Source organism: Cyrtonyx montezumae, unplaced genomic scaffold (assembly GCF_038088225.1).
Source record: "Cyrtonyx montezumae isolate F1298 unplaced genomic scaffold, pur_monq_1.0 scaffold_15, whole genome shotgun sequence".
NCBI lineage: Eukaryota > Metazoa > Chordata > Aves > Galliformes > Odontophoridae > Cyrtonyx > Cyrtonyx montezumae.
This window is the reverse complement of record NW_027071881.1, coordinates 1,410,663-1,541,021: the sequence shown is the minus strand read 5'-3', so window position 1 is coordinate 1,541,021 and position 130,359 is coordinate 1,410,663. Positions and strand designations below refer to the sequence as shown.

Here is a 130,359-nt window from a genome sequence, read left to right as displayed (position 1 = left end):
ATTACAGTGTGGCAGGCGTGGACTTGGAATCTTCAGTCTGATACTGCTACACTCTTGTGGGTGCTGGTGGCATTTCCAAGTGGATTTATCCTCCTGCCCTTTGGGGAGGTGGTGGCAGGGCAGGGTCCTTACTCGTAAATTATGTTATAGGAACAACAAAGTCAGAGAATGATAGGTTGGTTTGTGTGGGAATGGTCATTCCCTTACGTCCAGCAACAAGAGGAACAGATGGCAGTGGGATCACCAGCTTTCCACCGTTCCTTGCTGTTTATTGCCCAGATCTCTCCATCTGCATTATTAGTTCCTTAACTGTATCCTTTCTTCCCCTTCTCCAACCCCCAATCTCCCGAATGCTTAGCAATTGCCATGAAAGCATCCCAGCTCCTCAACAGACAGCCTCCTTTCTGAGTAAAGATTAAAAATGGAAAATTTTAGTACAGAATGTGCTGTTTCAGAAAGTTGAAAAGAAGTAGAATTTGGGAGAGTGATGTGCAGCATCCAGCAGCCTTAGTGCTAGCAGCAGAGATCAACATCTGCTGTAATTACTTTCTTTAGAACTTCACAAATGTACTGATAATTTTGGTGGAAAGAAGAATAAATGGGGAAAGATCTGGCAGATAGTCTTGGCAAATTTTTTAATTAAAATGTTTTTGATTTTTAAAAAAGTCTCAAAGAAGCAATTAAAACAAGATGATATTAAGTCTATACTTTCAGGGAAAAGCCTTCCCAGGATTAACTAGCTTTCACCAAATAAATTACTGCCTCTGGATTTGCATTAGCAAATACTTTCTATAGATGTTAATCAGGAAGAAGTGTGCACTGAGTGGATGTGATCTGAGCAGTAAAACCATCCTACAGGGTGATGGGCACAGTGTTCATCACCGAAGGAAGGCATTGTGTCTAACTGAAGTCACTGATTGCTGGGAACTTTGAGCATCAGGAGCCCATTGATGGCAAGAGGTTATAAATGGGGCCATGGCTGAATTTTATTCTGACTAGAGAAAGCTTTCTTTCTTCACTATTTGTATTTCAGTAATTAAATTTGAGGCCTTGGCCAGACTCCATTTAAACAAAGCAAAGAGCCAGGGTGTGAAATACTGTGCTGTATGATGACCTAATCCAAATCCCACCAAGTCTGGGAACGTTTCCATTGTCTCCCCAGGAGCTGGATTGGACCTGCACAGTTCTCCCAGCGCCAGCGCCTGCTCCCATGGCAGCCAATACCTAAAACCTGGTGACACAGCTGAAGCATGGGGCTTCTGCATGCTATCTTCCTCTGTTGTGTAGATGGCACTGAAATAACATTTGAGCTAAAGAAGCTTTGGCAAACCTGGAGCCTGTTTGTGGGCACTTCATGTGGTGGGATAGAGCAGTTTGGTCTCAGTGTGGATGTGGTATGTTTTCCTATTTTAAAGTTTGTTTTCTCCCTTCAGTCAGTGAAGATTTCCCAGTGGTATCATACCAGCTGCTTCAGCACTGTGCTTCTCCTCACTGATGGCTGCTGGGCAGTTACACGGTGAGTTTTTAACTCCTGAACAGCTCTGATGGCAGGAATACAATGTTCAAATGTGTGCTTTTGTTGAGCGTGTGGACTCCAACACTGAATATGAGCACTGCTTGCAAAGAAGAGCCGAGGGATGTAGAACCACTATCTCCTACCAGCAGTGAATTTCTTCGATTACTCACACATTCCCATGATAAATACATAAGAATTCCTGTAATAAATTTGATTCACTCATATAATGAATTCAAGCTCACTCCTAAGCCATTCATTCAGCTGCTCTCCACTTACATAACATAAAAGGTCAAATAAGAGTGTGCCGTGTCTTTTTTTTAGAACTGGATCACAAATTTTGTAAACATGTTTCCTTCATCACTTGCTTTTGAGTGGTAATCCATGGACAGATAATTGCTCATATCAAAAATTATGATGTGTTCCAGAAATAAGGAACGCTATCTGAGCTGCCAGGCTGTCATCCAAATACTTACAATTAATAAATAATGTGAATCCATGAAATGGAGTGTGATATGTACTGCTGTTTGGGGGAAAACACTCATTTTTTAGAGTTTAAATGAAAGAACCAGAGCTGCAAAAATGGTCAGGTCTAGGAAAATCAGTACAGCTTAATTCCAAAGACAAGGTGTAGGAGATACTCTCCATATGGGCAAGATGGGAGCTTTGGGGTTGCATTGTTTCTCCCTGCGGTCTATCTGCTATGACAGGTCCACCTGGATGAAGACTGCTCAATTAGAAGCTTCCTTTTAAACTTTAATTTAGGCACCACTACAAGCAACGCTGGGGACGATCATCAATCTCATCCTCCTCTCCTCCAGACACGTGGCTTGCAGCACATGGTGGGCACTGAGGACCAGTAGCTGTAGGGAATGACCTGCAGTGAATGAAGAGATGTGGATTTGCTAAGAGCAGAGCTGCTGTTCAGGACTCATGAGCATGGTTAAGCTGCACAGAACAGCTCTCATAGCGTGAGGCCTTGGCAGCAGCAGAGCCAGGATTAAAACCTGTGGTCAGTGTACTTTTCCCAGCAGCACCACACTGGACCCAGGCCCACCTGAGTTCGGAAACAGGCCCTGACTCCCCAGTAGATCTAAGGAAAGTGGTTTTGAGTCTTTAAGCAAGCACAATGGAAAAGTACATGGCATGACCTGACCCTTCTCTTTGAGATGTGTGTGGTGCCCACCAACCTCTCCAGTCCTGGTTTTGACTTGCATCACTTCCAGAGGAGAAGTGAAATTCATCTCTTTGGCATGCTAATGAGTTCTGGGCATCTGTTTTCCTCTTGAAGAGTTGATCTTAGCTCTGAACAGCCAAGGCATCTATCCAGCCAGGAGCTCTTTTTGTAATAACAGCCTTTAAAATATGTAAATCTATTTTCAAAGCAAAATGAAAAAACTCAAATGTTCATGTATCTCTCAGAAGGAAGAAAGGGGCTCTGTTCTAATATTTTATGCAAATCTAGCTTCTGGTCCTGTACTTGTGGATGAATAAATATCAGTGACTGCTCCAAAACGAGGGAAAAAAATCATCCTTCATCAAAAGAAAAAAACCTTTATTTCTATTGCATAAATAATGGTAAAATTAAAATCTTTTTATACAGATTATATATTTACAGTAGTGTTTGGTTAGAGGAAACAGCCAATACATATGGCATTCGGTTTTCCTTTTGTACACGTCTTTATACACTTGGGTAACTTGCAATAACATAGGATTTATTTAAGTTGCATGCCAAGTTAATTTATATTAATATTTACAGTGTTTTGTACAAAGTGATTTCTATTTTTTATTTTTTTCTATTATGCTGCTGACTTTGTGAATTGTTGTCTTTAATCAAAATGCCATGTCTTCTGTTAACAAGCAGAAATGGTCAGTTTTCAACAATGGATGGTAAATGGTTTGAAACTAGTGACAGATGAAACAATGACAAGAAGGAGACGAATGCATTAATGAAGCACTTCCTAGAGATGAATCAGGAGGCATCGATTACTTAGATCCTAGCATGGATTAAATGGCAACAGGCTGGATTCTGGGCTTATCCCAGTTTAAACCAATTAACTCTAATGAGTTACTTCTGATTTACTCTGGAGTCCAGGAAGAACTTCAGCTTTTTCCTCCCACCACCCCAATTAAAATCCGAGAGAACAAGAGCTGCTGCATGAAGCTGAAATAACTTTGGCTCCTCTGACAGAGGTGGTGGGAAACGTAATGCTATTTTAGGGCTGATGGAATGTGCCTTTATTTGAAGATTACTGTCAAATGGCAACTCCAGGGGTCTGGTGCTACAAACACATTGGCAGCACGGCTTGGGTTTGGTGGGACTGCTTACAGAACACACAAGACATGCCTAAGTGCTGGCAAGACCAGAGGGGTACCTACTACAGCAAACTCAACAGCTTTAAATGGGACAGCCAAATATCTACTTGCAGGCCAATGAAGACAGAAGACAGGCTGACAATGGAAAGTTGCAGTTAGGAACTCACCTAACACACTGTACACTTAGCAAAGGTTGAAGATGCTTATTTGTGATGCTGGCAAAGACTGGACATGAACAGCTATAGAAAATAGCTGGATGGAAATTGGAAGTTTCATTTAATAAAGCTCTTCAAGGCTACAGTTATTTTGGCTTGTCTTGACAGAAAATAAAAATCCTAAGGTATTTTCATGATCAAATTGTCAAGAGTTGATCGTTAGATTCAAAGGATTTACTTTTTTCTCCTTTTTCCTCTCTTCTCCCTCTTGAGACTGAAATCTTTACTAGTGAAGATACCAAATTGAGACACTTTTTTAGACTTTTGCCACTGGAGAGATATAAGTAAAGCATTCTTCCAATTAAGGTGTTGTCAGATTTTCTGTCTATCTTGCTTTTGGTGAAGCTCTACGCATTGTTGAGCTGCCTAAAACATCTCACTCGAACTGGAGATAAACAAGATTTGTTCTTGATAACAACCAACAACACAGAAAGATTAAAGTACTTTGAGCCTTTTCTTTTTCTGTATTAAATTCTTCAGTTCCTGGGAAAGTAATAGGTTCTAAGTGATGCCAAGGAAATGTAATTGCACTGTCAGAACTCAGTACAGTAAAATAATAGATCGAAAACCAGCAAGTTCTGTACATCTCCATCTACGGAATGTAAGCGTGATTCAGAGCCAAGATAAAAGATACTTTATCAGATTCTCATTTTAGAAGAGTTGGTTTTTCTTCTTTCAAATAGTCATCCATAAAGCAGAAACTAAATAATTTATTACACGGGTGGATAAAATAGGGAACTTCATTCTTGGTGATCTTAATGTATTCCTCCTACTGCTTCTCTCTTCACAGATCTAAGTCTGACTTGGGACTGTGAACCTCTTGCTTTTGTGTGATGACAGCCCTTGGCAAAGCTACTTGCCTGTGCACGTGTGTGCTACGTGCAGGATAAGAGTCTTTCATGGAAAAAGCTGCAAGTTTCTGTGTACTGGGCACCTCGCAAAGCATTGTGTCATCTCAAGCAAAGCCAGCACTGGACCTTGGATGGCTTTGGACAGCAGTCTGAGTGTCCCAGGAGATGTTTGGGTCTTTTGCAACAGGTAGACAGATGTGTGTTCTTTCCATGGAGTAAAATATTTGCCAGTAAGTACTTTGCTCATCCAAATCTGTCAAAAAGACTTTATCCATCTCAAGTAATACCCTTACAAATGTTTTTTATCTGTTCTTGATTCACTTTCTCACTATTCTATGTCTTATGGGAGAAGGACCAAAAAGCTAGTTTACTTGGTCTCAGCTTGAAACAGTGCATATGTACATATCTATCCTGTTACAGAGTTGATGGAAATCTCTGTCATGAAGCTACTAATATCCAGCCCTAACTAGCTCATCATATCTAAAATGAATTCCCAACAAACACTGAACATCATGGATGAAACCTCTGAGCAGACAATGTCCAAACATGCAGCTCTAGCTTCCCTGGGTGAGTGTGAGTAGTCAGGTCTCCCACCTCCCATTCCTCATGGGTGGCCCTTGTCATCCAGAGTCTGTGAGTCCCTCCATCAGGATGGGGTGTCCCCTAACAGTCACCAGAACATTGTGAATACCCGTCAAAGATGAAAAAGTAATTATTTTTTCCTCATTAACTGCTTCAGAAGCAGATGCTTTGTGTTGCTTGAACATTGGGATGTGCCTTCAAAGCCACAAATGGCTAACAGCAAAGCATCTCTGTGCTGGGTGAAGCAATAAGCCAAGTCCCACCCACTGGGGATTGGTCCCTCCATGGGGGACCTGCCCAACAACCACAGGACAGCTTGTGTTGAGCAATGCTTACCCTGCCTTAATTTCATTTACTCCCAAGCCAAGCCAAATCAAAGCCACTCTCAGGCTAGAACAATCACAGTCACTTCAAATCTTTCCCTGCATGCCAATCAGTTTAATTACACACTTTTTATTGATCTTTATAAAAAGTTAAGCTGGCTAAGCCAACAGTCATCTTTGGGGTGCTCAGAATTTGTTGGTCATTTGCTCATCTTTGAGCCAAAAGGCTGTCCCAGGTGGTTGGGAGTCGTTTGTCCACCCTTGGCTTGACTGGGAGTGCATCTGCAAATGCTGCGTGTCACTCCGACTGTGGCACACATGTCACGAACAGCGAGGGTTGCCATAGCAATATCCTTTTCATACAGAATTGCAGTGCAGAAAAGACACTTAAATTCTCATGTAACTGGCAAGAGCATAAGTTTAGTGCTTTTTCTGACAGCTCTACCTAGTGCTGCTGCAGTCTGGGTATTTTTTAAAGTATGTTAATTAGCACTTAAATAGTTTTTTTCTTTCTTCTTCTTCTTTTTTTTTTTTAAGTATGGGATGTGGGTTTTTTATTTCTTTATTCTTCTCCTTTCTTCCTCCTAAACCTTTGCCATCAGGTTCCAATCAAAATTTTATCACTCTATTTTTACCTACTGTCTGTAAAAGCAATAAAAAGTCCTTTTTTCCCCTCTTAGGAAGAAGGAAAAAAAAAAAAGATAAATGGATGTTACATAAATGGAACCAGGGAGATAGGTAGGAGACAAAGGTCCAATTCTGCTGGCTGGGAAGGATAGGAAAGCATCATTGGAAGTTTGCTGGGAGAGGAAGGGTTGAAATGGCATGGCCTGAACCATCCTGCATTGCCACTAGATACTCAAAGAGTCTGACTGATGAAAGAAGGGATAGCTTCAGGTTGCTTTAGATGATGAAAGGCTGGTCTAGGAAGGAAAAGGAGATGTCTGCAAAGACATGGCACTCATTCACAATGAATACATTGGGTTCCCCACAGAAAAAAGTATAACTAAAAATCCCCAAATCCCGTACCCAGTAAAATCAGTGGGGAGTTTTGCAATGAACTCTACTGACCCCAGGCTATGGCTTTTACCAATATATTAATTATAGGTTTGGTTTTACAAATGGACATTCAAGGTGAAGAACTGTGCTGAACAATGACTGATTATAAAAGTTTTTATGAAACATGCGTGTAGAAATTACGGAGCCTTCCAGAAAGCCTGAAGGAATGGAAAAGATTATCTTGTCTGTAAGGTAGCTGTTATAATTGGAGTCTGCCTGGTGTTAGCTGTTGGATGAGTGAGAAGAATGTGGAGAAATGCCTGGTCTACGTGTTTTACTTGTCTTTCTGTGCTATGCAAAGAGGCACTGCTTTGGAGCTGGTGAGTTGAGTGGGGATGGTGGATTGGTGCCCACCACAGCTCCAGCTCCATCTGCTCTGCTTCCCACACTCACTCCAGCACTGTCCCAGGGGAAAACAAACAAAAAAAACCCACAAAAAAAAAAAAAAAAAAAAAAAAAACAACCCACAAAAACCCCACAACCAAACAAAAAACATTCCACACACAAAAAAAGAAAAGAAGAGTAGTAAGAACCACTCAGTGACAAGTAACGTTTGGACTTTTTTTTGCTGTTCCCACCTTCAACATGCCCCTGAGACCTAAAAACATGGATCTCAGTCCCCTCAAAAGAATCTCCAAGCTCCTTATCTGCAGTGCCCAGCACAGTGAGTGCTGGGAGCAACCCTGAGTTCCCCACCAGTGTGAATCCTGTGCTCGGAGCTTGCCTATGATTTTCTGCTGTCAGTTTGAAGTCTGGTCCTGCCCTACAGCAAACACAAATCCCTCCATCTTCTGTGAGATATAACAATTTCTGCACAGTATTTTGTAGCTGACCTCTATTAGTCACAGCAGAACAGAAATACAGAAATGTGTGTTTGTGAAAGGCAGAAAAACGATTCAGCTGCCTTGGAAATGACAGCTGTCATCCTTGGAGACAGAGTGGGGCACCAGGAAAACGGCAACGCTGTGAAGGTGGGCAACTGCAACACACACCTAAAGGCAAAAATCTAAGCAGATACAAGAGATTCAAGGGGTGGTAGGAGACAGAACAACGGGAAATATATTTTCATATCAGGTTACTAGAAAAATACAGTTTAAATGAACTCGTAACGAAGAATAAAAACCAGAATGGAGTCTTTGGGATGGATCCAGGCTTGAGACAATGGTCACTGCGCAGGATAAGTGAAGCTCACGGTCCACAGTCCCTTTGGGAGCCATCCTGCCCCTTCTCATGACACATGAAACAGTACTCTACATTCACAAGAGTGAGATCTTGCTGTTCCATCATGTTTCTGGAGCTCGCCCAGCTGGCAGCAGAAGCTATCGCCACTCCAACCCCACGCCAATGCTCCCCATGCACCAAACATAGCCATCACCCATCAGGGCAAAGAAACCAGATCCTTCCTGGGGTGACACACAGGTATACACTTCATCTGAAGGTAAATAAAAGGATTTGTGTCAGGTTCAAAAGGAGAAACACTTTCAGATGTAATCCTGGCTCCACGGGACGCACTGTACCTCTGGTCTGCATCACTCCATCCTCTCCTTGCTGCTCATTAAAATCTCTTCCAGGAAAAATAACTAACACTTGTGGGATCTGAAAGTCTGACACACTACAGAACATATGGCAGCATGCTCGAGTTTGATTCCTTCTTTTCCTGCAGCACTCTGATTTTCTGATCACCCTCTTTCAGCCTGTCCATGGGATACACGGTGGTGGCGATGGTGGGACCACGAGGGATGGAGCAACTTGCTGGTCAAATCCCACCACACCAGATAGGTGAAAATGCAACCTCTCCCATGAGAAAGTGTTGGATGCAGAGGTTTCACGGAAATTGTAACAACGAATTAAGTAAAAACTGGGCAGTTTGAGGAGCAGGGAGAAAAGCTGAGAGCTTTCTCGGTGGTTTTGGTCTGAAAAAGGCTATTGAAGACTGTTACAGCAAAGGGTGAAACTACTGGAGAGCAAATGTTGAATATGCAGATGTGACCAAGCAGAGGGAGTTTCAACTGGCGCTGGTGGTTGCAGAGCTGGCTGGAAGACTGCATGAATCTCAGGAATGCCCATGTGGGAAAGTGGGTGGTGGTTCTTCAGCCCTGATTCTCAGTGGGAAAAAATGGCAAACAGACTCCTGCTAGCCCACAGTCTTGTGTCAAAGGCGACGTTTGTGAAGCAAAAATAGAAATTCTGTATGATGCTGGCAAATTCTCCTCTTCTTTACTCTGAAAATACTGTACAAGGATGCTCTAGCTCCCCTCTAATGCCGTAAACTCAAAGGCATGGTCATAAGGGAAAAACAAAGTGAAGCTGAAGTACGTGAAATAAAATGAACAGGACTTGCTTGTGGCAATGCTACGATCATCTTCCTGGGAAGGTGGGCCCGCCGGGGAGCTACGCGGCATAGTCAGTCAGCCCCTAGGTTAAAAGACAGCCCCGCTGCAGTGAGTCACGAGGCTGTGCCTCCTTAAAACTGCAAAGCAGACTGCTGGACGAAAGCATCTTCCAAGTTACCACTGCTGCTCTGAAGCAATAATTCGGGACTTCCGTATGTTTATTTATTTATATATATTTCTTTATTGCATTAGGAAACAAAACCTTTAAAGCGTTAAGACAGCCCTTTTATGTCCCTGCCAAAAGGATGTAGTCGATTCACAAGACACGTTACGCTGCTGGCCCCAGGCTCCTTGTCGAATGCTGCGTGATCTGCCCGCCTCTGTCTCTTTGCCGTGTGAGAGTCGGTTCGGGGGAAGCTCACCCGGTGGCATGCGCATGCATGGTCAGTTTGGGTCACAGTGTCATGGTGAGAGGCTACTCCATGCCGCTCCGCAGGATCTGGTTGGCCGCAATCAGCATCACGCTTATAATAAAGGCCATGGCAAATGCGCAGATAAGGCTCTTCCGAACGCAGGTCTGTCTGTTCTGCTTCTGGGCGTGCACTGCAGAAAGACAAAGGGAAAGTTCAGCTGCATGCCGAAGAAACATCTTTGCTCTCTCCCATGATCAGCTGAGCTCAGAAATTCTCCTTCGCCTCTATGTGCACGCAGCCATAGCTCACACCTCAAACACACCCTACGCTGGCCAAGTCCTACCTCTCACTGACGTTGAGTGGAGACCATTAGAGGGTGAGTACCTCTGGGACATTTCCAAATAACAAACCTTACCTTTCATTACTTCCAAACCAGTTCTCCTATTAGACCACCCTCTTACTCCAGGAAGCCCTTTCTCTCTCACAGTGGCTATAAAACCCTCCACGCTGAGTCGTTCTTTTTAAGCTCTTTATGAAGTTTTCTATGCATTTATTTTATCAGAAATACTGGTCTTCTCCAAATCCCCTTAGACACATCCAGGTTTTTTTTTTCTGCTTATAGGTCAACTGAGAGTGAGTAGAGATTCAAGATGTGCTTCCTGACAACACTTAAAAACCACTCTCATGAATGTGCATAAGTACATCAGTCATTTATTTTTTTTTAAACTGTTTTAAGTTTTCATTGCCTAAGCAAAATCAGACTTATTAAGATCCTTTTCAAACAAACGCTTGCAGAACAGTCGTCAAAGGAGGTGAGAGTAATTTGCAGCAGTTAAAATGCAGACAGAGTTTGGATTTTTAACATTTGACATTTTATTTAATTATGTTTTTAAGTTCTGCAGAAGGATACACCTTGTGGTCTGAGAAAACACAAATCTGGTCACATCTTCCCATCCATTATGGGTGGGATGTGACCAGTCTCCTATCAAAGAATACCAGAACAATACTGGGGTACCACGAAGATCAATGTTTGAAAAGGCTATGAAGTTTCTGCAAGGTGAACACAGAAGGGCAGAGGATCCTCACGCACGTGATGTCCTGCCAGTATGGGCAGTACTAGGACTCACTACATCCTGCTCAGATAATGAAACGCCCCTTACAGCACCTCTCCTAAATTACTGCTTTCTGCTTGCACAGCTCTACCCGTTCATTCGCTTGTTTTTATACTGCACACAGGATCAATACAGCAGCGCCTTGGTTTTGTGCATGATGCCCCAGTGCTTTGAGAATCTCGTTAAATAACAGCCTTGGTTATTCCTTTTTTTAATTTTTGTTATTTCTGAACTTTAAAAGCTCTCTCAGCCAGGCAGCGTGGTGACATAAGCCATTGTGGTCATTGCTGCTGTTCAGTGTAGTGCTCTGATGCCTATTACCATGGATAGGAGAGCAGCTGAAGACTGGCCAAGACTTTCTTTGGTGGCATCTTTCCTTCCAAAGGAAAAAAGTAAAGCATATTCAGTGTTTCTTGCAGGAATGTCTCTAAAGCAAACCATTTTTTCAGTCTTGAGACAAGTAAAAATAGCTACGTAAGGTAGCAGGATACAGGTAAGTCATTGGTATTCTTCACCAACTAAGAAGCTGAAGTTGCAGACTTTCTTCATTCTTAACACTGCCCTGGGATCAGTCTGTGAATCATCCTCTTGAATATGAAAACCCTCTTGCCCTCCCTGTAACTGATGAGTTTTTGCCCTCAATTACCTCATTTCTCCAAATTCACCTACCCTTAGAGCATGGCATCTGTTCCTTTTCCTACTGGCTTCCAGAGAGAGCATTGTCACAGGGCTGGAGACTTGATCTGCTTTGCATTTTCACAGAATCATAGAATCATTAAGGTTGGAAAGGAGCTCTAAGATCATCTAGTTCAACCATCCACCTACCATCAATATTGCCCACCGATCCACATCCCTCAGTGCCACATCTCCACTGTTCTGGAACACCTCCAGGGGCGGTGACTCTGCCACCTCCCTGGGCAGCTGTGCCAGTGCCTGAACACTATTTCAGAGAACAGTTTTTTCCTAATGTCCATCCTCTTGCCAATAGGAGTTTTTAATGCCTGTGGGACATACAGAGGCGTTCCTTGAACGTGGTCAGAGCCAGAGGCTCCTTCTGAGATGTACAAACCTGTTCCTAGCAGGGAAAGCAACTCCTAGCAATTCCCAGAGTAAAGAAAATCTAAAGAAGCACACTGAAGGATGCTTCATCTTCTCTACATGTTGGCTGGGAGAACTTCGCTAAGGAGGGGCAGATACATCCTGCTGTGGCTGCAATTCTTCCAGAATACACAGGCTCAACAGGTCCAGCATGTTTCTGAGTTCACTGTATCACTATCTCTGACTGCCAGACTGGTCATGATGTCCAGAGTGTGCTTGGGATGCTCAAGGGGGAGCACTGAGAGCCTGCACAAAAAGGCATTCAGGCCACATCAGTGTCCCCATCCAGCACCCATTTGGCATGGGCTTAATGTCATGAGTGTCTGGATAAATAGAACTGCCAGACAGACCATTTTTTTTGCTACAAGGTTTTGTTAGTGCAATGTCACTCTGAACAGTTGTCCTTTCCCTGCGTCTCTTCCCATTAAAACATGCACTCTTCTCGGCTCTCAGCCTCATTCTCCTGCCCTAAGCATTAATAAAAATAGTGAGAAGGGCTGAAAATATAACTGTACCTCCCTTCTGATTGTCTTCTCCATTGTCAGGGCTGGTGTGGGTTGCTGGTACCGAGGAGCTGGGCATTTTCACTGCCTCGCTCTTCATCAAGTAGAAGGCTAACAAAGCTCCCTAGAAACGTGTAGGAGGGGAAGTTGTAATGCAAGCCTAGAGCTGACATCTTGCAAAAGACTCTCATGTTCAGAGCAAGCTGAACAAAATCCTGGACTCGTCTCTGACCATAACATGAACTTTATACTTCATTGAAAGTGTGCATGTATGAGTACGAGAGAAATAATGCACCTCATCTGTGTTGATATACAGTGAATATTATAAAGCTTAGTTTTGGAGGCTTCACTATGACAAGAAGTCAAGGTGATGAAGTTAGGAGAATGACAGAAATGCGAATTTTTGCTGATGGCAAAGGTACCTATACAGTGCTGGTTGGCACCTGACTGGCTTCAGTTCTTCCAGATCGGTGGGTTCTTCAGACTCTTCTATGCTCTACCAATTTATCAGCCAGGCAGAGCTGGGCTGAGCAGGTCCCAGGTGTGTGGGATGGAGAAGGGTCCCAGGGCTCCGTTTTGGTAGCAACAACACACACAGAGGGGATGGTGGTACAGAGCCCCTGTTGCAGCAAGGAACTGAAGGTACCCGTCCTACCCTAACCTCAGTGCAAACCACCAGGGCTCATCTTGGCTCCATTCCTACCTGTAATTAAAACCACTTTCATTTCACAGGATGGATGAAATGTACATTAAATATAGAAGCAAACCTCTAAGTTAGTTTCTTTAGGCTAACTTTACAGTTAAAAGAAGAAATCATTTTTTACAGTGCTGTTCACCTCATTCCAACACAGTGCTTCAAATAAATTAGAGGGGTTGTACTCAAAAGCGTCTCCTTCACTCTGCTAATTAACAAGTGGGCAAAGAGTAACTAACCTACATGGAGACACTTGATGCCAGGCTGAGATGCTGTCCAACATGCTTCACAACAGCTCTCCCCTGGTGCCAGCAGAGGCCCTGTCATTCTGAGCCCTGCAGGGACCTCAGTGTATGGGAAATGGGAATGGGAAATTGATAGATAGATCCCCACAGATAATGGGAAATTGCTTCAGCCTCCTCCAGCACAAGGAGGTCTTTCAGGTAATGCCATGTCCGTGCCCAAGGGCTGCAGGACATGGCTTGCTCTCAGCCTGCCTTCCCTGGGAGAAACACTCCTGTCAGAGCTGCCGTGGACCAGAACCATCCCCTTCTTCTGGGACCTGCAGCACAACTTAGCATCTTAGTTGACAGTGCTGAGCTGATCTTTAATTCTCTGGTGGGTTTGTGCGCGCGTGTGTATTTCTAACAACATCTAAAAAAGGGTCTGTATTGCTTCTAGGTTCTGCCTAGCACCAGCCATGCCAACATCCCACGAGAAAAGCTGTTCTCGCTGTACTTTTGGAAACTGGGACTTCCAAAATGAGATGCTGAGCACTGAAGTTTTCGGACCCATGGTTTCGTGTCCAGAGCTGGTACAGCCGTGACAGCTGGTGCACAGCTCCACCAGCTCAGCAGCTCAGTGGGGACTGACAGCTCCGTCCATGGATGTAAGCATCCCTTCCTCCCTGCTGCTTTTGTGGCTTGGTTTGAAGAGCGTTGCTGCTCACCTCCCTCCTTCGGGCTTCTTAAAATTCAGCCGTGCTCTTCTGCATCTTTTCTGCAGTAGTTAGCAGAGGATGAGTGTACTGGATACAGTGCTTGAATCTCATTAATTAGCCAGGCTAAGTGTTGCACTTTGCTTTGTTTTAGGATGCTTCAGCGTCTCTGTCTGATGCCTGTTCAGAGTCACCTGGTGTGGGAAAGCACCAGGTGAAATGCTCAAACACTGAGTTCCTTCTTAGCTATCTCTCCATACTTGAAATGATTTGTGTATTTGGTTGTTCCAGTCAGCAACACTCCGGAGCATCATGAGGTCCCCTGGCAAAGAAAATCCTCCTCCCAGGGTGGCTTAAAATGGTTTCCTTCAGTAAAGTTTTCATCTTGATAAAAGGTGAACGTTCTTAGCAGTGGTAACTCCATTCCAAGTGCATAATGCACTGTAAAAGTTGGGGCTGCCTCCTATCCCCACTGCTGATCACTTACGCAGTGCTCTTGGGGCACTGCTGAGAGGGTGCTGCACTGAGCAACAGCTGCTGAAGCAAAACGTTTCTTTTCCCATAGCTCAGCCTGGAGCTCATCCAGTGGTGCTGCTCTGCTGCTGCTGACCAGGAGCTCACTGATTTGCCAGGAATCAATAGATTTCTGCACTGCGGGTAAGTACGGGCTTGGGCTTTGTAGGTAAAATTGTCTGCTGCATCCTTACACTGAGGACAAAAAAGACAAGGCTGGCTATGTTTGACACACATATTCCTTTCCATTTCCTATAAAGCACTAGATCTCATTTTCCTTCAGTCCAAGTACCACCTTGTAGCCACACAAACCATCTAACAGCAAACTTGAGCTGAACACAGTCCAAGGAACTACTGGGAAACAAAAGGTTTTGCTCCATGTGGAATGTGCATCCCTGCCTGTGGCACACCATGAACCAGAGCGAGTTTTACAAAGGAAACGGGAAGAGAACGACCGTACAGAAACGTTCTCACCTTCAAACTCTGTTTGGCAGTTGCCAGAGTTTTCATTTAAACTCTCCTCCTCGTTGATAATGATGTTCTCAATGTCCTTCATCGTTAGGTGGTCCCGGAAGGCATGGTACAGGATGTGCTTCAGCTCTTCTAGCGTTATCCTCTGCATGTCGAACTGCGGGGAGAGGACCGAGTTAGGCACGGCAGCTGAAGCAGCGCGGTACTGGGATGAAAGCAGGCATGTGAACACATCCCAGTTCCCCACTTGTGTTTTTTTCCCAACCTCATTTCAACACCTCAATACAACTTAGCAAATTTTGCTCTTTTGGGTTCACTGGACACTAATCCTGTGAATATTTCAAATGGATGTTTCTAGAGCTCTTGGTTCCTTACTTGTTGCTAGTAGAGCTGTAAAGATAGAGCAGTCCAGCATCAGTCCTGGCCATGTCAGCAGAGCTAAACCTCTTAGAAACTCCCCTGTCACTCTTATCATAGAATTATAGTAATATTGAGTCTGGAAAAGACCTCTATGATCACCAAGTTCAACCCCAACTCCACCACACCATGACCACATCCCGCAGTGCCACACCTCCACAGTGAACACCTCCAGGGACCCCATCACCAACCTGGGCAGCTGTCCCACTGCATTACAGCTCTTTCTGAGAAGAAATGTATCCTAACATCCGACCCTGGTGCAACTTAAGCCCATCACTTCTTGTCCTATCACTACCTGTGAGCAGAGGTTGACCTCCACCTTATGCCCTGCTATGAGCCATGACCTCCTCTCTGCCCTGCTGTTCCTCGCAACTCCAATGTGAACAGCATAAGCAGAGAACAGTTCTCTCATAGACATGCAGATCCAGCAGATAAATGTTGTTCCTGTACATACCAAATAAATGCTTTAAAGCCAGACTGCAGAATACATAAAAAGAACATTCTGCAGCAGAGGAACTTTGCACATGTGTAAGGTTCATAGTATTGACATCTGGTAATGACACTCAAGAAAGGACATGCCCACTAGTTTAGCACTGTGCTGGAGGAAAGGCAATGCAAACCTGTGCTCAATTCTGCAATTGAGAGCATGGTGATAGCGTGTGATCAGATTGCACAGCAGGCACCAGAACATCTACATCATCAGTCCCCCCTCCTTTCCCATGGGCTTTAAGGACAGAACAAATCTTATCAGCTCTGAGCTGCTCAGTGCATTACCTAAGGTTGTCTTCCTTGATCACTGCTCCCCTCAACACTGCACAGATGCAAAACAATTAGTTCTCAAAGCGATCAACTGAGAGAAATAAGTGCACCAGGATTAAACCCAAACCCTGATGTGCTTATGTGTTTCTATGCATTCATAGCCTGATCTGCACACATGCATATATATATTTATCTACTTCGAAGCACTGATTCCTACCACTCTTATTTCACACAATTTACGACCTGGTGCTTCTGCAAAGTGGACAGTGGACAGCAGGCAAAGTTTCCATTTTCTGTGTCAGCTGAGTCCTCTGAAACCCTGGCTTGGTGGGTTTGGTTGTTTTGCTGCTCTCCTTGCTCCCCAGGGACTCAAAACTCAGCTAGTAATAAGAGCACACCACGGTCACCAGCAGCCCCTTGCTGCACAGTTCACAGCTGTATTGCAAATGTAAAATATATAGCTGTGTACTTCTCAACCGTGATTAGGGAAAGCATTTCTCCTAGCAAGGCAAGGTGTGGAAACTGGGGCCGATGCGTGCAGTTGTCTCACAGCAGTGTCAGGAGCTGTCACTGCAGAGTGCCGTGGGGCTGCCTGGGGTTCACAGCCCTCCCAGTTGGTTCCTGCAGTGCTGACTGCACAGCAGTGCTGTGGATGTGTACCTGTGGGGACAGCAATGCCTTCTCACCTGCTATCCATCCCTTTTCTCCTGCAAAGTTTTACTCTTGTGGGAATTCAAACACGAACTTCAGCCCTGGTGTGTGCCTGAGTCTGCCTTGTGCTGAAACCCATTTCAACTTGCCCTAGTGGTCCCTTCCTATCCTCAGGAGCAGCCTGTCTGCACTGCGTTTACCTTGTCCTGTCCCATTAGAGTGTAATCACAGAATCACAGAACGGTTGAGTTGGAAGGAACCTCAAAGCCCATCCAGTTCCAGCCCCTGCAATGGGCTGGGTGCCCCCACCAGCTCAGGCTGCCCAGGCCCAACCATGACCTAGGGCACCCCCAGGGATGGATCTGTTCAATCCATGCTGGACTTTTCTGAAGCCAATACAAACTTTTTGCTGTAATTTCTGGGTTGATTTCTATCCCTCTTTGGAGAACTCTTTCTAGAAGTTGTCCGCAACTTGTCACCAACCTGGATGCATGCTCACCTGGGAGTGCTCAAGGTCGAGAGCAGCATCTCTGTGAGCTCATCTTTCTTTGTGTTCTTTTTTGAGGACTTCTGCAGGGGCGTGTGAGCCCTCTTTAGACTTACTGGAAGTGCTCAAAGACTTCTCACAGGAAGTGCAGTTGAGTACAAGGGATCTCCTGTATGTGATGCATCCTGACCACATGGATAGTAACATAAATACCCCATCCCACTCCTTTCCCCTTACACTTAGGGGTTTTGCAGGTCTCCATTTATGGCAGCATCACTACCAACAAGATGTTATAGCTTCCTGTGGTGCTACCTGCAGCCTTGCTTCAGGCTACCTAGATAACAAACACAATCACGGGCATCTGCTTATCTTAACAATGTGAAAACATTAAAGACTTTTGGGCTTTGAGTTCTTCCTGTACCAGTTAATCTGTCCAGTGGGAAATCATTCTTCTCTTGACAGATACGCACCTGCTCCTGCGTTTTCGGTTCTTACTTTTAAGCCTGATGCTGATACAGGGAGAAATTATTTATTGTTGCATTGCCACTTTGTTTTCTAGGAAGAGAACTACATCAAGAAAAACTTCTTCTCAGAAAGAGCAGTGCTGCAGTGGCACATCTGCCCAGGGAGTGTTGGGATCACCGTCCCTAGTGGTGTACGAGAACCATGGAGATGTGGCACTGAGGGATGTGGTCAGTGGGCATGGTGGGGTGGGACGGGGTTGGTCTTGGTGATCTTAGAGGTCTTCTCTAACCTTAATGATTCTGTTATCTCAGATGGGGGTCACAACAACCCTTGCTGGCTCCTGCCCTGAGTGCATGACCTGCTGACACAAGTATTTCATTGTTCCTGCTTTGTTCTATGCTCCAGCACTTGAATGCAGGAGGTGTTTCCTCCATTAGATACCTATCAGCATGAGAGTTCGTTCAGACTGAGCATGAGCTCAATGCAGCCAGAGACATCACTGCATTGGGTTTGGACTTCAGGTAATTTCTTCTATTACCACTGCTCTCCAGTTTGGCAGCTTCCCTGATTCACTTTTCAATTACTCTGGCTTTTTATTGTTGTAATGACAGTAACCAGGGAGCAACTCATAACTTTTATTGGCTCTGCTGAGAAGAACTGTGACTGCTGAGAGCTTAAAACTTTCTATAGGATTTATAATTAGGAGAAATCAGTGATGTTTCTTCTGAGTAGGTGCTCTTGAATAAACTGGCAGCAACGACATAGAAACAAACTGTTCCTAATGACACTCAATGAGCCAAGTGATGCAGTGAGAACTGTGAACGCTACACTGGTTTGTATGTTTGGCACCAGGAATTGTCCACTGCATATTCTGGTGGATATAAGGGACTGACTGATAACCAGCAGAAATATCCCATGGAGTCAGAGTGTGCCGAGACACACTGGGACATTTTGAGATGTGATCCAATACAGCGCCTCACTGTGAATTCTCTGCCACTCTCTGTGATCCTACTGATGTGCTGTCTCACAGAGGGGTGGGACACTGGGAAAGCAGGCTCTGTTAATGGTGCTTTTGAAAATCAGCTCTGAGTTTCCAAAAGCTTCAGGTTTCATGGATTTCATCGTTGTTTGGGGCAGCCCTGGCTGATTTCTGAACATCCAGTATAATTCCACCCCAGTCTCAGCTCTGTTGCATTTAAGGCCATGACTGCTTTGAATACTTGCAAGGCAAATGCAGACTGTCTCATCCCATGTGCACAGCTGGCAGTAACACCCAGGATATGACCCCCCCCCCCCCAGGTTCTCCAGTTCTTTGCACAGCAAGTGTGGCTTTTGCTTTGTGAGCTGCTGCCACGTTGGTTCTGAATGCACACAGTATGTGAGCACTTGCAGCACATCGTGCAGCTGCTCCTTCAGCCAGACAGGCTTTGAGCTCATAAACCACTGCTCTGGGGGGGTTTCTCTTGGACCAAGAACTCCTCCTGTTAAGAAATTTCTCACGATGTATTCTACATATTTTTCTATCAAGGAGAATGTGCTACTAAAGGATGAACACTTTCCAACCCAAATGCTGCAGTGTCTCTCGTGACCCCCCAGGACAGAGGACAGAGCTATTTCTGAACCTGCAACATGTAGCCGTTGTTAAAGCAGAAATGCCATATTCTGTGTCTCCTCAAATCACTGCCACCTTCAGAACAACCCTAATTTCCGATACCCACCCCATAGCTGGGCCACATGCCCACAGAAGGAGGGGTGGGAGTCCCACAGCACCAGCAATGAAAGCAAAGGATGCACTTTGCTCCATACACACATCCAGTTGAAGGTGGCTTTGGCCTGCTGCTTGCTGCCTGCTAAGAGCTCAGAGCTGCTGGTACCAGCTGGTGCACCAACATACTCTTGAAAAAGATGTCCCATCATATTCTAAATACTGTTGCTTCTTATTTATTACTTCCTCACCCTTAATGCTGGGAGGTATTCAGAGAGCCTTAAGCAAAAACAACTCTTCCATTTTCTGCTTTCCCCATGTGCTGTCCTGCTCCCTGCACACTCCCAAATCTCACTGTAGCTCAGATGCTCACTCTGACACACACCACTTTGGGTCACAAGAGTTACTCTGCAAACTGGCACATCTGACAAGCTGACCTGCCTCACTGGGCCCAAAATATTGTGCTGTCCCAACTTACACCTGAGTGCTTGCTACGGCAAGCCTGCAGAGCAGGGCTGGGGGCAGGGCATTCCTGATGCTTGGTACTCAGCATGTTCCTTCCCCTGGTTCCTCCCCAGTGCCCTGCACAGATGGCATCAGCTTTGCCTACTCTGCCCCTGCTGTACCCAGTGTGGGTCTGGAACATCCCTTAATCCTTCTGGCTTCATGTCCTGGGATTCCCAGGACAAGACTCGTTTCTGAAACGACCCCTTGAAGATATTGTCATTTGGGTCAGGTAATGGAAGATGCTCCTGACAGCTGATCTGCAAAGAAATCCTCTTGTACTGTCCTGGCTGTACAAGAATGAGTCTGGAGCCACTGCTCCCTCTGCTAGATCCCAACACTGGGCTAGCTGGGTGCCCTCCCCTGCTTGGCACAGACTTCACTTCTCTGGGACAGTGTTTTAAGCAGGGGAGTGGGTCAGTGACTGCATTGATCTTGCTTCACAGCTGAGATATAATGGTTATTAAACTGGGCTAAGAGGAATTGGCCCCTTGATAGGTTAAATCACAGTCACACCTCCACAGATAACGTGCTAGGAATATTAATCCTTGACCCATTCAATTAACTTTAAATAGTTTAACTAAAACATGAAGGAGTGGTTTTCTTTTTTTTCTTTCTTTTTTAATTAGGAAATGTTCTCTGACTGAAGTACAAATTAACAGGTTCTAACGATTTCTTCTGCCCAGTTTTACAGCTCCCTGGCCTTGCTAACTGTCTCCCAGTCTGATCCCAATCAAAAGTGCATAAGTAAATGAATTGCAGTGTACTGACCTCTGACGTGAGGTCTATGAGAGATTCTGAAGAAGCAAGCCAACAAGTTTTAATTAGGGCTAAAGCCATGGAACCCCATCTGGGAGTGAGCACATCCAGCCTACTCCCAGACAAGGACTTTGCAATGAGTGCAGGACATCCATCAGCCGGACAGGGTGGGACTTGTTCAGGGCTGGTGTGAGGGAAAGACACTGTGTAACAAAAACAACCTGTCCTGCCTGCTTCATTAAATAGATTGAATTCAACCCACTGCTCTTCTCCCCACGTCTCATGTACTGCTGCTGGCAGCATCGCTGCTGCCGAATGAGAGAAGGAAACAGAAACCCCAGCGAGGTCAATGGACCAGCTGAGCAGCCCTGCTGCCAAATTCCTCCTTTAGCCAAAGAGAGCCCATCTTTTACTTAGGGGTTACAGATGTTTCAAGAATGCCAGGAGAAATGGATTAGGAAGGGAGATGTGCTCCTGAAACGCCTGAAGGACTCTAATTAAAGAACTTTGCCTTGGAGACTGAGAGCGACAATGGGAAACTGGAGGCATCACTGATGCTGCAGGTGATAGGTATCAAACAAGCAACAACGCGTTTGTGCCAATGCTTGATTATATAACAATGTAATATATGACATCATGCTGCTGAGCTGTGTAGGGAAAGGACAGAGCACGAGCACATCTTTGGCTACACAGTCCAGCAGGGTTTGGGGATGGTCTTTCAGGCACCGTGGGGGGGCTGTGCTATGGCAGGCACAAAAACGGTGCTGAGCAGGTTGTGTTTTCTGTGAGGTGACAGCTGTTTGCACACAATGAAGAGACAAGTGGAGAAAATGTCTGAGAGAAGCACCAGTAGCACCTCCTGTGAAGTTCACATAAGATGAATGAGCAGCTTGTACAGGGCATAGCAGAGATCAAGAGTAACCACTCAGATGAATATGCATCACACAGCAAAACAGCTCAGAAATTTGGGAAGTTCCTCCTCTGTGCTTCTGTTACTTTCATCCTAGAGCTGTATTACAGATTTAGATTAATCAGCATCTTGTATAGAACCACAGAATCATGGAATCATTGGAGTTGGAAGGGACTCTTAAAGGCCATCTGTCCCACTCCCTGCAGGGCACAGGGACACCCACAGCTCCATCAGTGCTCAGAGCCCCTCCAGCCTGACCATGGGTGTCTGCAGGGACGGGGCACCACTGCCTCCCTGGGCAACCTGTGCCTTACCACCCTTAGTGTACAAAACTTCTTCCTTATATAAAATCTAAATCTCCCCTCTTTTCGTTCAAAACCATTCCCCGTGTCCTGTCACAACAGACCCTGCCAAAGTCTGTCCCCTTTCCTAGAGTCCCTTTAGATACTGAAGGCTGCACTCAGCTCTCCCCGCAGCCGTCTCCTCTCACAGCCCCAGCTCTCAGTCTGTCCTCACAGGGAGCTGTTCCACCTTGGGAGCATTTTTGCACCCTCCTCTGGATGCACTCCAACAGATCCACATCTATCCTACAAGGGCCCCCTTCCACGTCTATGATATACACAGCCAAATACAAAGCTCCCTCTGTCTGGGAACGTTATGGTGAGTCTGGGGACAGCACGGCCTTCGTGCTAATGGAAACCAGAAGACTAGAGCAGGCAGGACCTTACCAACCCACAGAGTGCTTCTTTCTGTGATTCAAACCAAAATTACATAGCCTGCAAAGGCATCGTGAGTGGAGAATATCAGGAAGAAAATAAGAAGACAAAACACTTCATTTTGGTAACTACAGCACAGTCTTCGAGGTTTCATTTTGACCTCTAATAATTCACCTTACGTTTGCTGCTACCTTTTAGCTCACATTTATAAACTAGAAGTTGCTATGACCTCAGGGCTGGGATGTTCTCCTTTGGATGACATTTAACGTTAACAAAGCAATTTTTTTCTCCCGGCAAGAAACTCAGAAGTCTTGAAGAAAACCAACTGTGTGGGTACGAGTTTGATTTCATTTGTCAAACTGGCACTTCCTAAGGAGAAATAAAAATAAAAAATGTAAAATGCCATCAGTCATCAACATTATTATTATTAATAGTTCTGGTGCTAACGCCACATCCAGCAATGCAGGAATCCACAGCAGCCTACTGCAGCAGGGCTGCCCAGGGACCTGGTTTCACAGCCTCCCCTACAATTTGTAGGAACTCTCGAGTCTATCCCACCTGCCCTCCAAAGCCCACAGCTCACATTATCACACATTAGCTAAGAGCATCAGAGCCTCTGAAGCTCCCCCTTGTCTCCTGGTTGTCACGGATCTTTCTTGACAAGCCTAAAGCCCTGAAGAAGCCTGGTGAATATTTAATTCATCCAGAGACAGAAAGACAGCAAAGAAAAACCCTCCACAATTGCACTTCAGTTTCCTAATTTGAGAGCAGAGCACACGAAAAATCCACACTTGCGAACCCAAGGCCGAGAAGACGCGAAGAAAGGATGTAATTGATTTTAATATTTCCTGACTTGTTGCTCTTTGTTGTGCTGTGCTATGATGTAAATTTGTCTCTTATTTGATTTGCATTTTGTAATTATTTTTATATAACAGTTTGCCTTCCACATAATGCCCGTTGTTTGGAAACAAGATTAATTCAACTGAGAACCGCGAGGTAGAAAGTTCAATTAAAGCCAGAAGTAACTGTGGAGTTACTCTGTTCCAAGGAGTATGTGGTATTTTCTTGCTGTGGCAAAAACAAGGTGATCAATTCTGAGGTCCCCTCCAGCGATTTGCTTGGCACTTGCAAGCTCCTGCCAGCTCCCAGTATGACAGAGCACAGAAGTAAGAAAATACAAATCAGCTGTCACGGCAGAAAAATAAAATTCGGGGAAGTAATTTTAATGCATGACTCAGAGCAGTGGGTCTGCAGCAAGGAGGGAGGCTCACACCTCAGAACTGGGGAAAAATGAGCATCCTTGCTGGTGTCTGCTCCCAGGCTGCAGCAAAGCTTGGGAGGCCAGAGTGACTGGGCTCTAACGGCCATGAAACACAGTCTAGCACAGGTACAGCAGCATGCAGGTGGAGTATAAGCGTAAGGGATAAGCTCAGGTTTGGGATGAGAAGGGACAATGCACTTTGGTGGCAGCTCTGTGAGCTCCAGATCAAACACCTGCCTTTTAGAATCACAGAACCATAGAATCACTGAGGCTGGAAAGATGAATAAGGTCTTCTTGTACAACCATCAGCCCGTGCCTGTGACCATTCTAGACCGTGTCCCTCAGTGCCACATTTACCCTTTTCTTGAGCACCCCCAGGGATGGTGACCCCACCACCTCCCTGGGCAGCCTGTGCCAATTCCTGACCACTCCAAGAATAAATAACCCATGTGAACCTCCCTGGCACAATTTCAGGCCATTTCCTCTCATCCTATCACTGTTACCTGGGAGAAGAGGCCTTGTTTGGAGCCCACTGGCAATACAATGAAAACCCTTTCAAAAACTGACCTCTTCATCTTACATGTGCCTTGAAGCACCCTGGGGTAGGTGCAGAGGACATATTCCTTGGAGCAGGGGATGTACAGCATCTAACCCGATCTAACACATCTGCCCGAAGTGCTTCACCGCCAGATTTATCCATGCTGTATCACAACACAGCAGCGCCTTTTGATGCTTCAGGGTGTCTTTTATGGAAGCTCTGACCATCAGTCTCTCAGCAGATGGAAAAGAGTTGGAGGTTAACAGAGACTTTACGCCAGCCCTGGGCTTGCTCATCTCCATGATCCATATCTGCACTAATAACCGTGGTGTACAATCACGGGAATTAGAACCACAGAATCATAGAATCATTAAGGTTGGAAAAGACCTCTAAGACCATCAAGTCCCACCTATCCCTCCATGCTCACTGACCACGTCCCTCAGTTCCACATCTCCACGGTTCCTGAACATCTCCAGGGACAGTACCCTACCACCTCCCTGGGCAGTGTCAATGCATCACCACTCCTTCAGAGAAGAATTATTTCCTAATATCCTTGAAACAGTCCTCAGTGATGTCTGCCTTGCGGGGCAGTGGGTGCTGATGGGGATTGGAGAGCTGCTGTTCCCGGTGCAGGAGGTTCAGCCAAATCCCAGCCCTGAGCTCTGATCTCATAAGGCACACTCACGTCACATCTGACCTGGGTCTCTGCGATCAGGCTGCTAATTGTACTTAAGTTATGCATGAATTAGAGAAATATTTAGCTCAGCACTGCTTGAGGACTCTTCTCATGCTAAAATAAACTGTCACCTGGTAGCTCAGCTCCCCAGTCTGGCAAAGAACAAATTTTGCTGGTGTGGTTGCTGTGTTAAATGCAGCCTAGGACTCAGCAAAACATGGGACAGTGCCTGGGCAACAAACTGTGGCCATGTCTCACACTGAAGATAACATTTTGGAGAAGGCTCCAGAGAGACCCTATTGTAGTCTTTCAGTCATATAAAGGAGGCTTAGAAGAATAACAGAGAAAGATTTTTTTTACCAGCTTGTGTAGTTACAGGACAATGGGCAATGGTTTTAAACTGAAAGATAGCAGAATTAGATTGGATATAGGAAAGAAATTTCTCATGTTGAAGGTGGTAAGACGCTGGAGCAGGTTGCCCAGAGAAATTGCAGCTGCCCCATCACTGGAAGCGTTCAAGGCCAGGTTGGATGCAGCCCCAGACAGCCTGATCTGGTGCGTGGTGCCTCTGCCTAGTACAGGGGGTTGGCCTAAATGGTCTTTAAGTGTTCCTTCCAATCCAAGCCACTCTATTGATTTGTTGTCAACAGAATCTAAGTCTTACCCCCAAAAGTCCGTGCCAGCAGACGGAAAGCCAATGCGGTCATCAGCTACTCTTCCAATGCTTCCCCAAGCAAAAGTACTCTCCTTTGCTGCTGCATTTAAGTTCTTCGAGAGTAACCCAGGAATATGGCTTACAAGCAGATGCAGCCTCTGTAGGTCTGTTAGTCAGTGTAGTGAAACAAGAGTACAACCAGGTCTGACCTCCTTGCTAAACTCCTTGGCTCTGTGCACTGAAAACAGACAATTTTTGGAAAAGCTCACTCTCCCTGTCAAACCACAACGTGAAGCTGTCATTTATTGGTGTTGAGAAGTCCACTGAAATAAAAAAGCAGCTGATCATTGTAGTGATACAGCACAAGGAACACACAATCCTGTTCCACTGTGGTGACAGTTACGTAGAAATATTTGGGTAATTTGTTTTGGTTCAAGGCTATCTCCGACAGAATTACTGGATGCACTAAAAAAGGACTGTTTCCTACCTAGCAAACCTAACATCGATTTCTTTTAGGTATACTATAAACCACAAAAAACATGGCAATACACAAAGATTCAGGTCACAGCACAGCCTGAAAAGCAGCAGCCCAGTGCAACTTGCAAAAGGAACGTGGTGTCCAGTCCTGACCCACAGCACCTTCTGTAAGGACAGTGCCCAACTCACCCATGAACAGATCTTCTGTACATCGTAAAGACTTTCCTCTTGGGCTCATCCAGAGCCCAACCAGGAGACAAAGAAAAACACTGAAAATTCACTCAAGTCCCCATCCACCACCTCCAACTCATCGGGGCCACAGCTTCTGCCCACTCCCTGTTCACTCTCATCCCTATGATACTTCATTTCCAAGAGAAATAGGCTTGAGAATTACAATTCATAGAATCATGGAATTATTAAGGTTGGAAAAGACCTCTAAGACCATCCAGTCCGATGATCCACTTACCACCAACAGTGCCCACTAACCAAGTTCCTTAGTACCACATCTCCACACCTCCAGGGTCAGTAATGCCACCACCTCCCTGGGGAGCCTGTGCTGATGCATTACTATTCTTTCCAAGAAGTTTTTTTGTTGTTCGACACTACATTTTCTCCACTCACTGCATTCTACTGACATCAGACCATTCCTCCTGACAGTAATTCCCCATCTGCTGTCCCATGGTGCCAACGGCCATCCTGCACTTCACTGAAGCCTCCTCTACTGTACAGGTGCCAAAACTCATTTTCTCATAAAATTATGAAACAGATTAATAAAATCAAGCTGTTTCCAACCTGTGTTTTGCTTGAAGCCATCAGCTTCTGCTTCAGCCCTGAAGAAGGGTTTGCATCTTCAAGGCCTTGATCCATTTATTTTTCCCCCAGTATTTGCTCTACTAGGAAATGCTACTGATCCATGAAAGCTCTGCCTCCTTTCTAAACCCTGATTTCATTAAAACTTCATCAACTGGAGCCCTAACAGTGAGAGGGAAGATGCAGCTTGTCTCTGCTTCCAACATAGACCTGCCAGGCTGACTCATGAGCTGACTGCGGACATCCACCCTGGAAAGGGAACATGAGGAACAGCATCTATTTATCTGATTTTTGCCCTTGAAGAAAGGATCTGCTGTGATGGATACCAGCACTGCAAGCTTTGGGCTTTCTGTCTGTTTAGAGAGGACCTTGGTTACATTCATTCTCGAATCTAGTTTCTTTGCAAATGTTAACATTTAATTATTTGCCCAAGAGCCTTGGATCAAAATCAGCATCATCGTCCCATCCCATCTGCTACAGAAGTGACTTCTTGAGCAAAAGCAAAAGCAAAAAGCAAAAAAAGGGATAACAGACCTTACAGAAAGAGTAAAATCAATCTCGTAACTCTTGGTTGCAGGTGGGATCAGACTGGGGTTTGTAAAACAAAGTTACCCACGTACCTTAACTTTGGTCCTTACACGTGAATGTTCTTACAGCCCTATAAGCATAGGACAAAAGGGCTCTTCAAGTTCACAAGGCAGATGGGATTGCTGATGTCTCCTGGGCTATCCAAGATCTTAATGCTTCAAAAGTGCATCTCTTTGTGTGAGAGGAGTGGCTGTACTTGTCCTAGGATTTATCTTGAACTCTGCCCATTTGTCTTAATGGATGCAAACACTGCCGCATTATGTGCTCTGGCACAATAACTCTGCAGGGTTATGTGGTCAGCCCTAATGAAAGCCTCAGCTTTTAGGGATGAGAAACCTCTCTGACTGCAAAAGTGCCTTTCTGAAAAGCCACACAGGTCCTGCTCCTTCCTTGCCTGACTTGGTGCTTTTCTGCAGTTTCAGGTCCCTTTCCCCCTTTTCCCCACTGCCATGAGCTGCATCGCTGGCTGCAGCAGTTTCCCCAGGAGCCCATAAGCCCAAAGACATGAGAAATGATGTCTGGTAAAGATCTGATTGCAGAAAAGGGTTTTGGGGTGGGAAGGAAGCTGCTGCCTCGAGGTGGAGTGCTCCCTGCACCGAAGGGGCAGAAGGTGGATTTGATGAGAGATGTAGGAGTGAAGGTTTTCACTTAGTAACATGTCACACTCCACCGCAGCGGAGAAGATGCAGCTACTTGAGCACTCCCTCTCAGTTTCTCGCTCGGTTCAGGACTGGCTTATTTTTAAAACACACTTTTGCAGTTTAAATGCTGCCTGCTGGATGAGGGGCATCCTCTCCAGATGCAGTGTCTGCGCTCAGCTAACTGCATCCCTTTAAAGTCCCAATAGCCGAGTTAAAGACACACCTCTCACTGTTACACTGCTCTCGAAGCGCCTATTGCCAAAATCATGGCGAGCATCAATCTGAGTACAACAGGCTCTAAACAGATGGAGTCCAAGCAATACCATAAATATTTGCTGGTAGCCTCCAGGCACCAGCATGTTCAGGCTGCAGCTACCTTTGCAGATCTACTGGTTAGCAGTACAGCTTTGCAGATCTATTGGGGATTCACTATTGAAGGCATGACGCTAGTTTTATTTTTCTTACCCAAGGCAATGCCAAGACCAAGCAGTCAGGCTTTTGTAAACATCCTTCATACCTAACATGGGTGCCTCCCAGCATGTCTTCTTTAAGCTCTCACTCACTGAAGGCTACCTCCCTGCTTCATTAAAAGAACATCTTTTAATGGCAAGGTGCATGGACAAGGACACTAATGACCCCAGCAGTCTAGACAGCAATGCATACAGAGCAGCCAACACACATAGGCACTGCCAGTCCTGTTGTAAGGTCCAAGCTCTCCACACACCCCGTTCTTGTAGATGCTTTTGCTAGTTCGAAGCTTCTCCATGCACTGGTGTTGCAGAGGTTGAATCCTGTTCACAACACACAGAATATCCCAAGCTGGAAGGGACACACGCAGAACTATCAAGTCCAACTCCACTCAAGTGCAATGTAGAATTCATTGTGAAAATAGCAAAGCTGCCTGCCTCTCCATGTTCTCCCAGTGGGAAAGGTATGCAGAATTTTTGGCATCCAAGTGGCTGCTGGAGAGAATGCATCAGGACCTATGCAGAAGCTGTTATCAGTGCCACCAACACCAGCATCACCTGAGGGCTCTGTCATCACAGCACGAACAGGACACAGCTTGCAGTGCCTGGGCAGAGTTTGCAGAGAAACCTCTTCGTGTCACATTTCAAGTTTTTGGTTTGCCCTTCTCATGAGAAGGCACTTGACAAAGCTGGGTTTTCCTGCAGGACTGCTGCAGTCCCTGCCCAGCTGTTCCAACTGATTGACTCCTGTCAGCCTGTCAGCTCTGATGCACTTGGGAGTGCTCCATCCATGTGATACTGCTTTGAAGTATCTCAGGAGACAAAGCCATATCTGGTCAGATTTTGACTAGCTGATTTTTCTGACATTATTCCTTCCTGTGTGGCAGAGCCAAAGCAAGGGGCAGGCAAAACCCCTGGGGTGTCCCCACATGATGTGCTTTCTGGCTCCGTGCTAAGTGATTGCGTTGTCCCACTCTTTGCTGCCCTGACACATTCATTTTGCAACAGCTGATTTCAAAAATTGAGTATAATGAAAATCATAATGAAATGAACAATGGGAAACACACTAATGTCTGCTGCCTTTTGGTAACTTGACAGCTGTGCAGACCACTCCTGGTGGCTGCTGACTATCAAATGGTCTTGCAGTCATTGCAATATCCAGGCTGAACCATTTTGCTCTCTACTGAGCATGTCAAGTACCCCTGGATGTGATCATACAGGTAAGATGAGAAGACTCTGTTGTACGTATCTGTAGCTTAGGCATCAGCATTACTCAGTTTCCAATAATACATTTTCTTCTTCCAGTAAAATAAATGTGACTTCTTTGGAGAAGGTGCTTGAATTTTGCACTGCACTAGTGCTGTCCTGTATTTCTTCCAGGTTTTATGAACAAGTTCCTCATGCATTATGCAGCCATGTATGTGGCACTGGGGGACATGATCAGTGGGCACAGGGGTGCAGATGGGTTGGGGTTGGACTTGATGATCTTCGTGGTTTTTCCAGCCTTAATGACTCTATGATTCTAAGGCCAAAAGGAACTGAAGATCAGTCTTTCCTGAACCAAGTTTTAGTAGAAATTCTCTTTTTGCAGTGCTTTTATGCAAGGGTGAGCATCAGAGAGGCCACAGCCCCCTCACCTCACCTGTCCCAGCCAAGGCAAATGGAGTTAATTTTCTATTTGAAAAGAAATAATTGCACTTTGTCCTCCTGACCATGCAGCTGCTCCCAAAGGCCACACAGGAGATTTAATTAATGGAGATGATTTCAATAGTAAGGTTACATTGTTTTGGTATGTTTTCTTCTTTCTTTTCCACTGTGATTGATTAATATTTACATATAAGTAATAAAAGTTTGTAACAAACTCTACCACCTTCCATATTAAATGTTTTATTTCACTTGTATGCTCTGTTTGGAGTAAATAGATGTTCTTGTAAATTTTACAAGGGAAAAGTTGGTGAGAACAGCAGGGAAATGAGCCTGGCTGGAGCCACCCCCCGTGAGCTTACTGGTGCAGTTGCTGAGCCCATCGACAACTGCATGGCCAACTGCTCTCTGTGCATATGGATGTATACATGCACACCATAACTGAATATAATTAAAATAATTTTAATTAGTTTGCAATATTCATGCATAATTCTCAAATTAAGTCGAGAGGAGAAAAGCTACTAGAGATGATACATCAACACAGCATGCAATGAGCAGGAACAGAACCCAATTTCTGATTTCTATCTGATGTCAGCTGATAAAGGAGTGGATATAATTGAGATGCTCTGGAACTGGGAGAGCAAAGAGCCAAGAAACAGTCTGAGTAAAGAGGCCTGGAAAGAGACAGGATAGGCCAGGAGGAGACATTACTGATCGCTGGTCTTTATCAGTACTAACAAAGACTTTCTCAAATTAACAGGGGCACTGGGAGCCCTGATGAGTTTCTTCAGGGACTGGCTCCTGTCAGACTACATAAATTTGACAAGCTTCCATCAAGAAAATGTTATCAATCTTAAAATTGGTCCTGCAAACAGCTTAGATATATTTCCTCACACTAATTGCTTTTTAATAGCTTGTTGTCTAAGTGCTAGCTCATTAGGAGTCATGCGGCTTTGTGAAAACACATCTGAAATAATCCTACAGGTGATAAATGGTTTTTAGGAATAAAGGAATTTTTAGAAGAGTGTTTTTTCTGAGTATGTTGGTGATCTAAAACCCCACAACAAGCGACATCACAGAAGCAGGCCATTGCATCTCATTAGAAGCACAGAAATAATTCATTCTGTGTAAGTTATCCCGGTAGCTTTGGACATTTTGTTGGTGCTGTGCTCTGATTTAAAAGCAGTTCAGTTGCTTATGTTGTTGGCTGCCCTCCTTTCTCTCTTAATTCTTGCACGTTATTCTCAAACTCCATCATCTTAGCCTGTTGCCGGAGTTGGTGGCAGGGGTCATGATCCTATATGGGTCTACTCCTCCAGGGACAGACAGCAAAACACACTGCGAAATGGGACTGTACGTGGTGAAGCAAAGATAGATATATCTGCTTTCCAGGAACACAAGTGTTGGTCTTAACTTCAGGTCATGTGTCCCCAAAACAGAGACACACAAACTGCAATTGCTAGTGAATGGATTTTTGTTCAAACCTGCCATAGAGTTTACCACTCCATACAGGTCATGCCAAAACCACATTACCCAACAATTTTCTTCACTTCCCTTCCTATAATCACCCACAGCACATCAGAAGCTCAGCAGAACCTGAAGCCTGGGATTCAAAAGCAACCACTGCCTTTGATGCTGGAAGAACCCAGCCTGCTCCTGGTGGTCACCAGCACGTGCATCCCCCTCACTGCACGTTCTCAAGTCTCAGCATTTACTGCAGAGGCACTGAGCATGCATTGCTTTCTCTCTGGATGAAACATGAGTCCAACAGGCAACATCTGGCAAGTGTTTTCACCAGAACTTTAAGCAACTCCCACTTTCATGTTTTTAAAATCATATTCATGCCTCTAAGCCACTGGTGACTCAGACCACAGTGAGGCCATTGAAAGCTTTTCATCAGAGCAAGGTAATGCTCTTTCTTGTTCCACTTTACACAAGTATATGCTTATATATGCAGTGTAACATAAATCACAGCTTCACTCCTGAAGACATGCTGGAAGGAGATCAGCTTTCCCACGGGCACATTACCAGTCTGTAATACATTTCTCATTCCCTTTCATGAGTTGCCAGTTCCAAAAAAAAAAAAAATAAAAGCAAAGTGAGAGAGAAAAAAGGAAGGTGTCTTGATAATGCACTATTCAAGCCTGTTGAGTTTAATGAGAAGTGTTTCGAGCTCTTCAAATGGCTCCACCTGCAGTAACGAAGAAGCCAATATTCAGAAGCTTCTGCCAAGTTACAATTGGTTGTCAACTGGTTGAGCAGTGCTGCATGGCCTCCTCTTGCACTGGCAGCCAGGTCACCTGAAACTTCTCAGCTCTGCGCCTGTTAAACCCCAGCTCTAATCAATAAAATACAGAGAGAAGCAATAAGAAGCTAGCTGGAGTACACTGAAAGCCTTCTTGCTTGGAAAGAACAGAGTTTTCCATGGAAGCCTTTGCAGTGAGGAAGATGACATAAGGTCTTCGTTTCCAAAATGGGCTGGAGTCCTCTGCTTAGTCCTCTGAAAGCTTGACAGCTTCAGTTTAAACAAACATAGACCTCAATGTAGCCTCTAAAATGGACAAACCAGACTTTGGACTTGAATACTACAAGATCACCTATAGGTCTGGGCCCTGATTTGTAGCCCCTTCTCTGCCAACATCTCCTGGCACATGCTTTGCATGTTATCCTTGCTGCCAGTATTAGGAGCCATCTCCAATCTGTTCAGCAGTGAGGATGGCTGTTGGCTGTGAAACGTGTGATTTGTAGTCTGTGGGTGAAATTCAGCCTTGCAGTCTTTCCTTTTACTTACTGGGCAGAGCTACACATCACTGGAGAAAGAAGCACAGGAGGAATCAGCAGAACTATGAGATTCCAGTCACAGTGCCAACAGTGATGCCAGTTCTGCTTGTTCTGAAACAGCTTTCTATCCTTCTGTTTGTGCCCATATCCATTCACCAATCTTGAGACTCCTAACACAATCCTCACAGTTATGTTTTCCCACCTCTCTGGTTGAGGAATCACCCACTGGAATTTGCGACCTTTCTCCTTGCCATTCTCTTTAAGTTCTCTGATTCCAACAATTCCCTTTTAAGATGCGTTAGAGCAGAACCCAACAGCACTCAAGATGAGTGCCACACTTGTTCACACCGGTGCAATGACGAGCTCTGTTTCTTTCACCACTCCTTTCTGAAACTTTCATATCTTTGCTCTTGCTGTTTTGACTACTGCTGAGGGTTGAGCTGACATTCTCATGGATCTATCTGTTATAAATAACTTGAAGATCTCATTCCAGAGTGGTAACAGCCAGCTCAGAACTCAAAAGACACCCGATATGGAAAAGGTTGAGTGTCACTCAGTTTTCTTATTTTTGTCACAGAAAATGGGTACCATGGGTATTATGAGAAGGAAGAACAGCAACTTTCTTTTCCTGGCCTACAGTTAAGAACTGTGTCTTGTTTGACACAGGATAGAATTGTAGAATACCCCAAGTTGGAAAAGACTCATAAGGATCATCGAGTCCATCTCCTGGTTCAGTAGGGAAAAATTAGTTGGTATTTCTCTCCAGGAGACTTCTGCCAAGTTGGCTAATCTGTCAGCCCTATGGGACACAAAAACATGGTGGCACCTGATAGTAACAGGTTGGCCCTCAAATCTCTGCAAGTTGTTTGCAAGCTCCCAATCCAATGCATCAAAACTTTTGTGTTATATTTGCAGTCTTGGGAAAAGGAAGAGGAAATATCTGGCCAGACCTACTCTGAAAAGCAGAATAAATTGGTAAATGTCCTCGTACTCTCATCATTTACTCACTGCTATTTCTTTCAGACAGATAAAAGGACAGTGTATGCCAACTAGAAAAAACAGACACCCTCTTCACTTCTCTGCAGATCCTGAACCACAATCCCAAACCACAATCCCAAACCAGACCTCAGGATGCAGGCATCCATTTTGACTGTGGTCTTACTCCTCTACTAAACTACTGTATGTACAACCACACAGTTACAATCTAGAAACATGTGGGGAAAAAAGAATTCAAAACACAGTCCCTCACTGCAACAATCAACCTGGACACAGGCAGTGTCCTCACACAGGCAAACCAGTCACCATCACTCAGTGATGTGCTCACTAGCGTGTAGCTTCCACTGGAGAGCAAATCTGGAGGAAAACACACTGAGATGGCATGAAAAGGAGCACAATTCTTGTGTGGGTCCAGACAATATTAGGTAGCAACACAACTGTTGCTGTGGCAAGTCAAGGAGACCCCCACCAATAACACATCCTGCCAATGCCCTGCTCCCTTTCTCAGAATTACAGCATCACAGACTGGCTGAGGTTGGCAGGCACCCCTGGGTCTATCTGGTCCAATACTGCTCAAATGTGCATGAGAACTTCTTCACAGTGAGGGTGATGGAGCACTGGCACAGGCTGCCCACAGAGATGGTGGAGTCTCCTTCTCTGGAGACGTTCAAGACCACCTGGACACCTATCTGTGCAACCTGGGCTAGGGAGCTGCTTTGGCAGTGGGGCTGCACTAGATGATCTCTAGAGGTCCCTTCCAACCCCTACAATTCTGCGACTCTGTGAAATAAGAGCTATCCAAAGCACCAGAGCAGGGTGCCCAGGCCCACCTCCAGACAGCTTCTGAAGATTTCCAAGGAGTGATGTGGTATCTAAACATGCAGGTATTTCCCTCCCAACATTTGCCTTATGATATGAATTCTAACTCCCCAAGCTTTTTAAAGTAGTAAAAACATTGGTGTCCTCCTCCATCTTCTTCCTCATGCAGGTGAGCGCTTATTAATACTCAACATAGCATCATCATGATTCACCACATAAGGAAGAGCTGATGTACCAAACATATCCAAAGAAACTGTATAGCAGCCAAATGGAAGCACACAATGAGTTAGAAGTCAGGATTCCTATCTTCCCTGGTGTACCATTATGGGGAACATGTGCCTCCATTCACTGCACAGGTGTGCTGTGCACAATAAGACCTGGCATGCAGAAGGTAAGTCTGCTCCTGAAAAAGCTGAAAATGTTTGTGGCTGTTGCATGCAAGCACTTGGCAACTCTGCTCGCCCTGCCTAGAATCAGAGTCACAGAATGGCTTGGATTTGAAAGGACTTCAAAGATCATCAAGTTTCAAATCCCCTGCTGTGGGCAGGGTTGCCAACCACTAAATCAGGCACTAGATCAGGTTGCCCCATCCAACCTACTCTTAAGTACCTCCAGGGATGGGGTATCATAGCTACTTTGGAAACTGGGAAGTACCCAATGTATCTAAAGAATTCTAAGTCTGTGGGAAACCTACAGAGCCACGGGGCTGCAGAGAAGTTCTGGGGTCAAACCAAGCAAGGAATGGTCAGGAAGAGCTACCACCATCACAGTGTATCTCAGCTGTGCAAAGCTGTGCCTAGTTCTGGGCAGCAGTTCTGATGGGAAGAAGACTTTGATCACAGAGTGGCCTTTTGTGTGTGCTATTTAAGTAACTTACTACCTTGACAGGCCAGGAATCCAAGCACTGACTTTGAAAGCACATCTGGACTTTACTGGGATATTTTCAGCACACTATGCTACATTTTACATTTTATTTGAATCCAGGAACTGTTGAGCCAAGTAAATACGTTGGACAACTGTGCCCTTTTCCTGCTGAGAGGAGCAAAGAGTACCTTAATGCTTAGTGGAAATTATTTATCCTGTTGACAACTAGCAGGAAAAACTGATACCAGCTGCTCCTTTTTGTCTAATTACCCATAGAAATTTGATTTGTTTGCTTCCTCCATGAATGGATAGGAGAGATCACTGACACAAATCACTCATCTTGCCATGCTGTATTATCAGAGGATCATAGAATGGCCTAGGTGAGGAGGGATCTTAAAAATCATCCAACTCCAACCCCTGCCATGGGCTGGGTGCCCCCCCAGCTCAGCCTGCCTAGGACCCATCCATGGCCCAGGGCAGCTCCAGGGATGTGGCACACACAGCTCTGAGCAGCAGTGCCTCACCACCCTCTTGTATGCGAATCCAACCTAATCCATCTCTTTGGTCATAACAACTCAGAGTTTATGGGTTTCTAAAATAATTCTGCTTTGAAAATATGCTGTTCAACACTTACGACTGAAATTCAGTTTTCCCATTGAAAGTGCAAGAAAACCAGGTCACTGAGTGTCATTCTGCATGTATCTTTGGTCAGCCAGGGACAGCACCTCAACAGGACCTTCAGATACTGCCACACATTCAGTGTGGTAGGTCTTAAATTCCCTACATGTCCCACATGAGTCTGTGATCACACTCACATCTGAAATCACAGCTGTTTCATTGCTGAGGTCGACTAGACTGGAAACAGGCAAGAACAAAATAGGAGTGAATTATGATATAATTTTTTTTGTCGGTGCTATGGAAGTGGAAAATAGCTGTTACATATATAAAAGCCAAACATAAAATCATGAAATCAGGACTGAATGCTTAGCTAATAAGTTGATTTTACATTTTCAGTATGTATGCAGGAAAATAACGGCTAAGGATTGGGAGGGGGCCTGTTTTTACAACTTCTATGATTATCTGAGACCGTTTCCCAGCTTGGCAGCCCTTCTGAGAACTACTTACTTCATACTCAATTCCACATGCACACAAAAATAAACCCAGGATAGAGAAAATCTCAGCCAAAGCAGTAGGAAAAAGCACCCCAACAGCAAAGCAAAGCAGCTAAATGCTCTGAAACGAGGTTGGGAGGAGGACAGTGCAAACATCCCTGTGTGGGAGCTAAGGAGGTGCTACAGCAGTGAGCAAACCATGTGCCAGCATTGTTTTGTTGATCTGAAATTGCTTGACACACATTTCAACAAGCTATTGATTGATGTCTGCAGGGCTGGATTTAAGGAAAATCACAAAGGCAGCACTTACCCTCAAAAGCTGACAAGAGAGGGGAACAAAATCAGACCTGCACATGTGGAACGTTTATTTTTCCCCTGCAACCAATGTTTCCTGGTAAAATGTGAGATTGATAAAAGGAATAAATGTGCTCTGTGTGTTTCACTGGGATCAAGGAAATGTGGCAAAGCCCTCCTCTGCCTCCTGGGAAATGGGTGAGTGCTGGCATTGCACTTCCCATCCTGTTCAGGGCAAAGGCTTGGAAGCACAGAAGCAGCAGAAGCTGTTTTGCTGTTTACAATGGCACTGCTGTCTAACAATTGTTGTTTTTTATGTTATCACTTCTGATGACTTTAAAATGATGGCTTTTCACACCCTTTGCTGCTCACAGTGCTGCTGGGATGTGCAGCCAAAGGGTTTAGATGGAGAACAATTTGCTTTTCAACAGCCAAAACCACAGCATTTATTCACAGCATGTGTAACCTGTGACTGCAACACTGCTGGAAGAGGTCATTCTTCATAGCAAAAATGTATATACACACACATACGCACGCTTCCAATGATTCCCAATTATCCACACCATGGGCAGCCTGGAATCAGGAGCCTGATGTCTCTGTGCTCCTGGGGAACGCCATCTCTGATTTTATTAGGATGAGAGTTTTGCTCTGAAGTAATTCAGATGCAATTAATAAAACAGATGGGGAAAGGAAGACACACGTGGCCAGCATTAAATCCATGCCAGCTGTGCTAAAAGCTCATGGTGCAAGGAAAACTGGTAAGTGCGAGGATGCGAAGGGCTAGCAAAGGGCTACCAAAGGGGTAGTGAAGGCAGGCAGGGGGGAGGGCTGGGAATACAACACGCTCAGCTGGTCCAGGGTTCAGAGAAATGGCTCTCTCTGCAGGAAGGAGTTTGCTTGCGAGGCTGCCAAAGCGGTGACAGCCTGGGGTGTGTGCCAGAGCTACGTGAGGTTCACAACTAAACTCTGCTCAGGGCTAAACATGCCTGACCTCTGCACGTCTTAGAGGCAATGCAGTACTGCAAGCACACAGCCACGCAAATCCTCCCCAAAATCCTGGGCCATTCCGGTGCTCCTAAGGCTGACGGGCCCGACCTTTTGGGTGTTTAACAGGTGACAATGACAGAGGTGGCTTCAGGAGCTTTTGAGCCAGTGCCACGGGAGCAGTGGGCAGATGACCTCATTCATTAACCCCCGCAGGGACATCGCTTACACTTCCACTGCCTGCTGGGGCTGCAGCCTGTCCCTCCTGTGCCATCCCAGCTGGGGACAGCAATCCTTCAGCCCTTGGCACCACAGACCTGCTCAAATCTGATGGGGTTTGTTCCCAGGAATTGTGAAAGCTAAAGCACGTATCAAAAGTGGGAATCATTCTAATTTAATTAAAAATTTATCTCGCTGATCCGATCATAATCTAAGAACAACCACCAGTCCTGCCCGTGTGATAAGATCCTTACTGGGATTTCAGAAGTCGTGCTCTCTTGATACCTTATTACACACTGAGACAGTGCTCCAGGAGATGTTAAATTCCTGCTTGCTGCGTAGACATAAAGAAATAAATGTGCTGCACTTGGGCTGATTCCTCACAGAGACAGAGAAGAAATCACAGAATCACTGAACCACTAAGGTTGGAAAAGACCACTAACATTACCAAGTCCAAACCCCACCATGCCCCATAACCACGTCCCTCAGTGCCACACCTCCACGGTTCGTGAACACCCCCAAGAAATGGGATGAAGGAAATAAGATAACTAGCAGAGCTACGAGAAACACACTCAGACACATGCTGTGCCACAAGGGATGCTGATCCATGGACCAGACCCCCAGGGAGATCCTCAGCTCTACTGGGATCAGAAAAGATGACTGTTTGTCCCCCGTACAGTGCTTCGAACTGTACAGCACAGCGAGGCAAGTGCTGCACGCCTCTGCAATCTGTGCAAAGAGGAGCACCATCTCTGCAGAGCTCCTCGTGGACCATGAGGGGAAGACATGAAAAGACTGCTAATTAAAACCATTAACTGATTTACTTCTCCCCTGAGCCATGCAGAAATAACTTCCCAAAGCAATAGCCCAAGCTCTTGCCTTGCATTGCTGTATTTTAGCAATTACAATGAAGAAGGAGGCAATCTTTGCACAATTCAGCACGCGCCTGTCATCTAGCAGCACAGCTAATTACTTAGACAGCATCTGCTCGTGGGATTAAGTTACATGACGAGTGTCTCGCAGACTGATTTCTGATGGAGGGGTGCTTACCCGAATGCTTTGCCTTTCAAAATGTGGTCCCATCACCCTCAAAACTGTGCCTCCCCTCGTGCAAGGGTCATTACCCATTGCTATAGATAGAAAAAAGCAACACATTTTCTAGGTTGGAACACAGGAAACACTTTAAGCTTAGGTATCCTACTCCATTCCAAAGAGAAGAGAGACTTATGAATCAGAGAGTTCATCATATTGCAGAGAATGTCACCTTTTTATTGTCGGAGATATTTTAAGTCAGATCTGAAAGTCTGTAAATGTCTTGTTCATACTGAAAGTGACCGAGACTCCATCACGCAGCTGCCCCAGTGACCTCAGATGAAGATATAACATTACTGCCTCTTCAAATCCAATTGAACTGTCATTACAGCCAAAAGATCCTCCAATTTGGTAAATATAAAGCGTTTGGCTTGAAACACCTTGACAAAAAATGCCCTTGTTCTTTTCAATTGTAGAGTATTTTCAATCAACACCTAAATTAATGCCTTTCTTATCGTTACAATCCAGCAATTCAAGAGATTCTAAAATCCAATTCCAGACATTAGGGCCTGAGCCCATCTCCAACATTATGGCTTTTCACTTCTGACTTACACTTTAGTAATAGTTTGCTTCAAATTTATGGATCTATTTGTGTTTGCTCCTATTTTCCATTAGCAGGATCTTCCTCCCACTCTTTACTTTGTCACTATTATCAAGAAGCATTTCCAGCCCTGTAGCAACAGAGGCTTTAAACCTCTAGTTCCAGGTCTTCACAATCAAATATTTTACTTATTCTCAGCTACAAGGGAGGTTCTGCCATCTGACTTTCATATCACAAATTCTTTGGTATTGATTATTTTGTATGTAATTACTGCACTGGTTTGGGTTTTCTGCTTTACAGGAGCACCACATTCCTTCCAACGAGAACCGCTGAACACTCACTGCTCGGATGGTTATACATCCTCCAGGTTCCACATGGGTCCATGGTGGGACTTGATGATCTTAGCAGTATTTTCCAACCTTAATGAATCTGTGATTATATGATGTGCCCTTGAGGTAAGGCATGCAACAACTGCCTGGGAGAACATTCTCCCAGCCCAGGGCCACCTTGTGACCTCCAGCATGGTGGCATCCCTGAGAAACCAGAGCCTGAGCATTTACCCCAAGGCAGCACCTAACAGATGTGCTTGTATCAAAAGACTTAAAACCCAGGATTGAATTTTGCAGGTGCTAAATTAACTGGATGGAGATGCAATCCCAGGACCAATTTAGATGTCTATCAAAGAGTACATGCAAGACAGGCCTGGAGGTTTTGAGAACAGCCAGGGCATACAACAATAGCACACAAACAACCCCATGGGGCTGCTGTGGGCACTAGCAAACTTACTGAGAGTGCACTCAATACCTTCATCCAGATCATCTGTAAGGATATTAATCAGGGACGGAATAATGGCTGGGATATTTCAGCACATGGTAGAAGCAATAAGAGCTGCCCTCAGTGGAAGCTATGCTTGCTTCATGTTCAGAAAAGGAGCACATATAAAAAAGATGCCATGTTCACCAGAAATTTCCCAGCTGCAATAAACTGGACACTACAGCACTTCTGAAACCAGCAATTCCTGCTGCAATTCAAATTTTACCATCATCTTTATTTCTTCTGTGTCCCAGAACATGTGAGTGTGACAGACTATGTTCAGGGTGTTTCAGATGGGATGTTTGCCTGCTACAAACCAAATTATTCCCACCTCCCCACGTCGGGAATGGCTCAGTTTTGTGGCACCAGCAGCGATGTGTCCAATGCTGGGGCACTTTGTTGGGGGGGAAAGGCAGCAGTGGTTATCAAACAGGCAGAGAAGAGCCCAGGTGGAAGTGGAGAGAGGATTAGATTTTTTTTCTAGTGCATTTTAATGGACTTTAATCAGCCACTCCATGTTGATTACCATAAACCTTTTGCGTCTATGCTTCATATGCAAGTATGCATGACGGTGATTGATAAAGGTTTTTAACTCACCTAATTTAATTCCTGTACAGCAATCAGCAGCCAGCTCTCTCCGCAGCAATCAGACTGGCCCGTATGGAGACGGGAAGAGTTTGGATGGGCTCAAGCCTCCCCCACCCCTCCATGTCCCTGCACTGCTCCTAGCCCGGATCCTGTCACTCACAGCCCTCCCTGTCCTTGGCCATGTCCAGAAGGAACACAGCAACACTTGTCACAGAGAGAAGGGCTGACAGAAAAATACATGATTATCCCTCAACATATGGATGATGGCCATCTTTGCCCCATGGGAAAGCAGGGAGATATACAGGAAGGCTGCACAGAGAACAATTCACTGCTGCACGAGAGAAAAATGCATTTGAAAAGGAGTGGGACAGCAAGATCTGCAAGTACGTGCCACCACTGACAGATAGCTGCCCCAATCCAGGTGCATTTCCATCAGTGTGGAAGCACAGCAGGTTGCACGCAGTGACCAAAATGCTGTGCCTCACGGTTCCACTCAACAAATGACTGCACATCTTAAAAAAAAAAAAAAGGAAAAAAAGCATCAAAAATCTTCCAGCCATTTTCATTTTGCCAAGTTCTAAGGAGAGCTATTACTGGCGATGTGTGATTTGGTTTGTTTGCTGAAAAAGATGCTGCTGACAAGTGAGGATGCTGCATTCCTTGCAAACAAGCAAACCTCAGGACAAAAATCTGAAACACTGATAAAAAACAGGCACATATTATTCAGTAAATGCAATGCAGAAATTCTAGGAATGATGGTAATTTCAGAGTGTTTCTGATGCAAGTCTCACTCGGGGAATTAAGGGTAATTTTACAATAAAAGTGGACTCGTGAAAATGTTTTGATCATCTCAAACCATCAGTGTTATTAGCCTCTATAGTGTCCAGCTACCCTAAATAAAGACAATTTCAATAGGGGAGGAAGGATGGCAGCACAAATAAACAAGACACAGTTGTTGCCTGAGCTCCTACAACCCCAATGGTGAATGTTCTATGGCAGCATCTCTCCGCATGTGCCTTGATGTGTAAGAAGCATCACACCTAGGCGCACATTTAAGCTGAGCACGCCTACTGATGATGCAGAAGGCAAAGCCTCAGGAACAGAGCTGAGATCCCACTTCATCTGCCTGCAGGTAGCTTTGTCATGGTGTGTTTTCTTGTTCTCCTAAACATTTTGCAAAGTTAACAACACAACAGAAACGTGCTCCCTTTCTGCAGAACTGCAGTGCATGCCTTTCTGTACAAACCAGCAATTCCTGGAGGACTGCATCGTCACTTGGTTCTACAAATATAATATATTCCACTTTTGCTCTGAAACCGCCCTTGGGATTTGAGTACTTTTGAATGTCAGTAGGAAGAAAGATGCAGTCTATTGAAGGCTATTTGAGTAAGTACAGGAGCATTTCTGGCTTCTGCAGTGTTTGTCATGTAGCCTGCAATAGGAATGTGGCACTAGAAAAATCCAAGGATGCAGCTGATGGGGAGCAGGGAGAAGCCAGTACCGAGGAAAGGATGTACTATGACCTGGCACACCGGCCTCCTTTGTGACAGCGTGTACCCACATACCAGCTAGACACAAACCCAGGGCTCCTCATTGTCCTGTCTCTCCTGACACAAGGAGATCTGTGCTCCCATACAGCTGAGGTGCATGGGTTTATCTCCATGGAAGATCACCGCTCCCAAAAGCCCTGAAATCTAGCAACCTACGTGCAGCCTGTCTGCCTCTGTGACAGCTCTTTTCAGATTCCACTCCCCTAAAAAGCATCAATTTATTTCATTTGTCTCTTCATTGCTCTGTCACTCCCAAAAGTTGGAAGGAATTGAATCACACGGAGAGGTGACGGACTGACAGCGACGTCTTGTACTCATCATCCCCTAGGCAAGCAGCCTCCAGGGAAAAAACATCTAAACTCACTCAATAAGAGCAGAAGGAGATTAAACCCTTGTAAATCGTCGTTACATGATTACATTTTTCCCCATCTCACTTGTACACTCGACTCCAAAAGTGGGGGGATTTCCATGAGTGCCATGAATCTCTTATCCTTCTGGATGATCCCCCAAGGTTCATCCCTCTCTGCTCAGAACTGAGGCATCAAACAATTGAAGACATCTTTTCATCTCACATGCATTAAATACTTCCATTGGCTTTCTTGGCTCGCTCTAGACTTCTGCCATAAACTTGGCCAGCATCTGCACCCTGATACATCTTCTTAACTTTGAGCAAATTTACCGAGTTACTTAATTGTTTATTCTAATTATCACTTCATATTGTATTACTCAAGAGTGATACTAAAATCAGATTTCTATATAGCACTAAAGACTGTATCAAAACAACCAGCTCTACAGATCCTGTGCATCTCAGAGGGTAATCCCTCTTTCTTTGCCAGCTCAGAAACACAATCGGAGCTCCATGGCCAGTACAATGAAAGTGAACAAAAGCAAGCAAAGAAATAATTTCTCAACAAAGTGACAAATTTATCTTAAAAAAGGTTCTTAAGGAATTTCTCCTAAAGATCAGCATCTTCCCACCCACTTGGTAAAACTATGTTATGCCCCTGCTGGAAAATTGCATTAATAAAGTATGACTTTTGGGAAGAGGACGGGGATAGCAGAGCCTGCTTGGCTCACACAGCATGGTGGCACTGAGTTTGCGATGAGAAGAAACGTTCACCAGCAACATGTTCTCATTCCCTGTGAAACCACTCAGCAGTGCGTTATGTTACTGGCAAACAGGGCAAAAAAAACCCACCCCAACAAACAGGTTACAAGCTCTCGAAGAAACCCAGAAGGGAGCTTGGGTAAGAGGTAAGGGCAGGAAAGTGTGGTCTCTTCCCGCCAGGTAACTAGTGATAGCATGAGAAGTGATGGCTTTAAGTTGTGCCAGGGGAGGTTCAAGTTGGTTATTAAGAAAAAGTTTATTCTCAGAAAGAGCAGTGATGCAGTGGCACACGTGCCCAGGGGGTGATGGGGTCCCCATCCCTGGAGGTGTTCCAGAATCATGGAAATGTGGCACTGAGGGACGTGGTTATATGCACTGTGGGGGTGGGATGGGGTTGCACTTGGGGATCGTAGAGGTCCTATCTAACCTCAGTGATTCTGTGATTTTAAGGTCACAGGTTCAGGGGAAGTCAAAATGCCAAAGCTGAGACCTCCAAAACCACAGGAGAGAGCAAGATCCCACATCCCACCAAACCTGCCCTGTCATGAATGTGCACCCTGAACTCCTCAGAAACACCACTGTGCACCAGTGATGCTGTGCCCTGTGCCACAGATGGGACACCACGGAGGTGAGGGCAGAGACGCACTATTGTAAGAGGTGCACAGGCAGGGTGACCCTCAGCTGAGGCAGCCAACCCCTCCATGACTTTAACGAGGTATTTTGCTGATGTGACTGAGAAGCATGTCTAACCAGTGTGCAACTTAGGGCCTGATGGTACCACATAGTTTTCTGTTGGCTTCAGCTGTCCCACTCCTGCAAACTGTGCTGAAAATCTCAGATACACCCTGGGAAAACCAGAGTTACACGTGCTGTAGAAACTGTTTGGCACCCACGATCTGGAGGTCCTTCATCAATGCCACAGCATCCAGCAATCACCTGGCTCACACTATTGAACCATACATCAGCCCCATCCCTGCAGCATCACAGCAATCAGGGCACTCAGCTGGGGCACTCTGGGGTCACCCTGTCACAGCCATGGGACATCTGTGCACCTGCCATGGTCCTCTACAGCCCTTTAGCTGTATTTTTATGAGGTTGAGGTTTTATTAAGCTTTTCTTTTGCATAAAAGGTCAATTTTCTTTATAGACACATCTGGCCATTGTTAACAGCTGCCAACACTTTTTTGTTCGTTTTTTTTTTTGCCTTGTGAATGATGGAGAGTCCTTTTTCCCATTCTTCTCTCTCATTCTTTTTTTTCTTTTTAAACCTCAGTGAAACATTCGCAATATTTTTCATCTACTGAAAAGTAGAATTTGGAGGCAGGTCACTACACAGATTACTATCCCAAAATGAGTATTTGTTAAGAAAAAAAGAAACAGAACATCACTATGAGGTCTGTTTTAAACTAACCCTAACCCAAACCCAAACCCTAACCGAAACCCAAACCCAAACCCTAACCCTAACCCTAGCCCTAACCCTAACCCTAACCCTAACTCTAACCCCAACCCTAACCCTAACCCTAACCGTAACCCTAACCCTAACCCTAACTCTAACCCCAACCCTAACCGTAACCCTTTCCTGTCCTGTTCTGTGTGCAAAGAGGAAGGACAGATTCTGAGATCAACTGACTTAGGACTTAAGGAATCAACAAAAAGCAAGAAACTCTCTCCCCATCCCATAGTTTGAATACCCACGTACTCATATATTCAGACAATAATCATACACACTTACCTTTCCCTACATTTCTGAGCACATCACTGAGAAAAATCACAGTGTAGTTCCTATCTCATGCATCAGGCAGGAACAAAAACATCCCAGCGACATGCAGAGACACAGACTGGGTTTATATATAAGCTGATGAAGAACAAAAATATTCTCTGCACTGCAAGAGCAGGTAGATGATTGTGTACATGAATACACATACGCTGTCATCCAGCAGGCAGGAGGCCTCCTCATACAAACTGCCTGCTGTAAATAGATTTTGAATGAAAGCTGTAGTGCCTATAAGTAAATTGGTTGAAGTTATGAAACGCAGTTTGACAATTAAGTCTTGTTCTTCTCCTGCAATTTGTTTCATGTTTTCAAAACTCGGCCATTTCCAGTGCCTCCAGATTTGACCTGGATGAACACTTCATCCTGGGAACTGGAAGAACCTCATTTTGTTATAGGGAAAAAATATGTACTGGCTAAAAGAAAGCCCCTTCACAGAAGCAGATCTATGATACTACAATTCTACTCAACCACTGTGACTCACTTTGGCAACTTCAGACACTGCACAGCAGTGAGAATATGCCTAAGGACAGCACCTCCACCACAGTCCATGAACGTCTCAATGTCCACATCCACACCAGCAGTTGCCACAGCATTTGTGTGTTTCATCCCCAGACTGAAAGCAAAGACAACTCTCTTGCTGCTGAATCCATCAGCTCCAAGTGTTCAGCTTTCATTCTGTGACAACAACCACTGAGTGCAATGCACTCAGAGAAAATGTCTTTTCCAAAAAAAGAAGAGTTAATAAGGCACCCAGACCGCTCTCCAAGTGACAAAATCTTCAGCATTGACCGAGCTGGCTTCCTGTACATGAATCAAAAAAAAGCACTTGTAATCCCTGGCAGGGCTTGTTTCACTGTCCCTAAATCACACTTCTCCATCTAAGTCACTTTTCTGGACCTTATACTAAATGGAGAAAAACTGGCATTTCTAATGCCTGATCCTGAGGTTGATGCCAGAAGCAGACCCCTGAATTGTACCCAGAAGTGACTATTTCTCTCTGCTGACTCTACAGAGAATATAAACAGTACAGATGTCCCAAGTTAGCTGAGATGAATGGCACGCTATCCATACCAGCCAGGTGGCTGGAGTCACACTGCTCATTGTGATGCAGCCATCTGCAGCCTTGCAAAGGAAAATTTCACAGCATTTTAAGGCTGGATATAAGAAAACCACATATCAAATCTAATATGCAGGATCAGACATTACAGAGCACATTTCATTTCGCAGCCAGGATGCTGGAGCTAACAGTGCACCAAATTAATGGCTCCAGTTAACCAGGACCCACAATTATCTGTCGTGTGAGATGTGGCAGCCTAATGCTTTGGGAAGGTTGGTTCCCACACGTAACTGAGTTGTTCTCATGGAAGAGACAATGCCAAGCCTTAGACTGGGAAACTCCAGAAAGGTTAGGTCTTTAAGCAAGCTCAGAACTTCTCTTCTGTGTAAGTAGGTGTTCTTTAAGATATTGCAGGTTGAAAACACTGCCAAAACCATCCAATCCAACTGTCCACCTACCACCAATACTGCCTCACTAAGCCACATCCCTTAGTACAACATCTAAACGTTTCCTGAACACCTCCAGGTATGATGACTCCACCACTTTACTGATGGTACATGCATGGTGCAAAGGTAGAGGCCCAGTTAGTCAGCACTGCCCCCCATCTACCATGGTCTGGCACCCAAACTTTCATCTGCAGAATTTTCTCATTCAAATCCTGAAGCAGTAACCAAGTTGCTTGCATGGGCAGTAGGTCTGCACATACCATCAAGCTGCCTTTCCACCCCATATCTCATTTATTTCTGTGTCTAAACCAGATGTGACACAGGCCAATGGAAAAACTTGCCTTGACAAGAGCCAGCATCAGCCCTGAGCAGCACGCAGTATCCTGAACTGCAGGAAGGAGCTCTGTGGTTTTAACCCCTATTCAGAGGCTAAATGGAGACTGGCTGGGCTGCTTCAAACAAGTCATCTTGAGATGATCCTTTGGAAGGTTGAAACAGCAGCAGCTGAAATCCTGAAATCCAGGGGTATTTGCAGCAAGGCAGCTCGTACCAGCAGACAATAACGGTGCAAGATGCAAAATCCTCAAGTGGTTTGGCAGTATCCCAAAACTGCATAGAGAGGCTTGGCCATCATCACATTAACCTCTTTGTGGGGAGGAGTGGAGAAACCTCATGAACAGGGAGAAACTGCATTCGATATTTATAACTGCTGGAATTCACATGAAAAAAATCCTTCTCTATGCAAAACCATCCTTGCAGAGAGCCAAGCTCCAGCCAGAGGCACACTCCACTCACTCTGACACAGCCTCGTTCCTTGCCTTTCCTCCCACACCAATGCCTGACGAGCATCTCCATACCCTGCCCTGTGCCACCGAGGTTCCCACACATTTTCCCCTTCATTTCACTCTATTAAAGCACTAATTGATTGACCAGATCATGAGAGCTCAGATCTCTCCCCCGGGATACTGTTGCATTTGCAGTGACAACTGAAAACAGATTACGGATGGGCAGCTCCCAGCAAGTCATTAGGCATCAGCAGCCGTGCTGGGAGGTCAAGACCTCCATGTCCCATCCCAGCACGTCCCCCTGCTCTGCCACACTTGCAGCCAGCTTTCTGCACTCCCTCCCCAGCCAGTGCTGGATGTAATCCTGCACTGCTGAATGTGTTCCTTGCTTTATTTTTGCTGCAATCAGGGAATAAAATGCTCAAGATGGAGCAAGTGTTGTGCTCTTCCTGTCTAGCCCCCGTTCCTTGTATGGCAGTGTGTAGCTTCGGTTGGCTTCACCCACCCACTAAAGTTCATGGAGAACTGAAGAAAAGATTTTCCCAAGCCCAGAAATCACGAGGACTTGTCCCTACACCACCTGCTCCAGCCCCCCAAAACTTCAAGACAGTGCTACAGGGTAAAACCAAGGAGATCTCCAAGCAGCATCTCCCAGCCAGAAGCATCATGTTGGTATTCTGGTCATCCTGCCCTGAAAAGCAGGCTTATTTATCCCAAAACAAGCAGCCTCCTTCTGAAAGCCAGTAAATTATACAGGGCGATATCAAAGGCGATGAGCGGATGATACAGTGCTGGCCCCAAGCACAAGACAAAGCTCCTGGATATCCTTGCTGGGGTGATATGTCAGCAGCAGCTGAAATGATATTCCCTGTAGCTTCCACATGTATGCAGCATAGGGCGTCAGAAACAAATCACAGGCAGCAGTTTGCTTCTTAAATGATTCCTGTGCAAAGTATTGACTTTATAAAACAACCTCATCAGCGCTGCTGGGAACAGTTTATTCTGCAACCAATGCAAACGCAGCCCTGTTCTTTAACCATTCAGATTTGTTCTGCCTTCAAAACACATTTTAGCCAAGACAGAGAGCTTTATTTTAATTAAAAGTTTAAAATTCAAGATTATTATTACTCGTGTTCCTGTTGCTTAGCCCCCAGGCCTGAATATCCACTTCACTACATCCTGTGCAAACTATTTCACACCTGTTCCTGGAGGTCATAAGATCACTAAGGTTGGAAAAGATCTCAATGACCAACAAGGCTAACCCCAATCCACCCCCATCATGCCCATAACCACGTCCTTCAGTGCAGCATCCCCACAGCTCTGGAATACCTCCAAGGATGGTGACAGCCCCACTCCCTGGGCTGCCTGTGCCTGTGCATCACCACTCTTTATGAGAACATTTTTTTCTTAATATCCAAACTGAGCAAAGATATCGAAGGCATTTTGCAGATCTTTGCACTTACAGAAAAAAAAATGTAGGCAAAACCTGTAAATGAATACGAACATTCAGCTCCTGGTCTCTCTTTTTATCCCTCTCGCTTTCTGAGAATGGCAGGACACAGTGGACAGATTTGGATTTTGTTTGCCCAAAAAGGAGCTAATATTTACCAGCAGCAATGTTTGCACTTCCCGTAATGCTCCTGATCGTGCTTTACAGACCTGAATGGCCATGCACTGGAAACCCATCTGTACAAAACACAGCCCTCGGAGCACCCAGCTGGAACTGCTCTCATATATTCCCTCAGCTCTGGGAAAACAAACTCTTATGCTCCAAAATTAAACAAGTAGCATCTCTGTGAGCGTGCAGTAGCAATGACATCACTGCATATCATTGGCTAGGCATTAACAACAACCGGCTTCGAGGCACCAAGAATTAAGTCCAGCAGGAGCAGCTCGGAAAGGGTGGCAAAGTGAGGGATGCTCGACCAATACAGAGGGAAAAAGATGGAGAGGGAAAGGGACAAACACCCTGCAAGGCGTGCCCGAGACACCATCAGCTTTCTCTGTCCAAGGACACATTGCTTCCTCACGGACACCTTGGTGCTCAGCAGGAGCTTAGGTCCTTCTCTGCCCAGGCTGTGCCCCCAGCATGTCCTGGGGTGAGGGTCCTGCACACCAATGGGTGGCTGCTGATTACAGGCCAGCATTTAGGAGAAGTTGCTTCCAATGGCAGCTGAAGATGTCAGTGTATGGGTACATCTTAGTTCTATTCGCAGTCAGCATGAGGATAAGAAAAACATTTTGAAACAGAGCACCTGGGGATGCTCTATGCAGAACGGCGCTTTGTGCACGCTTCACCTCACTCAGGAAAGACAGACTTTCAGTGATAAGACAAAGTCAATGTTTCCTCAGCTCTCCTGATATCATGGGTCTATATTGACTTGGTCTGAAACAGTGTTTGCAGGGATGATTACCGCCTCCCTCCCTGTAAACAGCTGCCAGCCAAGCTGAGGGACCTGGAGAGCCAGTCTAATTGGAGCAGAACTGATCGCTGCTACCTGAGGAAGCAGGAGTCATCTGCCTCTAACACACCAACATGACTCAATTTAGAGAACCCACAGAAAGAGAGAAATCACAGAAGGAGAATACACCTGAGAAACCCTCCATGTCTCTAGCACAGGCCTCAGCCCAACCCTGCCTCTCCTTGGCTGACCACTGCTCTTCAGGCAACACTTGCCCTAGTGCAGACACACCATTCCTTTATTATTTCAAGACTCTTCCATGCATGCTCTCATCCCTTTCCCCATTCTTTCACCATTCCCATCTGCTCCCTATCTCCTGCAGCTCTGCTGCTGATGTTATGAGATCTGTCCCCACTTCAGCCTATGCCATCTGAGCCCACCTTCCCATATCCCACCACCTCGCACTGCCAGGCCTTCACCTCTTCCCTCAGTCCCTCTCTCCTTCTGCTGCTGGTTGCTATTTAACTCTGTCATTGCATGACTTGAAGTGTTACTAAGGAATAGAGTCTGCACAAAAGTGTCACTGCGCAGGAAACCCCGAGAGCCAAAACCGTGACAGCTGGAGCAGAGCTGCTTGGAGGGAAGATGCCAACACAGATTTTATTCTCCTAGGACTGCCATAGGATGCTCTTGTAGATGCATTTTGCTGCCCATGGCTTTGGGTTGATGTTTTAAGGTACAACACCTGTCCCCAAACTGAGGTTGTCCCTTCCTGTCCCACTCTCGATGCCACTGTCACTCAGGGCCCCTACTCAAAACCTCCTCTTTGGAGCTGACTGAAGGGCTGAAGTGCTCTGGCATCAACATGAACCCACCCTTTTTCCAAGCTGTTTCTTTCCCAGCAAATGTGAAAAACACACATGGAAGGGATATAGGGCACACGGCCAGGCCCTGGCTCTTGAAAGGCCTCAGATCAGATGTAAGCCCACTGGAGGTGATGCAGATGTGTCAATGCCTTGCTTAAAGATGAGGTGAGAAGCCAGCAGTTGGCATGGGTAAAGCCAGGCAGGAAGGGGTAAAGGGAATCTGTTCCTTGAATGTTATTCCCTACGTGGTTTTTCCCTTGTTTCTCTGGGGTGAGGGGAAAAACAGAAAAAATACTGTATCCTCTGTGTGTTCTCCTACCCCAAGAGAAGCAAAACGTGAGGACTCCAAAACCCAGCACTGTGCTATGGAATGAGACGTGTATTTTTACCCTTACACATAAAAGACCATACACATCCTTTTGGAGATCTTGGGGCACTCGTGCAATCGAGTCAAAGCTTCAGTGCCTGCAGACAATGCCCAGGGCAGTTCCCACACCGTGGGACTGTTTTTCTGAGGTACCCACTCGTCACTGAGCTCTATACGAAGCCAACGCAAGCATGTCCGTGGGCTGAAGGACTGTGGAATGGCACAGTTATCCCAGAAACTGACTACGAGGGGAGCTCCTGACCTCTCTGCTCCCCCACTGAATATCTCAGCTCATGAGAACAATTTCCCTGGGGGCTGCCTGTGCTTACTGACAGCTCTGGGGAGGGCAGGCTCACTGTGGGGTCTTGAAAGCACCATTGGCTTGCTGGGATGGGTTGGTGCTTCCTTCTCTCCCTGTCATTCACACAAGATGCAGCTGAGGCAATAAAACATCCATGACTGCTCCGTTGTAGCATGAGTGCAGCCCTCACATCCCCCAGATATATTACAAACCTCTGCAGCTTCACCAACACCAAACTCTTGCTTTCATGTCTGAATATTGGAATCCAGGCCTAAACTTCCAGGGTTATTTATATCACATGCCATGAGACCAGGAACAAGTTTTAAAGGAGTTTAAAAGACTTTTACAAAACTCCACCCATCCAGCCAGGACAGTGCCAGAGGGCAGTAACAGACGGCACAAATGCTCATGTCCAGGTTTGACTCTTTTGACTCATAAACTTGGTAGCAGCCCAAGTTTATTAGCAAGCAAAGGCAGTTGGGTGACCAACGAAATGAGCAGCAATCTCAGAGGAAACCACACATTCAATCCACTGGCAAGAAACACACAGTACTGTGGCTTGGGAGACTTTCAACACTCTCTGTAACAGCCTGAGCTGTCCTTGCTTTTCTAGAAAGGTCTAATCCTGCTTAAAATCACAATGCACAACAGATGCATGGCAGCTCCTGTAGCCAAACCCACCAATGCTTGAAACCATCAGGATCAAACCACCCTAGCAGCACGGGTATAACTTGCAATGGCACAAAACAGACTCATCATCAGCCCTGGCCCTGAATCCTCAGTCAAGGACCTGAATACAGCACAGAGAGACTGACTGAGTGCAACAGAGGGTGGTGACAGCACACAGCACGGAGGACCCGAGTAACCTTTACACAAGCATTCACTTTTAGGAAAATATCCCATGCTCCCCAGCAAATCCCTTCAGCAAGCCACTGATAGTTGGATAAAGATGCACTGTAAACAGTCTCCACTTACCTGCCAGAATATGCTGTCTATTGTATTTCCCAGAAAGCCATCTCTGCCTTCCGATGATACCAGCTTTGGTCCCAGAATAGTCATAAATTCATCAAAATCAACCTGGCCATCCCCTGGAATGAAAGAAAATGATCAGTGTTTTCACCCAGCTACCACTTAGTACCAATGTCCAATAGGCCACCCTGGATCTGCAGCACATCATGAGCCACATGTGCATGATGGCTACATCAACTTCATGGTATGTGCAGACCCAAATTTGCTCTTATCACAGTGAATGGCCCACACTGTAGCACACCCACAGCTGAAGACAGGAACAGATGATGCACAAATAGAGATGAACTCTTCTCCAGCCCTGGTGAGTTTATAAGCAAGTCACATCTCAAAACCTCACCATTTCTGCCATTAGCACTACCAGGGCCTTCCTCTAAAGAGCTGCTAAGGAGCCAGGTCTCTGCAAAGCTTTTACAAGGCCAACCCCATCCTCCAGAGGAAGGGAGTGCACACAGAGGGAAGAGCCAGACTATTACGAATCCACCAGGCATTTCATTTCAGCTTTCCATCAGCATCTGTCTCTTAAAAGCCCTGTGTGCTCAGCATGCAGAACAGGCAGAGGAGACACAGCTTCAGTGCCATTAGTGGGGACAGGAGACTGCTCCTGCCATTAATGAACTGAGCCTATGCAGTCCCGAGCCCTGGCAGTACACTGTATATTTTGTAAATGAGGCGTGTGGCTGTTTGAAGTATAGCCAAGCATTATATCAAATATAGCTTTTCCCTTGTAGAACTCCTGTGATGCTTAATGAAAATGGCAAAACAACAAAAATACAAAAAACATAAAAAGGGAATGTTGTGTCTGTTGAAGCTAATAAGGTAGTTCAGTGCCCCTATACCTCTTGTTTCTCCTTCTCTCCCTACACATATCCTCCCATGTACTATTAGACCAGTTGATCATGGAATCATAGAATGGCCTGGGTTGAAAAGAACCTCAAAGTTCATCTCATTTCAACCCTCCTGCTGTGGGCAGGGTTGCCAACCACGAGACCATTCAGCCCAGAGCCACACCCAGCCTTGCCTTGAATGCCTCCAGGGATGGGGCATCCACATCCTCAGATAGATATGGGTGGATAAAGATATGGGCAGATTTATTAGCCCACCCTCAAGTCTGGAAGCAGCACCACCAACCCTAGGACTTCTCAGGGTCGGGTTTTTTTTTTAAGTTAAATTCAGTTGGAACTGACTGGATCCACCTCTCCATGTACTTACTGCTCCAAATTACCAGGTGTGAAATGTGTCTAAAACCATCAGACCAAAGCAGATCAATGCGAGGGCTACTATTAAAATGTCACTATTGACTGCAGCACCTGCAGCAGCCCCGTGTGACAGCTTCACCGCGTGCACCGCGTGCTGCTCGCTATCTGTCCCTTTTATTATATTTCATATGCTTGATCTGAGCACATGCACTGCTGATTGAAATCTCCCCGTGTCCTTATCTTCGCAGAAACACAACGTGAAAATAAGCAGAGTCAAAGCGCTCCTTTGCCAGAACAGGGGTATCTACTCACTGAAAGGCTCTCTCTGTAATTTCATGGAGACAAGAGCAAAAATCCAGCAACAGGGGCTATGAAAAACACAAAAACCAGCAGGGATTCAGCATAGCTTTGATCCTCCAGCACTCAAGAAGACCCCATTCAAATGCTGGAGCTGCTCAGACCTCCAGGGCTTTGCAGGGCTGGTGAGAGCGGAGCACGGCAGCATGGAGCTCATTTCTAGGGCAGGTTATTAAGCAGAAAATGAAAGGGGTTGGGACCCCATCACTTGGAAAGCCATTCTTTAAAACATTTATGGGCTCTGAGAATCTGCGCTCCTTCTGCTTCCCCATGGGAGGCATCAGTTTATGACATCAAGTCGGACTGCATCAGTCACAGCACGGTGGATCATTTTGGGGAAGGTAATGCAAGGTGACAGTGGGTTTGGGGCAATTTGCATTGCAGCACGTCACTTCAAGGCAAAGGCAGTAAGAAAAAACGCACACTACGATGCAAATTGGGTAGAAGAAATTAGCCAGATTAGCAAGAAAACAATTTGCATTTTGAAGAGATCCTACTACCTGCCTGTGCATATATTAGGTCTATCCATATCTGACCCCAAAATATTGAGTGATTCAGTTGGAATTTTCAGTTGGAATCCACAGAGGAGAGGGAGGACAAAGTCTCACATGTGGCTCAGGGGAAGCAGGCGCTGGGGTCCTGGGCTCTGCAGCTGGCTCAGAGAAAGGCTCTGGGCAAACCCTTGCTCATGAATTCCCTGCACCTTTGCCAGTGATCATAACTCACTTCCTGGGGTTTAATTATCAGCTTAATTATAGCACTTCCCTTAACCTTAGAAGAAAGATGCCATCACAAATGCATTATTCCGTTATTGACTGCTTTTTCAATTAAAACTGCTAACTAGCATGGAAACAAGACCCCATAACATTCTCCCTGGTAAGGACATCCCCTTAACATTAATTTTAAGCTGCAGAAAGCAAACCTTTCCTACCATCAGTGTCTCAGGAGACCGTAGCATCAGAATGTCAAGAAAGAGAACTCGCTGAAAACTCAGACAGAAGAAAATAATGTAAAAAACAGGACACTGCCCCCAAATCTGCATGGCTGAAAGGTGAGAATGCATGGGTTGCTCTCCATAACCAGATAATGCCCTGTACTCAAACTTCTATAGGATCTATAGGCATCCAGGACATCCACCACCTCCTGGGTGCATACAGCCTGAGATTTGCCATGGTGTACACTCAGTAGATGCTCTCCTCCTCCTCTAAGTCACAGTGACTCAGTGCCCTACAAGCTGATGTGCAATGTGCACACAGCATCTGTTCCTGGGTCTGCATTGGAGGCGAACCAAACCCCGCGCACATCCCCGCATTTGGCTTTCCTGTGCATACAGATGTGGTTTATATTCGAAGCAAGCAATGTGCAGCTTACTCAGAAATGAACTTTGGGTTGGTTTTAAGGGCTGAGAGGAAGGGAGGAAGATGCCAGGCCGGAGCTGCTCTCTTATCCTATGGTTCCCACCCATGGCCCAGACAGCAAGCCACAAATGCTGCCACTGTGGCAATCCTGCAGTCCCAATCCCTCTGTGCATGTCCCCAAAATACCTTCCTCCTGATGGTCACTACATGGGTGACCATGGCACAACACCAGAGCACAGCTTCACCTTGCCTTTTAAACCATTTCCTATTTACATATAGCTGTGTCCTAACATTTTTCTTTCTGCCTAACGCTTCCTCTTAATCCTGGCATTAACTGCACTGTGCAAGAATGGGGTTAGCAATCATGTGCCCGAACCTTGCATGACTAAAAATATGACTCAGAGCATCGCTGGCTGCACTGTCAGGGATGAATTAGATCTGCTTATCATTACCAGCCCGTTTGCGTTGGCTGGGTGCTAAGTGCTTCCAGATACCCACAAAGGTTGACTCTCTGTGAAGCACCGTCTCCATTCTGGCAAAAAAAAAACCAACAGGCAGATGTGATAATAGAAAGGAGCAGTAACTAGATGCACGGACAACAGCTCTGAAGCCACCATGCAAGCCTGGCTAATTACTCCATGAGATGCCTGAAGGCACTCAGAGATGTCCTTGGGTCCCCCAGAAGCCCTCTGACCACCCCGTGACCATGCACAGGCAGTACAGTGCCCCAGACCTGCAGCCTGCTCAGCACTTGGACCAAAGCTGCAGTATTAAATGTTGGCTCCTTGGGTGTAGAAGGGCCTTGGGGTAAGCTCAGATGGAAATGCCCTGACACCCAGAGGGAACCCTGAGGTCCAGCACCACGAACCAGCAGTTGAAAGCAGTATGGAGCTGGAAAATCCATCTCTTTCCCAGTTCTCCCAGTCAATGCAACCCAAGGGAAAGTGCCTTGGATCTCAGTGTCCCAAGGAAGGGATGTCTGAATCTCTGAGAACAGGCTCCGCGTCTTCAACCCCATCCCATCTGCATTAATGTGGTGCTGTCAGATCTCCAGGCCGAGGAGAACTCAAGTTACCACCGTTTGCTGGATATGCTGAGCTTCACTGGTTGCCTGCAAACATTCCTGCCAGAGCTCTGCTGCCGTGAAGCTGTAATTAAACGCTGAGCAGAGCAGCAGTGTGAACCCCTGCTCCCTGCATCCCACGGGAGAGCCCCGACCCTCAGCCTTCAGCCACTGCTGTCTGTCTGAATATCTCCTGGCTGGAGTGGCTCTCTTGGAGGGAGCAATAAAATATTTATCAGGCTGGGAGAAAGGCAGCGGGAGGCAAAAAGAGAGAGAAAAAATATATATGCATTGCATTGCCCATACACAAGGGCAAAGGAGAAACTTGCACGGCGTTCAGAGCCTCGTGCTTTAAAGACCTTGCACCCAAGTGCAACCTAAAGAAATCAGCACCCCAGTCAGCCTCAGGATACCCGGGGTCTTCCTCTTCCTGCAAAGTGTCCTGCCATGGCACCAGAGTGATGCATGCATTTAAATGGAGATGAGGATGTGCTGTGTGTAGACTGATAAGTATTCACACTTTTTTTTCTTGCATTTGACCTCCAGAGCGCAGTGAGGTGATATATTTAAAGTTAATGAGCTAGTCACTTGCAGCTCGGGTCCCGGGCGTGCACAACTCTCCTGTTTATTTTTATTCTTGTAATAGCTAGCTGCAGTGACTCTGTCCCACTCCATGTCATTGCATGCACCCATAAGGTAACCTGGGCAATGACAACACGGGCAGGTGCTTGCTGCTGCAGAGGTGTGCACGGATTGGCTCTGGCCACAGATGAGTATTCTGTTTTCTGAGATGCTCAGAACAGAGGAGAAAAGCCTGACACGAATGCAACCCAGAGACTGCCTCCTGCATTACAGCCTCAATCCATAACCTACCACAGCTGGAGAAAGTCCTTCACTTTCGACTTTGAAAGCAGCTTTAAGAAAAGACATCCATGAGCCTGGCTGAGAAGAAGGGACAAAGGCACACCCCGGGGACTGCTCTGCAGTGGGGAAACTGAGGCACAAAGCATCACCCACTCAATCTTTGCCAGGAGGGAGGGTCTGGCAGAGCCAGGTGGATGACCTCCCTCATCTAACCATCCATGGGCATGGGATATGCCACCAGTCCCTAGGGTGGAGAAGGGTGACATCTCCTCTCTCCTGTTTGCATACCACAGAGAGGTCTGTAGAGGCTCTCTGATACCCCTAATAAGGCACACACAGAAAAAAATAGCTAAAAAATACCCTTTCTAGTTCCTCTTGTGCCCTGGTGAAAGAGAGGGCATATTTATCAGCCCCTCACCAGCTCTGCCCCTCATCCTCATAGCTTTATTGAGGGGTTTTGGAGGAAATACTTGACCAGAGCTGAAAAAAGGATTGAAACACCTCCACTAGAGCCCACTCTGTTCTTAAAGGGCAGCTTAAAGCCCTGGACAGCCTGATCTGGTGAGGGGGAACCAGCCCACAGAAGGATGTGGGGCTGGGGAAAACGTGAGGTCCCTTCCAACTCAACCCAGGAGGACGGATGCATATCGTGTTCCCTGTCCCACCACAAGCACCACCAGGCTGCCTGGTGCCTGTAATTCCAACAGAACTAGTGACTTCAACTACAAAAAAGTACAAATAAAAAAATCCAGCACAGCCCAGGTGAATAGCATGTCAGCAACACGTGATCCTGGGGAGCCCCAGGACGACCCAGTGTCTGTGGAACTGCCCATGTCCCTGCATCCTGAGACTCTCTGCTGAAAGGATGGAGAGGAGCAAAATCACACCTCAGCTGCAGCAGGCTTTTTTACTCGGTGAGCTCTGTGTGCATCACAGCAGCCATCAGACAGCTCTGCACAGCTTTGGGATGGCCAGCAACGAGTCATGGACTCATTAAATCGGAGGAATGCCCCACAACTTGCTATTACTTATGAACCTGTTCTTGGTGCTAAACTGCAAATATGACCAGCTTCACCAGCTACAACAACTTCTCTCTGTTCTTGGCAGCTTAGTATGATAATCTCCATTCTACAAATCAGAGAGGACACGGAGGAAGTGGCCACTATAAATACAGCCAGGTCTCATCACATCCATCTCGCCCAGCAAGATCCCCAGCTTGGCTGCTCACTGTGAAGGATGAGCACATAGAAACAGTGCTGGACTGCTTCTCACACAGCGAAATCAGAAGCCTCTGAGCACACAGGACAAGCCCAAAGTCTGCAACAAAGTCTGGCCACTCTTTCTCTATGAAGTCTGCAGTGACATATTGAAATGGCTCAACACAGTGTATGAGCCATGGCAAGAAAGTGGTGAAAAAAGGCAAAGAAAGTTAAAAAAATACTTCATTTTTGCAGCTTGTGCACGTCACCACTGTACCACATAGGGCAGCACAAGCTCATCTGAGCAAGTGATCATCAGTGAGCAAATCTGCTCCTCTTCAGTTAGCTGCAGGGCAGAACTCAGCCTCCACTTTACACTCTAACCCCAACCCAACAGCAATACAACAGCAAGGAGAGCTTTTAGGGGAATTCCTGGTGCACCAACATCATCCCTGGAGGCCACTAAGGGTCACCGTGAATAGCTCCTCAAAGAGCCCCCGTGAATGGGAATGTTCCAAATTTTAATTTGGGTTTTATTTTCACTTTAATTGCTGAAGAGGATGCTGCAGGAGGTGCTGGATTTTCACTGTTCCCGCTGACGTATCACATAATGTGACAAAAAGGATGCAGGTAGCTCACTTGTACACTGATGGAGCTGGCTTGTCCTTTGCTTGATCAAAGTATTTCCTATTTGTACTGTAACAAACAATTTGACACACTGGATAGTTTTTTGTTAGCCTGAAGTCATCTTCCCAGGGAACTGAAAACCAGCTGCTCCTCTAATTAGTACGCTGAGTGCTTATTTTATTCCACGGATGAAAGTGTCTGATGTTGTAACGAAACAGTTTGACACTTAAGTCACACATTCATCTATTTTATTGCTAAAGTCTGCTTAAAGAGCAGGCATCTTGAATAACGCAACACATTTAATGTGCCATTTCTCTGCATTTTTATTAGCATTACTGCCAATAGGAAGAATTTGCAAAAAAAAATAATATATATATATATATATATAGTCAGCAAATAAATATTTAAAATATTTTGCTTTCCACCAACTGACAGAGCATTTCAGGTCATTCTCCAGATTGCAGACAGAAACGTATGCACCTCTCAGAGTCTGCAGTGTTTATATTCATGCAATACCTCGTTCTATCTAAGGATGAAGAAAATCAAGGGTATAAACGAAGGTAAAACCCGGCCTCTATTTCCAGACATAAAATAAAACACCATGTCCCCATAAGGCACAGCCACTGGAGAGATGCCCACCTATCTCAAACAGCCTTCTGCTGGCAAATAGTCACACACCACCTCTAATAAGTAAGCAAAGCTTTGGTGTGATGTGAATCATGCTTGGAGCAATGGAAACACCATTGTTCCCCTTCCTTTCCCAACAGAGGAGATTTTGCTTTAACAACACTTTGCCTCCTATTTGATTTTGGCACTTTTATCTCTTTCATCACAGCAATTCTACAGCACCTTCCTGTAGTTCACGGAAGGGGATTTCTGATGATTTATAAGCTTTCCCTAGAGACACTGAAATATTCCAAGTGTATTCTCATTTTTCACACTAATCCAATTCTCGTTCCAGCTGAACTATTTCTCCCAGTGGCAGCTGTGGTTCCCCCCATCGGGCTGGAGCATCCCTTACAGAACAGGAGGGAGGAGGAACACAAGGCAGAGAAGGAAACACAATGGATACCACAACTGCAGAGTATTCAATATGTTTCCAAAAAGTGCCCTTGCTTCATGGCATCAAAGCCCAACAGATGAGTAACCCAAGCGTGGCCCCAGTGCTCCATTGGCTTTATGGCACGGCACAGCCATATCCTCGTGGTCCTCACGGGCAGGAGTCCCCTTTGCTTTCCTGGAGGACATTCAGAAGCTGTTCAGCATTTTGGGCATCACTCCACCAACAATCCCCATGGGCAAACCCACTTGTTACTCTTATTTCCACCCATCACTGCCAAGGCTGGGACACAGCTCAGCACATCTGCAACATCACCACATCTGTGTTATATGAAATAACACAGATCTGTGAAATCTGCAGTACTTGAAAGGAAATTATCCTTTGAGAGTTTGTTGGGGCTCTGAAATTTTTCCTGGGGATGCAGAGGATGCTGCCACCTGTCCCCGGTGCAATTAAAGCTGAGAAGGAAAAGAAGGAGCAGAAAAACAAGGAAAAGAAAAGCTTTTCCACCTGAAGACAGCAGTGAGTATAGCAGAGATGTAACCAACCATACCAAAGCAGAACACAATTTAAAAAAAGAAGTCTTCAAGCAGTGGCCAAAGTGAATAATTCATTATACAAAGGACAGGTGATCAGATACCCAGCACACGTCCCATTTTCCAACCAACTCAATACTGCCGTCGAATGCAATCCGTTATGAAATGCAGCTCCATTTCTGCTCTGGAGCCTCACCAACAGCCCTAGATGCCACTGTCCCTGGGCAGCTCTGGAGCTGAGCCCTGCGTTAATGACTGAGTCGGGCGAGATCCCTTCTGGCAGGAGGTGACATACAGATGTGAAACGCTCTCGTCCTGTTAGCTATGCACACTCATTAAAGCACTCCAGCACACTGCAAAGTGCTTTGTCCACTCAGCTCCCATCACCTTGCCACCCCACAGCCTCACCCAGACAGGCTGAGCTTCCTCCTCCCTGCAGAGCACGGGGTGTGCAAGGAACCCCAGTCTGAGAGCAGCTCTAATTGCTCAACATCAGAATACCATCGATTAAAAAATCCCCAGCAGACACACTGCCATCCTGCAAGGCGAATGCGATCCCCAGGTAATACCTGATGAAAACCACATGCTTGCAACTAGGTCTGGTCGGACTGGTCTGCATGAAAGACAAAGCGCTGCCAATTGTATTACCTCATTATTAGCTGACACTGGCAGCAGCCTGAGTGGAGATCAGCTGTCTGGCTGCACGACCTGCCGGCACCTCGTAACTTATGTGGGGTGCACAGGAGGATGGCTGCACCTCTCCTGGTTCTCCTGCCCTTGGGACTGTGAAGGGGAGGAAAAGATCTGCAGCCCTAAAGTGGTGTGTATGGGGTCTGGCTTCCCCTGCGAGCATGGGGCATGTGTGACACCCCAGGAGCTCACTGTGTTCAAGCCCTGCTACTGAATGATGTTCATATGTAGTGTGCAAAGAAGCAGGGAGCTGTTGCTGGTTCTCACTGCGAAATCACAGCAAAAAATCCAGACAAGTCAAGATAAAAATCCAAGACAACCCACCAGAGAGAAAGCAGTCGTAAGCCTCATAATATTAATCCAAGCTGAACGGTATTAATTCAACTTGCAGGCAAGGTAAATCTTTCACATAACATCCCCCTATTCGCTCAGTGCCTAAGGAATTTCCCATTCTCCAATTCTGTCTTAATGTCTGGACCACTCAGCCTCCCCATGTCACAGATTTGTGTCCCAGCCCCAAAGCTCCTGCTCCAAGCTCTGCAGCAGACAGACAGGATGCAGACCTGGAACAGCACCCATCATCCCCACACTGCTTCCATAGGGATCACCCCCACCTTGGCAGAAAGCAGGCTGAGCTTTCTGAAAGCCCTCGGACAGGAATTCAACACCTTCCATCTGCAGCCCATTACTCCACACTGCAACTCCACCTCTCGGTTACAGGTCCTGGAGTGCAGCAGGAAGAGAGCCAAAGTCTCAAGTTTGTGAGATTGAGAGTTAGGGAATAAGTGGAGATGAATCAGGATGGAGAGCCAAGTCCACAGCACTCTTTTTCCAAAAAAGCACGGGGTTGCAGTAAAAGACCTCATGAACTGGCGCCGCGCTGAGTCTGGCCTTTGCAAAGTCTAAAGAGAAGTGACCTGGCCTGCTGGGGAAGGCCAGAGCATAACAAGGTGCAAACAACATCTGGGGAAAATGCTTTAAAAAGTGATGGATTTTAGTTTTTTGTTTTTGTTTTTTTTAATTTTCTTTCAGGAAAGAGACTGCCTCAAACACCATCTCCAGGCTCTGGGGTGTGTGTGCATCTCCCTGCAGGACAGCCTCTAAATGCCCCCAAGGAGGTTGTCACCACTCCCTGCCTGATGAACGCAGAGGTATTCTGCATCCCCCTGGGGCATTCTGCTCCTATGTCCCCAGCGATGTCACAGCTGTCACCACCTCCCACGGGCTCTGTTCCCAGCAGTCCCCTGAGGATGCTGGTGTCACATCAACATGGCCAGCACTCCCCTCTATGCCAGATCTGCATCTAGTTTGGGATCAGTTCATCTCACTTTGCTCCATGCTTTCACCCTTCTCTATCAGGGAGGGAGAAGGCTGGAGCCGCATCCCAGATCCCTGCACCAGGACAGCCTCCCTCCTGCTCTGACCAAGGACATTTTAAAGGCAGACCGCTCATTGTGCTCTGATCTGATTGTAGCTTTGCAGCAGTTAACGAGTCCCCCCTGGCTCTGTCATCCTGATGCTGCATTTCTTTGTTGCTGTTAATGGTGGGTTCTGTTTCTTTTATTACCTCTTGGTAATCATTTGAGGAGCTCTCACAGCAGGATGTTGCTCAAAATCATTCCACTCTTCTAAACTTCTCCGTCAAAACCCAGCAACACTTCCTTACAGCACAGCACTGCTCCCATCCACAGCATCTTTCACTCGCGAGAAGCAGTGAGCATCCCAGGACTGTGCTGCTTGCCAGGTGCCCAAGCCATGTCCCAGTAAGCATCACTGGCCCAGAAACAAGCACAGTAAGCTTGCAACAGCCTCACCAAAAACACAGGTTGTCACTTTGCACGGAAAGGTTAACAGAGCTCCTTTGTCTTCTTCTAGCTGCATCAGTTGGTCAACAAGAAGATGCACCATCTCCCTTGCATGGGTTGCCTTACATTGTGCCAGGGGAGGTTCAGTTCTCAGTATTAAGAACTATTTCTCCTCAGAAAGAGCAGTGCTGCAGTGCTACAGCTGCCCAGAGAGTGGTGGGGTCACCATCCCTGGAGGTGTTCCAGAACTGTGGAGATGTGCCACCGAGGGATGTGCCCAATGGGCATGGTGGGGGTGGGATGAGGTTGGACCAGATGACCTTGGAGGTCTTTCCCAGCATTACTAATTCTATGATTCCGTGATCTCACAGCATCCCTCCAAGACCATCCTCAGTGACCACGAACGCCCTGAGCCCCCAGACACAAGCTGCAGTGCTAGGGGGAGCTCCCCACACTGTGAGAGGAGACCCAGCAGCGAGGACTCACCGTCCATGTCCAGGCGTTGCATGATGATTGCCAGCTCCACCTCGCTGGGCATGTACCCCAACGAGCGCATGGCCATGCCCAGCTCCTGCTTGGAGATAAAGCCATTCCCATCCCTGTCCAGCACCCGGAAAGCTTCGCGGATTTCTGCAAAGGAGAGGGAAGAAGAGAAGAGTTATTATGGTGGTGGACATCCTCGTCAGTGTATCTGTGCACATGGGATGAGGCAGCAGCATACACTGCCTTTCCTCATGTGAATGTGGCATATTTGAAATTTTCAAGTCAATGTAATGCCATGCTCATGGAAGCATACACTCACACCTCTGTGTGCAGACAGCTACGTACAACAGCATGAACACTCACACTATTTTCTCTGCTGAGCATCACTGCAAAATTCAGTACTCATTACAGGTGGATCTCCCTCCCTTCTGCAGCATCTGCCCCAAAAGCCGTCCTGCTCCTCCAGAAAGCACAGCCCTGCCCCGGGGCTCCTCCAGCAGCCCTGCCCCACTCCTCTCAGCATGTCTGCAAGGCAGCATTTCTCACCAGGTCTCACCAGGCTCTGACATTTTTCCAGTAGAACTGGACAGCAGCAGCAGTTGGGTGCATCCCCTCAGGGTGCAGGGCTCTGCAGCCAGCTCTCCAGGCACCACAAATGCGGGCGTGCGTCTTTTAAACCAGACCAAGGCAATTTCCATCTCTCCTTCTTCTTCCTAGCTCCTCTCTAATTTACAACTGTTTTGCAGCAATAAACAGCCTCGGATCAATAAAAATGCTGACGGCGTCAAGGGAATCACTTCCATCATTCTCCTGCAGCCTGGCTCGGTTTCTGACATCTGACTTTGGTTTGCTTTTTAATTCTGGCATATCCCCCTTTAGCAGTAACACCCCCTGGTGCATCCCAGCTCCCAGCTCTGCTCCTCACAGCCCTCTCTGCTTGGAGCCCACCACTGAGATCCCCAGGTGAAGTGGTTCCGATTGATGAATGTCAAGCAGAGACATTTCAACACTGGTCAAAAGGGAACAGGTTTTCTTGGGAGGATTTGGCTGGACGTGGGGAGAGAAAGAGGATTAAATGTATCAGGCTGTAAGGAGGACAACACAAGATGCCTTATTATTACATCCTTGAGAAGATAATTGACAATTGGTTTGGTAACCACATGTCAGCCACCCTTTTGTGATCCCTGCTGCACTACATTCACAATGCTCATTCAGGACATTATTAGTTTGCCTACACTGCCTGACCAAAAGAGCAGCTCTTCCATGCACAGCAGTCACCACCGTTAACTCCTTCAAGCACTAAGCCCTGCACAGCCCCAGGAAAATGCTGGTCAGGTCTCGTGGAATCTGGGACAAACTACCACCTGGAGCATCCACACCACTCTGCACCCCATCCCATGCTGAGAAGGCAGAGGCTGTGGGAATTCCACTGTGGGAGTTACTGGGAAACATCAGGAGGCAACGGAAAATGAGGATGTGTGTATGGAAAGTCACCAAGTGCAGCTTTGCTCAGAGAAGTTTAGCATTCACGTGAACACACTGCATTGGAGTGGGAGGGAAAGCACTGCAGGTTTTGCAGGAGAGCACAATTAATTAAAATCTGATCTATTCTCAGTCAGGAATGGATTGGATGGAAAAGCTCTGACCACTTCTGTGTGGGTCATTAAGCTTCGAGGATGGGAAATGAGTCTTGGTCCTGCCACGGACTGCACCACACCTCCCTCCATCTTCTGTTCCCCAAGGAGAAGATAATCATAGAGACATAGAATCATTAAGGTTGGAAAAGACTTCTACAATCACCAAGTCCAACCCCAACCCACCTCCATCATACTCTGACCACGTCTCTCAGTGTCACATCTCCACAGTTCTGAACGCCTCCAGGGCAGCGATCCCACCCCCTCCCCTGGGCAGCTGTGCCTCTGCAGCACCACTCTTTCTGAGAATAAATGTTTCCTAAGGGAGGGATGACCTTTATTTCCCCTGGGAAAGAGCTGGGAGCATCCCAGTGCGCCAAGAAACATTTCAATGATATCTTTGCTAATGAGTTACCTACAGCTTTACAACTCCAAGGCTGCTCTAAAACCAACGCTCATCTAAATCCATCACCTTCCCTGATGAGGTGCCTGGGCACCTCTGTGACCTCCTGCTTCATCTTCACCATGGCTGTGGTTGTCAGGACGGGATGTGATCAGTTTTTAACCCAGTCTAAGAGCTCACCAATGCACAAAGGGCAGATCCTACTGATTTCAATGAATCTTGTGCCAGATCTGCACCTACGCTATGGGTGTAGGTATATATCAGCTGTGGCTTAGACTGAGTCACTTCCCTGCATCCACCTTATCTCGATGGTATGGACAGGTGGTGGGGCTGCTCGGAGTACTGGGATGGAACGTAGGGAGCTTTTGGAGTAGGAACAAATCCCATCAGATGCTGCCAGCTGTAGTGAGATCTATTTTCATATGATGTGCTGAAAGCTAAAGTGCAGTAAATATTACTTCAAAATCAATTATTTTTAAAATAAACTTTTGACAGCTAAAGACATAAACTAAAAATACTGCAGGGAACCGAGGAAGTGTTTTAGAACATAAAATATGAGTCTACCTTCAGAAAAGTTTAGACTGATCCAAATTATACAAATAAATTACATCAGTACTGAAGCTTCACAGCAGGGCATCTGAGTGCCAGTCCAGAGAACATTCTCTCCAGACACACTGATTTCAGAAGGTGCAAACAGCTCAACAACATTTGAACCTCGACTGGAGGACAAAACATCCCCCACTTGAGTTCCAGCTGTTCCACACCTTTCAAATAAGTGAACCTCTGACCAAGCCTGAAACATCCTTCATGCACCGACTCCCGACCCCAAACTGAGCTTTTTCCACTCCCAGCCTATAAATACCACTTGTGCAGAGGTATATTTGCAGAGCTATTTATAGGCTGAACACACTGTACACGTAGGAGCTACGACCTCAGCCAGAGCCTCCTCTTTATCTTTGTATGTACCACCACCTCCTTATCAGCTCTTCAGTACAATGATTCCTTCCCCTCCGACACCTCGAGCAGCACACAGCACACAAACCAAGGGGTGAGCATCCTCCCCAAGCACAGCCCTGCCAGCACCACCCCAATGCCATCCCAAACCGTGCTCCGTGAACCCACGGCACCCTGGCTGGCCCTCACCTTCATTTCCAGCTGTTAAATTTCATTACCCAAAGCTAAAAATACAACAGCACTTTCCCCATACGACTTTTCCCAATAAGTTGCCATGGCAACTGATGCTCCTGGCTCAGAACTGGGCACAGATGTGCCTATGGAGTGAATCTCTCAACAAAGATGCTACCTGGGCCTGGGAGAAAGTTTGAGCTGCTCTGCATGGGGATGTTTTACCCTGATTGTGAAAAAAAGCTCTGTTTTGCCTTTTAAAGGAAAAGCAAGGAGTGTAAGTGCCAAAGTGATGCTTCCTCAGCAGCCCTGCGTTGACCCCAGTACACATACCTGGATTACACCTCCCTTGGGGCATCCGTAAGCACTGATTCCCCACTCCACCATATAGTATAAGCAGTTGGCACAGAACTATCTTAATGGACATAGAGGAAAAAAGGAAAGTAAATATACAAAGATTCGGAAAACAGAAAATAATCCATTTTGCAGCATGACCTCAAGAAGCAACACTTCTTCCCAGGGAGCCCAGCCCAGCTCCTGAGTGCTCTTTATGTCTCAGTTGCTCCAGCCCTGGGAGCACCTCTGTGCAAGGTGATTTCAATACGACAGTGCTCACGCAGCTGCTAGCAGTCATTAGTAGCACAACATGACAACCCTACCAGAATTATATTGAACAGCACCAGCAGAACATGCTGCTGCCAGGAAAGAGATCATCTGATGGACTGCACGTGATGCAAAGCAATGAGCAGCACTCAGGTCAGCAAGGGGACCAACGCTTATCCCACACTAGTGGTAGACCCATAGAATGGCTTGGCTTGGGAAGGACCTCAAAGATCATCTAGATCACCTAGCCACACACACTGGATCAGGCTGCCCTGACCCCCACCCACCCCAGCCTTAAATAGCTTCAGGGATGGGGCGTCCCAACTAATGAATCCTAATTAACATCATCATTAACGATCTCAAAGAGAGAGTAGAGATAACTCTAACTAAATTCCCAGATTTGTACTGGGACAAAGAGCTGTCAGTACAAAAAGCCTGCCTGGGCAAAGGGGGCAGATGTGGGAGCAGAAGGTCCATGGGGCAAAGGCAGGCATGGGGTGCCATCTCTGGTGACATCTGTGATGGTCACCCACTGATGGAAAGAAGCAGATTCCTTTCCAGCTTTGTTAAGGATTAACCAGGAAACACTCCCATCCCCATCCGAAGAGCACAAAGAAAGCCTGCTGCTAGCGTCAGACCTGACACACTGCATAGCAACTCATTAACTCTCTTCGTTTGCATCCAGAAAGACCCAAAGATTCTTCCTCACCCACCCGCTCCCCTGCATAAAAGCTTTCCACAGTCACAGCTGCTTTAGGCATGCCGGAGCTGACCTTGTGCTCTCCCCCCAATCCCCCCAGCTCATCCCTTCCTGAGTTTCAGCAGCAGGTTTATTTGCTGATCATTTCCCTGTGACTGGTAACTAGAGGCAACCATCATTATTTCTTGTTTTGCTCCCTGAGTGAGGATGAATCATGATGCTCCGAGAGATAAATTCAGCTCGAGCCACCAGTGTCCACCAGTCACCCTCGGGCACTGCAGATGGTTCCAGTTGACTTCACTGGGTCTAAATACCACCCTAATAAATTTCGTAATTACACTGTAACTACCACACCCGAAGTGCACAGCAATTACTATCACAGCCCTGTACGGTTATTTTCATTAGGATGATAAGAGGAGGAACACCACCACCATACATCTTGCCAGTCATCTCATTCGCTTAATTGCAAGTTTGGGCTCCAAAGTACAAACTGAATGATCTAAAAGCTGCAAATAGCATGTCCTTGAGTGAAGTGTTAAGTGAGACTTGTAACTACTACGCTTGTTTAAAAAGACAGAAAGTTCCATCCCTCCATCTGCTATTCTTACACTCCTATTTTGCTGCAAACTGCAACACAGTGTCATAAAATCTACATTTTTGGTCTAATTGAAATGTACCCCTTCTCCCCCCAAAAAATATTCCAATTGAAAGTGTCAAAACATTTCACTTGGTTAACTGCAATCCCAACAAAACAGCCTTGCATCCCCAAAGAAAGCATTTCACTGCAGCTTGGGGCCACATCTACCTGTCCCACTGCAGCATCACCACAACCACGCGTGGACCAACGCTGCTGCTGGGATCAGGGCATGAACACTTGGATTTAAGACCCAAGACCCATAACATTTGGCCCCAGCTCTACAGCAGCTTGGATAGATGATGTGACATCAAAAAAGGCAAAGCAAAATTACACTTATCAACTCGGTGGAGTATCATGGCTTGGAAGGGTCTGCTTCAAAACAAAGTGCCCTGCCTTGTTTCTCCTTGGGGGGACTGGGCTTTAGTACACAATTTGGCAAGATTGTGGGGTTTTTTTTCCTTCCACGGTAAAAATAATATTTGTGGAAATCACATTTCCTGTGGTTATGTTCCCAAACACATTCAACACTTGCCAAGTAACCTGCAAGAACACATCATTACCATGGAAATGCACAGCAATAAAAGTGATCTGCCACTACAAGGTACTGGAAGCTTTACGTGTTGGACTGGGAATAATGGAGGATGTTCACTCCGAGGATAGGTCGGTGTGGACAGAAACAGTCACACTCCTTGTCACAAGGATGCTCCGTAGACGTGGCTGCACCCTTCTGTGGATGGTGTGTGCTGAGCTGTTTGTAATAGCCCTGCAGTATCGCACAGAGCCAGCGGGGAAGCTCTGTGCTGAAAGCCAGCTGTCAGGAGAACTTGGCACAACAGCAACTTCCTCTCTTCCCTATAAATTTCCCTACTGTGGCTAGAATTTTACACAGGAGACAAGTGAGTTCCTGTTGGGCTCCATCCCAAAAGGATGCATGGGGCAGCAGACACCATGCTCTAGCCCTTGACCATACACAGTGCAGAATAATCACGTTTCCAGGCACTGATCCTGAGCAGGGAGAAATGAATTCAGAGTGATAGAAGTGCAGAGGAGGAAATGGAGACAGCAAGAGAAAAGCAGCAATCAGCTTGTGGAAGCCCTTTGATTTCCATCCTCAGGGCACTGAGGACAGCAGGAAGAGGACAGAGAAAAGCTATTTGAGGTGAAAGGCGATACTGGTCCAAGAACAAATGGATGTGTGCAAATTTAGCTTAGCAATTAGAAAAAAAGTTTCCCGATGCCAGGAGCAGTCACACATACGAGGAATAACTGCAGTATTTCAAAACGTGGTGTCAACCACCATGGGCACAGGTCACCTCCAGCAGAAGGAAACAGCTTCCCCTCTTCCAGTCCGTGCTTCTACACCTCGGCACACTAAGAAAAATAACTCAGACTATAAATGTTTGCTCCAAGTTTATCAGAGCTCACTGCAGTGGCCATAAAAAAAAAGGAAAACATGATTTCATGTTAATTCTTCACATGTTAATGCACTGACGTGTATCATCTGTCCATCACTGTTAGAAAACTGCCCAAATCTCTGGTCCTCCTGATGCATCCTTGGCTCTGTGGTTCCAATCTCTCAAGCAAACAACTCATAACGTACAGCCTTTTTTTGAGCATCCACAATCAAACAAGTCATTATAAATAGCAGCATCAGGATGGGTACTGGCTGCATTAGCAAATGCCTCATGTCTATTCATTGGATGGAGAGTATCTTTCTAAAGGTCTTGGCATTTCATGTGAGATACTACCACGTATGACTGTCATTCTACAGGAGATGGAGGTGATGTCAGTACTGCACCTAAGGCCACTTCCAGAGGGGCACTCTGGTCTCCTGGCACAGCCCATGGGACCCTCCTCACCCACCAGCACAATGGGTGAGATGCAGCCATCAGGAGATATCCCTCTTGTGATGGTTCTGCAGCTGATGGGGAGGAGAGGGCTATAGACTTCCAGAGACTGGGGCAGAATACCCAAATCCAGAGTCCTAAGAGACCTGTGTATTCTCTTGTTCTCTGTCCACCTCCTTTCGTGAACTGTTAAGCCCTGGAAAATGCCATGCAATCAGCTCCAGGCAGGTGTGCTGCTGGTGAAAGCCCCCGCTGTCATGCTGGGACCCCCCCGATGGGGGGATGTCCTTCCCAGCTCTGGGCTGTGCAATGGGGCTATTTACAAGCTGACTCAGAGCTTCCGTGAGGAAATGCTGTAGCCCAGGATGTTCTAAGTAGGGGAAAAATGCATTACTCATTCTTCATTTAAAAGTAAGAACAACAAACCTGAACCAACTCCTAGCAATGAAAGATCACCAGTACAAAAGCAGATCAATTTAAGGCACACTGCACAACCTCCGTTTACAATTTACAAACCTAGCACTAAATAGGCAAATAAGGAGAGAACTGATTTCTGCTGTTTTCCAAATGGATCTCAGTCTTCTCTTGCTGTACCCTTTGCTTTTATTAAGAAACAAGCTATATTCTCCACACATCTTTCATATACAGCAGAAGAACACACAGATTCATAGAGTGATTTGGGTTGAAACCTTGCCTAGGGAGGTGGTTGAGGCACCATCCCTAGCGCTGTTCAAGAAGCGTTTAGATGAGGTGCTAAGGGATTTGATTTAGTACTTGGGTAGGGATAGTGATAGGAGGATGGTTGGACTAGATGATCTTGTAGGTCCTTTCCAACCTTATGAACCTATGAACCTATAAACCTATGAACGATCGTGTGGTTCTAACCCTCTACTGCATTTCCACTCCCAATCCACTGCTCCACTTCAGGACAACTCCTGCCCAGTACATATAACCCTGGGAACAGTTGAGTCATGTAGAGAAGTGTTTAACTCAAAAACAAGCTTGCTAGAAGCAAGCCTGTAGTATCCGGGAGCTGCTGATTTACTTCACTGACATCAATATCCACTTCATCATCAGAAATGAAATATTTGCTGGTCATAAATAGGTAATGAGCGTAAGACCTTACTCTACAGAATCGCAGAGAACGAGAGTGATTTGATTCAATACTGCTGATGGATGGCTCACATTAATGTTGTAGAGATAATAGCTGCCCATCTTTTTTCCCCTTTTTTAATACATATAATTTGCATTCCGTACCGATTCACCGCTAGAGCAGTCTTCATGCATTCCTGGCTGGAACAGCCACTCAGGAAATACAACCTCTGCGATCACTTGCAGCCTTTCCCTAGACTTTGCAAAGGAGCTTAATTAAGAGTTTGAGTACTCTCTGTTGGAAATTTACTACCCAATAGTCAAATGTAGACACCTGCCATTTAGAATAATGTGCTTGGAACAGCTATTCAGAGACCCATTTGTTACCAACACCGGGAGAGTTGGACTCAGCCGCGATGAGAAGTTGGCATCATTCTGTCTTTCCCCAGATGATCCTGGTGTCAGGACAGGCAAGACCTGGGGCAAGTTTTAACTAGAGTTCAATTGCTTTCAGAGTCATTCTGTCTTTAATTAACTTCCACACGGCTACCCAGCAGCACATCAAACCCAACTCAATATCGACCTACAATCCTGATACTAAGGACTTCTCAATCTCTGATGCAGATCGCTCTGGACATATGGGATAGACCTGCCTATGTTTAAAACTATGGCAAGGAATTACTCACTGCTATTCCACTGGCTTCAGCTACTCCCTATTCCCTTTCCCATCTTCACATTCATCCCCAGCTCCTTGGATTTATTTCCATTGCTCTTTCCTCCAGTATTGCCACCTAAGGTGAGCGACTCTCTCTCAGAAGGACCACGCCACACTCATAATTTCATGATTTTCAGTTCAAAATTGCCCGTTCCTGTGAATTTTCTGCTACCCAAGTTGCACAGTCTACTCCATTCCATAAAAAGACAGTTTTTCTCCTTAAAAGCCAAAGTGATTATAACACATAAATTGCTTTACTGAGAGCGTATCTTGTGAACAGGAGCTTGGCAAGCCAAATCTGACTTTAACTCATCCTCTCCAGCTCTCCCTCTATATGGTTTGGAGGCTCAGGAATACAAGCTTCCATGTACAGACAAACGAGCTCAGAGCAAACAGAGGAAAAATGCAGAGCTCTGTTTTGCAATGAAAGTTTCTGTCAACTATTCAGTAAGGCAGAAACACCGTCTTGGTCAGAGAGACAGAGATAAATTGCAATTTCTGCTTTTTATTCACATAAAATCAAATTCAAACACAGGGAATTCAGTTCTTTATTTTCCCCCTTGCTTTGGGCCAATCCTTTCTCCTTTATTTTCCCTTGACGGTATGGGCATCTCTGGACCATTTCTGGCCAAGAATCACTGCAATCTCTAAACTCCATGAGCAATTTTGCATCGAAGTGAGTTGCACAGAGGTTAAAGAAGGATGCTCTGAAGATGGGATAAAACCCAACCCTGGAAGCTCTCAGTAAGCAGACAGATGGGAGAAGTCCTTGCACGAGCTGGGAGAAGGAGGATGGAGCCAGAGCATCTCCATCCGTACAGAGGCACTGCCCGAAACGGGAGCTCCCGGCTGGCAAATTGCAATCCTGCGCTTGGCTGGGCTCTGGGCAGCTCTGTGCTGCTCCTCCCCAGCCTTACAGCATCTGTGATCAAGCCACGATGGATGAAAAGGGTTCATTTCAAATGCTTCAGCAGCAAGATGAAGGGAGCACAGTGATGCGCTGCCCTTCTGTTTGCTTTACTTCTTCTGGTGGCCTCATGGTGGAACAAGGCTGAAGCTCATTTATCATTCCCATGCAAGAGCTGCTTCCAGAAAAGTGAAATTCCCAATGTTTTATGGCCAAGTTATTTAATATTTTAAAAAAGCAAAATTGTAAATTCAAATTGAAACATTGCAGCATTGCTGAAAATGGAGTTCTTCTATTATTTTCAGTTGAAAAGCCCATTGTCAACAGGGAATGTAATCAATTCTGCATTTGTCTGATGGAAAACGTCTCCACTGGAAGAATTACAATTAGCTTGAGCTCCCCAGTTCCTCCATACTGTTTGGTCTAGGTTTACTGATTCACGATGAATAAAGCAATTGGAGAAAGCTTTTTCCCAGCCCAACTGCAAAGCTCAGGGTCAGGAGGCACCGAAAGCACCGCAGCATCGCTTCCAGCCCACGTGCAAATCTGCATGGCTTCAGCATTTTAAAACAGTCCCACAGCATCCCTTCACGAGGATAGCAGAAAACTCACTGCAAATCACAACAAAATCTGAGCTCTGCTCCGAGCTCTGTTATCTGAGACTTTTGTTCTCTCTGGCAGAAGGTGCATCTGTAACAACAGAAATTTTGCCTGCGCTGTATCGAGTGCTATTGGAGGGGAATGGAAATGGTCTTTTATCTCCGGGCAGCATCCAGCCACAGGTGATCAAATCAGAGATGCTATACAGCCAGTTTAAAACATCCACAGCTGGAAGTGTAAATGGATAACTGAAAGCTGCTCCCTGATGCAAACAATTTAGTCCAGAGATACGGAGATTTGTATTTCATAGGAGTTTAAGTGAAGCATATCACATCACTGAGGACCCTCACAGTGCAGAAATCTTCATCGGAATATCCACAGTGGCTTTTCCTTATGAAGTGCTTAATATTTTTTGAATTGCTGTCTTTTTTTTTTCCAGAAAACAAGGAAAAATACTGCACTGAAAACTTGCATCTTCCAAACATGTCAGTGTAGTGATTGAAATATTTGCTCCTGACTGGTTATTTGAATGAAACTGCAGTTTCTACTTATCAAAGGCAAACAAAAATAAAGCACAAGAACAAATACCTCTACCTTTCTGTGCAAGCCTTGACAATTCAATTGTAAAATGCATGCTGGAGGGAGGCATGGTCAGTCCAGCTGAAGAGCTGGAAAGGGATTTCTTTGCCCACAAGCTTTAATGACAGCATTAATAATGTTGAAGTATTTTTTCCCTTTCATTTTCTACTTTCCAGTAACATTTTTCCTTTCATTCTTCTCTCCTCTTTCCTTCTCCCTTCCCTTCCCTTCCCTTCCCTTCCCTTCCCTTCCCTTCCCTTCCCTTCCCTTCCCTTCCCTTCCCTTCCCTTCCCTTCCCTTCCCTTCCCTTCCCTTCCCTTCCCTTCCCTTCCCTTCCCTTCCCTTCCCTTCCCTTCCCTTCCCTTCCCTTCCCTTCCCTTCCCTTCCCTTCTTTCTTTCCCTTTCCCTTTCCCTTCCCTTCTTCCTTTTCCTTCTTTCCTTTCCCTTTCCTTCCCTTTTCCTGCCCTTCCCCTTCCCCTAAATCAGGAATGAGTTCAGCAGCACTTTCTGGCTCTCCAGTGTTTAATACTCCAACACCATTTTCAAGGGGGGAAAGGGAATACTAAACGTTCACCAGAACATGGTTCTGTACCAACCAAAGCCTGGGAGCAGCCCAGCCAGACCCTCTGGAGTAGATAAAATGTAAGCCTGAGGAACCTGAGGGTTTCCATCTGTGGTTCAATATGTATCTGTTTTTCTCCTTCCATTGAAGAGCTTTGGGGCAAACCCACCAAAGCAGTATTCCGATGTCTTCTCACCTCTCCACCTCACTCTGACAATTGTACCCACAGGACAGTGGGTAGCCCCCACAGGACCTGTTCTACACCTCAAGGTAGCACTGAAGAAGCCAGTGCCTACAGGTGATAAAGGAACACCAACTGTTTACCTGCTGTGGGCTGCTGCTCTGAAACATAATAAAACCCTGCATTTTTCAGGGCTAAAACATCCATTTTACATTGCAGAGTGGGCTCAGTGCCTGGTGCAGGATGGATTTTCTGCAAAGAATCCAAATATTCCCAGACACTTCATTCATCCAACTCAGGCAGTCTCCTGACTGCAGAAAAGGCTACAAGGTCTTGCAGTGGGTATCTCCTCCCTCCTTGCTTTCATGATCATATTTTTTCCAGTCAGTGCTTGCTGGAGAGCATCTACCTTGTGGCCAGCCTTCTCCTCCTGGCTGGCCCATTGGTACTCAAAAATCCAGCTGCTCTTACAGCTGTTAGGATGAATCCAGCATGGGGATCCCACTTCTGGGTGATGACACTGAGCTATGAATTACGCTCCATGACTTATGACAAAGGAACACCATGATAAAATTCTGAAGAAGATCACTCAGCAGAAACAAAAGCTACAGTGGGAAACATGTCTCATGGATCAATGAAAATTTGGATGGAGGGAAGCCACCAAAAACAAGTGACAGCAGAAGCACCTGGTGTATGGGATGACGTGGTCTTCCTCTTCCTACCTTTGGTGGAAATGAACGCAGCTTACACCAGTCATATGAGACAAAGATTTGTCCACAGCTCCCACTTCCCATCTACTGGTTCCCATCCAAATTAATGCCAACGTGAAAGCTAAACACAAGAGCTGCCTTCAATGTTTTTTGTTCTTGAGAATGAAAAAGCAAAGCTGAAAGTACAGTAAGTATCTTCAGAGAGGATGGTTTAATTAGCTGGCATGATATCAAAACTGAATGACTTCTGACACACAATTACAGCGCATTGTTTGAGCCTGAAAAACCACGTAGCACGCCTTTGTCGTCCTCTCACTCTATGTTCACTCAATACCTCAAAAATCTATCGCATGTTCACATTTCACTGGCCATTTCTGTATCTCCTGGCTGTGGAGCAAACGAACATTTCTAAAAATAACATGAAATCTCATAGCCTGAACACATAATCAAGTGCATAGGCTGCAATTGCCTTTCAGAGACGATATTAAAATTCAAACGTGTTCCTTCCAACTATGGAGAAGTCCAGGTTAAGCCCCGCTGGGGAGGAAACAATTTACACCCAGACATCCATCTCTGTCTGGGACGTGGAACAGCACCTGAAGTGGGGAGCAGCCTTCCCCAGCACTGCAGGCCAACATGCAGAGGCAGCTCTGCCTTATCTGTGTGATTCAAGGTGCTGGTGCACTGATGAATCCCTTGGAAAGATACTACCAGAATACAGGCAGTGGCTGAAGAATCCTCAGGCAGATGTTTGCTGTTCCCATCCTCCCCAGATCCCTGTCCTCACATGCATCCCACCTGGAGTGCTCCTCCTCCACCAGCTGCATCACTCCCTCCTCACTGTGCAAGCATAATCCTTCTCCCCCAGTGACCTGGTGCCATCTCCTCCCACCCTCTGTCTTTAAGTCATTCCTAATTCATTTCCTTTTTCATGCTGCCCATTTCAGCTCCTTCTCCAGTTCCCTCTTTTCTTCTCCACCGCCTCTTACGCACAGCAGGAGAGTCCCGAGCTGATTTCCAGCTGCCACTCAAAGCCATTGCCTGCCATCCTGGAGCTGTGACACATGAGGAGACCAGAAGGCATTAGGGATGATGAGACATGACTCGGAGCAGACATACCTTCCCACTTTTCACAGTGGGAATTAGGGTGACAGCCCATTAGCAAGGTGGCACCATGAGATGCTGCATGAAGCCAAGATGCTCCAGGATGCACAGGGAGGACAGGTACTACGTGCTGAACACACAGAGCCTGTACAAACAAAGGATACCTGGCTAAATATCTTAAGTATACAGGAAATGTATTAATAAATAAGACTTGAATACAGGCATAAGTAAAACCTCACACTGAGTGCAGAGTGATTTAAACACATAAGCAAAATAGATCAGTCTCACATTTCTAGAAAAGGACACCAGATGTCTTTGACGTCATCCAAATTATCTCTATTTTTAAAAGTTATTTTCCATTTGCTGCCAACTCAAAAACTCCAATTTGCCAAGATAATGTATCTAGTGTGGATGAAGATTTCCAAACTTGAAGTATCAGTCTCTTAGCAACCGTAGTACTCTTTGTATTAAAACTGAGCACAGTGAAACTATCATCTTCTTGTAGCCTCCTATGCACCTAATTAGTGAATTCCCATTAAACACACAACATTGGAAAAGTGTCATTTAGGATTTTAGATGCATACAGAATTTATGTATATGCACATATTCCATATTTTCTCTCCCCAGAAGGATAACAGTATTTTTAGTAGATAGACGTGTCAGCAAAATATGTGGCATATCTTATACATACCAGGAGCTAGTCAAAAAACAAGGAGCTGAATGTAACAAAAGGTGCAGCAAGAGAAGAAAAAGAAAGAAAGAAAGAAAGAAAGAAAGAAAGAAAGAAAGAAAGAAAGAAAGAAAGAAAGAAAGAAAGAAAGAAAGAAAGAAAGAAAGAAAGAAAGAAAGAAAGAAAGAAAGAAAGAAAGAAAGAAAGAAAGAAAGAAAGAAAGAAAGAAAGAAAGAAAGAAAGAAAGAAAGAAAGAAAGAAAGAAAGAAAGAAAGAAAGAAAGAAAGAAAGAAAGAAAGAAAGAAAGAAAGAAAGAAAGAAAGAAAGAAAGAAAGAAAGAAAGAAAGAAAGAAAGAAAGAAAGAAAGAAAGAAAGAAAGAAAGAAAGAAAGAAAGAAAGAAAGAAAGAAAGAAAGAAAGAAAGAAAGAAAGAAAGAAAGAAAGAAAGAAAGAAAGAAAGAAAGAAAGAAAGAAAGAAAGAAAGAAAGAAAAAAAGAAAGAAAGAACTTTTTCTTCAAACTAGGTCTGATTCAAGCAGTGGCCTTTAGACTGTGGGCAGGGATGAGATAAAAGAAAACCTCCTTCTTGTTGTCTGCTCTGCTTCCAGCCCAGTGCTGGAAGAGTCACTTGATGCCTCCCTTTCTCTGAGCCTACAAGGCTTTCCACTCCCACGTTCACACCTGCTTCTTCCCTGCACACCTCTCCTCGGGCATGGAACACCCCAAGCTCCTCTGTGAAGAGATATGCACTGCAAGAAATCTGTGAAATCCTTACTTCATGACATCCCCACCCTCCCTGTCCACAGGGCAGGGAGCAGAGAAGCAGGGTTTGCACACAAGGGGACAGGAGGCAGGACCAGTTTGGGAGCTATAGGCTCGGGGAGGGGAGGGGTGGGGAGGGGAGGGGAGGGGAGGGAAAAGCCCACAGTGCCACAATTAATGCACAATATTCAAGGTGAGGCATCATCAATGTAGTAGTGAGAGAACCACCACTTTCGACCTGCTGGCCATGCTGTGTTTAATGCATCCCAAAATGCAGTTTGCCTTTTGGCTGCACAATTCTGGCTCACCTTGAGTTGCTCTTACCTGCACCCCAGGTCCCCTTGGGCTGAGCTGCCCTCCTGCCACGTGTATCCCACTTGTGCCTGTGTCTGGTACTGCCTGGTCCCTGGTGCAGAGCCCAGCATACGTCTGCATTAAATTTCATGTTGTTGCTGATTACACGGTGTTCCAAAGGATCTAGATTTCTCTGCAAGGTCCCCTGTTCCTCCAGGGAGACAAAAACAACTCCCAGTTTAGCACCACTGGCAAACAAGCTGGGGATGCACTCCAGTCCTGCATTCACTGATGAAAACACTGAGTAGGAGTGGTCCCAGCACTGAGCCCTAGGGATCACCACTGGTGACCATTAACCAGCCAGGTGTAGCCCCATTCACCCTTGGAGCTCTTCCATTGAGCCAGTTCCTCACTCAGCACAACGTGAACTGGGTTATCTCACAGCTGGGCAGCTCGCCTGGAAGGTACAGCATCAAAAGTCATACTGAAATTCGGAAAGATTATGTCTGCTGCTTTTTCTTTATTATGAAACAGGTGGAAATCAAATTGCTAGGGCAGGACTTCCCCTTGATGAACCCATGCCAACTATGCCTGACAGAGACGTGCATGTCACATCTAGGACACGGGTTAGTGGGCAAGGTGGTGATGGGCTGATGGTTGGACCAGAGGATCTCAGTGCTTCTTCCCAATCTTTATGACTTCTGTAATTCTGTGATTCTATAATCACTGTGTTCCTTAATGTCCTTTCAGTAACCATCCAGTTCATCTTTTTTCCTGCTTTTCCAGGGGCTGAGGCCAGGTGGAAACTTGGATTGAAAGAAGAGGTGGAAGCAAAAGCCTCAGAGCAGCCTGCAGCAGCCCGCCAGCGGGCACAGAGCTCCCTGAAGCTTTACAATCATCACAGGACTTGTTTTCTCTTCCTCCATACCCGACAGATAAAAGGAAAAGGAAATCAATTCAACCTCTCCTCTACTTCAGAGCTGATCTCGGCTCCACCAAGTACTGCCAGCCTTATTTTTACAGCGCTCACAATAGCAGCGCTCACATAATTCCATTATATCGCCCTGCTTGTTATTTATGTCATGATGATTACATTGCACTCAAGGGCAAAGGGAAGAGACGGCGAGGTCAGCTCAGATTTACAAGACCGAGTAGCTGCACCGTTTTCAACCAGCTGTATTATTTGCTAAGGTTTTACTTACTGGCACATGAAAAATGATTGTGAGATGATCTAGAGCTGACCGTGCGGCACTTGATTTCAAATGCACTTCAAGCAATCAATCTGACAGCGGGCCTCGAGGAGTGCCGTGCAGGTCCACTCGGTGCATACTTCATTTGCTGTCTCAGGCTGCTGGGAGGGAAAACGTGCTTCTGAAAGAAACACTGTGGCCCAAGTTGTAATAAAGCAGGCACTGGCACATTAGCAGCTGTCACATAGCTCGGCCTTAACAGTACCTTTGGGTACCGCTTGTATTGCTTTTAGCAGCATTACACAGCCAAGAGAGGATTTTATTCATTATCACTACCTACTAATTAATGGTACATACAGGACATCAGCATGGATTGGTTATAGGCACAGCAGCAGGCTCACAATAGCAGTATACATATACAGAACAAATATACAAATACATGATACACACCCAAAAGCCACTATATGTGCCCAATATCCACTGTATGTGCCCAATATCCACTATATGTGCCCAATATCCATTATATGTGCCCAATATCCACTGTATGTGCCCAATATCCACTATATGTGCCCAATATCCATTATATGTGCCCAATATCCACTATATGTGCCCAATATCCACTGTATGTGCCCAATATCCACTGTATGTGCCCAATATCCACTGTATGTGCCCAATATCCATTATATGTGCCCAATATCCACTGTATGTGCCCAATATCCACTGTATGTGCCCAATATCCACTATATGTGCCCAATATCCATTATATGTGCCCAATATCCACTATATGTGCCCAATATCCATTATATGTGCCCAATATCCACTATATGTGCCCAATATCCACTATATGTGCCCAATATCCATTATATGTGCCCAATATCCACTATATGTGCCCAATATCCACTATATGTGCCCAATATCCACTATTTGTGCCCAATATACACTGCACACAGTGCCTTCCTCTAACATTTGCCGTCTAGCTAGACTGCAAAGTGGAACTGGTCCCAGATTAAAATTGCATTGAATTTCCCATGACAATAATGAAGGGTTTTGATAAAATTACTCTAGAAGCACTGCTCGCAAATATTAACCTATTTGCATTTGTAAGAAATATAATAAAGAAAAAAAAGACTCCTGACAGTTCTTGGCAGCTTTGCCATTAATTACATAATTGAATTCAAGGTAAAGCTAGTCTCCAGTCTCAACCCCTTTAAAATTGATGGGGAAAAGCAAAAAAAAAAACCCTGCAGCTCTGTACGCCGAGCTGCGATGCAGCCCTGCCTGCCTCCCCATCTGAGCATGCTGCTGTGCTGGACAAAACTGCCGCTTATCCTGGAGACATTACCACACTAAAACAACAAACCCGGAGCAAATTGGGAAGCTGCTGTGAGTTCTGCAGGTTGCCAGCAGCTCCAGGGGAGGACCTGGCGGTGTCCAAGGCAAACAGGGAGGAGGGAAATCCCAGCTGTGCTCCATCCGTCGGCTGTGTCCCAGCTGCCTGCCAGGGGAACGTGCCCAGCAGGGGCCTGGCATGGGATTGCTGCTCTCCAGTCCTCAGCCACACAGTGCAGCTGGGACACAGCAGAAGGATAATTCCCATGGTTGTTCTTTACTTCCACTCTGACATCCCCTCGTAGTGTATTTAAGTAACTGTGCAGGAGAGCAAAAAAGAAGGAAAAAGGTCCTAGAGGTCAGCCAGCTTATTGCTGTGGCACATGGGCTGCTTTTCCTCTTCTGCCTCCGACCATTCAGTCCAACATGTGCAGCATGATACAGATCCCAGTGGAGAAACAGAAGGGCTCTCAAGGGGTCTCCCACTCCCTGTCATCACCCACAGCCTGGGAGAAGCTCACTGAGGGCAGGGTTGGTCAAACTGAGCCCACATCCTCCCAAGGAAGGGTCCTGAAGTGCTTAAACCAGCTGTGGGACGTGCCCACAAATGGCACGTCTGATGCTTGGCCAAGCGCTCAGTTTCAAACACTCCCAACGTTTTCCTTCCTGAGATTTTTCTAGTGCCTTTTATGATCACATTTAGTTTTGTTAGCCCAGTTCCATACTTTAACCACTCCGTATGTGAACTGAGCTTCCCCAAGGCTGCCAAGTGCCAGTCACTGGGGCAGGAGCTCGGCTGCACTCATGCCCAGTGCCCATGAGAGAGACAGGCTGCTGGGGTCTGCTGGGATGACAGGCACCTCCCACTCTGCTCTCCCTACAAACCTCCATCCCTAGCGCCAACACATTCATACAGCCCTACCACCACACTATCTGAATCCCACCACTACCCACAACCAAGATGCAATGGAGAACGGCCATTAGTTCCATTCCACAGCCAACCAAAGCCTGGGGAGTGACAGAGGGTGACACCTGGGCTCCTGAACCAGACACAGGATAATGAGACAAGTGCAGGATGGCCTCATTACAGAAATGAGCACGCGAGGAAAGGACAGTGAGCGGCAGCTAGTTGGCAGGGGCTGCCTCCTGCCTGCCTCATTCTTCCTGTTTTAATGGAAAAGCTGCCGAAATATTCCCTGTTCATTATCCAGAATGCTGTACACGGGCCCAGCTGCAGGGCTGAGCCAATATACAGCACGTCGGAAAGGCATCGTTGCATAATTTCTGTTGAGTAATTAGTGTGCTCCGCAGCACACCAAGCCCAGAGTTTTACTAGCACTAAACAAGGTTAGCAGATTTGTAAACAGCTTGCTATGGAGTGATATTTTTCTGCTCGTATCATCTAAAAATATCTTAGGAGAATTTGCTCCAGTACAAATGGCTCTGCTTGAAAGGGCTTAAAACAACAAAACAGCTTATGATAATTCAGAGCAGGTTTCCACTTTGTTTGCCTGCCTGTCGCTCACTGCTCGGTTCCTAGCTTCAAACAGATCCACAGCTCAAGCCTGGCTTTAGCAAAAGAACCTGCTTCACCAGAAGGGAAATAGAAACTCTAATACCCAGCTCCATCCCTTCCACGTGCTCTGTATGACCTTATGTATTGTCAAACTACAGTCACTTGCTCCCTCTACTACTGGTCCAAGAGAACTAGAGGATGTCCACATGGTAGGTGGAGAAACACAGTAGGAGGAGAAGACATTTGGGTCCAGAGAAAGCTCACAGAGCTCCACAGCTTCTTAAGTGCAACAGATGTTGGTCTTTATCTTTCCAAGACCTTGCATGTGGCACTAGTCCTTGGGTGAGTGGCACCCTGCTGCAGGGATGGGATGCCACTGTGGCCCTCGGGGAACCCAGGTTTGCTGTTTCCTGGCTGCCTGCCCTCATCTGAGAAGGAGGTTTTAGTCCATCTGTGATGCTCCTGGTTCCCCTTGGGTCCTTCTGTTTCACTCTCCATTGCTGGAAAATGGTTCCATGCATTCTCATTGTAGCTTAGTACACCTCCACCTGCAGGGAGGACCAGAGGGACAGCAGGGAAAGAGCTAAGTGCTCTTGCATCACCAGGAGCCGATTCTGACTGCTCAGTTGGGCAGGATCCTCAGCTCCTGACAAGGGATTTAGGAAACACACATCCCCAGAGCCAACAGAGCAATGCCAAATACTGCATGCAGACAAATAAGGTGCACGGAAATGAACCGTGCCACATCTCTACCCGTTTCATACAATTAGGATCATGATACTGAACCAAAAAACAAAGGCTTTAAATACGTTCACACTTGCAGCAAATGTCTGTGTCCCAGACTAGATCCCACGGCCTCTTGGTGCAACCACAGAGGTGGGACCACAATCAAATGGACAAAACAATGCATCAGTACTTCCCGATGCTTGTGGCCAGGTTTGTCCACTGTAGCACTTAACTCTATTGGTTTATCTGGGAAAAAGGAGACCACTGGGAAGCTTGTTATTCCATCCACGCTTATCGTTAGGAAGCTGTTAATGAAACCATGGAGACCTCCTGGTGCCCGGGAATGGCAGGAAGAAGAGTACAAAGTGGCATACTTTTTACACTTCATTGGGTAGCTTTATAAATTAATTGGAGTACAAAGTCAGGTCTAATTGATGTTTGTATTGATTGAACTGCTCCAAGTCTTAATTTTGGTTGTAAAACTCACTTTAAAATAAAGCCATTTATAATTAAGACAGGATCTGTAATTAATGGAGTTTTATATTCATAAAACTGCCTCTCTCATCAGTCTAAATTAAACTCTACATGAAAGTTTTTGTAAATTAAATACTGGAGATGCCAAAGCTACTTTCTCCAAACTCTTTGCTATTTTTATTAATGTCAAAACGTAAGTGATTTGTGTAAGTGCAAAAGCGATGAAAATTGATATTAAAAGATGCAATCACGTTCTCATTCGCTGTGAGAGCCACGAAGCCATGAGCCATTTCCTACACCAGCCATTTCCTACACCCCAGTCATAAAACTGATACATGGGGCCTATTTCAGGAATATTTGTCAAGCTGTAACACAGACTTGCTTTTAAAAATAAGAATTTGCTCCAAGAAGGTCATGCCAGGCCACCAACCATGGCTCTCAACTTTACGTGCCAGTGGTTTCTTACACCAGGGCAGTGTGTGCTTGGCCACATCCCCAAAGCTTCCTCAGCTGCTTGAACCATTAAAGAAATTCTCCAGTGCTCCAACTCTGGTAAGTGTGGTTGACCATATGACTCCTTCCAACTTGATCTCACAGGAAAGCTTTACAGACATCAACCACAATATTTACAAAGCACAGATAATTTTAGCTTTGTGGCAAGAACATAAAACATCTTGGGCATATGTACATAGATAAATGTTCCCCAATAAATCTGTTTGCTATGTGTAAGAGTTGCCTTGTCTTTATCTAGGTAATTAGCTACTCACTTCTTTAAAAGCTCCCATCTAATTGGGGTTGCTGTCTTAGTGGAATATTATTTCCTCTTTCCAAAAGGGCCACTACTATTTTTGCATCACTTTTTTTTTTTCTGGCTGCCACATTCTGGTTTTCCTACCAAAATTAAAAAAGTCACTCCAGCACTCACCAAGTATTTATGGCTTGACAATTCCTATATATATCCCTGAGCTGACAAGCTAACACCCATGAAAGCTAGTCCACAGCTGCCCAGCATTCCCCCACATAACTTCCCACAGTGTTTGAAGCTCAGATAGCCACTGCAAAGCCACTCCAGAACCTGGTGGCTCCAAAGCCTGCAAGCATCACCCATTGGAAATGACAGACTTCCTTCTTAGTCCATTGTTTAAATTTCTTTTGCTCCCATCCCATCAAAACCCCAGAGCTCTGACAAGCAAGGGCTGGAAGAAGCAAGCGGGACTGGAGGAAGTTGACGGATTAATAAATAACCACATGAATGACCATACTGCTAATTACCCAAGGGGCTAAGGTTCAAAAGAGTTTATTTCTCTTCCATCACCCATTCCCAGCCCAAATATCTACACCAGCCTTGGGCTGGTGCATCACAAGCAAGGACGGGACCGGCTTCCAGCCATCACCAACCTGCATATCCCAACACTTCACCCGTGTTTGTGCACACACACAGACATAAGCACAGACCCAGGTCCAGGTGGATGTCCTGACTTTTACCACCAGTTTAGGGATGCTGAAATCCAGACTTGCGAACAGAACTTGCTCTGGGAGTCAGGACTAAAGGGCTCTTTCCATTACAAAGAGACACAAAGGAAATTAACTAGTTGTCCAATTCCTTCAGCTGCACTGAGTGGAAGGTGAGCTCTGTCGATGGGAATTTTGCTTCTCTTATCAGTGGGATCAGAATTTCACATTTGCAAACCAATCACATTTCATTTTGATGACAAGTCCCTTCCCAAGCTGGAAGCCAGGCAAGGAGGAGGGCATGGAGCCTCTCAAGAAACACCTCTTGGAGGCTTCTCCCACGTAGCCAAGCAGGGTTGGAAATGCAGAGATGTGCAACCTTCGGGTTTAAACACTGTTCCGATGGAGACACATGGTGCCAAGGTCAAGCAGCTATCAGAAGAGCTTTTTATGTGCTTAGGACTTCAGGCCAATTTCAAACCCGAATTGGTTGGGTGCTGGAAAGTGTCAGGAAGCACAATAACTGCACAAATTACCTGAAAACAGCAGCTTCAGGCTTCTGTTACTGCAAATAAACACCACCGGAGACATCACCCTGTGCGACACTGAGTCAGCACTTCTACACTGCCAAGCTCCTGTTGTGCCATGGCAACACGCGAGGTGCCACGGCAATGCAGAACCCAGCCACGAGCCTTGACTCTCTGCACTGTTGCACAGAGGACAACAAACTTAGCCTGATGAAAAATTCCTCCAATCTCTTGCTCAGAAAACCCCCCGACAAGAGCTCTCAACTTCTAAAGCGAGAGGCTGCTTGTCTAATCCAACAGCCTTCCACATGTTTTATTATGCGACCTTCTCCCACTAAATGGGACGAACAAGCCTTGCCCTTATCGAAAGGGTTTACAGCAAGCAAAGCACGTCTGCTCTGTGCTATCATCGCAGCAAACAAGGGCAGGCTGGAAATACTGGACCCCAACGGAGGACAGCAGAGAGCCTGCAGCCAGACAGAGCCTCCCCCTGGAGCCTGCATTGAGCCAGGCAGCCAGGCTCTTTATTTGCTTTGCTTCCACCTCTCCTGCTCATATATTCCAGCCTTTATTGAGAAACATGAGTGGGAGAAAAAAAAAAGGGTGAAGAGGAATATAGCAAAATAAGCTATTGAGAAACAAGCCTGGAAGGCAAGTGGAATAAACTCTGAAGAAGTCATCAGCTACCCGACACCTTACGTAGCCCCAAAATGGAGAGGAGGGTGAAAAGAGTGTTTTCTTTTTGCATCTTCATCCAGTCCAAATTCATATAGTTTTACTGCTCAGAAGCACTGCTGAGCATCACCAGCAGCCCAGGCTGGGCTCGTGGAGCTCATCCGTGGAGCAGTTAAAGCACCTGAGACCATCTGCTGCAGCAGAGAGACACCATGTGGGCACAGCCCTGGCTCCAGGGGCTGCACTGATGGGCACGAGGCTGTTGCAGGGGTGAATGCACATCACGGTGCGACAGCACAAGGAGCTTGCATGTTAGACTCACAGTTCACATCAAGGGAAGCCCACTAAGATCCCCAAGCCCACCCCGATCCATCCCATCATGCCCATAACCACATCCCTCAGTGCCACATCTCCACAGCTCTGGAACATGTCCAGGGATGGTGACCCCACCACTGCAGCACTGCTCTTTTGGAGAAGAAATGTTCTCTCATACCCAACCTGAACATCCCACAGCAGCTGAGGGACCACGTGCCCAGGCTCCCACCAACATAAACCACGCTGGCTGGCTTCCCTGCAGGAAGCACAGGACTCAGAGAGCCCAAACACACCAGTCTGCCACACCTTTAGAACAGCAATAAGTGAAACAGTTCAAACTCTAAATGAAACACTTCGTTTTGGAGCAAGAGCAGATTCCTCCCAGACTGCCACTCACGGAAAATGAAAAGAATAAAAATGGGCGGATTTGACTGCAACAGAAGTGGACTCCCCCCTATATTATTATCATTATTATTAACTGCTGGTGAACTGAATAACCCTGCATTTGAACAGCTGAGCCCAGAGCTCGCCCTGAGCCTCTCTGCCACGGGTACAGCCCCGTGGAGGAAGCCTGAGCCCATCGCATTTCATTCTTCCCAATGGGAGAAGCAGGAGCGAGCATCATTTCAGCACTATCCTCCAGCTCTCTCTCTGATTTCTCCCTTTTTCTTCTGCAGCACTGAAATCAAATTGACAAAGCGGTGACAAGCGGCACTGAAGTACCTGTGACAGACATTTCCCCCACCAAATGCATTGCAAACACCACCTCACATTTCAGAGGCAGCAACGACTGTGTCCCTGCAAAGGCCAATTTACTCCTTGTATGCAAACACAGAGAACCACTGAGAAAAAAATGCTCCCAATCTTTTTTACCTTCAGGAAGTAATAGCAATTACAATCAGTTATGCAGCCGTATTTCTTTCCCCTCCCCATCTAAACCTATTCACAAAACCTCATGCCCTGGATTAGATTTAGTTGAAAGAAAAGTAATGAGATTTGCACTTCCTAGCAAATTAAATAGGAATTGCCCAACAGAATAATCCTAAAATACAAAATACTGCCTCATCCCACATGTTGCTAATAGGTTTGTGCTCTAATGGCTTATTTAGAAAGAGGGATTTTTCCCAAATGACATCCTAATGCTTTGCATTCAGGAACATGGGAGTATCTTTTCGCTACCAAGGCTTTGTTGGTGTATTTCTTCATTTTCCCTACAGCATTCTTATAAAAATGAAGGATACATTTGATCAAAACTCCATGCCGTTCTGCAATAACCAAAAATTGAAAATACCAAATGCCAACCCCTCTGAAAGCTGTACTTCTTGCTCTTGCCATCTTGGGGTTGCTGCAGTCAGATGCAGCGTGGGGCTGAGCAGCTTCCTGACTGCCGAAGCCATCCCAATTACTGGCAGATCTCTGATCCTTTCTGTTCCTCCATGTGTTTGGTGCTGCCTGGACTTTGCAGACTGGCTCCATGCAGTCTGAGATCTCATGCCCAAACATTTGGGTTCATGCGATGCTCACACAGACCCTGCTGGTCCCAACTGCACCACTCCAACTCCTCTCTCTTTCTGCCCTCAGGGTCAGACCCACTGCCCACAGACTCACACAGTTTCATCCCTGCAAACATCCATGGAGGAAGGACTGGATCCCTGCTCGTCCCTCACAGCTCTGGCAGTGCAGGACAAAATGTGGCAGCATGATGTGCAAGGCGTGGGACCTCGGTCTGACCTCAGTCTGCAGAATGCCAATATTTTAACACATTTCCTTCGGAGAGTGAATAATCTGAGCCATGTTGGCATCAGACTTAGGAGCTGCAGTGATTTCAGCCCATGCTGCAGCAGCTGCTCTGGCAGAGGAGGCTCACAGAGCATTTATGAACTCCTCTCTGCCCAGCTCTGGAGCTCAGTGCTGCACACCCTGAGCCCCTGGAAACATCCCTGTGTCACAGCAGAGAAGCAAAGGCAGCTGAGATATCGCTCAGCCTGCACTGCCCTTGGTATTAACTCTCACTGGGGTCCTGCACCCACCTCCCCTAAGCACTGCAATCACCCTGTGGGATGACACCCTCTGTTTTAGCAGGCAGGCAGGAGATAAGCCTGACTTCAAAGGGTTTGTGCTGATCCTCTTTGATGTCACCAAATCCGGCCAAGCCAGAGATAACTGCATATACCCGTGGGGCTCCTGCTCCTTCCCCCTGCACCCATCTCTGCTGGGTCCTGCAGGAGCAGTTGGCTGCTGGCTCATCGGCTCTGGGGACAGCCGATCCAGTGCTGGATGAGGCTCCTCATCACCTCTCCCTCCTGCTTTCCCCAACTCCAAACCTGTGGGAGACCACCCAATGCAAACTCCTACATGGAATGCTCGAACGATGGCTCCCACTCTCTGTGTTTGCACTCTTCTCCTCTTGTTCCATGCTGAGGTTATAACAGAACCCACAAGCAGACAAGGGAAACTGGGCAGCCAAGATTTTCAGCAACCTTCTCCCATCCCAGCAGCACAGCAGCTGGGGGGACAAGGCTGGGGGAAAGCCAGGGAGGTCACACCAAGTCAGAGTTCCCCTATGCCAGCCCCAACTCACCCAGCTGTGACCACAGGCACACTGACATGGGGACAGCGGTCAAAGCAAAGCCACTGCTCACAGGGAGCAAGATGGATGATGCTTTACCAGAGGTGCTCTGCAGCACCCCGAGCAGCAGTGGATGCAGTGCTCTCCTCTCCCTCAGAGAACATCACTGCAGTTAGGTAAACTGAGGCACAAAACATCAGCTATGGACACGGCATCCCAGGGAAGAATTAGAAGCAGAAATAAATACCTGGACTAATGGACAACTGATTTCTACTTCTGAATGCTCCCCTACAGAAGCCCTTGTCTGGCAATGGCTCCCCACACCAGCAGCTTTTTGCAGATGCTTGTGATTTAGTGAGTGGCGGATGAGAGGGGATTGATGTGAGGTTTGCTTACTGCTTGCCACAACTTGATGAATCGTAACGTGCTGCAAACACGGTGAGCTCACACGGCCGGGCTGCAGCATCGATCTCTGCAGCTCAGAGGAGCATAAGACACTCTGCAAGAAGGGCACAGGGGGCACGTGCAGAGCATCACATCAACATCCAAATCTGTACTTATTTAATAATGCAGTAATTAAAAGAGGATGTGTGAAGCCTAGCTTCAGACAGGGTATGTACTGCCCACCTGCTTGCAAATGGGGGAGAAAACTGCATTTGATCTCCTTCCCTTCCCAGGCTGGATATGTGCCTCCTCCTTAGGTCCTGCTCTGGTCCCCAGTCATTACCACTGCCCCAGGGGCACAATTCCAGAGGTAACAGGTAAGGATGAGTCTCCTGAATCCACAAAGCAGCACTGACTGGTAGAAAAGAGACTTGCCAGAGCCAGGGGTGTAAGGCAAGAGACTGAGGAAATCTGAAAAATTAATCATCTGGCTGAAAAGTCTGCATAAAAATTTAAAAAATCATATTAAAATTTTGTACAAACTTGTCTCAGTAAGATGTAAATGCCCTTTAAAGAGCACTTAACTCTGGATCTGCTCCGTTCCTGTGCCCCAGGGCTGTGCAGGCACCAAATGCCCACTTCTCCACCGAGCTCCGTGTATTGGAACAGCAGTGTCCAAAAGGGCTTGGGGAGCCCAGCACAAGGTAAGAGAGCCTGGGAAGGAGGTGAATAGAGAGACAGCCTTCAGCCCTCTTCCCAAACCATCCTCACACATCTTACAGGGACTCCTTCTCGGCCACAATAAACCAGAAGCACTCACTCCAAACGGAGGATATCTGAATCCCCACCACCGATCGCTCCCTCGCTCGCCAGCCGGTTCCTATAACTATGTCAGCATCGCTGAGAGTTCAAACAATCTCTTTAATTGTTGTCCAGATGGCATTCCTGTAATTCTAATTTGTTGGCAGCCAATCACACTTTATTTATACTCCCTTGCTGTAAGGATTCTTCCCTCTGAGATGATGCTCAGTATTACATTTTAGGAGCAGGGGCTACAGTTGAACCTCTCCCTGCTGGCCCCGATGCCCTGCACAGTGAGGATATGGGATGGGGTAACAGAACCCAGGAACCCTTCCCAAGATGTGCACCCCAACATCATTTGTTGCACTGTTAATCCACCTGCCAGGCCCTGCTCCTTGGGAAGGGCGCTGTCTGGAGCGAATCACACCTTGCAACAACTTCATACGATGCAAAATATTAATGCTGTGCTCATTTTTATGGTTTGCTTGTTTGTTTGTTTTCAATGGAGTCTACTTCATACCTGAAACTATCGAGTCCCAAGGAAACCCACACTGTCATCACAATGCACAACTGGAACGTCAGCAGAAGGAGCTCGGTAGAGTCAGGGATACAGCTGCTTCTGTCCACAGAAGGATCTGCATAGTGATGCTGCAGTTTTATATTCAGAGGCATGAAACACTATTAAAGCCCAATATAAAACATAAATTACTCCATTTCCAGCCATGATCACTCACAGCGGAGACAATGTGGATGAGCCTCTCTTTTAAAACAGAACTCTGTGAAAGAGAAAGGGAGCTTGATACAGTCTCAGGCAGTTAATTAACGGGCTGCTCACTGGAGCCTGTGCCTATGCCTAGAACCCAGCCAGCAACACAACCCCCACGTCCCAGGGCACTCCTTGCATCCCCAGCCCCAGCACCATGGTGCTCTCCCTGCAGTTTCTCTCCCATCCCACTTCCCCAAGTGTTTTTTTTATCATGGGCAAAGTGCCGAGCAGAGCAGATGCAGCCCTGTTGCTGCTCCATGACTCAGGCAAGTGACTAATGCCTGTCCCTTCGGGTTTCCCTCCTCAAGCACACTGCTGCTCCACCTCACCTGGGACCAAAGACATATCAGGCACCACGGCCTCAATTCTGGACACACTTTCCATAGGGCTGGAACAGCACAGCTGCATAGCCAACGTGTGACCATCCTGCATCCCCCCACTCCAATGTGCACCCAGCTCCAGGCGCAGGGCAGAGGTGGGGGCACGCTGCTGTGCAGCCCCAGTGCCCTTCCAGCTGCTCCTTGCTGCCTGCACTGTTGGCATGCAGGAGCCAACTGTTAAATTTAAAATCCATATGGGCATCATTTATCCATGCCCTTTAATTATTTCAAGGGCTGCTTTCCAATGTACTCTCACTGCTGACTTCTAAGCTGGAGCCTAGGAAACAGGGACCCAGCAGAGAGCTCCTGCAGGTGGCAGGAACCAGGTAAACACATCCTGCAACGTGGGGCACAAGCTGCAGTGATCCCTGGATCGTTGGGATCACCAGATTCTCACCTCAAAGATGACTTGCAGGCAGCACTTCTGCCCCATTGCTCCGAACGCTCCCCTGGTGTTTCCACTTGGGACAGGCAAAGCCATGCACTGCTATTTCCACTTGGGTTGTCAGCCTTAGGGACTGCATCTGACTGGTGTCTACAAGCAGGAAAAAAACCATTTCCCAACCTAGAGAAAGCCATGCATGTGGCACAGACCCCACCTGCGTGGTTGGGGGGCTGCACAGTCTGAGCCAGCAGACGTCCATAATGATCCTGATGCTGCATAGTGACATAGCTTCTGCATGGGCATGGCAGACTGCAGGGAAATCTGGGTCACCTAAGGATTTATCGTGATGTCTTTCTGGACAGATAGCTGCTGCTGTGGTCCACATGTGGGTTTTCTCTGCAAAGCACTCAGACTGTAATGCATTTCACAGACACTTTCTGCAAAGCCTGCTTAGAATGCATGTGCCTTCCTTCAGGTGATATTTGTCAGATTCCTACTATGGAAATGTTTTTACCTCCTGACAATACTCTTTAGATAGTGCCTATGGAGGTGGATGACTCAAGCCTGACTCGATGATTTCCATCCACCATTTTTTATTAAAAATACCCCTAGCAGTTTGCAGTGTGAGGACAGAAGCCTAAAAGGAATATGGAAACCACAGAGCATGCACAAACCGTGCCACAATTTTAGTCACCCAACAACAGACGGAAAATCTATATGTAAAGCAGTTCCTCACAGCCCTGATTTATAATCTGATGCCTGGAAATCGCTACGCATACGGCAATAACTTCCATCCGAGAGCCTGCTGCTCTCCGTGGTCCCTCAGAGCCGGGTTACGGATGGCCTGCCACTTCCAACCTCATCATTTGCTCGGTGTAACCACGTTAAGCATCGCCTAATACAGCTTCCAGTGACTCAATTCCCTCTGTGACAGTGACAGCTTCCAAACCCCTCCTGCTACTACGGAACCACGAACAGTAAAGACAGCACCACAAACAAGCAAGCCGTTGGTGTGACCTGCCATCTCTCTGGCCTCTTCCCTCATTGCCAGTGTAGTATTTAGAGCAGGATGGAGGAAAATAGAGCAGAGTCGAAGCTGACAGATGGCTGATGCAAAGTTTTCATAGAGGAAAATAACTGATGGGAGGAGAGCAGCACACTGTTATGAACGGTGTGTGTTCATGCAAAGAAAAAAAAACAAAAAACAGACTCCTTCCCTCTCTATATTGCTTTAAGACAGAAATATTTTCCATTTCCCAATCTCCACATTATCCTTCGTCCATAGCAGCAGCAATGCCATGCCCCAGCCACACAGCACTGCCCTGCAGCATCCCGGAGACAACACACCTGCAGACACCCTTCACAACACAAGCAGTGTAGAGATGTGCAATGCCAGATGTGAAAAAATGGGCTGGGGACAACCCGACACTTGCTAGAGCCTCCAGTGAGTGGATGGGTACTGAAAATTCCCATTAACTTCCTCAGAAAGTGCATTTAACCTTTAATGCTCGAACACGTGAGCCTGGAATTTGCCAGCAGGCTGGGACTGCCTTGGGATTCCACTCTCACTGACAAAAGAACCACAGGAATTAGGCATCTCTTTCCCAGTCTACGTGATTAGAAGCAAATACATCATTGGCACAGAGCTATCACAGCTTAATACATCCACAAAGCTCCCATACATTAACTTCTCAACAAAGAACACTTTGTTGTTCACTCTGAAATAATTCAAGCTTGAGGGCAAAAAAGCCTACTGTGATTTGGGTTTGGACAGTGAGCAGTGGGCCTTCACCCATTCCCAGCACACCCTGGCACTGTGCTGGTACCAGTAACAAATCCCAGTAAGACAGCACCTGTTGACCTGAAGTTACATATGATTTCCAGTGGCAAGGTGTGCTCTGGTAGATACGCACAGAAAAGCATATCCAGCATCTTAGGCCACTCTGGCTTAGTGGATGTGAATCAATTCAGTGCCACTTCTGCATTCACAGGTGGGGAAAAAACAGCCTGAGGTTGAGCTCTTCTCTGCTGAGCTGAGAACTGGGGCATATCTTCATGGCAGAGATATAAAGCCCTTGAAGATAGGTGTTTGTAAAGCAAAAGGCTGTCAGAAAAAAGAATATACATAACTAAATTGTAACGTGAAGCCCGTGCTTAACAGACAGAGAATGAATGGATGACTAGTTAAAGAGCTCTAACCATTCTGAAGAACAAGGGGGATACTCTTTGTGAGCAGAGATGAATGAAATCTGCTCTCCAATTCAGCAGCATGGTTATAATAGGGCACAGACCAAATTAAACGGATGCAGCACTCACATTAGCGGCGACTCGATTGCTGCCTTCTCAAAAGGCAGCTCCTCTACGCCTAATTCACTTCATTTGCTGCTAATTAACGGAGGTGACCCACGGTGTCTCAGGGGCTGGTTTCTCCCTGGGGACAGAGTGCTCCTGTACCACTGCTCCCATCCAGAGCTGCCATGGGACATGATGCTGAAGGACACCACCCAACATGGGAAGGGCAGAAATGGGATGGAGCTTCTGCACATGAGCTTCCTTCCCACATCCTGCAGCCTGAGCAGGGACAACAGCTACATTACATCTTGCAACAAGATTTACCATCTGTAGGATGCACAGAATCGGAGCCAGTTCCCCCAGCTGGCCAGCTCCAGCTTCAAGCACAGCCTCAGTGTCCCAGGAGAAGTGCCCAGAGGATGCTTCAACAGTCTCTGTGTCCTCTGGGTGCCAGCTCAGCAATGACAGAGCTTGTCATGTCTCTCATCTCACCTCAACCGCTTCCAGTGCACACTGGGAGGAAGAGAAGCAGGGACAAATACCCCAAAACATCCTTTTTCTACTTTAGATAAGTTATTGTCAAGCTTGCAAAATCAAAGCCAAAGGTTTAGAGTTAAAAAACCTCAAGAAGTACAGTCTGATTCACTGAAGTGTAGGTGAAATGGGGGAGGGAGGATAGAAATGTTGCCCTGTTCTGCCAAAACGCCTCCAACCTGTCCTGGAAGGACCATTTCCACCTTGCACCATTCCCTTGCTCATTCATCCATCAAGTTATCCATCGAGACCACTGACTGTCATCACAGCTCACACCAAATGTCCACTGGGAAGCAAACCAAGAGCTTCAATTAGTTCCAACACCCTCAAAGACCAGCTGTCAACAACATTAACTGCTGCTCCAAAACGACCCTGGTGAGCCACAAATTGTCTGGAAAAGAGACCTTCCCATCACAAACCAGACTGGGAGTCTACCCAACCTCCCAGACTGTCTGCAGGGAGAGGGGACAAGCAGCAAACAATCTGTAGGGGAGAAACTGTGGAGGTCCTCCAGGCAGCAGATGTGGGTGACCTCCCCGATGGCCTTTGCCAGTCCATGCCCAGTCTGTGCTCCACATCACTGACCTGGAAAAGGGAATTTTAAAGCTCTTCCCAGTTCCCGAAGCCACAAGCCACTTCTGTGTGCTTCATTACGCTGAGAAACAAAGAGAAACCTTTCAAAGGCCACAGAGCTAACAAAAAGAATTGCCCAGGAAGACAGACTCTGCTTCGAAGGCTCCCAGGGAAAGGCTGAAGACAACAGAAAACAGCCACTCCAACTTTTCTTTTGTAAAGTTTCTCCCAGAAATAAAGAAAGCAGCCTTACTCTTACAAAAGCTGCCTTATTTCCAGGCAGAAGGGCAAAGCAGAGGTTACCCTCAGCCTCCAGCTCAGCACACAGCTTTGGTCAGGGAGCTCTCTCTCTCCCAGCTCTGGTGGGCCATCTCCCTTCTAACCTTTACTGGGAGAACACCTTTCAGATTATTGCACGTCAGTGCTGATGATAAGGTGAGAACGAGCTCTTTCCATCTTGAAACCCCCAGGAAAACTGCAGGGACATCACTCACCATCCAGTTCCTCCACAGAGATGTTGGCAAGCTGCTCGCTGTCACTGCCAGCAGAGAGCGATCGGTTCAGGTAGTTGCCTTTGTACAACAAGCCAGCTGTTACATGGTGGAATGGCATCTTTTCCCTGGGCACAAGAGAAAACAGGAAAGAAAGGCTGATTTTAATGATTTCTCATGGCTCGCTCGGAGCAGTGCCATAGCCTGCCTTGGAGGAGATGCCTCCCAGCCCAACGTCTTCTGCATCCTACACCACGGAAAGAGCATCAGAGTCAGGTGCACGACTGATGGATTGCAGATTAAATTTAGGTCTGAAGCAGGAGCTAAACGAACGGGGAAAAAAAGCAGCAGCTTCTTCTTTATGCAGGACAAGAGTCAGCAGAGATAGAGCAGCAGCCTTGTAGTAAAATATGAGTCCCTAACACTCACACTGCAGCTTTCAGTACAGAGATTTAGCATTTGATAATAATAATATAGTGCATCAGGGTGTACACAGCTATGCAATTACGAGGCACAGTGCATGGCTGTCAGAGCCACTCATGGACCCTGCTCTGGAGCACCCAGAGCTGGGGGCACCCGCTCAGCCCCCACCCACAGCACCCGCTGCAGCGAGTGCCTCCTTCCAGGCTGCAAGAGGAAAATTCCCACTCGAGCAAGGCCCAGTGAAGAACATTTTCATTTCACAAACATGACAGCAAAGGAAAAATACTGCTCAATGGGATACTGGAGCGGGAAAGTGTTTGCAAACTTAGCAGGTATAAACACCGCTGCCTAGTGAAGGGCAGCCATCTGCACAGACAAAAGTGGAAGCTACTGTCAGCAGCACTTACACATTGATTTAGGATACAGAAGAAAGAGGCAAGTTTGCCAAAGTCAATTGAAATATTAAGAGGCAGATCTGTCATCTCCTTGGCTGGTTTCAATCAGCGCAGCCTATCATGGATCTATTGCATTTTGTATTGCAAACATCAACCCAGAAAGCCAGCAGAGCCACACACCCAGCACCACCAAGGGCTTGATGCTTACAGGGCAGCTTTGGCAGCCCACAGCTCTGCACACTTGCCGGGATGTGGCCCCTTCTGTAGCCATCTCCAAGGACATGCTCACCCTGTTGTGCCAAGACATTGGGATTTTCAGCCTTAAAGAGGTAAGTGCCACCTACAGCATCACTCCCCAGCCAACACTGCCATTATGAAGATAACCTGACTCTTTCACAGCCCTGTGTTCCCACCACAGTCAATAAAACAAATATAAATATACCCACATCTATGGACTACTCAGTAACAAATGAAGTGTTGCCTCACTGAGTTAGTAAAAGCTTTAATGGACTCACCCAGAGCAAACCAACCCTGACAGAGAGGGAAGGAAAGCCACGAGGTTCCTCTTGCGCTGCTCAGCACGTCTCCCTAGAATCTCTCTCGCAGTAATTATGTAAATAAATCCTAATCGTAATTTTAAGTATTTTTATTTGGGAGCCAGCTTCTTCAGCAGCACATTAGAAACCGTAAACAAGGTTTTCTTTTTCATTAGGCGCATCTCTAATTTCCCAGCACTTGCCAATTAATGCACTTGGTTCTGATGGATGCTCGCTCTGACACGTTGCTCAGCACGACGGGGTCTTTCCCCCCTGCGGGATGGCACGGGGCTGCCGCTGTCCCTGGTGCTGCCCTGCACCCCATAGCAGTGCTGGGGAGGCTTTCTGCACACCCTCGTGGCTTCCCAGCCCCTCCATACAGCGCTCAGACAGCAATCGATCCGCGCTTTCTCTCCATAAGCACGAGCCCGATGGAAAAGCGATCGCACTGCTTTTCAAACGCCGGCCAAATTCAAGAGAGATTTAACTGGGGCTGGGGCACTGGGACCGTGCCGGAGGGACGGTGCTGTATGCACGGAGGCACTACTGACATCCCTCTCACTTCTACAAGCATTAAAAAAATACATAAAAAAGCAACAATACAACAACACGTCTCCCCCTGAGGGGAGACGTGCTCAAAATCAGCCCCTGCCTCGGGTCCAGTAATGCATTTTAATATACCAGGAGGGACCCATGATATCCCAGAGTGAGAAATCCGGGATTAATTCCACCACCTAGAAATGTTATTATTTAAAAAGTCCAGTATTATTCAACAGAAGCACCGCAGAGCTTTTTCAGCCTGCCTCTAGCTCTAAGGAGAGCTGCTCGGCGCCAGCCCCACAGCCCCACTCCCGTATAAAGGAACTGGTGTGATGGGTTGTACCCTGTGCCATGGTGATGCCCAAAGGCAGCAATATCTGTGCTGGACTGTGGGGTACTGAGTGCTTCCCCCAACTCCTCTGGATGGGAGCAGGGGGTATGCTTAGGCTTCAGCCCCACACACAGTGCTGTACAAGCCCTTCAGTAGGCAGGAGAGCAGCACTTTACATCCCAACAGATCTATTTCCCACCAACCATGCTGCATGCTGAAAGCAGTCTCGAAGACATAACAGGATTTTGAAGCAACAAAACTCCCTGAATAGTACCATCTCCTTGAAAGCACTGACATTTAACCCAGAAACCCTCAAAGAACCCACGAATGTGGATATGGAAACGTTACCATGCACACTGTCAAGGTTTGGGTCCCCATGCCAGGCTCACCAGCAGTTACGGACCTGTTACACCCAGCACGGCCAGCCCTTCTCTTCCAGCACAACCACATTGGTGAGATTTACAAGATGTTTGCAAGCAATTTGCTATCAGAAAAAAAAGGGCAGCAACACGATGCTCATGTACTGCACTCGCCCCATTTTGCATTCTTCCCAAGCTCTTGTGATATGTTTTGTAAGAAGGCTTTCAGATCCAATTGAAAATCCACACCACAACTAAATAGGAAGGTTTAGCTTAAACATCAGTGAATGAGATGGAATCGGGATCAATTTGTATCGATCTTGGATGCCCCTTGGTAGTTACCAATTTGAGAAAGATTTCTTGCTAACCTCTTACCCATCTCTTCTTACGTGATGCACACAATGATGCCCCAGGGTTGATCCTGGTTTTATGGCCTCAGGCACATAACAACAAACATCAACTGCACTTCCTAACCTGGACCACACACACATTTTCTCTGTCCAGCTGTAACGTGGAGGCTGCCCATCTGGTGGTATGGCATCTGAGCTAACAGGTCCCCATCCTGGATGCTCATTGATCCCACAGCCACCAGTATGCAGGTCTCATATGGAGCAGGCAGAAAGGGCATGGGTGGGAATGTGGTAAAAACTCTACCATAAACCCAGCTGAAGTTGAGCAAGGGGTTCAAGATGGTGGAATGGAAAACACGCAGGCGTGGAAAGAGCACATGTGAAGTGAAATAGTGTCAGTTATTTAGTGGTTGGCAACCCTGCCCACAGCAGAGGGTTGGAACTGAATCTTTAAGGTCCCCTTCAACCTAAGCCACTCTATGATTCCTAGGGATAAAAAATACGGGACTACATAGAAAATCTATGAAGCAACTAAACAGGGAAATCTAACAGTATCTACAAGCCCTCCAGCTCCACTCTAAAAGCCTTTAAAAACTCATCAGGTGAAGTAATGGCATTAAAGATGATTCTCCCTGTATCAAGCAACATGACTACACCTAAGGCAAACAGAGGGGTGACTTCCAAACAATTCTCTCCTTTTCCCCAGAGCTGAACATTACCCTTCCAGGCAGTCTGTGCAACAGTATATGCTTTCAAAAAGATCCAAAGGGAAGAGCAGAATGCTATGTACTACCTGGGCAGTCCCCAGGCAGTTTGATCCTTCGTGTTCCAGGCACAACCCCCCACTCAGGGAACACACCCACAGAGCCTGACTGCTTTGTGATCTGCTCTCCCACCCCTGAGCCCGCACAGGAATCTCTCATTTTCCCCCAACCACAGAGCAGATGCGGCTGCAGCCAGGAGCAATGGAGCTGGACTACGTCCACACGTCTGCTCATGGCCAACACACTCAAGGGAAAGCAAGTCAAGCATTTTGCTGCAGACAGGTGGCTTTGGCAATGTCCTGCTGCTAGAAAGAGCACTAAGTCACTCCATCCCTTATTTCCCTGTGTTCTCTAAGTGCCTCCAATGCATGATGAGCCCAACATACCAAAGGAAAGACCCAAAGAGTCTCATCTGGTCAAGGGGAGGAGCTCTGAGGATGTTGGGAAGGGGCACTGGGAATTTAAGCCTCTGCAGAGGAATGCAGAAGTCTTGTTTAATCAGTCTCAACTCAGGTGTGTAAGGAGACCTGGGAAGGAAAAGCACACTCAGGCAGATGGCTCTTCTGTAGCTACAAAATCAATGTGAGTGGGTCTCAGAAGGTTGCCTTGGGATTGAGAAAAATAAGGTCTGCTGCATAATGAGCCTCTAAAGGAAAGCCCTAAAATAGATGCTCCCAGGGAGAGACTTTGAGGAAGTTTGTATTCCCTAGCTATTGATAACAATAAAGTCAAATCACCCACACCACATGGAAAGGTGCTTTAGGGCTGTATATAAACAGATCTTTTTCAGGAAGAGAAAGGCACAAACTTCCCCTGCACAGAGCCATACACACACTGGGCCAGCTCTGGAAGCCAAATTTCCTCTGTCTTCAGTGCAAAGTCATTGGGCTGCAAGTGCAAATGAGTCCCAAAGCTTTCTCTGTTGTTTACTTCTGGCAAACAGAAGAAATCCCACTTCCTGGGAGCAGAGCTGCCTTATCCACACGTGCCCCCACTTTTATCACACAATATATGGCATTCATGTGGATGGGGTTATCTGTCAGTATTAGCCTAAGGAAACACTTCCCTATTTAGGATAACGACCAAGAAAATTGAGATCTCCACCTTGCTGGAGGGGATACCAGCAATGAACTTCCCTCTGGTGATCAGTGAGTAAAAGGACTTTACAAACCTTGGACCACTTTCAGCATTTAAGGATGTAACTGTGGAAAAAAGTCCTCTGAAATGAAGAAAACAAGCACTGAGTGACAAGCGTAATAGATGCAGTGCAAAGAGGCATTTTGCAAGCCACCAACTTCCAGGATGGAAGACTACAAAACACTTCAGATGGCTCTGAGCGGCTTTATTATCCACCTTCTCCAGGAAATCTCACAATTAAGAAGAAGAAGGTCACTTTAGAAGGCATCACATTGCTAAACTACTGAAGCCACGCTGCTGCCTTTGAATCCTGCAGAAAGGAAGAGCTGCAGATGCTGGGTCAAGTATAAAATAATGCATCTCTGAATACTGAACATGCGGGAACACAATGGGACAGCTTTAAATCACAGTTGCTGTTATTTTTTAACTATGGCTCAAAGTGATCCTCAGCTCAGCCCACCAGGAAGGGAGGGCTGCAGGGACACGACAGCTCCACCCCAGGGCAGGCACATCGCAGCCAAGGGTACAGAGATGCCTTTCCACTCTGAAAGAGGCTTCAAGCTCCCACCACACCCAACTCACCCACACTCCACCCATTCACACAACCTCATCTCAGACCCCAGATTCATCCCCATCTATCAAGCTGTTTAGCTTCCTTCTCCAACTTTCTGCCTCTGGCTGCAGGGATGGAGCTCAGACCAAATTTCATACAAAGTGAAGTTGTATTTCATAGAATCATAGAATCACAGAATTGTTGAGGTTGTAAAAGACATCTAAGATCACCAATTCCAACCCCATCCCACCCCCACCATGCCCCCTGATCACATCCCTCGGTGTCACATCTCCATGGTTCTGGAATACCTCCAGGGACGGTGACCCCAACACCTCCCTGGGCAGCCGTGCCACTGCATCACTGCTCTTTGTAAGTTTTTCCTAATGTCCAACCTGAACCTCCCCATGACACAACCTGAGGCTGCATCCTCTCATCCTATTGACTGAGAGTTTCTGAGTTGCTATGAAAAAGCAAAACAAAACAAAAAAAACAATGAAATATAATCTCTCAATATTTCCCTCTCCCATCCTCTGAAAATTCAGATGGGAACTAGGTATGGAGCTTTGCCCCTGGTGTGCCACCTCCCAGCCCCTGCCATTGGGGCAGCTCCTGTACAGGAGGGCAGGATCTGTAGCGTGCATCAGGCTGCCAAGAAGACAAAAAGACTGTTTATGAACATGATCGGAGTTTATGAGAGGAAAAAACACAGGCTACTAAAAAGCTTTAAAATCTAAAGGAGAAAGACTTCAACAGTGGGAAGCTGAGGCTGTAAAGATGCAAATTGGAAATTAAGCAAGGGTTTTTAATGGTGATGGTGATTAACCGTTGGAACGAAGCACCAGGCCAAGTGACACATTGCTGTCTCCCAGACAGGAGCAGATGTCTCGCTGGAAGACACACGTTAGCCAAGCACGAGCTCCTGAGCTCCGAGCTGAAGGTAGGCAAGGAAATCTGATGTCCCCATCCCCAGAGGCGCCCAAGGCCATGGATGGGTCCTGGGCACCCTAAGCTGGTGGGGGGCACCCAGTCCATGGCAGGGGTTGGAAATGGATGATCTTTAAGGTCTCTTCCAACCCAGCCATTGTTGACAATACGTCTTGCTCTTCCACCTTCAACTGTTGGCTGTCTGCCTATCAGGCGTCCCGAGGACAGCTCTCTGAGTGCGCTCCTGTTCCCTTACTCACGTCCAGTTGCACTCACTTCACACGCATAAATCAGACATGAAGACATTATTAGAAGCAATTGCTGGCACCCTCAGCACGCTGAGCAAGCAGCCTATTTGAGAAAACAATATACAATGGATTATTCATAACAGACTGAGTGCGTCACAGATGAGTAATTATAAACATGAAATATATCAATAATGACAATTTTTACGGCAGCTTTAACAAAGTAACACACTACAAATAGCCTGTTGGTTGCTTATGTATTATTAATGCAACGCCAAAACATTTAGTTTTTTTAATAGGACAATTAATTACTCCTAATAAATGTGGTCTATGCCAGGCCTCTTCTTTAAAGGAGGCTCTGGACATCTGGTGAGGGCTCATTTTTAACAGCACTGGCTGCCGGTTCCTACAGAAAGTTTCCTTTAAGCTATGAGAATGGGAGCCATCAACATATATAAATGAGACAGAAAGTAATTAAAGCGGCAAGGATAATCACAACACTGCCACAATTCTATTAAAACTCGAGGTGGATCACAGTAGAAGTTTCAAACCAAGACTCACTCTGAGCATTTCTCCACTCCAAGCACCCAGGGCCATTCGTTTGAAACCAACCACAGCACTGGTTGGCCGCTCATGAGAAGACAGACAAAACCAGAGCACCTCATCCTTTAAGACCTCGATTCAAAGGCACCAGACTCCACCAGAGAGCAGCTCAGCAGCCTCAAGGAGGACTGTGCTTCCTTCTTTTTGGGCTACCGGTCTTTGGAAGATGAGAGCAAAGCTGTTCCAAGAAACCAAAATGATCGTTTCCTGCTGGAGCGCAGTATTTAGCTCTTGGGGTAGCACAAATTACAGCATCTTTCTTTTTATGTCAGTATTTATTTGAAGGGAATGTACAACAGAAATCTGAGGCTGGTTGTATTTTAAACCCACGAGCGCTCTGTAAACAAGCTAGACCCAGAGAGATTTGCGTGTTCCTTCTTGAAACATAAGGAGAACCACTGAGACTGAATAATTGAAAACAGTTACGGAGACGTCATTTTCTTGTTTTCCCTGGGATTTGCTCTGGAGCTGGCTGCTCCCAGCCCCACTACCTGGCAGGAATGATCAACTGTTTGAAATCTCATCTGCATAATGGTTGACAGCTCTCCATGGGGAACCACTGCTGTGGAAGAGGTCGCCAGTACGCAGAAAAAAAAAGCGCAGAGAGGGCATTTTTCTTCAACTGCAGTTTTTAAAAGGAGTCAGAACAATGAACGTAGAGAGACATCCTAAAGAACAGACTGCTGTGACATTTCTGGGAGCATCTTTTTTCTAGACAGGTCCCCACACCCTTGCAAATGAGCTGCACAAATATGCCCAGGCTTCTAAACACATCCCGAGGGCTGCAGCGAGCAGGGGTGTGACAGCAAAACTCCCCATCCTTTCACCTTCTGAGCCCCCAAAGAGCTGTGGGTGTCCTGCTCATTGCAGGGGAGTTGGACTAGATGACCTTAAGGGTCCCTTCCAACTCAATTTATGCTATGCTATGCTATGCTGTGCTACGCTATGCTATTCTGTCTGCTGGGACAGGCTGCAAGCATCAGCAGCACTCGCCCAAGCAAAGAGCTTATTTGCTTAGCTGTTTGCCTACAGCTTTGCAGGACTGGGTAACCCTTTGATATGATCCTGGTACCTACGCAAACAGAGGAGAATGAAGAAAACCTCATTAAACCGGATCAATCCCAAAGTCTCATTAACTTCTGCGGGGCTCTGCCCTACTAACCCCTTTGCAGAATCAGGCCCTGGGCCGTATGCACGCAAAGACAATTTGGGTTAGAAAGGAATTAAGGGAAATGGAAGCAGGATGACAGGGGTGTCCGTTCCCTCTGCTATCCCACCGAGCACAGGATTCAGTCGAGCAGCTCCCTGCCTCCTGGACTCCCTCTCACGTTACAGTTTCATGTGAATGAAAGACCCCAAGGAAACTGCTAGCATACACACACTCTTCCCACACACGTGCCCCCACCAAAGCTATGGGTCACAGCACAGCACCCAAATCCCTGTGCGGGGTAAAGCCCCCAGCAGTGCTGTATGGCACATGGAAGTCTGTGCTGCTCAGAAGCCTAAGCTGGGAGCAGATGACAGCACACAGCTAAGGTTTGCTTTGAGCACACTGCAAAAATGTATATACAATTATGTCCCTGAGCCTCCACAGGCAGATATTAAGCTCAAGGAACAAAGGGCACTTTTAGAGCCATCCACCAGATTGCTGTGAGCCATCCCATACCCATGGACTTCAGGTTGAACAAAGTCCACACTGCAGCCACAATTACTGCTGCTTAACGCCTTCAATTGGAGAAATATTTTCAGGTTTGTGTGCTTTTATCAAAGTAGGCTGCCTTTAATTAAAAGCAGACCTGTGAAGCAGTTTGTTTCTGTTGCCCTCCTTCCCAAGCACTATTGCATAATGCCCTCTGTATTCACTTCAGTTTCTTGCTTACACTTTTTACACTAAAAACACCATGAAATATCTTCCGAGTCCTGCAAAGCACTGACTGATCTACAGCTGTAGACTGCACAAAGCTGAGTAAAACTGACGTGGCACTGTTTACAGGAGCCATAGAAAAACACTTTGGTTTGCCTTAGCGATCCACCTGGTTAAAACAAACGCTCCCAAAGCCATCCTGCATCCCCAATGTATCCTGAAAAGGCTCTGACTGCTTTGCTTTACACCCCCTAATAGATTGCCTGCCATATTTCACTCCAAATCAATAAAGTTATATGTGCACCAATCGACTAAAATGATGTTTACTGGTATTGCTAATACACATCGTTTCTCACTGGGTATTCTGCTCAGCTTACAATAACCCCACACAATAAAACATGCATAGTAAGATCACTTCACTGTTGGTCAGACAACAATTTGACTTAGGAATTAGGTCATTTGGAGTGAAATAAAATGTGAGGGCTAGCATTGCATGGTAACTTACAGAGGACTGCTTCCTGGAGGCTGCATGAGACACACGGGACCTGCCAGAGTGCATCAGACACGGCTGGGAAGGAAAGCTGGGACAAGCGTCCACAAAAACGCTGTTTGTATACACATCTGTGCTGATAGATATCCATACATCACGATATGGTGGGAACAAGCTGCATCAGCACAATCCTCCAGCACGTCACAGCCAGGTAGAAACTGCCTGATCATGAAGTCAGAGCATGAGCACAGCGAGAGGAGGTGCAGCCGAGATGGGAAAAGATTTTCTCTAAATTGCCATGGGTATAGGTGATGTCCATAAGTTTTGGTGGGTATGGTTGTTCGGTTTGGCTGCCTTTTCCTTTTTCCTTCTGCCAGACTCAGTAACAAGGAGATCCTCCAGAAGTGCTTTTGCTCACCGATGCAACCCAGCAGTTCACAGGACTGAGCCCTGCCTTGGTGCTGCCCCAGAGGGCAGGAGGTGTGAGACCCCAGAGTGCACACCTCCTGGGGGAGAGAGCCTTCCCAGGCATATCCCAGGGCTCAGCCACAAGTGCCACATAGAGAGATTTATCTACAGGTACGGTGTGTGCTCTGAGCAAATGGGTAAGGACATACCATGACTCCAAAAAGTGAAAAAATCATGCAATATCCCAAATTGGAAGGGACCGCTAGGGGTTATCGAGTCCAACTCCTGGCTCCACAAAGGACCACCTGAATAAAGCTTCTTGGCAGAAATAGCCACAGCACCATTGCATGCATGCCAGTGGGGAAAGGATGAGCACAAAGACCCCCTCCGTGCCCTTATCAGACAGCTGGGGTATCCCCTAGGTGAGAAAGGGACAGTAATGGGAGCCCTTACCTGATCACGGTGATATCCCCAGCCACCAGCACACCTACGGCAGCGGGCTCTCATCAGGCACCACACAGCTGCCAGATCACTTCAGGTCACCAAATTTCACAGCCATAAGCAGAGAGGAAAAAAAAAACGAACACAAAAACACAAAAACCCAACCCCAAAACCAAACAAAACTGCCCCCAAACACACAGCGTGACCCAAACGATATCCCTGCAACAGTGTTCTTGTTGCAAATAAGATGTGATGAAGGAGGGGTTTTTACTCGCAACGAGGCATCATATGGAGCTTAATCACAGGCAGTTACGTATATGGTGCTTTTGGCCTTCAATCAAGTGTGTCATTTCAGTGGCAGCTGCCTACGTGATGCAAGCAACCTGGGCGACCCAGCGCTTTGCCAATCACAGCCTCGTACAGCTACTGCACAGGGAACAATGGGGAAATTCCATTTCCCACACAGCAAGGAGGACGGAGTGGCACCCATTGAGCAGCCCTGCATCTCTCCTCCACGCTGCACAGCCCGCCTGCACCCAGCTCCCCTTCCACCACCACTCCTCCCAGAACCATCTCCATCCCAACCGCCTCTGGAGCCATCAGAGTGGAGTGGAGCTCTCAGGATGCCGGGGGGAGGGGGAGCTGCATGGAAACAGTGCAACTCAGTGGGTGGATAAGGTGTGAGCTGCGGGTGAGTGAGTACACAGTTCACACTCAGGACACCACAAAGTGCTCAGCCTTCCTTGGTGCATCCCTTCAGGTGGGTACAGCAGGCAGCAATCACTGCAAACCGTATATTAAATCTGGCAGTGGGAGTTATCTCTGCCATACAACGAGGCTGAATGCATCAAATCCAATTCCAGGAGACCACACTCTCTTCGGGAGTCCTCCGACAGCGGTGTCAGCCGGTGCTTAGGGCCAAGTCCCCCACTGCATCACATGCATTCATTGATTTTGACACTCATTAAGATCCGACTACTCCATCAGCGGATGCTCCCTGTGCTCGGGGATCTCTGCTCTTACCTAACTCCAACGGAGCAGGGCACCACAGCGGTACCCTATTACATCACTGCGCTCAGGTGGGGAGAGGGCCTCCAAATTAAAGAGGGGCTTGGAGGCAGCACACCACTGCCACACCACTCCATGGCAACTCGTGTGCCCACAGCCAGGGAGGAAAAAATAAAACCAAAGCCACCGCAACACCCGAACCACAGCACAGCACCAAGCAGGGAGAGGGGACACCAGCAGCATCTCGCTGCCTTCGGGGGGGGGGGTCCAACAGGTCGGTGGCACACAGAGCACTGGGTACCCTCAGGAGCCCTCCATCCCCATTTCTGGAGCCCCCCTGGCCCGGACTCACCTCTCCACCAGCTGGCTCCGCCGCTACAGGTTTGCTTGGCTCCTCGGCCCCCCCCCTCCAGATCGCTCCTGGCCGAGTTATGAAAAGGGGGAGGTGGGGGGGCGGGGGGGGTGCGGGAGGAGGCAGAGAGCTGGGTGGTGAGGGTGGCTGGTGCAGTGGGGAAACAGTGTAAAAAAGGAAAGAGGGAAAAGAGGGGATGGGGGGAAAAATGGGGGGAAAGGAAAAGGAAAGGGATAAAGGAGGGGAGAAAGGGATAAGGGAAGGGGAAAGGGGAAAAAGGAGGGGGGAAAGAGAGGGGAAGGAGGAAGAAGAGGAAAGAGGGAAAAAGAGGGGGAAAGGGGAAAATGAGAGAAAGGGGAATATAAGGGAAAAAATAAGGGAAAGGGAAAAAGGAGAGGGAAAAAGAAGGGGAAGGGGGGAAAAGAGTAAAAAGGGGAAAATGGACAAAGGAGGAGGAGGGGAAGAAGGGGGAAATGGAGGGAAAGGAGGAGAAGGGGTGAAAGGGGAAAAATGGGAGAAGGTGGGAAAGGAGAAAAGGGGGAAGATGGAAAAAAAAAAAGAGGGGAGGGGGGGAAGCGACAAAAGAAGAAGGAGAAAAAAAGGAGGAGAAAAAAAAAAAAAAGGAAAAAAAAACGGGGTGGGAAAAAAAAATTCAATGTCTCTAACGATGGTGACTGATGCGAGGAGCGGAGGAGAGCGGGGCGGCGCGGCGGGCAGCGCTGCGGCTTCAGCGCCCCATGGCCCCGCAGCCCCGAGCGCAGCGCACAGCCCCGCCGCGCCGCGCCGCGCTCCCCGGCAGCCCCCGGGCAGGGCGGCGGCACAGCGCCCGCCCGGGGCCCACCCTCCGCCGCGGCCCACCTTGCGGCAGGGCCCCCGCTAACCCCTTCCTCTCCGCCGCCTCCGACGCCGCCGCCGCCGCCGCCGCCGCCGCCGCGCAGCCCAGCCGCCCACCCCCGGGGGGAAGGAGAGGGGCCGGGCTCCGCTCGCTCCGGCCCCCGGTTCGTCCCCCTCTTCCTCCCGCGGGTGTGTCGGAGGGTCGGTGGTGGTCGTTTGGGGAAGTTGGCTCGCCTCGCTGAGCTCTCCGGGCGTCTTTTTTATGGTGGTGGGTTTCTTTTTTTTTTGCGGGGGGCGGGAGAGGGGTGTGCTGCTGCCTGGTCTGGCTGTAATGTGGGGTGGTGAGGGTTTTGCCCTGTGCTGGAGGTCCTCAAGGGTGGGTGGGCATCGGGTACCCTGATTTGATGGGAGGTGTCCCTGCCCATGGCACTGGTTGGAAATGGATGTGTTTTAAGGTCCCTTCCAGCCCAACCATTCTATGAAACAGCGATGGAGCTGCATCCACGTGTGCTCCTGTGTGCCACCCTGCAACGCACCCCCAGCCCGCGCATCCCCCTGACCCCCAGCTTGATGCTGACGAGCAGAGCTGCACACCAACCTGGGCAGCCCCAGCTCCCGACTCTTCTGCAAAAGCACAGCAAGTGCACCTTGAAAAGCTGCTCCTCTCCTGCCTGCTGAGCATCACTCTTGGCTTAGCTGAGCTCCAGAGCACCCAGAAGAGTCTTCCCATCCTGCCCTCACCTGCAGACGCTCACCTGGCTGCCTGCTCCCACCTATGGATGCGCCAGAAGCCCACGCACCCTCCTGATATCAACAAGTCCACTGTAGAGCAGTGCCAGAGAAAGGCAGACACAAGCGGGGTAACATCCAGCTCGAGACAGCTTGAGCCAAATACATGGAGATAGGATTAGCTGCCTGCAGAAGGATCTCTGCTTGGAACCAAGTGCTGGGAACTGCCTTTGCAGGGAGCAGGAACAGCCCACTCCTGCAGCCACACCAGCACCGAACCCAAGGGCCAGCAGGACAAGCAGCAGCTCTACAGCATCTCACTCGCATCCCCACCTCCTTCCTTTCAGCTGCGGTGTTTCCCATTTGGGATGTTACCATCAGAAGGAAGGTGACCACCAGCCCAGGAAGAGCTGGCAGAAAGCTTGCTGCTGTGGGTGCTCTCCGTGCCAAGAGGATACACCACCTCTATCGATGCTCAGCCCCTCGTGCTCCAGCAGCTGCTGGGCACCAGCACAGGACTCCTGGATCCCACTCCCCACTCCCAGAATGTTTAACTGGAGCAAAACCTGTGTCGCCCTCTTTGCACCCTTTTCCTTTATCGTTTTCTCCTGATCCACAAATGCACCCCACAAGCGATGTGCTGAGCTCCAGACGGGCTGCTTGAAGCGGGGGCAAAGCCCCTCGTTATTCCCTGCCCTCAGCTAATTTCCTTCCATGCAGCTCTGGAAGACATTAGCCAGAAAGGTTCCAAACTTCACAGCTGAGTACAGTAGCTGGAAAATCCATCAGGGTTCTGTATTTATTATTAAAAATTGTTAAAGGACCACACTCTCATTAAGCCCTAAACATACCCAGAATATCTCCAAATGTGGCTCTGTGCAAACAGGACCAGCCTCCAGCCCTGCACACTTCTTCTTTGGGAGAGAGCAGAGCAGACCACGCCAGACCCCATTGTAGGAACACATCCTCAGGACCCATGGGGTGGTGCCTTATCTGGAAGGGGACGGCTGCGCTGCACTCTTGGAAACGTGCACTCATGTTATATAGTATTGTGTAAATATTATACCATGTACTAGAAACAAGGCAATGTGCTGAAGAAGCAGAAGGGGAGGGGTAGGTGGGTGCCAGGGACCTGCATGGGGACCCGTGCTTCTCATCACCACTAGAGCTGAGTTGTCACCCTCAAGGCATGTGGGTACAGTTAGGTGTCAAGCTCCCGCTGGGCTGACTGCAGGGGGGCACCTCCCAGCTCACAGGGAGATCCTCAACAAAGCCACGACTGCTGTAGGGTTTTGGTTTCAGTTGGGATTCCTTATTTGAGATCAAGGGAAGGGGTGGGTGAGTGCGGAGCACGCAACGAGCGTGGCAGAGCGCGGTCCCAAGGGAAAGCCAAGTGAATGATTCCCAAAGAGCCTGGCATCTGAAAACAGTCCATATAGCATCTATAGGGTCAACCTCGGAGGTCCCAGAGATGAGAAAATCCTCTGTTGAAACGAAATAGCAGTGCTTAGCTAGGGGTGATCCACTGATATTAAAGTTATGGAAGACCTATGATGGCTGTTGAAGCGAGGAGGGCTGCAATTATTCCCAGCAGCACTGGGGGGATGGGGGGGGGATGGGGGGGGAGGAGAGTTTGGTCCACTGCAGTTGTATGTGTCCCCAGGAATTCCTGAGGAGGGATCGAGAGCACCACGCTGTCTGTTGGCTCTCACAAGTGGGATACATTTCTCACTTTTCAGCCTAAGTTTTTGTATTGCTTAATTTCAGCCCATTATTTCTGATTAAACGCTTTGTGGAAGGCGCACAATTGCTCCCCAGCCTGGATTTTCATGTTTTAATGATGGTTAATTATCCCAGGAGAAACTTGTAGTTTCACTTTTTATTCACGGTGCTTGTGCCCAGGGTGGTTTATTCTGAAGTTTAATTAGTGCATTTCTGAACGAGGCATCTCGATTAAGTCACTGCTGGGTGAGGATTTATGACCGTCACATGCAGCCTCAGTGCACCTGCTACAACTCACAACAGATCTGTTTGGGTTTGCGTGTACTGAGCAATGGGACGTTTGGGGTGAGGGCAGAGTCAACACTGCCACGGGCTCAGGGAAGGGGCATCCTGCAGCCCACCGGTGTTGGGCTCATAGAAACATAGAATGGGATGCAAGGAAGCTCAGTGCCCATCCAGTTGCAACCCCTGCATGGGCTGGGTGCCCCCAGGGCTATTTTCCCCATGGGCTCAGGCTGCCCAGGGCTCATCCATGGTCTGGGGCACCTGCAGGGATGGGGTATCCACAGCTCTAGGTGGCAGTGCCAGTGCCTCACAGCCCTCTGGGTGAAGAATTTCCTCCTCACATCTGACCTAAATCTCCTCTCTTTTCATTTAAAGTCATTCCCCCTTGTCCTATCTCTGTCAGAGCATGTGAAAAGTCAGCCCTCCCATCACAGAGGAGGATGGCTACAAGTGCAGGTGCTGGTGGTGGGAAAGGCAGCCCGGAGCTGCCTCGAGCATGAGTGAAGGCATTGCACACGCTGACAGCAGCTATGGACTCTGGCACAGCCACATCTCCAGCCCTGCCATCTGCTTGCGTCCAAGGCTCCATTTCAGCCTATTAGGGAGATTGGGGCTGGCTGCAAACATCAGATGTAGGCATAGGTTTGGCACACGTCCATCCCTCTCCTGCTGCCTCAGAACGCAGAGATTTTGATTTGAGCTTATCTGCAAAAGCTAAGAAAGCATCAGCTTTGCAACAGCAACCCTGGTGGAGCTCATGGCAAAAAAAGAGCCCTTCGGGGAGGAAAAAGACAAAATACCAAAAGAGAAAACCCAACAAGCTGAGAACTCCTTTTCATTACGTTATCTCAACAAACTGAAGCTACAGACAAATACAGTGACGCCCACCCAAATCTGCTCAGGAGTCCAAACACTGACGGCTGAGCAAGGCAAGGAGCTCTGCATCCCAAACCCACAGCCATGCCCACGGGTGGGAGAAAAACACCTCCTGTCTGTGTGTAGAGCTGCCTGGTCACACGTTGCCTATTTACACAGAGCTCTCTGGCACACCACGTGAAGGAAATGTGTAACGAGAGCTTCGAGCCCTTCGCCATCCCACAACAATGGGATGGCTGCGCCAGCACCACGAGCACAGAGCCTCAGCCCCGACGAATTTCGGTGGGGAGGGCTTTGCGTTTTGTTTTGCTCTTCGAAAGATAGCCCTGTAATTTAGTGACTCATGCGTTCTACATCTTTTGTTGCTTTTCGTTTTCAACATCTTTAAGCTGTTTGTGGAGAAGGCACTTATTTTTAGACTTCCCATCAGCAAGGGATGGTTCTGGGGGGGAAAAGCTCCATTGAGATTTTTATATCTGGGGTGCTAACAGCCAAATTTCCTGATGGGAAGATAGGGTTTTTTTTCTCTTTTTTCCTTTGTTTCTCACTCAGGAAGGGGCAGTGATTTTGAGGCACATCGAGGTTTTGGCTGGTGCAGGGAGGAGGAGGTGGTCACGAGTGAAAGCAGACACACGTAGAGCTCAGACAGCCGATGTGGGCTCTGAGAACTCTTATCCTCCCCCTCCCTCTTCATCAAACCTGAACATCTCCTGCTGTGCCCTCTATAAAGGGAAGGGAAGAACATCCCACAGCCCAGCACTACCTTGCATTGCTCAGGACTGGGAACACAACCCACGGACTCTTCTCTTTGCACTATGAAGATATTTGGGTCTCAGCACCCCAGAGCAGGCAGTGGGGTGGATGAGCCCCCATCCCTGCGGTGCCCACAGGTGCCACCTCCCCAGCCTTGGGACTGCAGTGGCTCTTTGGAGCATTTTCCAGGGCACATTTGTAATATCACTGAGAGCCGCAGTCCTAATGGATGTCTGGAAGCATTCCAGGCACTCCGGCTGTCACCTCGCCCCGTGTCACACTCAGGTTGTGTTCCACAGTCTCCGAGCAGCATAAGGCAGCACAGCAGGTCTATGTCCCGGCTATAGACCTATGTCACTGCCCAGCTCATTGTTTTGGGGACACACAACCCAAACCAGCACAGCCACATACCCACACTGAGCTCTCTGCTCTGTCCACCTTCAGCTCCAGCTTCACTTTAGGGCTCAGCACCCTCTGGAGGAGCTGTCACCCTATGTCTCCCCATCATACATTTCCATACAATAGACTCGGCATGCAAGATCAGCCTTCACCACGACACTGGTCCTTGCAAAACAGCACTGTGCCACTTTGCTCCAACTCCAACCACCCGAAGTCCATTGGTTGGGAAGAGCATCTCCAAGAGGAGCGGGCTCATGAACTGGGCAGGAGCAAGGCACAAGGATAAATGCATGCAAGCTGCAGGAAGGACAGTGTCAATAGGGTTCATTTGTTCTATTATTTATCACGCCATATGCCCCAGCACTCCATCCACAGATTTGAGCCGTCAGCTGTGCACACCTGTCAGGGAGTTAAGCCATCTTCCAGTTTCTGGGTAGAATAACTGGAGAGGATAAGGCTGATTGAATCAGCAAGTGCTCAGCACTGGAAGCGCAATGGCTTGGGGAAAAAAAAAATCTTATTTTGTCAATTAAAAGCTTAAAAGCATTAAATCAGAAAAAAAAAAAAAAGAATTATGAACCACCCACCAAAACCGGTCCTCCTTAGTGGCTGTGTTGTAGTACAGGAGAAAAGCAGGTATTAGGTGAATGGATGGTGGAAAGGAGATAACAGGACACCGTGTCCTCCTGCTTCTCCACCAGAGACTAAAATTCCCATTTAGAAAACCCAGTCCAAAAAAAAAAAAAAAAAAAGTAATTCTTTCCTAACAACTGCATCTACTGAGTATTGTTCCTCTGAGGAAAAAAAAATTATAAGTGACTTTGAAGTCCTCCAGTGCCATCAAGAACATTTTTTCCCAAAGTATCTCAAAAGCAGCAAAAAATAAGAAAAAAAATTAATGACTGCTAACAGCCGAAACAGATGGTCTGCTGTGAATCCCCACAGCCTCCCGCAGCCGTGAGTCAAGCCATTTTTCAACATGGTGAAGAAGGAAATAACAATAATACAAAAAAAAATCCAATTTCCAAGATGACCACACTTCTGAAAACCCATTGGACTTCCCAGCCAAGAGGCGACCAACGTGGAGGTTTGGCCGGGTTGGACCTTCCGTGGGCTCAACCCAGAGTGAATGCCATGTGCACACAGAGGCTTTGGACGCAGTTGCTTCCACCACAAGATGCGGGATGAGATTTTACTCCAAGATTTCAGCTCAGAACCGTTTGTGCTGTCAGATCACACCCTGAGAGCTGCATCCCTCCCGCCCCATCCTCCCAGCCACCATCTCAGGGATCCGAGACGAGAAAACCACTTGCCAGGAGGGAAGCTCTGGTTGCCGGCTCCTCTGCTGCAGCTCCTCCTCGTCTCCCTGGTCGCTGTCATGCTGGGGCTGCCCCTCTCCGCGCTCCTCGATCAGCCCCATCAGGCAGACGTGGCCGCAGGTCCTGCGGAGCGCACGAGCTCATCATGGGCACAGTGCAGCCGGCAACGCGACTCTGGAAGGAGTTGACAGAAACTTACTGCACGCACTGTACCAGTTTATCATTTATTTAAGCCCGATCTTTCAATAATTCATGCCAGAATTTCACTGCGGAGCGGGACAACAATGACAGGAGCACGGCGACGCAGGCAGGGAATAACCACATCTGGAACAGATGTTCAGTTCTAAATAAAAGCTGGTTTTGCAGAGAATGTTCAACACCATGGGAATAGCAGGCTCCGGGACACAGCCCTGCTCCTTCCAGGGGGCAGCAGCGATTTGCTCAGATGTTTTGCAACGTGCAGTTAGGATGGAGCAAATGCAAAACCCAGGGCTGGCTCCAGCTGCACCAAAACCTGCACCATGGCAGTCCTCTTCTCCTGCCCATTGCACGCTATGTGTTCTGCAGCACAGCCACGTGAAAAGCTCCTGCAAAGCATGTTCCCTACCGCTGTGGGCGTAGCTTGGCTCCTTCCCTTCTTCACTCAGGGATACAGCACCAGAACCCCTCATACTTGGGGGAGCTCGGCTGGGTGCCAGCTCCCCATTGGGCATCACTCCATGCCTTCAACAGCCCCGTATTAGTCTGGGAATGCCTCTGAACAAAGTACTTTACTCCTTTCCCTGTGGCAGTCTTAGTGCTCAGGGGGTGCCCCAAACTGCTCCATGGGCCCTTCATTATCCTTTCCCAGATCACATCTGTGACAGCCGTGCACTCACCGCTGCACTGAGCATGCCCTCTCCATGCCAGCCCTTGTCCTGCCCATCTGCCGCTGGCCCCACTTACCTCATAACACAGCTTTTAAGTGCTTTGAAGCAAGAACTGACTTGCCATTTTGTCTTGCACACTTGAGGCATGACCCAGGATCAGACCTCCACTGTATGTTATTATTGTACCTCTACAGCACTGTCATCAACTCAGTTCTGCTTGGACTCTGGTTTCAGTCCCTATATTTTTTTGGACTACCTCGTTTATCTCTTTGCTTTGCAGCACCCCTGGGCTCTTCTTGGTGCAGGTTTACAGACAGTTTTCAAAACATCTTGCTCTCATTCTCAAACACAAACCTTGCCCTTACCCCATTGGCCAACCACTTAATGCTAGAAAGAAAGAGGGTTGGTGCTTTGTTGTTTTTCTTTTCCCTAGATAATGGCTGATCTTGCAGACTGGTCGGATAATGAAATAAGCAATGACACTAAAGGCCATTAATCAGTAACGAGAAGTGAATAATAGAGTGCAAAGCTATCAACTGCTCCAAAAGACAAGCTACAGGAACCACTGGGGAAATAGTGAAACCATTCAGAATTGGGTCTCCTGCTCTCTGCATCTTCCTTCCTCCCTCCTTAAAGTGCACTTGTAGTTGTCATGACAGGGGGTGGATGACAGGGAATGCTAAGGCAGATCTCAGAAATAAATGTCTGAGCAGTGTCACCTCTTGCAGAGAGCAGCCCTCAGGTCATAAGCAGCAGAGCAGCCACTGCTGTTCACGTTGTGGCTGATTTAGTGGCCTTGCTGTGTATCTACACCTACATAAATGTGGTCCCCTTGGGGCCAATGTCTTCAATCCACATTTATAAAGTTCTCTCCCAAGGGACCACTCAGCACTGTTACACAGAGCTGGTGACAGCTTCTCTCCATCTTAATGGAAGGCACCAAGAAAGCAGGAATCCTAGGGAAGGAGCCACCAGCCCCCTTGCTTTTGCATGCAGAAAGGATATCACCAAAAAAAAAAGGAAAAAGAAAGAAGAAAAAAAACCGTGATTTCACCCTTTCATGCTCACTTTAGGTTAGAAACTAATTTTAGGTTAGTTAACTAATGCCAGTCACAAAATGTGGCAAGGAACAGAAAAATGTTATATATAAAAACAAACAAAAAAAAACCCAAACAAACCTCATTTTAGCTGCTTTAACTTTTAAACTAATTTTAATTCTCAGTACTAATCAAATATCTAAAAATCCACAGGAAAAATAAAAGGAAACTGTACTGAGGGGATGGACCATGTGTACAAACACAGAGGTGGGCACAACCCTCCAGGGTGCAGAAGTTTTCCTGAGCATTTCACAGCCATCTCCAGTAAATCCAGGCTGCATTGGCAAAGGTCAACTGTGAGACTGGAGCATCCGTGCCACATTGGTCCTCCATAATTAAGGACACACCAGGACAATGGAGCAAGCACCACAGCAAATCAGTAGGATGCAAATGGAGTACGTCAAGAGCCAATGGGAAATAACCAGGAGCAACAGAAACAAATGGCAGCGGAGGAATTTCAAACCAAAAAACCACGAGAAAATAGTTTGCTCAGCACATGGTGCAGCCTTGGGTTGGGAACTGGACAGGTGATGGAATCTCCATCCTTCAGGAGGAGAAAGTGTTCTGCAACTTTGGGCAGGTGTTGGACTAGAAATGCTAAGGGCCCCTCCTAGGCTAAAGTTTTCATAGAATTTATAATTTTTTAACCATCACAAAAAGAAGGAAATAAAAGAAAAAAAAAAAGAAAAACAGAGAAGAGGCAAAAATCTTTTTAATCCCTTGCACAGAACACATCCTCTACATTTGACTTAAGCCCATCTCCCAGTGCCCTGGAGAGGGCACAGCATGGAAATTTCTCCACTTTGGCAGAGCTGTGTCGCTGAAGTGGTTAAGCAGGAACACGCCTGCAGCCCAGCCCTGCTGGCTGGCCAAGCACTGCGGTGCTGCTGGCTCCAACTTCACTCTCCCCTTTTGCTTTTCACTCTCTCGTGCCAAGCGTAAGGATCTGGCCTGCTCCACAGCCCACCTTGCCAACATGATTGGTGACTCACTCAACAGCTCTTCATCACAACACATTCTTTCAATGGGACTTCATTTTGGATGGCACCTTCTTTAAAATCTGATGGCAGAGAAATGCAAGGAAGGCATAAAGACACATGCATGGTGAAGAGATGAGGGGAGAGCAGGATTGGATCACAACTGTGGGATGATCCTCACTTTCAATTTTTTTTTCCACGTCCATCAGTAGATAGCCAAATTCACAAATGAGAAAGGAAGCCCAGCTCCAAGGAAAAAGAAAGGTCCTTATATCACTCCTTCCATCAGGCTGACACCTCTTCATCTTGGGGAATTTAACATCTGTTACATAATTCAGAGAACATGTGGTTATTTTCCAAGCTTATTAATAGCTCAGAACCTAAGACTGAAAATGAAAATCAGCAGCTGCTCCAGACTTCACCTCTTGGCAAAGGAGGTGAGAGCAGGTACAAGGGCTGGCTGTGGGTCAGGGCTTTCCTTCACTCTGAGGCTCCTCATTACAAGCCATGAAGGACAGAGTTTGGATGGCAGCTCTGCTGCAGAAGCATCTGGATCTCCAGACTTTCCTCACTGCTTTTTCTTCACATCTCATTTTTCTCTCCAGTAAAGGCACATTCCACGAGAGGAGGAAGAGGTTCACAAGCATGAGAGTGGACTGGAAGAGTGAATATGGATGGAAGATAATGTGTCACTGCCCATCACATAAATAAAGCTTTTTGATTCATCAGGAGATCCATAGCATTCAAGAAGAAGGGTCCTTATATCACTATTTGTAAATCACCAGGGTTTACAAAGACTTGGACGTAAGGATTTTTTTCTTAATGTTTATGTTGCCCTTTAACTTGGAAAGCAGGTTGAAGAAATGCACTTACCACCCAGAGCAGTGAGAAGGTCTGTTATAACTTGAGTTCTTGTTCCTGCTGAAGTTGGAGATAGACTACCATGGGTATACCTCTCTGCTCAGGAAAAAGAAAATGCTTTAAATGCTCCCTAGCAATATTTCCAGGCAGGATTCAGATAGAGCAATAGCCTTGGTAAACGCAAGGCTGTGGCTGGGACAAATGCATATGTCTGTTGCTGAAACGTACAACCTGCAGCTCATGTGCCTCATCACACAACGAGAAGAAGCTCCTCCAGATCTTGACATCTCTAGCTCATCGAAGTGTCAGTGACAACACAGGGGTGATGCAAATGACCTCCTCATGGAGTGGCAGAACCTGAAGTTGAAGTCCCAAGTTCATGGGAGATCAGGCCAACAAAGAAAAAGCAAACCTGATGAAAAATTGTGACTAATGCAAAGCCACTTCATTTTCTGGCAGTCAATAAAGGCCAAGAATGTTTGACAAGAACAGCCAAGTCCCCCAGACACCACTGCTTGCCATGGGAGGAGGTTAAGATTGTGAATGCACCTGCCCTGCAAGCACACAAGGCCAGACTGGATGGAGCTCTGAGCAACTTGGTCTAGAGGGAGGTGTCCCTGCCTTTAGCAGAGGGCTGGAATTAGTTTGGGTTCCAAGCCAAACCATTCTGCAATTCTTTATTTCTATGAGGTGGCTGTGCTGTTCAGCTAAGAGCCCAGCAGTTTCAGATACTCCAATGAGAGGAGGTGGCCTGTATCTAATAGCTCTATTGGCTTGGTTCAGTGCTACAAACTACATGGCCTAAACACTGGGCTATCAGAAAGCAGGGGCTCATCTTTCATAGGTTCATAGGTTCATTAGGTTGGAAAGGACCTACAAGATCATCTAGTCCAACCATCCTCCTATCACTGTCCCTACCCAACTACTAAATTAAATCCCTTAGCACCTCATCTAAACGCTTCTTGAACAGCGCTAGGGATGGTGCCTCACCCACCTCCCTAGGCAGGCCATCCCAGTGCCTGACCACTCTTTCAGAAAAGAAATGCTTCCTCAGGTCTAATCTAAATCTTCCCCGGCGCAACTTGTGGCCATTCCCTCTCGTCCTGTCATCATTTATCAGGGAGAAGAGGCCTACCCCCTCCTCACCACAACCCCCCTTCAGGAAGTGGTAGAGTGCAATAAGGTCTCCTCTGAGCCTCCTCCAGACTGAACAATCCCAGCTCCCTCAGCCGCTCCTCATAAGACTTGTGCTCCAGGCCCCTCACCAGTTTTGTTGCCCTTCTCTGAACACGCTCCAGGGCCTCAATGTCCTTCTTGTAGTGAGGGGCCCAAAACTGAACACAGTACTCGAGGTGCGGCCGTACCAGAGCTGAGTACAGGGGGATGATCACCTCCCTGCTCCTGCTGGCTACACTATTTCTAATACAGGCCAGGATGCTGTTGGCCTTCTTGGCCACCTGGGCACACTGCCGGCTCATGTTGAGCCGAGCATCAACCAACACCCCCAGGTCCTTTTCCTCTCTACATTCTTCAAGCCATTCTGCCCCGAGCCTATAGCATCGCATGGGGTTATTGTGGCCAAAGTGCAGGACCTGGCACTTGGTCTTATTGAACCTCATCCCATTGAGCTCAGCCCAGCTGTTCAGCCTATCCAGATCCCTCTGAAGGGCCTCCCTACCCTCAGGCAGTTTGACACATCCTCCCAACTTGGTGTCATCTGCAAACTTACTGAGGGTACACTCAATTCCCTCATCTAGGTCATCAATAAAGATATTAAACAAGATGGGCCCCAAAACTGACCCTTGGGGGACACCACTCGTAACAGGATGCCAGCTGGACTTTCCTTAGCTCAAATGATAAGAAATGCTTAAATACTCAGTAGGACAGGGAGTAAAGCTCACAGATTTTGTCCTACCAGAAGAAAAATAAAAACAGACAAGATAGCTATTTCTTCATGTCTACGATCAGATGTTTATACCATACAAAGCAGCAGCAGAACTGAAGGGAAACCAACCCAAAGACATGGCACAAGCTTGGAGGCAACTCCACCAGGAAGCAGAAATCCTCGGTGCAAGAGCTTCTTTCAGATGGTGTATAGATGCCTCCAGGGAGCACAGCCCACCTTCTGACTCACCACTGGATCAGCAGACCTGGCATGTATCCCTCACCCTAGGGACAGCACGTCACAGCCTTTGTGTGGTCAGGAACCACAAGGCATCTAACGTGCCCCAGGAGATGTGGGGTCACAGACTAAGCTCATTCTGCAGCCTGCAGCTGGGTTTGCAGCTGATTCAGCCATCTCCAGCAGAACTTGCTGGCTTCTTTGCTCCCAGCCCAGAGCTGAGGGTTGCTGAGCTCCTCAATTCACACCCTAGAGAAATTCCCATGTAGACTTAAACGGCCTAGTGCAATAATAATAATAATATTTAAGTGAACTATTTCTCTTAGTCTGAATTCACTGAATTTAAGAACAGCATCAGAGGATCCAAAATAACATTTTCAGACCAAAACAAAATGTACAATTTTTGTAAAGACCGACCAGCTCTGTCTTAATATAGCTTAGATCCTTTTCCCTCCTCGCTACAACTCTATCCTCTGCATCCAGCTGAAAGTTCACTCACTCTTATTTTCATGGGCAGCACATCATATTTTATATGAGCTTATCTTACCACACGGATCTGAAACAGACCCTTCTTCCTTCTTCCTCTGCATCTGAGCTGGTCCTCAAAGCTGGTTCTCAAAGGGAGAACACTGCACAAGGAAAATTCCCTGTGGAGTTTCAGGGCTGGAAGACATCACTGTCTGCATTGGAACAGCAACAACCACAGGACAGCACCAGAAGTCTGAAGGGAGGGGAGAGGCTGCTAATGCTATAGTCTGCCTGACATCACCCTGACATCACCATCTGGCCGTAGTTTCCACAGCAATGCATCTCGAAATACACTGGGGGCAAAATGTTGCCCAAGGAGATCAGCCCAGCAAAGCTTTTCAAAAGTCTTCTCTATAAATCCAGAGATGGTGGGTTTTCTGACATGGGGCCTTCCATTCCAGCTCTTCCTTTCTGCTTCTGTGCACTAAGCTGCAGGGCAGCGGTTGTAGGGTCAGTTGGATGCGTCTCAGCTTATGAGCATAAATATGGAGCCACAGGATAGTAGGGAAGTATACACTGAAGACTTCAAAGCTCTTGAAAATGTAGAAAACTTCTAATTATAACTGTTAACCAATAACGAATTTGTGCATTCTTCACAGACTTTAAAGCAACTGGCAATGGAAGAAAAATCGTTAAGTCGAAGATTTGGAGTAAATGACCTCCTGTGCTTATTGTGCACTTGCCATGTACTGAAAGAAAAACAGGAAAGAGCCTTGCCAAGGTGTGGGGAGCGAAAAAGGGAAGAAAAAAAAATAAAAATGAAAAGGATTTTGTTGGCAGAATTAAGACTTACAAATTCTCACTGCTCCCTTTCTCCTGACTTCTGTAACGTAATTGCTGTGTGCTAAGACTAATTCACCAGAGATGCTTCTGCTGTGAAGGTGGAAGCAGCAGCTCATCACTCAGCACCGAGCAGGTGGCTCCTCACCGATCCAACCAGGGCTGCAGGCAGCAGCATGGGAGCCAAAAAGAAATAGGGTTTAGGTCAAGATCTGGCAGGGCTAGATCTAAACAGAGCTTCATTAGATATTTATTAGGATGGCTAGGCTAGAAGGCCAGAGATATAAATATAGTTATATTATAGCAAATAGTTATTTTGAACTCAGATTTTCAGTCACTATCAACCAATTGTACAAATCAAGACCTTAGCATATAGGAGATTTCCAGGCTCACACTCTGTAGTTATTCTAGCACACAAATACACTCATCCATCTAGCTAATGATGCTGCTCCAACCACGTTCTTACATATTACTCTAGATATCAGTAACTTCCAGTTACGGCCACAAAACCACACTCAACCCTAATCCACACGACTGCTATTTATGTATGAATCAGCTTAGCAGGAGATATTCAGAGATTAAATGTCTGGTGAAGAGTGGTTCTGTCATGGAGTGGTAGAGGTGGGTCTGCTCTGTTATGGGGAAGAAAAAGAATCACAGAAGAGTTGGGGCTGGAAGGGACCTCTGGAGATCCCCCATCCAACCCCCCCCCACCCCCAAAGCAGATCCCCGCAGCATGTCACACAGGAAAGCATCCAGGTGGGTCTTAAATACCTCCAGAGAAGGAGACCCCCCCACACCTCTCTGGGAAGCATGTTCCAGGGTTCTGGCATCCTCACAGCAAAGTATTTCTTCTTCATGTCCAAAGTGAGCTTCCTGTGTTCCAGTTTGTGCCCTCTGCCCCTTCTTCTATTTGCTGGGCATCACTGAAGAAGGGCTGGCCCCATTCTCTTGACACCCATCCCTTAGAGATATAGAAGTGCTGATATGTAGAAGAACCGGAAGCCAAGGGTGACCTTAACATAGGCAGTGTCCTCACCAGCAACAGGAGGTGAATGTTGAGATGTGCAGTGTTGAGTGCTAGTGACAGGACCAAGAAGCAGAACTAGAAAAGAGGAGAAATTAAGTCCAGGGTCCACCCAAGGAGCTCCATCAGGAGTCAGCCATCCATCAGGAGCAGATAGGCCTGGAAACAGCTGCTGGATGAGACTAGAAAAGAAAACTAACTGCCTGTAACTCAGGTCTGAGGGCCTTCCAGTAGGCAGAAACCAGCTAGATAGAGGCACACCTACAGCACACCTCACCCAGGGCACAAAGACATCGTGCTGAGCTTATGGGGGACTTCAGGGCCTTGATGGAGCTATGGGTGGGATCCAGGTGAGCTGTCCTCAGGGCTCTGGTAACGATAAAGCTTCAGCCCAGCATTCAGAAGCATACTGAATATGAAAAATCTTTTTTCTGATATCTTGACTAATGCTCCTCTGTAGAAAAGTTTGTGCCATAGCATGGGTAAACTGGTGAATGCTACAGTACAGCACTACTGGCATTCCTCTGGAAATCAACTGTAAAGCAGAAAGGATTGCTCTGGTCTTCCAGATCCATACACAAAGCTTTATCCTGGCTCAAGAAAGTAAACATAAGGATTTATAGCAACATCAATATGTTTGATTAATCTCAACACGTGTTCATGAGCCATTGATTTAAGCTAGTTTATTTGAGGTCATAGGTTTTCTAGCTAAGTACTGCAAAACAAGTTTCTCAATGTTTATGTTGTTTTTCAACTGTACTTTAACTGCAGTCAAATGTTCTCATACGCATTCTAGCTTTTTAGTAAACTAAACTTGTTCTGTTTTTCCATATTATGAAGTTATGTCATGCTGTATCACTGTGAATTTTTTTTCTATTAGATTGTACATATTATTAACAGCACTCATATGTTCTCCCTCCCCATTCCCTGTTCTACTTATTTCAAAATAGAAACTAGTCATCTCTTACATAGCACTGTAATTTTTACCTTCTTTTTGTTTTTGTTTCCTGCAAGTTGTTAACAAAATGTATTTATGTCTGACCCTGACAGCCACATTTATTTTCTTCCAAACGTTTTAGTTATACCTTAATTTAGGCCCACTCAAATAGTTCTATCACCTCTAATGTGGCCATCACCACAGCAATGCAGCAGCGTTTTCAAAATGAGTTTTTTTAATTGTCTGTAGAGATTGTATGACTTCATTCCATATGAGAGGTTCAGATTGTTTAATGGTAGAGGTGTGGCTTAGAAACAAAGGAAAATAGTAGGGTTTACCTTGGGTCAGAATGTTATACACAATATATGCGAGGGGCTGAGCTCCAGTTCTACCTCTTGAGCCCCTGTTCTGGAAGTACAACAGGCACAATAACATCCAGTTCCTTTTACTGCTGATTTATCAGTACCATCCAAAGTAGGCAGGATTGTAGAGCACATTTCAGAGCTGTTGCATTCAATATTTTTCAAGTGTCAGAATTTGAGGGATGGGGACACCCACTTGGGTGAGGATATCAATACAGCTGTTCCTCAGATTCTGTTGGAAAGAAGCTGGCTGGTGGGGCTTGGGAACACACTGGGAAAGCTACTTTTAGTGTACCACAATTGAGGCCGTACATTTGAAATAACATCTGAGCATTAAAAACCACTGACTACAATTATTGAGAAGCAGAAAAGCAGCTCTTCGTTTGGTTCTAAGATACCAAGAACTACTTCTAGATGACCTTAAAAATAACAAAATACCTAAAAAAATGAAGAATCTGCTTGAGAAAAAATTAAAAGGAGCAGTTGGAAGGGAACCATTTCAAAACTCCTTATTGCAAGCCTGGAATAAACATACGCTGCTGAACAAAGGAGAGATGAAAGGAAAAGTGTTTGTGCAGCTACACAGCAGAGTGGAATTGTTAAAAGGCATTTCTCTAAAAGCCCAAGTCATGTTCAAGGGAGGAAATAGAATCCTGAACGTGACAAATTGCATGGAGAAGAATGATATGGCGAGCCAGAAAGTGTTTTGGGCAACAACTTGCTAGAGGCATAAAAGGTAATGATAAAACCTCTTCAGGAACACTAGGGAAAGGAGGTTTGCCAGATTGGTGCTGTGGCTGATAGATGTTCTCTGCATAAAACATATATTTGGGAGAAAGATTGGTCATAACAGAAAGGTTACGTGAATTGTTTGCATTGTTCTTCATTTACGAAGGAAGTAGGAAAAGAAGGAAAGAAAAAGAGATAAATAATATGTTTTCATAATGGAAAAAGCATCCAATGGCAATCCCAGAGAGACCTTCCCAATAGATGAGACCTTCCCAATAGATCTACTCATATAGTAATAAATTATCTGGGGACTGGAAGAGTGTGAGGACAACAAAATATATTAATGATATGAAATTAATCAGAAAAATCAAAACAAGAACTTATTTCAGCAGTTACAAAAAAATCTTACAGAACTCAGTCTCTGAGAAAGTAACAGCTGAATTTTAGTGCCAAACAGTGCAAAATAATGCACATGGAAAAATATAACCAGTAGTCTCCCTGCAAAAATGGTAAACTATCAACTAGTCATTACCATTCATGAGTGAGTTACTGGAAGGAATATGGATGGTTCCCTGAAAACATCAACTCCAACGTCAACATAACCATGGGTAAATATAATGTGAGTGATTGCTGGGAAAGAAATAGAGGACAAAATCAAAACTGTGCTGTTATCTGAATTATTGTATTCATCATTTAGGTGCACATTTCTGCTCAGTGCATCCTGGAAAGGAAATAGCAGAGCAAGAAAGGGTGAGAGGAAGGAAGTGAAGCTGAACAAAGACAGAGAACAACTTCTATACAAAAATAGACTGACACAGTAGGACCCTTCAATCTGGCAAAGAGGTGGTTGAAAGGGATGTAGGAGACTCTTACCAATTCAGAATTTTATTCTGTCCTCAACAACATGGGGAAGGTCAACAGAGAACAAATACACTCTATTTTTCACAGCAGCAGACCTACAAGGTATCCAATGAATCTAACAAGAACAGATTTTGAAGAATTCAAAGGAAGTATTTTCACAAGGAGCATACAATTAAGATGTCGAATTTTTGCCGGAAGACTTGATGGTGCTCAAAGGCAAAAATAGGTTCAAGGAGGAATTAAATAAATCACTGAAAATGAGACAGGCATAGCCCCCAGTTCAGGAAGTATCTGTGAGTGATCAACAGAAGCTGGAAAGTTGTAAGGGAAGGCATATGCTGCACTTGCACTCTTCCAGGTGAAATGGAAATTTGTTCTCATTGTATTATACAGTAGCTAGTTTGAGGCATGGGACTCCCACACCATTGCCCTGGGACCACGTGGCTTTTTCTGCTGACAGAGAAGGAAATGTTTCGTCCTGTCCTGCTGGACATTGAGAGCTGAAGTCATTATCCATCAGACTGCCGAAATGTTATGTGGATCACATTTTTGACATGAAGTGTTCAACCAATAGCCAAGAAAAAGCCTACTGAGTCATCAAATGTGACCCTATGCTTTGCACAGAGCAGGTTCTTTTCATAATTCACACTATTAAGCTCAGCTAATCTGTCACTTAATATCCTCTGTGGTGAATCTAACTTAAGCACATTATCACAGAAAAAAAATATATCTTAGTCTCAGAGACTTCCAAGGGCTTTTCTCCAACAAACTACACCACAGGGATGATTGTTATGCTTCGTCACATACTTTGATAGCATTGTTCTCACCAATCCATATTCCCAGTACAACCCTGGCAGACACAAATAACAGAGGGGCTTGGGGGACCTGGAGAACAACCACAACTGCTCCCAAGCACTGCAGTGCCTCTTTGTTCATGGATGTGTGTCAACATAACAGCATTCTGCTTGGGACTTCCTCATCAGGACATGTATGGTTACCAAGGCCTGTCCACAGTAGTGGTTTCTGGCAACTTGCAGCTGACCCTGTCTCACCTCCAAGCAGTTTGGGAGGTCCATCTCAGGCCCAGCACAGCACATGATGGGGTTTTAACAGCAGACATGAGACAAGAGCAGGGTGAGTATTGCAGGGCTGCCTGATGCCTCTGGCTGCTCCCAGCCTGGCCAGAACCATAATTGTTTTCCCAAGCATTAAATGACACCTGAGTTGCATTCCCTGTCATATTTTGTGCCACAGATGACATAAGCTTGTATCACTTCATTATGAAATCCCTTGCTGAAGTTACACAGTTCAGCTAGGTCGTAAAGAGCAGTGACAGTTGTTTCCACAGTTCTGTCTTATTCTTGTACCCCTGAGAAAGCTGTGTCTCTCTAATATGACATTTCACGAGGAAATAAAATATTTATCAAACTTCCTGATGACAGCACTGTACGGCTTTGTTCCTTCAATCAGCAGGTCACAGGACAAGAGCACTTTGAGACCGTGGTCCAATCCAATGGAGAAAAGAATCAATCTAGTCTTGCAACTTGTTTTAGAAAAGCCTCACCTTTTTCAAGCATCTCAGTCTTCTTCCCTCTCCCTGTGGCCATTGCAACCTGCGTCCTGGGGCTGGGCTGCACCAGTTGGGAGTAGTGTCTCTCCTGCCTGCTTGTGACACTCATCGTGGCATGATGGGCCTCCATTGTGTGAGGTCTTTCCCATCAGGACCATGATTTTGTATGGACAGTTCCAAGGGGTGATGTCATGCAACCAAAGCTTCTCAGCACAGTCACAACTCACGTGTTGTCCATTAATGTGTTCTAGCTCTGGTCCCCATAAACAACTTCATCTCCACCACCAGCTCATCAGCCACTGCAGAACTCCTGCCCTTCCCAGAGCCAGTGGCTGATACATCCTTATCCAATATGCTCCTGGGCATGATCTCACAAACCTGGAGCCACTCCCTGGTGTCACACACTGCATGAGCAGGAAACATCCTTAGGGCAGATGAACCTGGGGTCTCCTCCATGAGAGTGCTGGTCATAGCACAGCAGCTTTCTCCTTGTCAAGTTAGCTCTCTCCTAGCTTAATTGACTGATTGACCAAAGTGTATTTGCAAGGGATCAAAGGGAATACTACATTCCTGATTCATATGCCAGAACATTCCTGTCTTTACTCTTGCAACAGATCCTCCAAGGGAAACTCCTATAAAACCCCCCAGGGGCATCCTGCTGGCTTCCAATAATGCACGTAAAACTCCTAAGAGCCCATTCATCCACTCTGAAATAAGAGCCAGTCTCCCAGAGCACTTGGGCAGTTCTTAATCTGGAGTCAATGCTTTGGTGAAAGCCAAAAATAATCCAGTCATTCCATTCCTGAGTAAACCCGGCCTCAAATAGAAGGATTTAAAGGGGGAAGCCTCTATCAAGTCAGGCAAAATCTAATCATGACTCCCAAAAACCTGCTTTCAAGGACCCCCAGGGCTTCTGATGCAATTTGGCTTGTGCAACAGCAGCAGGACCACTGCAACGAGATGATGCCACATAAAGAAGGATGCTCACAGAACGACTCCACAAAGGAGAGATCTCCAACAAGAGATCCTTCCCTCAGTGGCAGTCAGCCCTCAAATGAGGTCTGAGAGGGCTGGAGCCTGGCTTCAGTCACACAGCAGAATTACCTTCACCTCTGCACCCAGGGCTGACCAGGTCTTTTCTCCAGGTGCTCAATCAGTGGTTCAGGCCTTGACTCAGCAGTTCTGTACAGCTTGACTTTATTTAATGGTCAGCCTCTGGTAGACAACTGATTTCCAGCAGTCTCTGTGTGGTCGTGGACAACAAGCTGTACATTGTCTGTGCAGTTTCTTACCTCCCTCCATTAAAACGCAGGTTTTAGATCATACATTAGAAGCAGCTTATGTTCAAAGAGGGAAAAAAATTAAAAAAGAGAGAGAGAGAGAGAGAGAGAAAGAAGTATCGGAATCCTGAAGGAAAAAAAAAAAAAAGATAAAAAGTCAAAGAAAAAACCACGCAGCAGATGGTGGATTAGCTGGCCCTGAAAGGCCACCTGAATCCAGCTAAACTGCAGATGATCAGCGTTGATAACCCCACATCTGGATTACTCCGAGCCCCAGACGTGACTGCTCTCTTCCTTCCCCACCCCGGTGCTGCGCGGTGTTTATATCTCAAGCACGCTGCTCAATAACTGTGATTTCATTCATAAGATACGTTTTTACAATCTGAGACCTCTGTGGAATTTTACGACTATGTTTAATTTATCATACTAATTCAATCTGTAATATCCTGCCAGAGATGTAGAATGGGGTTGACATATGTCCCTTGTTCTGAATAGAAGAATGTATTAGAGCCTAGCAGCCAGAAAGAGCAAATTCAGGTTTTATCTCAGTCAGATCTGTTTTGGAACCTTCCTGCTCCAGAAACCTTGCTATTTTTCTTTTGTTTAAAGGTGGTTGGCAAAGAAAAAGCGAAAATGAGAACTATGCCTTTTGTGTTTCTGCTCTTTACAATGTATGGAGTAAAGGAAGTGGGAAAGGTTATTACCTACAATAGAAAAAGAATTACTTTTCTGCTCTTCAGAAATTCAGGTCTTGCTTGTAGAAGGAAAGCCTTGAATGGATGGAGATTGACAAGCAGAGCAAATTGCCTTTCTGGACTTTATGGAGCTCTGGTCTACATGCCCACTCAGGCTGATCTCACATGTTACCAATGGTTGGCCTGGTGGAAGCACAGAGGGAGGAATGAGCTCTGGGATTACAGAACACTTATTGCCCCTTAATGTTTGCAGAATGCAGACAGAAACCAAATGTGCCAGGGGTTGGCTAGGCTCAAGTTCCAACCCACCACAGCCCCCCAGCAAATGCCCTAAGAGGGAGAGACAAACTTGATGCAATTTACCACTCATAACAAAATAAAAGAAAGGGGGAAAAAAGGCCACAAAGAAGAGCCCAAGATCAATTTTCTCAGC

General features: G+C 46.6%; 1 protein-coding gene across 3 annotated transcripts; it reads right to left on the bottom strand.

Moving 5' to 3' along the window:
- Positions 1-8,769: 8,769 nt before the first annotated feature.
- On the bottom strand, positions 8,770-109,189 carry CALN1 (calneuron 1). Of its 3 annotated transcripts, none has more exons than XM_065731698.1 (6): positions 109,173-109,189; positions 96,595-96,719; positions 64,093-64,236; positions 52,798-52,910; positions 14,937-15,090; positions 8,770-9,795 (listed from the first exon to the last, which is right to left on the bottom strand). In XM_065731698.1, the coding sequence occupies exons 2-6, from the start codon at positions 96,710-96,712 to the stop codon at positions 9,668-9,670; spliced, it is 657 nt and encodes a 218-aa protein (XP_065587770.1). In that variant the 5' UTR covers positions 96,713-96,719; positions 109,173-109,189; the 3' UTR covers positions 8,770-9,667. The 3 variants fall into 3 exon arrangements, with proteins under 3 accessions (XP_065587770.1, XP_065587769.1, XP_065587771.1); XM_065731697.1 differs by lacking the exon at positions 109,173-109,189 and adding an exon at positions 108,315-108,391; XM_065731699.1 differs by lacking the exon at positions 109,173-109,189 and adding an exon at positions 106,967-107,046.
- Positions 109,190-130,359: the final 21,170 nt, after the last annotated feature.

What these genes read in the sequence shown, in the direction of transcription:
- CALN1 (XM_065731698.1), bottom strand. Translation starts at nt 96,712, where the DNA reads ATGCCATTCCACCATGTAACAGCTGGCTTGTTGTACAAAGGCAACTAC. An exon ending in CTCTGTGGAGGAACTGGATG is followed by an intron (nt 64,237 to 96,594) that starts GTGAGTGATGTC and finishes TCTCCTTTGCAG; the next exon opens with AAATCCGCGAAGCTTTCCGG. An exon ending in GCAACGCCTGGACATGGACG is followed by an intron (nt 52,911 to 64,092) that starts GTGAGTCCTCGC and finishes CTTTCATTCCAG; the next exon opens with GGGATGGCCAGGTTGATTTT.